Source organism: Bos taurus, chromosome 9, assembly GCF_002263795.3.
Source record: "Bos taurus isolate L1 Dominette 01449 registration number 42190680 breed Hereford chromosome 9, ARS-UCD2.0, whole genome shotgun sequence".
Lineage (NCBI taxonomy): Eukaryota > Metazoa > Chordata > Mammalia > Artiodactyla > Bovidae > Bos > Bos taurus.
The window spans coordinates 19,221,203-19,365,381 of NC_037336.1; the positions used below are offsets into that span (position 1 = coordinate 19,221,203).

General features: G+C 42.0%; 1 protein-coding gene across 1 annotated transcript; it reads left to right on the forward strand.

Annotated features, from left to right (window-relative positions):
* The first annotated feature begins 35,339 nt into the window (after positions 1–35,339).
* On the forward strand, positions 35,340–109,419 carry SH3BGRL2 (SH3 domain binding glutamate rich protein like 2). Its single transcript, NM_001083791.1, is given in 4 exon segments — positions 35,340–35,542; positions 81,989–82,174; positions 102,322–102,402; positions 106,394–109,419. Coding segments are annotated over 4 exon segments (324 nt in total). The 5' UTR covers positions 35,340–35,497; the 3' UTR covers positions 106,406–109,419.
* Positions 109,420–144,179: the final 34,760 nt, after the last annotated feature.

Here is a 144,179-nt window from a genome sequence, read left to right on the forward strand (position 1 = left end):
TATATATATATATATATATATATACACACACACACACACACACACACACACACACACACAACTGAATCACTCTGATGTACACCTAAAATTAACACAACATTGTAAACTAACTATACTTCAATTTTGAAAACATGGTTAAAAATAAGTAAATAAAAAAGAAAAGAAAACAAGAATGTAAATAATCTTGTTTCACAAACACGCCCTTCTGCATAGACGCCTGGGTTACTCCCAGACTCACTGCGGTCTCCAATGATCCAGTTTGGTTCTGTTGGTCTTAAAATTTTCTGCAGTTTGGGGCTGCCCTCCCGCCCCACCCCGCCCACCCCCCAGATGATTCCATGCAGTTTCAAAACCACAGCAGTAGACCTCTAGCCTTGCAACAGACCATGCATAAACAAGAAAACCAGCAACCTGATGGAAAGACCCCAGGACGGAAAGCTGAGGGTTGGATCCTTAGGCTCAGAACTCACAGCTGGGCAAACAGCACGTGCTGGGTTCCCAATGTACCTGGCAGAAGGCGGAATTCCTGGCTCTTCTGATTCCTTTCTCTCTTTATTAGCATCATCTCTCTTTTTTTAAACCCATAGTCCCACTGAGCACTTCTCCCATGGATCTATGGACAGACCGGCTATTCCAGCCTTTCTTCAATTCTTCCCTTAGAGGCTGGGAGATGCTTCCATTCAGCTCAGTCCTAACCCTTTTGGGACAGCTGTACTCAGCATGCAGACACTGCATCCTCGAGCATTCCATCCATTATGAGAAAGAAAAGCAGCAGGCGACTGGAAAAGGGTCCTCCCTGGCCTCTGAGCTTCCCCTATGGCTCAGTGGGTAAAGAATTTGCTTGCAATGCAGGAGATGCAGGAGACATGGGTTCAATCCCTGGATCGGGATGATCCCCTGGTGAAGGAGAAGGAAAGGGCAACTCACTCCAGTATTCTTGCCTGGAAAAATCCCATGGACAGAGGAGCCTGGCGGGCTATAGTCCGTGGGGTCACAAAGTCATACACGACTAAGGAGGCACAGCTCATTGGCCTCCTAGGAAGACAGTGAGCAACATCACCAGGATCAAAGTGAGCCAGGACCAGCTCCTCAGCACCTCTGGCTCTTTTGATCTGTAGCTTATCATCTGATGAGTCATGTATAAGAGTCTCATCTTCCAATCTAGATTCAGTGTCAGCTTCCTGTGAACAGTAAATAGGTCTGACCCACTGAGTTGCCCAAAGGGCTTGGCACGTGGTAACTGTTCAAAATGTTTGACTTAACAGGATCCAAAGCCTCCTCCAAAAAGATCACAGTATAAATTGAGGGCAGGACTATAATTGAACAGGGCATCATAACAATAGATTTTATAAAGAGTCCTAAAGTGTCTCAGCAGTTATTATTCAGGGGGGAAAATCTTATGACTTACAATATTTCTCCTTTTTTTTTCTCTTGGCTGTACTGTGCAGCATGCGGGGATCTTAGTTCCACCACCAGGGATCAAACTTGTACTCCTTGCACCGGGCATGTAGAGTTTTAACCACAGGACTGCCAAGGAAGTCCCCCAAATCTTTTTATTTTACTTTTTTTTGGTCCTTTTTTTAAAAAAAATTGAAGTATAGTCGATTTACAGTGCTGTATAAATTTCAGGTGTATAGCAAAGTGATTCAGTGTTATATATATTCTTTTTCAGATTCTTTTCCATTATAGGTTATCACAAAATATTGACTACAGTTTCTTGTGCTACACAGCAGGCCCTTGTTGGTTATCTATTTTATGTATCTTTCTTTTTATTTTTTCCCCTAGAATTCAACCTCGGAATCTATCTTCCCACCCTGGCTATAGATCAGAACCACCTGGAGTGCCCCCTGACCCTACAGCTGCCCTGTTTCAACCCTACTCCCCTCACCACCAATTTTGAGGCTTTAGACGTGGAATGCATTTGGAAAACATGCATTTATTTTAAGTTGCCCAGGTAACTGTCTCACGCCTGGCAAGGTTTTGGTCCACTCCTCCCAGAGAATGCTTGCAAGTCTTGTATTAAACTTTCCACACCCTGCAACATTGCTGGGCAGGCTGGGGTGTAGCACTCTTAACCATTAGCTTCTTATCAGGGCTGGAAGATGCAGCAGTGGAGATTTAGGTTGATCATTTACACTAAATACACATTTACTGTTGGCCCTCGAGGTGCCTCCTCACTGGTAAGCAACAGAATTGTCTCTTGTGTAACAGGCACCTTTCGAGTTCATGACGTTGGACATTAGGATATATTTGAAGCTGCTGTGCTGAGAGTCAAAGGAATGACGTCGTGTTGGCAGCAAAATAAAAGTTCTATGAGGAGAAAATGTATATAAAGGGCAGGAAGCATGTACTATTTGAAAAGTCTTTGTTTGCCCAAGGTCATTGCTTAGGCACATCCAGATAAATTTGACTAGGAGACAAAGAATGGCCGTACCCCATACTGCCTTTGCTTTCACAATATGCCTGCAGGTCCAGGCCCGCAGTCCTGACCCGCAGCTCTGCTCTCTCCCTGCTGACAGGTATCTCTTCCAGTTAGAGGAGATACCTGTCTTTCTTTCCTTCCTCATGTTTCTGTCCATCCCCAGCCCCATAGCATGGTTAAGTCAACAGAGCCATCAGAGTTGGGGCAATGCATTTTCTATGGTGATTATTAACCATTCATTCATTTGCAGTTGATCCAATATATTGATCTAAGCAGTCATATAGCTGTATTTCTATTAGCAGTTAGGATTCTCAAACACTGAATCAATTTTGCCTCAGCCTGGTAGCCTTTATTATAAAGACAATCTTATTTTGCACTAACGCAGCAAATATGCTTGTGAACACACAGTTAGAAAAGTCTAGGGAGAATCTTATTATCCATTTATCCAACCAAAAAAGGCAGGCCAATCAAGTCTCATTTCTCCTGTGGCCCAGCAAGTGGAATTGCATTTCTGCACAGGAAGGCACATTTCTGATGTCAAACTGGAGAAATTTAGAAATGTCATTATGCAACCTGTTATAATTTGAGATATGCTGCCTGAGCTAATGCCTGCCTTTCTAAACCCTAATTTTACATCTGCTTCCTCAAGGATTGCAAGATGTTCTGCTGACGTTCTTACTCTGGAGCAAAGGAGGGCACAATATCACTACTCTTTTTTATAGTGTTGAAAGAGTCCAAAGAAGCTAACTGGTAGAATGAAAGAGAAATTGGATGGAAGCCTCCGGTCCAAGTGTTACCAAGTCCAAGCTCATACTGCTTACAGTATGACAGGCCAATAAATCAGTGTGTCAGGTCAAGGGATAGCAACTTTATTTGCAAAGTGGATACACTGAGAAGACGATGGACTAGTGTCCCAAAGAACCATTCTGCCTGAGTTAGAATTCAGACTTGTTTTATACTAAAAGGGAGGGAGTAAAGTCAAACATTCCCTGGTTCTGGTAAGTTTCTAGAAGGGATATGTTAATTTCTTCCTTCCTGCAGGTATTCACAGGTGAGCCTGGTCATGATGTTTCCTATGAGCTAAACAAGGGTATATTAGCCTCATACTCATTACCTGGGAGGCAGGGTTACCTGGGAGGCAGGGTTTACACTGATGGGCCATTAAGTATAATCTAAGCTTACAGGCAACATTCCTTTAGTGATTAACTTGTAGTAGAATACAAAGGTTCTTCCCTATTATACAAGTTTGCTGCTAACTAGTTATTTAACTTTGGATAGTTACTTGATTCATTGACTCCTGACTTTCTCAGTCATGCATTGTTTTCATTCAATACAGATTTCTTAAATTATGTGCAAATATTTAGAGCCAAAGGATCTCATAAATAAAGTGGTTCAAAGGTTCACACTTTCAGCTTGAAAAGACACAGAGGATCTCATGCACTTGAGGTCAATGAGGAGACTGCACCCTTGGCCTGCCTTGTGCCTGGTGAAAGTGAAACTGTTAGTCGTTCAGTCATGTCTGACTCTGCAACTCCATGGACTGTAGCCCACCAGGCTCCTCTGTCCATGGAATTCTCCAGGCAAGGATACTGGAGTGGGTTTCCATTCCCTTCTCCAGGGGATCTTTCTGACTCAGAGACTGAACCCAGGTCTCCTGCATTGCTGTCAGATTCTTTACTGTCTGAGCCACCAGGAAAGCCCTTGATGGGGCCACTCCTACCTTCAAAAATGTTCCCAGCAGTTCACAAGTCATGAACTTGATGACTATGGCCTGCTGTTATTTAAAAAAAAAAAAGATGCTTTTCTTTATTAACTGCATTGAAATACATCATCCAATGAACTTCCAGTCAAAATGCTTGGACTTCAGTTTGTGGAGGACAAGTCACTCTAAAAATGTTACTGGGAATGGTATTTTTGACATTCAGTCTTAGGATCAAGTGATACTTGATGCTGTAGCTTCTCTCTGGCTTCACAGCAGGTTGAAAAATTTCCTCACCAATTATGTCTCCGTCCCATGACTTGGAGTTCATGTCTTGGCCACACACAACCTTCTTATACAATTCTGACACATCCTATCTTCTACACAAGGTCTGACAGCGTCCAGGAGTTACGTGCACGTCTGTCATACTTCATAGTTCAAGAAAGGACTGGTCCCCAGTATACAAGTAGGTCCCCAACAGAGGTGGATAGGATGAAGGAGTGGATGAATGAATGAATGGACACAGTTCCTGCTTCAACCCCTGTCATCACTTGTTTCTTTGTTCTGCAGGTCACAGGATCCTCCCCTGCAGAAGGAGGGGTGAGCTTCACGATGTTGGGCCCCATGTCCTGCTTCCACACAAGGTCTGACAGAAAGGTCCTGGATCTGAGAGATGGGACACCTGGCCATGCATAGCACATAGTAGGCATGCACAACAAAATGAATTCACTGAATGGAGCCTGCATTCTTGTCTTGAATTTGTAACTAACTAGATCAAGTGGTGGGAGTAAGGATCTAAACCTAAGTTTTCCCATATGTGAAATAGAGGAGTTAGACAAGGTCACCATGACTATACCTTTTGGTTCTCAGATTCTATCATTTTATTATTTTATATCCTATCTACCCAGAGCTTGATCTTCCTGTATGAGGCCTGATTGTTAGTAAACTGATCCATGAAAGGGTGCTGGGGAACCTCTTTGAGTATCATTGCTGTTATCTACAAAGGCAGACAATAATCCTAGGGCTGTTTTGTGATTCGAATGAAAGAAAGGAATGAAGTTCCTAGAAATATTAATGACACATGCCCCAAAAACGATAGTTGTTGCTATTTTCATCATTAAATAACAACTTTTCCTCTTTTAGTTAATAGAGCTTTGCTAAATTGTGTGTGTGTGTGTGTGCGTGTGTGTATGTGTTCAGTCATTCAAGTCATGTCCAGATCTTTTCGACCCTGTGGCTCCTCTGTCTGTGGGATTCTCCAGGCAAGAATACTGGAGTGGGTTGCCATGCCCTCCTCCGGGGGATCTTCCCAACCCAGGGATCAAACCCCATGTTTCTTATGTCTCCTGCATTGCCAGGTGGATTCTTTACCACTAGAATCACTTGGGAAGCCCTTGCTAAATTAACTGGCCTTAAATTAACTAGGGTATGTAGCTCTGCTGCTGCTAAGTCACTTCAGTCGTGTCCGACTTTATATGACCCCATGGACTGCAGGCTCCTCCATCCATGGGATTTTCCAGGCAAGAGTACTGGAGTGGGGTGCTATTGCCTTCTCCCGTATGTAGCTCTAGTCTGTACCTTAAAATAGTCTGTCATGGGGACTTCCCTAGTGGTTCAGTGGCTAAGACTCCACACTCTCAATGCAGGAGGCCTGGGTTCGATTCTTGGTCATGAAACTAGATTCTACATGTTGCAACTAAGATCTAAAGCAGCCAAATAATGTTTTTTTTTTTTTTTTTTTTTTAATAGTCAGTCATGGACTCCAGTGTTGAGCAAATCCAGATTCTTACTAGAATTAGCCACTTATTAGCTCTGTAACCTTAAACAGGTCACTTAACCACTCAGAACCTCAGTCTCCTCATCTGTAAAATATGGATCATTAGGCTTCTTTTGAAGGTTTTCTGTGAGGATTAACTGTATGTAAAAAATCTGGCATAGGAGTGGCTCAAAAATACCAGCTATAATTACAAGTCTATGGTATTAGGCGAGACAGGGCTGGGTTTTTTTTTTTTTTATTAACTTTATCATCCATGGGAGAAAATAAGTGTAGTCTGTTAAATTCCATTCTTCCTGCTGCAGCCTGCAATGATTTCTGCCGGCATTCCCCATGGTGGTTTTAGTCCTCTCACCCCACCTTATCTGGAAACTTCCAGATTATTGTCAAGGATCTGATAATAAGTAGGTGACAAAATTTAACCAGTTCCAACAATAAGGATAGTTAGTGTCACCTACTCCCTGTTACAGGGCTACTAAAATACCAGCCCAGAAAACATAAGTAACCCAAACAGTGAGTAATACAAAATATAATCTTGATTTGACCTTGACATGAAGCTTGGATGTTATGGCAACAAACTTCCTCTCTCATTAAGTTCTGCTGGGGATAAAATCAACAGCCATTTCCTGAGTTCACTGCAACTGAAACAAGCAGTTCAAAAACTTACTTGGTTTCAGAGAAGCCCAGCTTGTTCCATGTTAAATATTTGCTACAGAAATCCTCCAGCAATCCACAAAAATGCATAGAACCAAAAACTGTCTATTCATCAAAGTGGGAAATGCATGGAGAATTGACTCTATGAGTTCCTCCAGCACTGGCCAGTCCCACTAACGTGCATGTGTTCTTCCTGGCCATCTAGGGGCCTGGGCCAGCCCTCCGGGACATCTGACTGCAGCCCTTGCTGTTAGTGGCGTTACCCAGGATATCTAAGGCACTCTGCTGTCATAGGCCAGACTTACTGGGACTTTCTTTAGTGGCTCAGTTGGTAAAGAATCTGTAGGAGACTGAGGTTCGATTCCCACGTCAGGAAGATCCCCTGGAGAAGGAAATGGTTACCCACTCTAGTATTCTGGCCTGGAAAATCCCATGGACAGTGGAGTCTGGCAGGCCACAGTCCATGGGGTCCCAAAGAGTTGGACATGACTGAGCGACTAACACTTTCACTTTCTTTATCTGAGAGGCAGGTGTGGGGACACCTCTGCAGGGCTGTTAACGCAAAGCCAAGCAGAGCGATGTTTAGCCCACAGCTAATAAAAGATCAACCAGACTGTCTTCTTTTAGAATCAGAAATAGAAAGAATCGAGGACATCTCTCTCCATTCTTATTCCAGCATCAAAACCCATATTAAAACCCAGCGGTTCAAGTGCCAGAGGAAGGCCTTCAGTCCCAAAAGTGCCTGATCTAGGTAGAAAAAGAAAGAGCCTAGAGAAAGAAAGAGCCTAGAGAAAGAAAGAGCCACATTGCCTGCAGTGAGTGAAACTGATTCTTTTAAAAAGAGTACGGGGAGGGAGGAGGGAGGAGGGTTCAGGATGGGGAACACGTGTATACCTGTGGTGGATTCATGTTGATATATGGCAAAACCAATACAGTATTGTAAAGCTAAAAAATAAAATGTATAGAACAGTCTTTTGGACTCTATGGGAGAGGGAGAGGGTGGGAAGATTTGGGAGAATGGCGTTGAAACATGTATAATATCATATATGAAACGAGTCGCCAGTCCAGGTTCGATGCACGATACTGGATGCTTGGGGCTGGTGCAATGGGACGACCCAGAGGGATGGTATGGGGAGGGAGAAGGGAGGAGGGTTCAGGATGGGGAACACATGTATACCTGTGGCGGATTCATTTTGATATACGGCAAAACCAATACAATGTTGTAAAGTTTAAAAAAAAAAAAAAAGAGTATGTTTTTAAAAAATAAAGTTTTAGTTTATAGTATATTAAATTATAATCCATGATTTCTGGGGATATTGGAGGGAAATAACGTAGAGAAGGAGTTATACTATTTTTTTCTTTTTTTTTTACCACCTGACAGTATTTGTATTCTAGAGATAAAGTGAAAGTGAAAGGCGCTCAGTCGTGTCCGACACTTTGCGACCCCATGGACTATACAGGCCAGAATACTGGAGCAGGTAGTTTTTCCCTTCTCCAGGGGATCTTCCCAACCCAGGGATCAAACCCAGGTCTCCCGCATTGCGGGCGGATTCTTTGCCAACTGAGCTATCAGGGAAGCCCTATTTTAGAGATGAAGCTTTCGTGTAAACTTCAGAAACAATATTTGCATGAACCTTGGCGTCACCAGCTGTAGATCATTCTACTTCAGTGACTCCTGGAAAGCAAGTTATTTTGACCTGATTCGTTTCATGATGTTATTGCACCTTCCCTCAGGAAGATGGGTTTGAAGCATTACCTGATGTGAGACAGGGCAGCTGGAACCTGGGCATCTGACCGCAGTCCTAAGCCAGGGCAGTGAGAAAGGAGAAGCCACGTGTGCCACCTCAGGGTCCAGAAGACACTCCATGCATGATTCTCAAGCCACTGTGGTGGGTGACAGTCTGTGCTGTTCACTCAGGTTTTTGTTTTTTTTTTTCTTCACTAACATTCTCCGTTCTCTCCTTCTGCCCACGTTTCTCTGACACTGGGCGAGATGGGAAACACAAAGTCCAGGGTTTGTTTTTCAAAAGCCAAACACACAGGAGACAAGGTTTGAGGGAGAGGCAGAGCCCTGGAGGACATCAGAGGGAGGTAATTAGGCTTCCCAGGTGGCACTCGTGGTAAAGAACCCACCTGCCAATGCAGGAGGCATAAGAGACACGGGTTTGATCCCTGAGTTGGAAAGATCCCCTGGAGGAGGACATGGCCACCCCCTCCAGTATTCTTGCCTGGAGAATCCCATGGACAGAGGAGCCTGGTGGGTTACAGTCTACAGAGTTGCAAAGAGTCAGACATGATTGAAGTGACTTACCAAACATGCGGGTGGTGAGTTGGGACTCTCCTAATCGGACTAATGCCCTTTTAAGAACAGGAAGAGAGACCATAGACAGGACCAGTGCTCCCATAAAAGAGTCGCCCCCATCCCCACCCCAGAGCTCCCTAGCCCCTTCCACCACGTGTGGACACAGTGGGACGTCTGTGACCCAGAAGAGGGTCCTCACCTGACCTTGCTGGCACCTGATCTCAGACTAACAGCCTCTAGCACTGTGATAAAGAAATTTCTGTTGTTTATAAGCTACCCAGACTATGGGAATTTGTTACAGCAGTACAAACAGACTAAGTGACTTTCTATTTTCAAACCATCCTGAATTTTAATTTTGAGAGTCCTATGATTTTCACTTACCAGAAGTAATAATAAATGGGATTCTACCCTATCTTTTGTATTTTACTGAAAAAAAAAGTCACATTCACCTGGAGCCAGTGCTCCAGCACTTTACTGCTTTTTGTTTTTGCCTTTTAAAAGACATACAAGGTCTAGCAGTTTATTTAACCTGGACGGAGGAGCCTGGTAGACTGCAGTCCATGGGGTTGCTAAGAGTCGGACACGACTGAGCGACTTCACTTTCACTTTTCCCTTTCATGCATTGGAGAAGGAAATGGCAACCCACTCCAGTGTTCTTGCCTGGATAATTCCAGGGACAGCGGAGCCTGGTGGGCTGCCGTCTATGGGGTCGCACAGAGTCAGAAAGGACTGAAGCGACTTAGCAGCAGCAGCAGCAACCCTCCAGGGGTCTTCATATATGTCTGTATGAACCCTATATGTGTCTTGATCTGCAATACTGAGAAGACACTGATTGAACTGACAAAGAACCATGTACAAAGTGAGGTGCTGATCTCCCATCTCTGGCCATTTCACACCTGGTCCCCATGGCTTTGCCACCATAAATTAGTTTCTTTACCCATGTTTAGTCAATGCTGAGTGAACGCTGGGTACTTGGCAAATAAAGTGTGATAAAAAACTCCTTCCTGATAATCATGTCCTTGAACACGTGTCAAGTGTTTCATGGTTCACCAGGCAGGTCCAGATATTGAAGGGGTTTGATACTTTTAGCAATTCTATGAAGTAGGTATTGCTATGTGCTTCTGGCATAGGGAAGAACAAACCTGACTCCATAACAGAGTTTTTTACTCTAACCTTTGTGCTCTGTTGCCTGTGCTTAGTCTTGCTGACTCTGTACCTTTCCTAAAAGAATGTTACCTATAGCCTGAAACATACAGGATAGCCTATTCTCAAGGCGCTAACCTTTAAGAAGATAACATTTTTCCAGTCACATAGAGATACAAAGTTACAGAATAGAGAAAAACATTTCTTTTGTTGGAAATATACAGAAACACTCTGAACTGACCTACATGGACAGCTGCAACAACAAAGGAGTTGGACATCAACAAACCATGCCCTTCCCTCACCTTGCCTTCAAAAGTGCTGTGCTGAAACCCTTTGGAAAGTTCGGGATTCAGGAGGCATGAGTCACCCATCTCCTTTCATGGACCTGTAACAAACCTTCCTCTGCTCCAGACTCTGACATTTCAGTTTGTTTGGCCTCACTGTATATACAGACTGGGTTTGGTGACACTTCTTACAGAAAAAGAAATGCAGGACTTTCCTGGTAGTCCAGTGGTTAAGAATCCATCTTCCAATGCATGGGATGTGAGTACAATCCTTGGTCCGGGAACTAAGATCCTACATGCCACGGAGCAGCTAAGCCCATGTCTCTCACCTGGAGGAAGTCCACACGCTGCAACGAAGACCCAGTGCAGACAAAAGAAAAACCAAAGCAGAGAGCTAGAGCAAGAGGGCATGGTGAAGGGCCCAGATCATTGCCTGTCATCTTGCAGAAGTTCCATAAAAGTCTGGGTTGTTTCCACAGTGATGCAGAGCTTGTTTCAGGGCCCATCTTCATACTCTATGAGTTCTGAATTCTTCCTTGATGACAGAGGCACTTCTTTTAACCAGAAATTGGAAATGGAAATGTTGTGTTCCTCATTTTGCTTCACAATAAATATTACATAAATGTGTCTGGTTCTTCGAACTCTCTCAAGAAGGCTCTTGATAGAAAACACTAAGATAAAAGGATATTTGTAGTCAGTAGCCCCGGGCTTCCTTCTCAGACTCATTTCTTGCTCTTTGTCCTATCTTCCTCCTTCCTTGTTCTCTTGTGCTACTGCTACTGCTACTGCTAAGTCACTTCAGTCGTGTCCAACTCTGTGCCACCCCATAGACGGCAGCCCACCAGGCTCCCTCATCCCTGGGATTCTCCAAGCAAGAACACTGGAGTGGGTTGCCATTTCCTTCTCCAATGCATGAAAGTGAAAAGTGAAAGTGAAGTCTCTCAGTCATGTCTGACTCTTCACGACCCCATGGACTGCAGCCCACCAGGCTCCTCCGTCCATGGGATTTTCCAGGCGAGAGTACTGGAGTGGGGTGCCATCGCCTTCTCCGTCTCTTGTGCTACTTGGCTTCTTTTCTTGCCCGAGGAACAGGTTGTTGCTGGTGGGGACAGTGGAATCACACTGCCTGGTTCAAGGCTTTGCTGCTTACCGGCTGCATGACCTCAGAAAGTTCCTCAACCTCAGACTTGTCACTTTTATAACATGGAGACGTGGAGTCATTCACTTTGTAACCTGACTGCAATGAAACAGGCCCACATAAAGAACCTAGCATAGCACCTGGCCGTTAGAAAGTGTGCTTATGTGTCAGGTGCTGTGGTCTCTCAGGAAAGCCCTTTCATCAGCTCATCTGGACTAAAGTGTATCAGACTTTCTGTTGTTGTTGTAGGCTTCTGTCCATTTTTGTTTAATGATATGATCCTGAAGAAAAGCTATGACCAACCTAGACAGCATACTAAAAAGCAGAGACATTATTTTGCCAACAAAGGTCCATCTAGTCAAAGCTATGGTTTTTCCAGTGGTCACGTATGGATGTGAGAGTTGGACTATAAAGAAAGCTGAGCGCTGAAAAATTCATGCTTACGAACTGAGGTGTTGGAGAAGACTCCTGGGATTCCTTTGGACTGCAAGGAGATCCAACCAGTCCATCCTAAAGGAACTCAGTCCTGAATATTCATTGGAAGGACTGATGCTGAAGCTGAAGCTCCAATACTTTGGCCACCTGATGAGAAGAACTGACTCAGTTGTAAAGACCCTGATGCTGGGAAAGATGGAAGACGGGAGGAGAATGGATGACAGAGGATGAGATGGTTGGGTGGCATCACTGACATGATGGATATGAGTTTGAGTAAGCTCCGGAAGCTGGTGATGGACAAGGAGGCCTGGCATGCTGAAGTCCATGGAATTGCAAGACTCGGACATGACTGAGCGACTGAACTGAACTGATGGTCCTCAAACATGGAGACTAAACCAGAACAGCCCCGGAAGCTAACCACCTTGCTGGGTTCTGAGTCAACAAGCCTGGATGGGGCCAGGATGCTGACCTCCAAGCAGGCCTGAGGGGACTGGTGTTCAGACACCACAAGTGTAACGGGAAGAGCAAAGGTTTTGGAGGCAGAGACCAGAGTGGGTTTCAAGTCATGTGACCTGGGACCTATCACTCAACACTTCACACCACATCCAAAAACTCGGCATAAAAACACCTCTGCCGGGCTTTCCTGATAGCTTAGTGGTAAAGAATCCACCTGCCAATTCAGGGGACGTGGGTTTGATCCCTGGTTCAGGCAGATCCCACATGCCGCAGAGCAACTCAACACCAGGGCCACAGCTGCTGAACCTGTGCTCTAGCGCCCTCAAACCACAACTACTGAGCCCACATGGCCTAGAGCCCGTCCTTCCCAACAAGAGGGGCTACCACGACGAGGAGCCCATGCGCCCGCCGAGATCTGAGAGTAGCCTCTACTTGCCACAACTAGAGGAAAGCCTGGGCAACAACAAGATACGGCACAGCCAAAAAAATAAAAAATAAATACGTAAAAGTTTTCAAAAATTAAGAAAATATGTCTGTCATGGGGTTACCATGTGGAAAAAACCAGTAGAAAGTGTATAAAGCCCCTAGCACAGTGGGATCTCAGTGCCGGAAGGTGGTGTATACAGAAGGAACCTCAGAGAAGTTCTAATTAAGCCTCTTTATATTAGGAAAGAAAAAACAGATTTATGCAGTTAATAGATGCTCAGAAGATACAGAAGGGAGACCAGACCTTGAACGTCAGTGCTGGGATCTGAATTTGTCTTTCCTGTGAGAGTCAAACTCAAGACCTTAACAAGACTCCAGGCTCTGCGGAGCTCACACTCACGTGTCATGTTATGAGTTCCGTAACCCTCTCGGGAGGGATCTCTAGGAGGAGGAGTGGTGACCACACAGCACTAGATTGGTAATGGTGGAATTTTATACACCACGGAGCGAACCAGTGAACCAGTGAAGTTGCTCAGTCGTGTCCGACTCTTTGCAACCCCATGGACTAGAGCCTACCAGGCTCCTCCATCCATGGAATTTTCCAGGCAAGAATACCGGAGTGGGTTGCCATTTCCTTTGAAGTCTTACTTAAATGTAGCATGATATGGGAGAAGGAAGTATGAACCCCTCCTCCCGTTTCTCCTCCTCTTCCTGCCTCTCCTGCCTTTCATCCTTTGGCAGATACTCTGTGTTCAACGCAGAACTGTGGCCTAAGGGGAAGCAGAGGGCTTCCTCCTTACCCCTCAGGGTGACATTCTGAGCTAGATACGATGTTACCCTAGCAATCTGGTGCCTGCCGTCCCATTGTCACCAGCAGTTTCTTGAACTGAAGAATCAGAGGATAACTGCCTTGTCATCCAGCACAACCGGAAGCTGCTGACCTTTGTCATGAGCACCTCTTCCTTAAAAAATGAAATTCTTCTTCTCATTTCCACCCTCAAAGTTGCATAGGAAGGTTGGAAATACATGTTTCGAATTTCAAAGTGGAAAGGGATGTAAAGAATCACGCTTGCAATCTTTTTTGACCGTAACACATAGTAAGAAACACATTTACACGTGACTCAGGACACACACACACACATACGCATTCTATTTCATATTTTAACATCTCGTTGACCTATTAAATTGGTGTCTTGACCCGTTAATGGGTGACGATGTGAAGTTTTAAAAATACTGCGGTAGAGATCACAGTTCAACTTCTCCATGTTGTGTGGAGAAAAAAAAATCAAAGGCCCAGAAAAATGAAGTGACTCGTCCTAGGTCAAAGAGCCAATAGATACAGAGAATAACAAGTTCTGAGGCAAAGATGGCTGAAATAGGATGTAGGGGAGATTGGCGAGATAAAGGAGTAGGTAGAGGTCAGTAAGCCAGTGAGTCAGCATGAAGCTTTGTGTGTGCTCACAAATACGTCCTCACACGTACAAACTCCACAAGCTATGGGGGCTTGGGCAGGATTCTGAACAGGCAGCCTGCCAACCAGGGCCATGCTTTTAAACTTCTGGTGGCCCGGGCACTCAGGATGTATTGGGGGTGAGGCAATCCTTCTCCTTATGCCATACCTTCTCTTGTCCTTTGCAAAAGCATCTTTCCAACCCTTGGGCACATTCCCATCTGCTGCAAGGATCTCAACCCTGGGATTCCTGTCTTCACTTCCTGATACCAGCCCTGGTGATTTCAAAACACACCCAGATGCCTCTAACATCAGGATTCATAGTTCTATGCTTCCTTGACTCTGATGACGCCATTCTACCTTCATCATTTGAAACAAGACTTCACCTTAAACCATACTGTCCCTGGACACTGTTCTCAGATCTTATCCTATGGAACTGCCCAGATTCATCTCCATCCACCCACCTTCAATTCCAGCAAGTATGTATTTAATGCTACTAATGTTCCACGAAATTCATGAAGGGTGGAAAATACCAAGGCACATAATACACAATCCTGTGCTCAGGAAGACCCTAATCTGGGGACAGAAAGACAGACTTAAAATCCAGGGTGGGTATACTCCATGCTGCTGGTGGTGGCAATAATGGTAGTAGTTAACAATCACAACTAACACTTGTTTGGTGCTTCTTATGACCAGGCATTATTCTAAGTGCTATGGGGATACAAACTCAGTTGTCTTAAATAAGTAAAGGTAATTTGGCTGGCAGGTGTCAGAGCCAGGATTCACAGTCAGATAGTCTAGTTCTAGAAGCCTTGCTAAAAACCATCAATGATGAAGAGAGACACATGCTGCTGTGGGAGTCTACTGGGAGGACCTCATGGAGCATATCCCAGAGAAGGCGACCCCTGACATGAGTCTTGAAAGGTGATTAGATTTAGCCAGTTGGAGGTTGTGGATTGGAAGGAGGCGATCCATGTAGAAAAAGTAATGAATTGGAGGTGAAAAATGATGGACAACATTATGGGTAAAGCAATCAGTTTAGCTTGGCTGGAATGTAGGATGCATGTGTGGGGACGGCAAGAGATAAGGTAGGTGAGATACAAGTTTCATTTCTTTCTGTTCCCTGACACACAATGTTTGGGGCTCCAAAATGTTGGAAGATGGTATGGCCTCTTTGAAATCTTTCTTTCTGCCTGAGGCCCAGAGGTTTTCTTTCTCAAACTGTTTGTCTATGCTTGTTCCTACAGCATCTGCATTGGGCCTCACACCGTCTCGGCATCTGCCTTGTCTTGCCCTCTGCGGGCTCTTAAGCAACAGAGCTCTGCATGTAGTAGATACTTACTTCCTCATCCAGCTAGTTCCAGGAAGGATTCAGGGGAGCTTTCAAGCACCTATTTGACACACACAAAAACGCCTCTGATTCAAACTGAGACAAAGCCTGACTCAGGTCTGGTGATGGAGACAAAGTATGGGTTTCTTGGAGGTCAGTGGTCACAGGAGAGGGAAAGGGGGTTTTAGGAAGGGCTAGGCTATAATCCGTGACAGATAGCAGGCCAGTCCATGGAGCAGAGCAGGCTAAAGTCACTTCCTGATGTGGTGGAACTCTAGGAGCAGAAACAGAAAGAGCCACAGAAGTGACCCAAGATGACCTGGAAGTTTATTCCTCCCTTGGTTTCAGTCCAAGAAAGCCACTCCTGGTCCGCTCTCAGGGCTCAGCCTAAAGGCTGCCTGGACAGGGACTGGCAGGGGCAGTAACATCACCAGGGGACGGTGGGCTCAGCACCAGTGCTCAGACATTCTTAGGTTGGCTGGGCGCAGCCTCTGCTTGGGAGGCCATGAGGCCCACGGATGCCATAGGTTTAGGAGCCTCACAGTGGGGATCACATGCTCCTGGCGTGAGAGAGAGGGGATCAAGCATAGCTGCAGTTTCAGACAACAAGCCAACAGGAGTGGACCAATTAAGTGATGAGTTGACTCCCGGATTATACTGCCTGACTGATGTAGTTAGAAAAAAACAGCAGTTAAGAGTCCAGTCAAATGGACCTTATCACCACAGTGACCTCCATGAGGCTACTTCGGGGCAGGATAACTGTGCAGCTGGTGTAGTTTATTGGTGAATAAAAGTACCGGCTTTGGAGTGGGGCCCGGATGCAAATGAGGCTCTGCAGCTTATGAGACAAAGTACTTAACCTGTCTGAGACTCCATGTCCTTGTCTGTAAAAGGAGAAGAACATCTCTCTTAAAGAGTTGCCACGAGGATTAAGTGTGAGCATACTTATAAAATGTCAAGTGCAGTAACTGATACTTATTAAAAATTCCATGCTGCTAAGTCACTTTAGTCGTGTCTGACTCTGTGAGACCCCATAGACAGCAGCCCAACAGGCTCCTCTGTCCCTGGGATTCTCCAAGCAAGAATACTGGAGTGGGTTGCCATTTCCTTCTCCAGTGCATAAGTTGTGGTTATTATTATTTTTTTTTGGAGTATAATTGCCTTAAACGTTGTGTTAATTTCTGCTGTACAACAAAGTGAATCAGTCATATGCACACATCTGTCCCCTCCCTCTTGAGCCTCATCCACCCTTCTAGGTCATCACAGAGCACCGAGCTGAGCTCCCTGTGCTATACAGCAGCTTCCCATTAGCTATCTGTTTTATACATGATAGTGTATATATGTCAATCCTAATCTCCTGATTTGTCCCACCTTCCCCCTCACCCACTGTGTCCACATGCCCATTCTCTACATCTGTGTCTCTATTCCTGCCCTGCAAAGAGCTTCATCTGCACCATTTTTCCAGATTCCACATATATGCATTAACCTACGATATTTGTTTTTCTCTTTCTGATTTACTTCCCTCTGTACAACAGCCTCTAGGTCCATCCACATCTCAACAAATGACCGTATTTCACTCACTGCAGCACTATTTACAATAGCCAGAGCATTGAAACAAGCTAAATTTTCAATGACAACTGGCTGGATAAAGAAAATGTGGTACGTATTAATATAAACAATGGAATATTACTTGGCCACTAAAAGGAACGGAATGGTTATTTTTACTTCAAGACTCATTGTCTTTAAAAAAAAAACGTCTGGGTTGGGTGATTGTAATCAGGTGGCAGGTAACTTAACTTTGTCAGCAAAAAGTTTGTTGTTTTGTTCTTGTCTTGGGTGGCAGGACAATTTTGCTTCAATGATAATAGCCTTTCTGTTATGTGGATTTAACTGGGGATGCTTCCAAACATGGTCCTGCCGGGGACCAGCCCCGGCTGATCCAGGGTATTCGAAGGAGAGACGGCATAGGCGAGGATCAGGATACAATAGCTTCAATTAGATATTAATTAAAGATATAAAGAGTAATAGAATAAGGATAGCTCAGTAGGAAAATTCAGTGGAGAAAAGAGGCTGAGTAGCTTGGTTTACTCGGGAGACCAATAAAACTTCAAGACAAGAAGTTTGCACCACTTACGTAGGCCGCAGGCGTCCTTCCGTTCTCCCGAAGGAGAGGAGACACTGAGGCCTCCCCGGTCGGATCTTAGAAGCCCAGGCATAATTAGTAAGCATGGTGGGTTCCGTGCTCCAGATGGAGACTCAACCAGAGTGAGAGAGAGAGCGACATGAGGAGACCAGTATTTTGAGAAACTGATCCCAATTCTTTATTTTCCAGAGTCTGTTTTTATACACTAAGATGTTATACATAAGTCACGTGGGGACAGCAGTCCTGACTTTTATTAAAGTCAGGTGCTTCACACAAATGTATACAGAGGTCTTAGGGGTGTTACATCATCTTCTGGCCAGGGGGGCCTGCTGACAATTTACGACCCTCTCCTTGTGACAGCGGTCAGTCAATCAGGACACTTATTTCTCCAGGGTTGATTATTCTCAAAACAGACGCCACCCAAGTAAAGTTACATTCCTACAGGGTGAGGGTGTAGTGGGTTTTAGTTAAGGAAAGAATTTACTTAGCCTAAGGTCTAACGTGATTAATATCAAAGGTTAATACTTATTTCTTCTATATATTCATTAATGTGTGTAAGGGCAGGGGATGTGGAGACTTAGCAACAAACATTGGCTCAACAAATGAAAAACCCTTCACCAACACAATTTCCAATCAGCCCATTATACTTATACTAATAGTTTTCTAACTTCTCTAAAGAACCTGTTTTTAGAGGGTTTAAAGCATCTTGTGCCTCTCACGGTTGGGAGGCTGTGAGCAATCACATGTGGCTGGACGAGTCAGGCAGGCTAGAGAACCTTCAGAGGAGTTTGTAGGTTAAAACACTCTTATCACGCCCAGGAATTATTATTAACTGGAGCTCTAGGTTAACTCCTTCTCCGAAAGAGGTGGTGGGGGACAGCCCCCCGTAAAGTCAGAGGTGTAGGTAAGAGCACAAAGTAGTAAAGTAGGCAGGCTCTGGTAATGGGGGTAGATGCTTGAGGATTTCCAGGGGGACTCCTGAGGCTCGATCCCGCCTTTGCGTATGTCGAGCCTCCTTCCTCATGACCTTTGTCACGGGCGGAGTACCTCACTCTGGCCCCCAACAGGTAGTTATCTTGCTAAATAAGAGACAGGAGGGTTCCATTCACATTTCTTCAAAGTGCATACTTACCGGGATGTGCATTTGCAAAGCATTTCTTGAGAATGACATGAAAATAAATATCATAAGATATCATAAGTCAATACCATGAGCATTTTGAAAAGTCTGGCATGCTTTGGCATTATAAATTTTTTATAAATTTAAAAATAGATATGTCAATGCTATTTCTGACTGTACACATATGTACATTTTTTTACAATAAATAGAAAACTGAATGCTCTCTGCTCTGTGTTCTACTCTTTAGAAGAATTATGAATGACTGAAGGGAAAGAGTAGCGTTTTAAAAAACATACCCAAAAATCAATCATGAAGAGTCAAGATAATTTTTTTCAAAAGCCATTGTCTCCTCCTGTCTATGAGTTGAGGCACACAACAAATTGTCCTCATCAAAGGGTTTCTGATTTATACTTTTATTCATATTTTATATTTCTTTGTATAAAATCTGTTTAAAGCCACCCTTGATTTCATCACAGTTTTATTTTATAAGAAAGTGGGCTGGAGCCACCTTGTTTGGCCAGGTTTGTGGGCAGGAGGCCCTAAGGGCTGTTCAAGACAGTTCCTCAACACAGATGGGGGCACGCACAGCCAAAGCAAAACACAGAAGCCCACCCGTACCGTGACCCTGCACCTGGCTTTGTTTGTAAGAGCCCAAAGAGATGGGTGCTGAAGGGGCTGACTGTAGGAAAGGCCAAGGGAAGGAGAAACAGAGAGGGTGCTGAGGAGTTGGGGGCAGGAGTAATAAGAACCAGCGCTTCCTGGGATTCTTGGCTCCGTGGCAGTTCTGCCTGAGGCTCTGTGCATATTTTTCTCACTTCATCCTCTAATGACTATGTGAGATGAGATGATTATCCTGTTAGGAGGATGTGGGAGGCAGATAAATCTCAAGGACATCAAGTGATCCCTGCCTGAGATCACACAGGGGCTTTGCATCATGTCTTCCTGATTCCAGGGCTCATTCTCTCACTGGAAGAACAACAAAGCCTCAGGGAGGCTGGTCCTAAAGGAGCACCGATCTCTGAGCTCAGGGACTCCTGGTAGTCACATTAAGGGGTTGGACAGGTGATCTCCATAGTCCTTTCCACGTCTCACATGCTGCCCCTGTCACTTTGGGAAGCTCTGCTCAGTGATCCAGGGAAGCAAAGAGAAAATGCACGGAGTATCTATTTATTAAGTGCCAGATATTGTCTCTCTGTTTAATTTGTATATAAATTATGAAAACTATCAAAATCTTGGGACTTCCTTGGTGGTCCTATAGTTAAAAATCTGCCCTGCAATGCAGGGGACAGGCGTTCGAGCCTTGGTCAGGGAACTAAGATCACACATGCTGCAGGGCAATAAAGCTCACAAGCCACAACCACTGAGCCTGAGCACTCCGGAGCCCATGCTCCATAGTGAGTCCGTGGACTGCAGAGAAGATCTCATATACTGCGACTAAGGCCCAATGCAGTCAAACAGAAAAATAAATATTTAAAAAATATCAAAACCTTGATTCAGCAGTTATTAAAATTTTGCCACTTTTGGTTCTTCCATACCTATCTATCTACCGTCTATTGAAGGAAAGTTACTTGGCTCAAAATAGCCTGGAGTTAAAACTCCCCTCCAGGTCCTCCCTACCATTCTATGCAAAACAAAGAACTCTCTCACCCAAAGGTGGGGAAAAAAAAGGACATTAGGGTGATTACTTTCAGCTCCCAGCCGGTCCAGCCTCTGGCCGATCTCCAGAATTCCTTGCCCCAGCCTTTTGCTGCTGGGCTGCTGTCTATGGGATCACACAGATGGGACAGGACTGAAGTGACTTAGCAGCAGCGCCCCAGCCTTTTAAGAGATAACTAATCCGAAACAATCTTGGAGAAGAACAGGCCCCCTTAAGACATTAGCTTTCCACATATATGCCTATATATACTTACTCTTTTCTTGGGTTAGTGCAGCAGCTCACTAATCTGACTGCTGCCCCTTCTCGCCTCATGAGAGGTGATCTGTTCCCGTAAATTGCCAATCTTGTTCTTTTTCCGAACCTCGCCTCCTCTAACTCCCTTACACTACATCTATAATCTATCATCTATAAGAATTTTTGAAACAAAGTAACAGGTGAACATCTCAAGATTTTGCCCCTAAATATTTCATTCTGTATCTCCTTAAGAATAGGGATATTTTCTTACGTAAGCATAAAGCACCGTTATCACACCTCAGAAAATTAACAATAGTTTCCTATTTATACCCAAGTTTAACAGACAGTCCAGATTAAAATTTCCTTGTGCCCAACTGCATTTGTAGATTTTACTTGCGTTTTTGAACCAATATTCAATCAAGCTCGACTCACAGTATTTGGCTAAACAAGGTAAACAAGAACAGCTCCTCAAACTCTGCGGTTTGTTTTGTTTTATGATGTTGACTTTTAGAAGAGCACAGGTCAAAGTTTGGTAGAATAACCCCTATTCTGGATTTCTCTGATTGTTTCCTTGTGGTGTTACTTAACTTTTCCTTCTGATTTTTCCTATAAACTGGAGGTTAGGTCTAAAGACTGGATTGGGATTATGTTAAACACGTTAGATGGGGATACTTCAAAGGTGATTGTACTTCACATCACCTCAGTCAGGAGATAAAATGCTGGGATGTTAAATGAAGTTAAATATGACCACTTGGTCTTTCCATTGTAAAGGTGGGATTCTCTTGAAAATCTCTATGGCAGAGTGTGGATTATCCATTCTGTACTTGATGTAAACGCACCCTTTGTTATTGTATATATTGTTTAACTGATGGTTACAAAATGGTGATTTTCTAAATTTTCATTTCTTCTCCTTTATTTGCAGGCATATCTTTGTAAAAGGGAAAAAAGAGCTTTTCCTTACCTACTGGGAATGAATTACAGTTTCTTTTTAAAAGGCAGGGTAAATGCCCCCTTTTCTTTGCTAACTTTCAGAATAAGAAGTAGCCATAGTTACTTTCAATGCTGGTAAATTGGGTTTTTTTCTGTCTCTCTTTAACAGTGATATGGACTTGTGGCTTTTTATTGATTCAGTTTTTATAGTCAATTGCAATCATTTTTGGTTCAAACTGCCCCAAATTTGGCCAGAGGGAGCTCCTTCAATTAAGCTGGATCCTGTGTCCTTTGAGATGTCCCCATGATTCTTTGAGCACTTCCTTGCTTTTTAGCACAAGAAAATGTGCTTGCATTTTCCACATCCCAGGTCTAGAATAAGGAGCCTTGAGATCTTTTATTAGAGAATAGTATCTAAAATCCCAAATCTCTGAACTCAGAGAGTTCATTGTCATTGGAGTGTTATTGCCTGTAAGCTCTCTTCGTGGTTAAAGCTAAGACATGTATTTAAATCATGAGTTCAACTTTCAAAATTTTATATCATACCTCCTCCCTCATATCAGTTTCTGTGTGTGTGTATGCAGTTTCTAATGACATTAAAATATTTACCAATTTCCTTTAGTTTATAAAAGATATATAGAATGGCAGAAGTTTAGATTTTTTTAAGAGCGTATTTCTTTTTGTCCTTAGAATATACTCAATTAAAGATGAATAGTAAGGGTTTCCCTAGCGGTCCAGTGGTTAAGAATCCACCTGGCAAAGCAGGGGACACGGGTTCAATCCCTGGTCCAGTAAGATTCCACATTCCAAGAGCCACAACTACTGAGCTCACGTGCAGCAACTACTGAAGCCCACTCACCCTATAGCCTGGGCTCCAAACCAAGAGAAGCCACCACAATGAGAAGGCTGTGTCCTCAAGAAGAGCAGTCCCTGCTCGCTGAAACTAGAGAAAGCTTGCCCGCAACAATGAAGACCAGCATAGCAAAAAAAGAAAAAAGATGAACAGTAGGAGTATTGTATTCCAAAATCACTTGAAAGAACTATTTTCTATATTTACTATGTTATCCATATGTAACTGGGAAGGGTTAATTATGACTCCATGACAGATCTGTTCCTCTTGCTTTACTTTTGCTGCTTTTGTTATTATAAGCAAATATAATGGCTTGCCTTAGGGAACCTTGCCCTCCTCTGCCTGTTAAACTAAAGTGCCTTTGTTCATAACCTTGTCCACCTGCAGATGGCAGGAAGAAAAAATTAACACATCCCCTTGCCTGACTGAGCGACTTCACTTTCACTTTTCACTTTCATGCACTGGAGAAGGAAATGGCACCCCACTCCAGTACTCTTGCCTGGAGAATCCCAGGGACGGGGGAGCCTGGTGGGCTGCCATCTATGGGGTCACAGAGAGTCGGACACGACTGAAGCGCCTTAGCAGCAACAGCAGCAGCTGCCTGAACTTGCCATTCTAGGAGTTGTTTGCAACAATTAAATGGTCTTTTTACCTTATTTCCTTATCTTCCTCCATCTCTGATTCATAAAAGAACCTGGCATCCATGCCCCAACATGATGGTTATTTTGAGACATTAGTCCCCCATCTTCTCAGTCAGCCAGCTTTGTAAACAAAGTTGTATTCCTTGCCTCAACACCTGTCTCCTAGATTTATTGGCCTATTGTGCAGCGAGCAGAAGGAGCTTGGACTTGGTAAATAGTTAGAGTAACTTGTTTTGGTTTGATTTCAAATTTGGTTTGCTTTTGTTTTCTTTGTAAGTTTTAGTTTTGAACAGGTAAAACGCATTTGAGCCTTTCTGTGGCTCAAATTCAAAATTACATAAAAATATAGTTAAAGAAATCAACTTTTTTCATCCATATCCCCCTCCACCTGCCCCTCCTCTTCCTCCCTACCTCCAGGTAACTAACACTTTCATTTCTGTTGGTTTGATACTTTGTATGTGTATGTGTGATTTCCTCTCCCCTTTACACAAAGGAAAGCAATCTACATTTACTGCTCTGTGCCTTGTTTTCTTCCTAACAATATTAACAATGCATGCTGAGAATCCATCTAGTTCCTACATACCTTCCTCATTGCTTTTTTGTTACTGCGTCCTTTATTGTGGTCCTACACTTTTGTTGCTATTTGGTCTCAAGCAGTTTTGCTTTATTGTTACTTAGTGGCTCTTTTTGCCTTTGTTCATCTTCTTCTGGTCCTCAGAGGCATCTGAGGTCTTGACTCTGCTAAAGCTTTCCAGCCGGACAGAAGCAGGGAACACAAGTCCAGTCAATTCCCAGATTTATCCCATTAATTGCCTTTGGTGGAGATAAGGGTAATGCGGAACCTAACCTGGCTGTTTTCCCTCAGAAACTGGCCCAAGCACCCTGGGCTTTTTTCTGTTTCCATGGAGAGCTGGGGGTTAATGACCAAGGGGAGGGTGCTGATTTAATACAGCTTGGAATTAACTTCCATGGTTTCTTTTTTTTTTTTTTCCCCCTTCCCTTTCCCTTCTCTGCTATGTACAAATTGGAATCATTTTCCTCTTGTGCTAACTTACAGGCAATTAAAAAAAGAAAGAAAACAGAACACAAGATTTTACTAACATTCAAAAGACACATCATTAGATTGAAGAAAGATTTTACTGCACACTGGAGTTTTCGTCTTCAAAATTCATGTCTTGGATTTCTCAGAATAACTTTAAATATTCAGTATGTGAGTTCTCTTAATGCAGACTTTTTTCTGTGCTCATCTTCAAAGCTTGTAACACACACATTCTCTTATTTTCTTTTTGCTGGGTAATTCTTTTGCAGGTATATTCTTTCAACATTCATTTCTTAAGTCATTTGTTTCATTTCTGCCCCACTCATTTAAAAAAAAAAAAGATGGAAAGACCATTTTGGTGAAATTAAAAGCTTTTTGCCTTTCCCTGCAATGATTTTCTTCTGACCTTTGAGTAATATGGCAAAAAGAAACTAATGCAATACAGCGTGCTTATCATCTAATCCACCCATGCTAGATGCATGACTGTCGCCTGGTTTGTGAATTACTCTAGCACACACAGAATAAATTAATCAAGCTCTGAAGAGATCACCTATTAGTCCTTGAAGGATAACTGTCTCATAGGAATCTGAAGCCCTGGCTGAGGGTCAACATCATTTTCAGCCTTGCAGTCAGGAGCAGGGGCAAAGCAATGATTACTTCCTGGCCTGAAAGGAAGAGAAGGGAGAAAAGGGTGTGAATGGGAAAAGATGGAAGAGTAGATGTGAGAGCAAGGAAGGAAGAAAGGAGGGAAGGGAGAAAAGAAGAGAAATGGGGGTTACTGCAGGCAAGAGCACAAAGCTCTAAATTATTGGGCTGGCTAAAAAGTTTGAGATTTTCTGAAACAATGTACCGAAAAACATAAACGAATTTCTGGGCCAACCTAACACAGCCAACTTTTTGGCCAACAGACATATTTCTGGTGGAAAGAATTCTCTGAGGGTTGGAAACCATGTTTTCCAGTTCGGTATCTTCTGCACATGGTGCTATCCAAAGAATCTGAGGAACTGGCTTGTACACAGAGCATTTGGGGAAATACAGCACCTCTTTTTTTTAGTAGCTAATATTTACGAGTGAGTTGGTGATGGACAGGGAGGCCTGGCGTGCTGCAATTGACAGGGTCGCAAAGAGTCGGACACGACTGAGCAACTGAACTGAACTGAACCACGTACTTAATCAAGCACTTAGCATGGGTTAGGACATTTAATCCTTACCTCAAGCCTAGGAATTAGGCTTTATAATTACTTCAATTTTACTACTGAGGAAACGGAGGCAAGGATGCTAATGAACTTACCCAAGGTCACACTGAGCAAATGATGGTCACTGCTGTCACGACCCCTCCCACCTCCACTGTCTTCTTTGCTAGCAGAACCCCAGTAGTTTAGGTTGACTATAGGCCCACACTCCACCCCAGTCCCTGGAGAAAAAGACCTACACCCACCTTGCCTCTGGCATGCTCCTTCCTGATACACACTTTCCCAGTCTCCCTTGTACTTCGCCATATGACCCAGTTCTGATCCAACAGGTTTAGACAGAAGTCCACTGGAGGGCTTCTGAGAAAGCTTTTCCTCTGTGATGTGCGTGCATGCTAAGTCACTTCAGTTGTGTCCGACTCCTTGTGACCCTATGGACTGTAGGCCACTAGGCTCCTCTGGACATGGGATTCTCCAGGCAAAAATACTGGAGTGGGTTGCATATCCTCCTCCAGGGGATCTTCCCAACCCAGGGGTTGAGCCCGCGACACTTAGGTCTCCTACTTTGGCAGGCAGGTTCTATACCCCTAGAGCCATCTGGGAAGCCCTCCTCTGTGATAAAAGAAAGCACTTTTTCTGCCTGCCTTCTTCCTCCTTAGGATGATAATCAACGACAATGTCATCCTTTTGGCTCAGGCAGCCACCCTGCAACGATGAGGCAACAAGCCCAAGGACAGGCATGGCTACACTGAGGATGGTAGATTGAAAAGTGGAATGTGTCGTACATTTTAAGGATACTGCTAGATGTTATGATAAACCTGGATTCACCTCCCTATCCTCTTCTTCTTATGTGATATTTCACATCAAATGTAAACTACTGCTGCTGGAAATTTGTTACATTTAGCCAAACCTACAGCTGCATGTATGTCAACTATAGTTATGGGAACAGAAGTGGATTTTGGACATAGGAAGCCTGTTTCTATTTTAGGCTGATAGTTTGCTATTCAGTATCCCAGAATTCGGTCTCCAACAGAACTTCCTACCCTCAACCTTGACCTCACATACACAGTTGTTATTCCTAAGTGAGGAACAAAGGCAAAATGTAGCAAATTGTAGGAAACTACATACTGATGAGATTTTTACTACTGAAAATTTATTCTAATAAAGCCAGAACAATAATGATACATATTGCAAGTAAACATCAGTTCATACTACAGACATTCTTCCCAAGGACCCATAGTCTTTGTCCCTGCATTGTTCACACAGAGCCACATGCTTACCCATGCTCACAGTTGTGCTTCTATCTAGGACTTTGTTGTTTAGTCGCTAACTTGTATCCAACTCTTTCACAACCCTGTGAACTGTAGCCCTCTCCGCTCCTCTGTCCATGAGATTTGCCAGGCAAGAATACTGGAGTGGGTTGCCATTTCCTTCTTCAGTGGATTTTCATGACCCAGGGATCAAACCTGAGTACCTGCACTAGCAAGTGGATTCTTTACCACTGAGCCACCTAGGACTTTAGTTTGTGCTAAAACTGTTTCTTTCTGTCCCCAACACACATGCTTTGTTTTAGGACTCTTCATATTCCCAGCATCTAGTAGAGTGCCTGATGTCGACCAGGACTTTGATAAATACCAGTGGTATGGAAGTAAAATTGCATTATATCCTCTCTATTAAACAGTTATCAAAGTCACATGCATCTCAGGAATTACAAATATATTAATATTTTCCAGATCCTGAGAGATGATTTCTTTAATTATGAAACATTTAAAGAAATGCAAATTGCTGAGGAGAGGAAGTTTGATAAGTTGCTAACAGACAGCCAATGCTTAAGTGCTCAACAAACTAAACAGATTGGCTTTTAAAAAGCTACATGTTAACCATATGATCCAGCAATCTTATTCCTGGGCATATATCTGGAGAAAACTATAATTCAAAAAGATACAGGCACCCCAATGTTCATTGCAACACTATTTACAATAACCAAGACATGAAATGTCCACCAGCAGAGAAATGAATAAAGAAGAATAGTACATACATACGACGGATTGCTTGGCCATATAAAAGAACAAAATAATGCCATTTGCAGCAACACAGATAGACCTAGAGATTATCAAACTGTAAGTAAAGCAAGTCAGACAGAGAAAGATAAATATATCACTCACATGTGGAATCCAATTTTTTAAAAATGATGCAAATGAAATTATTTACAAAACAGAAACAGACTCACAGATATCAAAAACAAACTTACCAAAGGGGAATAAAGTGGGGGGGGGATAAATCAGGAGCTTGAGATTGACATATACACACTATTATATATAAAATAGATAATAAGGACCTACTGTATATGACAAGGGCCTCTACTCAATATTCTTTAATAACCTATATGGAAAAGAAATCTTGAAAAAAATGAATATATGTATATGTATAACTGAATCACTTTGCTGTATACCTGAAACTAACACAACATTGTAAATCAATTATACCCCAATAAAATTTTTTTTAATAAAAAAATAAAAAGCTACATGCTCTGGGAAGTGTAAATTTGGTTCAAGTAAAATCAGGCATTTCTACCACATTGTTCTCAGGGCAAGAAGAATTTAATGGATTTTTCAAATAAGTTTGGCTTATAACCAGAAAGCAATTAACACTACAAAGACTACAGCTTCATTACATTATTAAGTGCTTCATTTTGTCATAAAGTTAGTGATACCTGGACCAGATCACAGCTCCCCAGTACAGAGAGTGCATTCACAGGGAAGTCTAGTTCCCTGACCTCGTTGTTAAATGGAATTCCACTTAATGCAAAAAAATGCCTTCCCTCTCAAAGATGCTATTTAAATCCAACGGCTCTCATTGCAGTGGAGACCAAGGTAGAGTGATGCCTGCAACTTAAATTGCTTCTAAATAAACTAACTTGAGAAGGATGCAAAGAACTGAGGAAAAGAAATGGTAACCTAATAAAGTACTCTATATTTTTTGTTGCTCTTTAATTTTACTTTCAGGAAAGAGTTGCAAAATTTAAAGGTAAAGACCTCATCATTCTTTTTAAAATCATTATGGCTCAAGGTATTTAAAAGTACTATAAACAAATGTTAATCATTTCCATTCAGTAGACCCTTCAGAATCCTAGGGAAAGTAATAATAAAAAATAACAATTGCTACAATACCACTTTATATTTGTTTAAACTGACTTTTTCATTTTCTCTAATTATAGCTATATATAAACATTTTCTTATACTTGCTCCGTTGCAATTACTCTAAATGGCCTTTATGCCTAGCATAATGAGAAATTATAATGAACTGAAAACTCATTAGCAATGTATTCATAAGGAATCAAAATAATTTCAGAATTCAACAACAACCTACATGTAAATTTTTGTTTATTACCATATGGTATTCATTTATAAAGTATCGAGCTAGTAACCAAAACATTAGTGTATTGGGAGTTCCTCTAATAGTGCTACCTAGAATTACTCAAGCAATATCAACTTGAACCTTTATTTTGTTATGGTGATATTGTCTCCTGATCTGGAATGTAATCTTGAGGGGTGGGGTGGGGTTGGGGTGTGTGTATATCTATCTATCTATCTATATGAAAGTGAAAGTGTTAATCACACAGTGGTATCCGACTCTTTGTGACTCCACGGACTACAGCCCGCCAGACTCCTCTATCCATGGAATTCTCCAGGCAAGAATACTGGAGTGAGTAGCCATTTCCTTCTCCAGGGGATCTTCCCAGCCCAGGAATCTAACCCAAGTCTCCTGCATCGCTGGCAGATTTTTTCCCATCTGAGCCACCAAGGAAGCCATATCATTTTAAAAAGTTGATTAGGAGAGTCTTATAAGATTATAAAACAAAACAACACAATGAAAAGATTCTTTTCATCAAGTACCTAGCACACTCTTGTTCACTTTTCATCTTCCTGTGGTTACCAGCAGACCTAAAACTTCCTTGGTATAGTTTCAACAGTGCTCCAAGATGCTCGCTTGTGCCATTCACCTCTCTTCTAACTTTTTTCAGATTCTAGTGGGAATAAGGTATTGGGGAAATGAAAGTGTTTTCTCCTGTTAGAGAGGCTGGGGAACCCTATTGATTTGTTTGAATATTAACTGATTCAAGAATAAGTCCTGGTGTGGAGGAAAGGGAATACTCTAATACTGTTGGTGGGAAAGTGAATTAGAATAGCCACCATGAAGAACAGTATGGAGGTTCCTTAAAAAACTAAAACTAGAATTACTATATGACCTAGCACTACAGCTCCTGGGCATATACCTGGAGAAAACTATGATTCAAAAAGATACATGCACCCTAATTTTTATAGCAGCACTATTTATAACAGCCAGGACATGGAAGCAAACTAAATGTCCATTGATAGATGAGTGGATAAAGAAGATACGTTGCACACACGCACACACACACACATATATAAATATATATATGGGATGGAATATTACTCAGTCATAAAAAAGAATGAAATAATGCCATTTGCAGCAACATGGATGGACCCAGAGATTATCACACTAAGTGAAGTAAGCCAGAAGAGACAGACAAATATCATATGATATCATTTATATGTGGAATCTAAAAAAAAAAAACCAAAACATACAAACTTATTCACAAAACAGAAAGAAACTCATAGACATAGTAAACAAACTTATGGTTACCAAAGGGGAAAGAGGTGGGGGAGGGATAAATTAGGAGGTTGGGATCAACATATACCCACTATTACATATATATATAAAACAGATAAACCTACAAGGACCTACTGTATAGCACAGGGAACTATACTCAATATCTTGTAATAGCCTCTATCAGAAGAGAATCTGAAAAAGAATATATGTGCATATGTATATATATACAGGTATAAAAGTTATATATATATATATAAAAATAACAGAATCACTGTGCTGTACACCTGAAACTAGCACATTGTAAATCAACTGTACTTTAATTAAAAAAAAAAAAAGAATATGTCCTAAATGTTGGTTTCAAGCCTAATTCCTTGCTTTGTGATTTACCTCCAGTTCCTAAACATGAGGGCTGAAACTTTCATCCAATTCAGGGATTGCTCAGTATGACTCTGTTAATTAAGATTTTATTTTATTAAGAATAGGCAGAATGGGCCTGATGAAGCCACATAAAAGCACCGGATGAATTCTCTCATGAAATCCAAGCTGCCTGATTTGACTTTATGCCTGCTTCATTTCTCTAATATTCCTTTTATCTTAAGCATGGCCTCTAAACTTCATTAACATCAAAAAGATTTTGTTAAGCACTTTAATGGAACATGGCACTGTACAAAGAGTCTTATAAGAACCAGATTCTTGTTATTTAGCAAGTTCAAATCACAGACTTAAGACAGAAATATTTATAGGACTCACACGCTTTATGCAAATACAGGCCATTCCTTGATTTACTTTGCATGATTCATAACAGCTAATACTTCCTGAGTCCTAACTATGTCCCAGGCATTGTGTGAAAAGCACTTTCCTTAATCTTCTCCATGAAGTCCCCTAAAAACAATGAAGAAGGGGAGACACTGGCAAGTTACATAAACCTTCCTCAGTTAGTTATTAGTCACTCGGTCATGTCTGACTCTTTGCAACCCTATGGACTGTAGCCCCCAGGCTTCCCTGTCCATGGAATTCTCCAGGCAAGGATCCAACCCAGGTCTCCTGCATTAGGAAGGTCCTTAGGAAGGTCATTTAGCTGTGACACCAATCCAGGTAGGACTCAGAGGCCAGGCCGGTTCTTTAACCACTCTGACCTGCTCCTGCCCTTTGGCTTATAACCTCCTCTTCACAAATCTATTGCCTACTAACAGCCAAATACGCTCACTCAGCATTCACGGCAGCTGCTGCCTGCAGCCGGGGCACAGATTGTGGTAGGCATGGTGTGGTGACCGACATTCCTTGAAAAGTGAAATTCTTGGGTAGCCAGATAGTATTGGATTAAGTGCTGTTAAAAATAGGGCAATCCTCGACTTCCCTGGCGATCCAGTGGTTAAAATTCTGTGCTTCTAATGCAGAGGACGTGGATTTGATCCTTGGTCAGGGAACTAAGATCCCACATGCCTGCCACATGGTGTGCCAAAAAAAAAAAGAAAAGAACAGGGCAGCCCTGACAACACAGAATTATCAATCAGACGCAATTCTACTCTAAAAATAAAATCTGGACAGTTGGGACTCCAGACTGTTTCAAAGAGCTCTTCATTTAATCTGTAAGGAAACCTTAATGAAGAGTGTTTCTGCTCCCTGGCTCCCCTGCAAGCTTCTGTCCTCACTCATCCCCTATTACTCTTCATCCTCCAATTAGGATAGACTAGATCGCTGCCTCTACTGCCTCATTAACCATCAGGGCTCCAGGCTCTGCCATTTGATTTCTGCTTCCACCCTTCTGCTGGAAGTGCTCTCCCAAAGGTCAGCAATGATAACAGACCACCATTATAATAATACCCAGTGGTTCCCGTGGATTTACTGGGCTCCAAACCCCACGGTTGGAGCTTTCTTTACACTGGAAAAACCAGGAGAACCTTAGGGTTGTACTGGATTTGCAGATGGTTTTGGCTTGGTTGGCTCGATTTTTAAAAATCAAGTCAGTATTAAAAGATCAGAATATCTTAGACAAAAGTCTGTATTTTGAGCGGTGCTGCCCAGTTTGCTATGGTCCTCACGGTGAATATATGTACATGTGGATCTATCCGACCTCTCTCATTTATGTCACCTGCCTGACTCCCTACACAAGCAGTATTTACTCTCAGTGCTTTGCATGGATATTCTGGTTGGGACTGTGTAGCTGCCAGGAAAAGAGATATTACACACCTTAAACTTAGAAAATGTTATATGTCAATCATGTCAATAAAACTAAGGAAAAACCCACATTCGCCAGATGGTCTATCATGACTTGTAAAAACCATCAAGTCCTAGACAATGCATGAGCACCTTCTGTGATGTCCAGTGGCCTACTCCATTTTCTGAGCTGCCTTTAAGTTTCAGCCACCTGCTCTATTTGCAGACCTGCCTTGTCAGATCAGCAGTGTATCCTCTCTGTGCTATGATATCCTGGGGCTGATCTTGGACACTTAAATTATATCCCAGATTGCTTTTTACTCTCTCTGTCACTCTCTGGGCCTCAGCTCCATCCTGGCTACTGTGGGTTGCTGGACTGCTGACACTTTGTCCTGCATACAAGCTCTGGAGACAATCTTCTTCACCGAGGGTATTTAAAAACAGAGCGAGCCGGGACCAGAATAATCTTCTCAAAGTATAGTTCTGATCGTATCCTTCTCTGCCTCAGAATGATTGCAAATTAAGTATAAACTTCTCAGTTAAGGCAGCTAGGATTGTAAAAAAAACAGAACCCTACTTGGGGTGACTGAGGTCAGATTTATGACATGGATACAGGAATATTACACAGGCCTCCAGAGCAAAGATCAGGAACAGGCTGAACCACAGAGAGACTGGCAAACTTTCTCTGTAAAGGACTACAGAGTAAACGTACTAGGCTTTGCAAGTTATCTGGTTCCTGGCACTCTGCCAGAGACAATAGGAAAGTAATGTGCTCTAATAAAACTTAATTTACAAAATAGACACCCAGCTGGATTTGACACACAGGCCAGAGTTTTAGGGTCCCTGGGCTTAAGCATTATCAGAGCTCACTGAAACATCTCTGTCATCCTCCACACACCTGCTTTGTTGTTCTCTTCCTGCCAACTACCATCCTTAGCATCTCTGGTGCTCATGTTGGAAAATGGCTTCTGAAAGCACTGACCTTTCAGGTCACAAGCTAAAGTTCAAGTGTTCTCATTCTCTTTCTTAGTCCTCATTTTAAATTCTTCGGGCAGAGATGTGGCCAGGCCTTTCTTGAGTCAGATACTTACCCTGAGACTAATCAGCTGTGGCCAGGAGTTTGGGTCTTGCTTTATGAACCAGGAGGGTGTTGGCACCCCCACCCCCAAAATCTCTTAGATCAAAGCAGAAGAACAGATTCCAGAAAAGGGAAAGGAGTTGGGCAGACAAGTCACTGAGAGTCCCTGTCTGCATTCATTCAAAGCTGTATTTTCAGCATTGTCCCTTATTAGAACCTTGATATTTTTTCTTGAAATAAAACGAACCCCTTGCTGTTCCTATGGACCCTGCATATTCCATCCTGGATATGTGAACTCAGTCGCCTCCTACTCTTTGTGACCCCATAGACTGCAGTTGGCCAGGCTCCCCAGTCCATTGGATTTTCCAAACAAGAATACTAGAGGGAGTTGCCATTTCCTTCTCCAATATTCCATCCTGTATCCCTTCCATTTGCTAGCAGAAATTCTACTCATCTTTAAAGTCTCTTCTAGAAGGCCATCTTTGCCCTCGCTTTCCTCTTTATATCCACACAACTCTATTGGTACAGTGTGTCTTGTCTCATTGCTATTTCTGTATCAGACTTTTTTGTTTTGCAGTCAATAGATGCTCTGCTGACTGAGGAAAGGACTTACTCAGCATTTCATGCACTCTGGTACCTGTCAGAGCACAGGCTTGGAGTTCTCATTTGTTGAGTTTAACTATATCCTCAAAGCTGAATAATTCCAAATGGAAGAAATTTAGATTTTATAAAATTGCATCACTACAGGAAATATGGTATCGACGTTTAAGAAAATATTTTTCAAGATATAAACATTAATTTCTGCATTTAGGGTAGCCAAATTAAAGTACATGTGGAGAGAGAGATTATTTACAGCCAGCAAAATATATATTTAAAAATGGCTAATAATAAGAAATAAAGTCCCATTAGGATTGTCTTTTCTGTTACCGTAATAAACTAAAAAATGGAATACTACAGACATGATGTCTGATAAATAATAGGGAGGGTTATACACGTGAAGTAATCAAAATCTCTCTAAAAAACAAATGCTCCAAAACCAAAATGCTCCAATGATTATGCAAGATTTTTACCAAAGAGCCAGAGACCTCATCATCTAATCTCTTTCTTCCTAGAACTATTAATTAACATTGTTCCCAGAACTCTGCTAAAACTCCCCTGCTGAAAGGAAGAAAGTAAATACAGTACTGCAGAGAAAACTGGTTCATTCTACAGGAACTGTGAGAGGCTTGCGCTTTTGCGAAACAGAAAACACTTGCTGAAGAACTATTCCTAAACTGTTAGAAACTACCTAAAAGCTTTTTTATTGTAACAGCATCCTCCTGGGAGACTGTGCCGGAATGTGCAGCAGATCTGAAAACAGCACAGATTTGGCTCAAATCTGCAAATATTAGATGCACAGAGCCGAAGCCATTGTGTAGGGAATCGGGGTGGAGCGGGCGGGGTCCTGATTCTCGATGTTGATTAGTAGAATTCTAATTTCGTTTAGGAATTTTTTTTTTTCCTACAACAATTATTACAGTTTCTCTATAAAAATAAAATATCGGTTGTGCTCTCACCTGGGTTTCTAATTTTCAGCGTCTACCGAAAAAAAAAAAAAAAAAAACCTCGTATTTATTCCCCAAGAATCACCCTTCTGCAATCTGCTGAGCCGCTGGGAAAACAGGAGCGCACAGCCCCACCGCGCCCCCCGACCCCGTTCCCACCGCGGCCACCTCCCAGCCGCCCAGCCCACCCCTCGAGTCAACCGGAGACGGTGGGTCTCCGAGGCATCACTGTTGTCTGTTGACGTTTCTGGGTGTGGGGAATGCTTCAAAACAGTAAACCACTACACACAGAATCCCAGCTCGGACACCGAACCAAGCTATCCTCGCCTAGCTTTCTTTTCTCCCCGGCCTCGTCTCGCCAGGATCCTCGCCACCCCGGCATAGCGTCTCCCCGCGGCCTCGGGTGGCCCTCGCGGCACCTGCGCGCGCCCAGGACGCAGTCTCAGGGACGAGGCGGCGGGAAGGAGCCCGGCGGCGGCCACTCCGGGAGCGGCCCGGACTACAACTCCCATCACGCCCCGCAGCCGGCTCCCTCCCCGGCCCGGCCCCGCCTCCCTACCTCGGCCGGCGGTCGGGCAGCGCCGAGCTTTTATCTGCAGACCGGGCGGCCGGGCGGACTCCGGGTCCTTGCCGACTGCCCCCCAGACGCGAGCGCTGTCCCGGGCAGCAGCGGCGGCGGCGGCGACTCCCAGCCGAGTTGTGCCTCCGCGTCCCCGCCAGCCCGGAGCCCGCGGGGGGCGCAGAAGGTCCGTCCCGACCCGGCGAGAGGATGGTCATCCGCGTGTTCCTCGCCTCCTCCTCGGGCTTCGTGGCGGTAAGCAAGCAGGGGACCGGCCGCGGGCCGGGGTCGGGTCCCGCGGGGAAAGGGGGCGCGAGTCCCGCGGGGCGCGGGCGGCGCTCGCCCCTGTGCGTCTCGGCGCGGCGGGCGGCGGGAGCCAGCGCCCGGCAGGTGATCCATCTCCCTCGGACGACAATGAACGGGGCGGGGAGCCAGGGTGTGTGTGTGTTGAGGGGGGGACCCCGCACTCACCCTACATGTCCACCCTGCACGGTCCGAGAGGGAGACCGGAAAATTGATTCGGCGGGAAGCCCCCGGCTCTAGTTGCGAGGCTCGGGGATTTGGAGAGGGGTAGTCAGAGAGCTTCGGTCGGGGGGCGGGGGGTCCCACTTTCCTTGATGAGCTTGACCGATTTGGGACATTCAGCCCGGTTCCATTTGGTACAGGAACTTGTTAAGCTGCTTGGTTTGCTCACCTAGCTCCTGAATGGAACAAGTTTAAGTGGAACTTGTTCTCCACCCTCTGTGCCCCGCCGCCAAGCACGTTACTTCAGTTTTATACCTGCGCAGAGAGATTCGTAAACCAGGTTTGTCCTGTTGTGCTAGGGTTTTTTGTTTTTTTCTTTTTTGCCTAAGGTGCTATAAATATGTTTACATCTATATGTAAATATGGTGTGTTTGGTTCATCTTCCTCTATGTGCTCAATTTCATCTTGGGGGTATGTAAATTGTGGCCTCTTTAATTATTTTAAGCTATTTTGTTTGGTCCGATGTTCTCGAATTTATTTTTTTTTTAGGGAGAAGTTACATAGCTAGATGTCAGACTTTAAGGAAAAATTCAGTAATAATAGCTCACTGAGTAAGACATGTAGCAGTATGTTTTACATGATTATTAAGATTTGGTTACCTTTAGCTGATTTAAACTGTAGATTTCAGGGGCTCTCTAGTGAGATATAGAGTTAAATACATCAAAACCTATGGTATTGATTGTTTCAAATTTAGTCCGGCCAGTTGGTTGCCTGCCCGGAGACTCAACTAGGTTTTCCCCAAATTGGTTTCAGAAGGCAGGTTCGATGGAGAATCGAAGAAATGTCGTTTGCAACATAACTCTGAAGTTTTTTATTTTAAAAAGAATTAACTTGTGGTAGAAAAAAGGCCCCCTTTTGTATTAGTAACAGGAGGTGGGAAACTCCAGTTTATCTTTATATGCAGGGATGTTCCTGGTCCCCAGACTCCTGATAGCTTTAGTGTTGCTTGCTCTCTGGGGCTGCTTAGTCATACCTGCCTTTTATAGATCCCTCCACCGCTCCACCGAAGCTACACTTCATGTGTTTGGGAACCCATAGAGTTTGTGGATAGATTTTTTTCACAGTCACTCCTGCATAAGTTCTACAAAGCTTTTGGTTTCACTGTCAACTTCCATAATTATTGCAATAGTATTTCATTGACTGGGAAGGGATGCTTTATAGTATTGATATTAAGGAACCTATGTTATCTATGTTGGACAAGTCAGAGTCAAAATTCTGAGGTCATCAGGTGGCTTATCCTTCAGTAGGTAGTATATCAAGAGAGTTCTGGAACCCTGCATCTCTGTTTACTTATTTCCATTAACAAATATTATTGCCTGTCTGCTATGTGCCTTTTTAATTTTTAAATTTAATGATGGGTGTTTTGCACATGAAGCTAGACCTGAGAGAACCCAGGCAGGCTCTGATGAGCGGAATGAGCTTGGTTGAAGTACCTCATCTCTGCCTAAGTTTCATTGATAGAATGAAGAGTTGTGATGAAAAAAGTCAGCATTCCACTCTAGCTTTAAAGTACTTTGGCTTAATTAGTTGGATAAATGCAGATAAATCCTCGTAACAGCTTCTTTCACATTGACAATATACATGCTAGTATCAAAGTGAATTTTTTTTCCCTTTGGTGTTTTACTGGGATTCCCTCCCTGCCCCACCCAGTTTGTGTTCTAACAAGATAAGGTTTGAGCTGGAAGACATACTCTGTTATCATGTACCATATGTACAGCCCATGAACACTAATTATCTATTTTAATGTACCTGATCTTTTTGGGTCTCAGACAATCCTCAGTCACTGAATCTCTCCACTTGTAATATCTCCTGTATCCCTGCACAGTTTTTCTGTAATTAATATATCATTGATACTTTTGGTAATGATAAGTTTCTGCTTGTATGCAAGAATAGTGATTTCTAAGAGATAATGAAGTTGTTTAGGTCAGCTACTGAGCAGTAGAGGCTCCCTCTAGCTTATGGCATTATGTTGTATTGAACTGTGAGGGCATAGCAGGGTTTTCCCTCCAGCAGTGTTGTACTGACCATTGGCTCTGTTTTATCCAGTGGCCAACAATGACCAGCAAGTGCAAGGGAGAAAGAATATTCCTAAGTCAGTTTGGTTTTAGCTGAAGTTGGTTAAACCACATGGAAGTAATGTGACTGGAAGTAGACTTGGCTAAGTAAGTCCCAGAAATTTCAAAAAAGATGCTCTGCCCCAATCCACAATAGATTTAAATAAACTGTTTAGGGAAAACCCTCATATCTTGTTCTGATTTCCCTGAACTCTCCAGCTTCAACACCTAACAGTGGTAATTGTAATAATTAACACCAAAAGGTGATTGCCCTTTTCTCTTCCTCAGCTCTATGTAAAATCTGCTTTTATAAGAAATAAAAGCAATGCCACATTATTATGCTGTGGCTACCTGAAAATAAGATTTCTTATCCAGCTGTCATTCATCTCATAGCGAAGGGCATTTTATTTCAGTCCTAAGAAAATACTGTAGTCATAGAAGTGCTGTTTTAAGACGTCTTGATTTATTTTGGTTGTATACCCAGCAGGGGTGATCTTGGTAACTTTATCCAGGAAATGTATTATTAACATGACTTTTTAAAAAACTATTTTGTTTTGGAGTATAGACAGTTAACAGTGCTGTGATAGTTTCAGGTGGATGGCAAAGGGACTCAGCCATACATATACATGTGTCTTCATTTGAAAAACATTGAAATCAGCCCGTTATTTCATAGTCATTATTTTATTCATTCAGCAAGCATTTTATTCATTCATCTAAGTGTCTGCTGCTTGCCCAGCTCTGTAAGGACAAGAACTGCCTGGGCAAGGCAATTCTTGTGGGAATTGGAGGAGAGCAGAGGGTGTGGTTTCTGTGTCCTCAAAGAATTCAGGTGGGGATCACGCCGGGAGATAAGATAGGAAAGGTGAAACCACCAGTAATAAAGTACAACCCAAGGACACTTGCCTCTTTCGGGAACATTCTTAACAGAGATAGAAATAATATAGGCGGCAGAGGGATGCGTTGCAGGATGTCAGATAAAGAGGAGATGTGCCAGAAGTCATAAAATATGCATGTGGGAGCCTCAGGCAGGTGGCGGAGAGAGGGACTGACTTGGATTTGGAAACGAGGGGAGAGTGCCCAAGCCCACCTTGTTCAGGCTGGAAGGGGGGCGCCTTAGATGGGAGGGGGCAGGCTGCAGGGTTCCCTGTGGACCTCTCTTGAGGACACGGCAGACTCTGAGTCCGTGAAGTGTTAGCTGCTCAATCGTGTCTGACTCTGTGACCGCAAGGACTGTGGCCCACCAGCCTCCTCTGTCCATGGGATTCTCCAGGCAAGAATACTGGAGTGGGTAGCCATTCCTTTCTCCAGGGGGTCTTCCTACCCTGGGATTGAACCTGGGTGCATTGCAGGCAGATTCTTTATGCCTAAGCCACCAGGGAAGCCCATGATGACAACGTCCAGAGTGCTTAGCGTCTCAGAAATGTCTTCAAAATCTGCAGCTGATGTGCTGTCTGGACCTTTGTCCCCAGAGAGGAAGGTGTGGTCTGATGGGGAGGGACCACTGGGATGTGATTTCAGAAGATTCTTTACCTTCCTGCCTGTCTTGACTGAAATTTCTCCAAAGGGAAGGAAAGCTTTTCACTCTTTGTTAAAGTCCTTGGGCTCCAGTGTTGGGGCTGGCAGAATACCGAGAGAGATTTTCTCGTGAAGTCCAACCGCCTCATGTCACAGAGAAGGAAATATGGCTGAGAGAATAAGTGACCTGTTCTGAGGTCATTTATGTCAGTCAGTGCTGAGCTGAGGATTAAATGGAGTCCCGGTCACCTGACTCCTGAATGTGTTCATTCCTGTGTTCATTTGGCCCCTCATGTTTTCGTGCCTTGATGGACTCATTCATACATTAATTAATCACCGCAAACCAACTGAGTACCAGGCTCTGTCTGACAAAGGTCTGTATAGTTTTTCCAGTAGTCATGTATGGATGTGAGAGTTGTACCATGAAGAAGGCTGAGTGCTAAAGAATTGATGCTTTCCAACTGTGGTGTTGGAAAAGACTCTTGAGAGTCCCTTGGACTGCAAGGAGATCAAATCAGTCAGTTTTAAAGGAAATCAACCCTGAATAGTCATTGGAAGGACTGATGCTGAAGCTCCAATACTTTGGCCACCTGATGCAAAGAGCCAACTCATTGGAAAAGACCCTGATGCTGGGAAAGATAGAAGGCAGGAGGAGAAGGGGACGACAGAGGATGAGATGGTTGGATGGCATGACCAACTCGATGGACATGAGTTTGAGCAAACTCGGGGAGATGGTGAAGGACAGGAAAGCCTGGCGTGCTGCAGTCCATGGGGTCGCAGAGTCAGACATGACTGAGCGACTGAACAACAACCAGACTCTGTGAGGTGCTATTATGTACTGGGTATATACCATGGTCAGGAGAACAGACACAGACTGCCTTCATGGCATAAATCAGTGCTGAAGCCCCACAGCTCAGACTTGGACTGTAAACCATTTCACCCAAGAGAATACAGAGCTGATGCTGGCCTGGGTGACGTTTCCATGGGACAAGGTGAAATGAGCCAGACAGCAGTAGTATATCGCTGGATGTTGGAGGGGACAGTCACTGGGAGGAAAAGATACAGAGAAATGGGAAGCAGAGTTGGAAGACGTGGTCCTTTGCCTACAGCTGCAACGCTGTTTTCAAGTGAGGTTGGGAGTGGAGAGGAAACGGAACTGTGCTCAGAGTTGTCTTGCTCTTTTGAGCTTAGAAAAGCGTTTTATTTTGCCTGATTTATAACTATTTGAAACATGCAGAGATCTGTTCTGTCTCCACAGAATTTATCGTGAAGCTTTATTTGTGTAAGGCAACCTTCTAAAGGAATTCCAATGTAAATCAGGGTGTGACCATGTAAAACAGACTGAGCATTAATTCTTAAGTGACTCTAATCCCAGAAAAAGCTGGTGAGGGTAAGCCTGGACTTGCTAGGATCTTTAATTCAATCCTGAGCCACATGGCAGGGTTGATTGCCATCTTACAAGTGGAGAGGCTGAAGGTAACTGACCTGATTGAGATCATTTGCAGTTGATGGTGAGACCTTGAGTCAGAGTCTGGCTGGCAGGTGGCTCTGAAGCTTCTGGAGCTGAGTTTCTGCACTGTGGGCACTGTCATGTCCTTGATGGAATGGAAGTGCCAGGGATGCTCGACATCCTGCAGTGTCCTGGACAGTCGCCCAAAAGAGCTGCTCCATGCAAAATGCCAGTGGTACCCGACAAGAAATACTGCTGAAGGCTTTTGGTGGCAGGAAGTGTGGAATGACTTTAGGGAATTGGTGGGAGCATATAAGAATATCAGAAGATAAAAGAATAAGGCTTCCCTCATAGCTCAGATGGTAAAGAATCTACCTGCAGTGCAGGAAACCTGGGTTTGATCCCTGAGTGAGGAAGATCCCCTGGAGAAGGAAATGGTAACCCACTCCAGTATCCTTGCCTGGAAAATCCCATGGACAGAGGAGCCTGGTGGGCTGCAGTCCGTGGGGTTGCAAAGAGTTGGGCGTGACTGAGCGACTAACAGACTAACACGGGGACAAAGTTGAAAGAGAATGTCAGGCTGGGAAGACTTGTGTGTTGTTTTTCTATGGCTGCCATTACCAAAGTACCAAAACTGTGGGGCTTAGGCAACAGACATTTGTCTCAAAGTGCTGGAACCTGAAAGTCAAGATCAGGGTGTTGGTCTGATTGCTTCCTTCCAAGGGCTGTGAAGGAGACTGCGCCATGGTTCTCGCCTACCTTCTGACGGTTTGCTGGAAGTCTTTGGTGTTCTTTGGTGTGTAGATTATCCCTTATATCTGTCTTCATGTCCGCATGGCATTCCCCTTGTGTGTATGTCTTTGTCTACCTTTCCTCTTTTTATATTGAACTTCAGCCTACCCTTTTACCTAATTTTGACTTGATCATTTGCAGAGGTCCTATTTCCAAATAAGGTCACATCACAGGTACTATGGGCTAGGACTTCAGCATCTTTTGGTGGGGGGACACAATCCAGTTCCCATAACAGCATGCAAGTTGAGGGTTGAACTAGAAGTACTAATTGATGGCACTTCCAGCCTTTAATTGGAAAGACTACGGACAAATCTCCTGAATCCTAAAGTCAGCATCAGGGTATAAAATTTTAGTCATTGTATACACTAAGGCCCATCACTAGCGAGGGAGATTCTTCATCATCCCAAGTGAAGACCTGACCTCAGTTTTTCTAGTTCATTCTAATTTTTCCCAAATTTGACATCTTTTTTCCGTTCTGTGATATTTTAAATTTATAAATATAATGCAGGGCATGGACCCCTTTACGAAATTAGGGACTTTTAAAAATCTGTTTGCATTAGGACACTTTAAATAAATATTCCATTTCTATTTGAGGAAACTAAATTTTGACAGCTGTTTATAAAAGTATGAGGTGGTTTCCACATCGAAGGAATGTAAGTCTAGTTGTCTTGCTTTTTTCTGTGTTTTTCAATTTTTTGATCAAAACCAGAGAATAATGAAGAAGGCAGTGACAACCCACTGCAGTACTCTTGCCTGGAAAATCCCATGGATGGAGGAGCCTGGTAGGCTGCAGTCCATGGGGTCACGAAGAGTTGGACACGACTGAGCGACTTCACTTTCACTTTTCACTTTCATTCTTTGGAGAAGGAAATGGCAACCCACTCCAATGTTCTTGCCTGGAGAATCCCAGGGACGGGGGAGCCTGGTGGGCTGCCGTCTATGGGGTCGCAGAGTCAGACATGTCTGAAGAGACTTAGCAGCAGCAGCAGAGAATAACTGTTGTGAAACTAACCCCAACAGTTCTGCAGGAAGCAGTGAGATACTACCACTAAAGAACATTTCTTCCTCAGATTTTTTTTCACGTTTAAAAAGTTGTGAAATGAATTGCATGCTTTTTTTTTTGTCAGTAAAGTTATAAATGGGTAACAGAGTAGAAAAAAATCTAGATTAGCTATGACAAACCTAGAGAGCATATTAAAAAGCAGAGATGTCACTTTGCCAACAAAGGTCCGTATAGTCAAAGCTATGGTTTTTCCAGCAGTCATATACAGATGTGAGTTGGACCATAAAGAAGGCTGAGTACCGAAGAATTAATGCATTTGAACTGTGGTGTTGGAGAAGGGTCTTGAGAGTCCTTTGAACAGCAAGGAGCTGAAACCACTCAATCCTAAAGGAAATCAACCCTGAATATGTTCATTGGAAGGAGTGATGCTGAAGTAGAAGTTCCAGTGTTTTGGCCACTTGATGTAAAAAGCCGTCTCATTGGAAAAGACCCTGATGCTGGGAAAGACTGAGGGCAGAAAGAGAAGGGTTTGACAGAGGATGAGATGGTTGGATGGCATCATCAAGTCAATGGACATGAGTGTGAACAAGCTTTGGGAGATAGTGAAGGACAGGGAAGCCTGGCATGCTGCAATCCATGGGGTCGCAAAGAGCCAGACATAACTGAGTGACTGAACAACAAGATTCTTAGTGAATGTGTCATTTTAAGAAAAAAAATTATTTTTTGCTGCACTGCGTCTTTGTTGCTTTTGCACAGCTCTCTTTAGTTGCAGTAAGCGCGAGCTACTCTTCATTGAGGTGGGTGGGCTTCTAATTCCTATCCACTGTGCCCCTTTTAACATAAAACTTTATTATGATTTAATGATTATATGTGAAAGTTTGAAACACTTTTTTGAAATGTGGATTTGGAAAAAAATGGGATCAAGAAATTATTAGTTTAGCTGCCAAATGTTAATTTTTTTAAAAATTTGTCCCCCAAACTCTAAACTCAGAAGGAGACCCTTTTAGGTTTCATCTGTTTTTCAGTACAGACTGCTTTAATAGGTGTTAGTTTAGCTGCAGGGTTAGCCAGAAACTTAAGTTATCATTTAAATCACATTCCTGTGTTCGTTATTTTTCTGTGGTCAACTTTATATTATTTTGTTTATCCATTTTGCAGGGAAGGAGCTTAGCTTTCCAAATTAGAAATTTATTGAAAATTTATTCTTTCTGTAAAATGGTGAATGCTTGTTAACCTGTGAGGGAAATCCTCCGCTTCTGATGATGTACATTTGGCTTTTGGGGTCCTCTTGTAACAAAGTCATCGAACTCTTCTGTTTGGTGTTTTTAAACCAATAGGGATCAGTTCTTACCATTGCCAAGTTTCTGACTGGTGGTTGGGATGGCTGGGGTGGGGGCAAGGGTGGGGGGAGTCGGAGATTGGAAATTGACACCTGCGGCAGCTAAGCGGCTAGGTTAACGTACTGGTTTCCCTTCTGTCCTCTTCAGAGGCTTATCTGGGTTTTCCTGCCAGTACAGGCTAGTCCCTCAGGACCGGGATTGTGGCAAATATTTTCTTTTTTTTGGCCATGCAGCACGTGGGATATTAGTTCCCCAACTGGGGGAGGGGTGTCAAACCCACTACCCCTACAGTGGAAACACAAAGTCTTAACCACTGGACCCTCAGAGAAGTCCCAAGACTATAGCAATTTAAAGTTAGTGCTGTTATTTCTTTTACGTTTGATTTTTTTTTTTTTTCCGCAAATGCTAAAAGAGAAATCAACCCAGGAAAAGTACTTCATTGAATGTTTCCATTCCAGACTCATGACAGCTTTGCTGTAAACTGACAGCTGAACTAGATGCTGGCAGAGGGTCCCCCCACCTATAACCCCAGGGCCCTTTAGGCTGGTATGGCCCCTGGGAGGTGCTGGAGCAGTTTGATTGGTCTCCTATATCTGATCCCTTGTGTTAGCTTTGACAACTTATTTATTCCTGGGAGGACCTGACTCCTTTGTAACTGGCAAAACCCCAAAGGGAGTTTCCTGGAACTGACCCCTGACAGTGGAAGGATAAGAGTGGTGTACGTCGGGGTGTGTCTGCCTTGTTGTGGGACCTTTGTGGGCTCCATGCCAGCATTACAGCCTAGCTCTTAAAACCGGAAATGGAGCTTGGCTCTGACTATGGGCAGAGAGTTCTACTGCTTCAGGATGCATTTTCCACTTCCTAGTAGTAGTCCAGGGGGTCGCTAGGAGTCGGACACAACTGAACGACTTCACTTTCACTTTTCACTTTCATGCATTGGAGAAGGAAATGGCAACCCATTCCAGTGTTCTTGCCTGGGGAATCCCAGGGACGGGGAGCCTGGAGGGCTGCCGTCTCTGGGGTTGCACAGAGTCGGACACGACTGAAGCCACTTAGCAGCAGCAGCAGCAGCAGTGGTGATGAGTAGCCCATATCTGGAGATGGCTTGTTATCACTTTGGCTCTGGTGCCTTTGGGAGTGGAAGGCTAAGCGTGAGAGGTGACTTGCCTGACAGGTCAGTTCAGTGGTGTTTATTAAATGGAAATACATGGAGTTAAAGTCAGTAGCTGTTGCTACACACCGATCTAGTATTAAAAACACAGCAACCAACAAGGTTGCTTGTATAGCACCGTGTATAGCTTGTGTAGTTCCCTTATGGCACAGGGAGCTGTATCAGTGTCTTGTGATAACCTATAAGGGAAGAGAGTCTGAAAAAGAATAGAGATATATGTATGTATGGATAACTGAATCACTTTGCTTTACATCTGAAACTAACGCAACATTGTAAATCAACTATACTTCAATTAAAAGAGAAAAAAGTAAAGTAAAAAAATACACCACCTGTTGTGCATGTTAAGTTGGGGAACAATTTGTAGCTATATCTGATTTAAATCAGTTTATGAATACCGTCTGATTTCAAACAGAACACGTTCAAATGGAAAACAAGACAACAAAGCAAAACAAAAACCCTCAAAGCAACGCAACCAACATAACTTTTGAGTCAGTTTGTTTTCCTTCTGTGGGTTGCACGAGGAATGGGAGTATGTCTCCATTCATGACATTCCCAAGTGGATTGACGCTTCCAGCTTCTCTGCTTTAGTAATCATGTTCCTTAGGACAGATCCTTTGCCTAAGAATTGGCCATTTCCATAAGCCTGGATTCCCCCCTTGACAGGAGGTTTGGGTTGCACTATCCCTTTATGACAAAAGAATATGTTTGCCAAAGTAGATCTTTGCATTGAATATCTGCTGATTTATTTAATTTTGGAGTCAGTTTACATTCAACTCAAGAGCCTACTTCTGCCTCGTCTTTGGATTATTTACCCTTGGGTAGATATCACCAGTGCAAGCACATTGGCTACCTTGGTATAGCCTCATGGTTAAGGCGGGGCTTGGTCCAAATCCTAGTCTGCCATTGGTGAGGGATGTGGCATTGGGCAAGGAGTCTCAGCCTCTTCATTTGTAAAAATGGGACTGGAGTGTTACCTTCTGTATAGGATTGCTGTGAGCATCAAAGATTTCTTCAATGAAGTATTCCATATAGAGTGCCAGGTACACAGAAAGTATTCAATGCCTGTTATCTATTATTTTCATTGTATCATCATCGTGGAGATAGGAGAGCAGCAGTAGTAATAACAGCAGTAATAAAAACATGAAAAATTATAACCCTGAATCGTACAAGATCTTTAATCATAAAAATATTGTGTTCAGTACATAATACTTCTAAACCAAGGGTACACGCTGGTATAATTTTTAGAGAGCTTTTAGTAAATTTAAGTTCAGTTTTTGACTGAAATTTAAATTAAGAGCATTATTATTTGAGGTCATTCCCCAAGCAAATCACTTAATTAGAGTTATTCTGTAATGTGTGAGCACCATATAGGGACACAGCAGGCTGTGTGCGAGTCATTAAGCCATGTTTATTCACAGCCTACGAAGTGCTTACTGTGATGCAAATGGGCACTGTCCTTTGCTGTACATGGTATGTGATTTTAGAGTCCTCATCTGATTTAAGGCTTCCTAAACTTGGCAAGTAGGTTTCATCCCAAATGGAAGCCCTGTCCGATGGATGGTGGCTGCCTGGAGAGCTGGGAGAGGGGTTTGGGAGCCTTGTCTGGGATGAGCTGGGAACCACACAGTGTGATTGATTGTTGATGTCTGCTCTGGCACCAGTGATTGATTGTTGATGTCTGCTCTGGCACCAGAGAAGGTGGCCCGGGCCGGGGCTCGTCCCCGTACTTGGCAGCCCCGTCTCTGACTCTGTGCACATTTCAGATTCATGTAATTGAATGTAGAATGTTTCCAGTCTGTGAGTAAGAGGGAATAGAAATATTCGACAGTGGATTGAATTGATGGATTGTATCCTTTGCAAACATCTACCCTTAAATAAGGGGGTGGCAGCAGAGAAAGGTCAGGATCTCCGTGTTTAATGAAGATGAGTGATACTTTCCAGAAAAGACCATCATGATTCTTCTGACTGTGAAACTGAACACCGAACCTTGATGTGGTGAAAGGTAGGCAGGGTTCTTTCACATCTGGCAGATGGGCACAGGGACGGTGGTCAAAGGGGCTTTGTGGAGCAAGATGGTGGAGACAGGAGAGGGAGAAAAGCACTGGAATAGATGAGGATCAGCCTGTGCACCCTGCTGAGTCTTGAGCATTGAAAGATAGGGTGAATGGTGAGTGTTTACCCATGCCCGGCAGTCTTGGACAATTTTTTTCTGCAGGTAATTCAGTCCTTACAGTCACCCTACAGACTGCAGGCTATTATACCCATTTTGCAGATAAGAATATTGGGGACACAAGAGTGGTTAAGTCACATGCCCAGCATCATTTAGCTCAGTGAAACCCATGTCTTCTGGTTTTGTGTCTAGTCCATTTTTTGTTACCCCACGTTGCCCACCAGAAAAGCCCCTGATTGGAGGCCAGTAAGAACCTGGCCATGCTACCCCAGAAAACTTGCTAGGATAACAGTGTGTGAGCCCAAGCTAACAAAGCCGGGGGGTGGGGAGAGGGGCAAGACTCCACAGAGCCATTCCAGGGGCCTCCACTCAGCTGTGGAGCAGGTCATTTTAGGCACAGTGTCCTCAGGGCTTGTTTAAACAATGGCTTTGCTTCTTTAGAGACTGATGAAAGCTATCAGGAATGCTATAGATTGAGGGACCTCGCTGATGGTCCAGTGGTAAAGAATCTGCCTTCTAATTTAGGAGATGCGGGTTCGATCCCTGGTCAGGGGACTAAGATCCCACATGCCACAGGGCAACGCAGCCCTTGCACCACAATGAAGGCCCAGCACAGCCAAAATAAAAATAAGTAAATTTTTAAAATAAAAAAAATGTTTAAAGTATTGTTGACATGGGAAGCTAATCTTTCATAATAATAAGTGTCATTCACAGCATGTGCAGGAAGTACTCAGGGCTTTGTGTTTGTTATTTGTATTGCTTAAAGGAACTTGGCCTGGTAGCCATTGGAAGTGGAGAGGATGGATTTTCAGCGCAGAAAGACCTGGGTTCAGATTATGCTTCTGGTTCCCCAACTGGCAGTAGAGTTTAGCAGGATAGTTTAGCAAGTCTTTTTATTCCTCTGGACCTCAGCGTTCCCATTTGTAAAGTTGTTGGGAGTTTCAAGAAATGGCAGCTGTCAATAATATTATGAGTTCATTTAAATTTAAATTAACAGTAATTCTCTGGTCTTTGGTAAATTTTTGACTTCAAGTGAAACTAGTAAGATTTAACTAAAGAAAAGGAATTGTTCTTATAACCAAACAGTAAGTCCTGTATTCCATGGAACACATTCCTAGGAGGACCTGAATTTGACATTGCTTATTGGGGTTAACATGTGCTACCTCATGGCCTGTTTGCAGAGGCTGGAACCCCCTTTTTAAAAATTTTTTTTAACTGGAGGATAATTGCTTTACAATATTGTGTTGGTTTCTGTCACACATCAACATGAATCAGCCATAAGTATACACATGTCCCCTCCCTCTTAAACCTTCCTCCCACCTACCACACCTCTAGGTTGTCACAGAGTACAGGTTGTCACAGAGTACAGGTTGTCACAGAGTACCCGATTTGAGCTCCCTGCATCAAAAAGCAAATTGCCACTGGCTATGTATTTTGAATACGGTAATTTGTAGATTGCTGTGCTACCATCTTGATTTATCCCACTCTCTGCTTCCGCAGCGTGTCCCCAAGTCTGTCCTCTGTCCACATGTCTGTGTCTTCATCGCTGCCCTGCAAACAGGTCCATCAGTACCATCTTTATAGATTCCACGTATATACGCGTTAATATACAATACATGCTTTTCATTTTCTGACTTACTTCACTCTATATAACAGGCTCGAAAAACTAGGAATAGAACCACCACGTTGTTGCTGTTGCTCAGTCGCTCAGTCATGAGCGACTCAGTCAGCTCTTTGTTGACTTCATTGAATGCAGCACTCCAGGCTTCCTGTCCTTCACCATCTCCCGGAGCTTGCTCAAACTCATGTCCACTAAGTCATGTGCCATCCAACCATCTCATCCTCTGTTGTCCCCTTCTCCTCCTGCCTTCAATCTTTTCCAGCATCAGGATCTTTTCCAGTGAGTCAGCTCTTCGCATCAGGTGGCCAAAGGACTGGAGCCTCAGCTTCACCATCAGTCCTTCTAATGAATATTCAGGGTTGATTTCCTTTAGGATTGACTGGTTTAATCTCCTTGCAGTCCACGGGGCTCTCAAGAGTCTTCTCCAACATCACAGTTCAAAAGCATCAGTTCTTCAGCCTTTAGCCTTCTTTATGGTCCAACTCTCACATCTGTACGTGACTACTGAAAAAATCATAGCTTTGACTGCACAGACCTTTATTGGGAAAGTAATGTCTCTGCTTTTTAATATGCTGTTTAGGTTTGTCCTAACTTTTCTTCCAAGGGGCAAGCGTCTTTTAATTTCATGACTGCAGTCACCATCTGCAGTGGATTTTGGAGCCCAAGAAAATAAAGTCTGTCACTGTTTCCATTGTTTCCCCATCTGGGAAGTGATGGGACTGGATGCCATGATCTTAGTTTTCTGAATGTTGAGTTTTAAGCCAACTTTTTCACTCTCCTCTTTCACCTTCAGTTCTTCAATCTTTCACCTTCATCAAGAGGCTCTTTAGTTCCTCTTTGCTTTCTGCCATAAGGGTAGTATCATCTGCATATCTGAGGCTCTTGATATTTCTCCCAGCAATCTTGATTCCAGCTTGTGCTCATCCAACTGGGCATTTCGCTTATGTACTTAACGTATAAGTTAAATAAGCAGGGTGACATTATACAGCTTTGACGTACTCCTTTCCAAATTTTGAAGCAGTCCTTTGTTCCATGTCCAGTTCTAATTATTGCTTCTCGACCTGCATACCGGTTTCTCAGGAGGCAGGTCAGGTGGTCTGGTATTCCCATCTCTTTCAGAATTTTCCACAGTTTATTGTGATCCACACAGTCAAAGGCTTTGGCATAGTCAATAAAGCAGAAGTAGATGTTTTTCTGGAACTCTCTTGCTTTTTCCATGATCCAGTGGATGTTGGCAATTTGATCTCTGGTTCCTCTGCCTTTTCCACATCCAGCTTGAACATCTGGAAGTTCTTTGTTTACATACTGTTGAAGCCTGGCTTTGAGAATTTTGAGCATTACTTTGCTAGTGTTTGAAATGAGTGCGATTGTGTGGTAGTCTGAACATTCTTTGGCATTGCCTTTCTTTGGGATTGGAATGAAAACTGACCTTTTCCAGTCCTGTGGCCACTGCTGAGTTTTCCAAATATGCTGACATACTGAGTGCAGCACTTTCACAGCATCATCTTTTAGGATTTGAGATAGCTCAGATGGCATTCCATTACCTCTACTAGAAGTGAAATACCACATGACTCAACAATCCCACTACTGGACATGTACCCTGAGAAAACCATAATTGAAAGAGATACATGTACCCCAGTATTCATTGCAACACTATTTACAATAGCTGGGACATGGAAGCAACCTAGATATCCATCAATAGATGAATGGATAAAAAGTTGTGGTGTGTATATACAGTAGTATTACTCAGCCATAAAAAGAACTCCTTTGTTTTTATCTTAACAGTTTAAATTTTTTTGAGCAAAGATTTTAAATCCTGGGGGATGTCTTTCTCACCCCGACACATGATCTGGATTTCCCATTCTTGAGACATCAGAAGATTTTTTGGCCTCCACCAAGGCAAAGATCCACTGAAGATGGCTAGTGGTGGCCCCTTCTTCATCAGGGCATATACCCCTGGGGTCTCCAAAGCTCCCCATCATTCCTGCCATCTTTCCAACTCTGAGCCATTTGTTCTTGAGCTCATGCTGTTCTTTTTTGTATTTATTGTTGTTCAGTCCCCAAGTCATGTCCAACTGTCTGCAAACCCCAAGGACTGCAGCACGCCAGGACTCCCTGTCCCTCAGCATCTCCTGGATTTTGCCCAAGTTCATGTTCATTGAATTGGTGATGCCGTCCAACCATCTCTTTTTCTTACACTAGAACCTATTTCTTGGCATCCATGACTATCAAAGTAGGTAAAGCTGAGAGTCTGTGAGAAGGTTAGATATGTTTCATGAAGAATGGAGCTAGTGAAAGTCTTTTTTGTGGAAGGAAGGACATAATAGTCCTAAATGGTTATTAGGTGTTTGCGGGCAGTGGGTATGTGATGGAGTCTCACTATGGTTTTGATTTGCATGTCCCTTGCGACCAATACTGTTGCTATTATTTCTTAAGAACTGGTTCAGATCTTTTTTTTTCCCAGAGCTAACTCTAACTTTTTAATTCAGATGTTAAAGAATCTGCCTGCAATGCTGGAGACCTGGGATCAATCCCTGGATTGAAAAGATCCCCTGGGGATGGGAATGGCTACATACTCCAGTATTGTTGCCTAGAGATTTCTGTGGACAGAGGAGCCTGGCTAGTCTGCCCTCTGTCCATGGGGTTGCAGAGAATCGAACGTGACTAAGCAAGTAACATTTTCACTTTTTTTTTTCTTTTATTCCACGCTTAGACCAATATGACAGAATTGAGTCATTAAGGGATCTCTCTCTCTCTCTACTTATATATATATTAGGCTTCCTGGTGACGCTAGTGATAAAGAACCCACCTGCCAATGTAGGAGACACCAGAGATGTGCTTCTGATCCATGGGTAAGGAAGGTATAGATTTAAAATTAATTGAGTTAATCCTTTCCCATATGTTCATGAGTACTTTTTGCTGCCAAGTGTTCACCCATGTTCAGGACACATGAATACATGGCATGATCCTTTCCTCCAGATAGCTAGTCATCTGATTGAGCAGAAAAGATGAGCACAGAAAACAGAGTCCTAGGGAATATAATGCTAGAATGATCTGTCCTGTTGGTAAGCCTCCAGGGCAGGTAGATATATCTGGATGAGGGCAAAGAAAGCCATATTCTGAACTAGCCAGAAAGATAGCGTCTCTTCAACTGGGAAGATGACTATTTTTAAGATTCTAGAAAGTGTTACTTAAATAAAAAGCTTTAGAGAAAAATTGAGAGACTTTTTTTTTTTCCCAAAATATTTTGTACGAGCTTGTGAACTGGAACAGATATCACCTTTCCTATTCTCTTTTTGTCAAAGAGATGGATTGGATTGTGTGCCGTGCTGCCTGGTGTCTTAGCCTAGATGATTCCTTTTCCACTGGCATGCATTTCTCACTTGTAGAGTGAGAGCATGACAGACACATATGCTGTTGTGAGTTCCACAGTAATATTTAAGTGGTGAGCTTGGTTCTAAACGATGATTATGAGAGATGAGATTAGTACTTCACCTTTTTAAATTCCTTTTCCATTAAAAACGGGAAACTAAACATCTTCCTTCTAACAAGATGAAGTCAGTGTTCAGTTCAGAGAATGTAGGAAAATCTCATTGTCTGCTGACACCTGCTCCCTTCAGGGCCTCACTTCTTGGGCTGGCACCTTGGGCCCTCTGATCCAATCCTGACCTACCTCTGCGGCGTTTTCTCTACTGTATGTATCAGTTCAGTTCAGTTCAGTCGCTAGTCATGTCCGACTCTTTGCAACCCCATGGACTGCAGCACGCCAGGCTTCCCTGTCCATCACCTACTCCCGGAGTTTGCTCAAGCTCATGTCCAGCCAGTCAGCGATGCCATCCAGCCATCTCATCCTTTGTCATCTCCTTCTCCTCCTGCCTTCAATCTTTCCCAGCATCAGGGTCTTTTCAAATGAGTCAGTTCTTCGCATCAGGTGGCCAAAATTTTGGAGTTTCAGCTTCAGAATCAGTCCTTCCAATGAATATTCAGGACTAATTTCCTTTAGGATGGACTAGTTGGATCTTGCTGTCCAAGGGACTCTTAAGAGTCTTCTCCAACACCACAGTTCAAAAGCATCAATTCTTCGGCACTCAGCTTTCTTTCAGAGAAGGCAATTGCAACCCACTCCAGTACTCTTGCCTGGAGGATTCCATGGATGGAGGAGCCTGGTGGGCTGCAGTCCATGGGGTTGCTAAGAGTCGGACTCTACTGAGCAACTTCACTTTCACTTTTCACTTTCATACATTGGAGAAGGAAATGGCAACCCACTCCAGCGTTCTTGCCTGGAGAATCCCAGGGACAGGGGAGCCTGGTGGGCTGCCGTCTATGGGGTCGCACAGAGTTGGACACGACTGAAGTGACTTAGCAGCAGCAGCAGCTTTCTTTATAGTCCAACTCTCACATTCAAACATGACTACTGGAAAAACCATAACTTTTGACTAGATGGACTTTTGTTGGCATACGTATGTGCTAAGTAGCTTCAGTCATGTCTGACTCTTTGCAACCCTGTAAACTGTAGCCCTAAAGGCTCCTCTGTCCAAGGGATCCTCCAGGCAAGAATACTGGAGTGGATTGCCATATCCTTCTCCAACTATATACACATACCAGGCTTTTCTCTTTATTAGAGGCTACATGGGCTCTTAGTTGTGGCATGTGAGATCTAGTTCCCTGGCCAGGGATCAAACCTAGGCCCCCTGCGTTAGGAATAGGAATCTTAGCCACTGGACCACCAGGAAAGTCCCCACACCAGGCTTTTTAAATCCTTTCCGTCTGGGCCTTTTCTCATGCCGCTTTCTTTCCCTTGATTGTGCTGACCTTGCACTGGGACTAGGCCTCTTCCTTCTTTGAAGCCTGTGCCAGTAACATTTCCCAGTACATCCGCCTCACAACCCAACCTGTCTCCCTCTTTCACCTTCGAAATCAGGAGGACTCTGTTTCCCCAGCCCCGCAAAGTCCAACCTGGGGAACTGCTCTCCTGGGGCCTCAACACGTGTAAGCCTTGTGCGTGTGTGCTCAGTCTTGGCCGACTCTTTGTGACTTCAAGGACTGTGGCCCGCCAGGCTCCTCTGTCCACGGGATTTTCTGGGCACGAATACTAGAGCCAATGCTAGTAGCCATTTCCTACTCCAGGGGATCTTCCCAACCCAGGGATCGAACCCCAGACTCTTGCATCTCCTGTATTGGCAGGCATATCCTTTACTGCTGCGCCACCCGGGAAGCCCATTTCACACTTGGTTACAGTGATCTTGTACCCAGGTGATTTGAACTCTCAAGTTCTAAATTTGCTGAGGTCAGGTTCTGTTCTTTTTTTTTTTTTAAGGAAAATATTTATGTTTTACAAGTGCTTTTATAGCGTTATTTTCTTAAGAGCAATTTTAGATTTGCAGCACAAGTGAATAGGAAGTAGAGATTTCCCATATGTCTCCTTCCTTCTCATATGCAGTTTTCTAGTCATCCTTTTATTCCCCCCACGCTTCCTATCATAGCTTCCCAGGTAGCGCTAGTGGTAAAGAACTCACCTGCCAATGCAGGAGACTTAAGAGACTCAGGTTCAATCCCGGGATCAGGAAGATTCCCTGGAGGAGGGCATGGCTACCCGCGCCAGCATTCTTGTCTTACAGACCATGGGGTCGCAGTGTTGGACGTGACTGAGTGTGCACGCACACGTTTCCTGTCAGAGAACTTGGCATGTTGTATTTATTGAACAACATGGAAAAGAAATATTGTTTCTGTAGCTTCCACATCAGAAAGGAAAGCTAATAAGAGTTTGTGACCTTGCCAGGGGGGGCCTGGCGTGGAGTAGGTAGATTGAAGTTTGGTTGGAAAACAGAAAGGCTGCGAGGGGCGTGATTCATTTCACTGCTTCTTAAACAGATGGCGTGAAGAATCCACGTCATAGGGATAATTTTATTACAGTATTACTTCTCTTATCCTGATACCAGAATTCTAGAATCTTCATTTGGAAGGAAGCAGGGAGACCTCTGAGAGGCAGTTGGCTGGTCTCCATTCAGCCAGTCGGGGGGCTGCCCTCTTCCAGACAACTGGGAATGCAGTGGGGTCCTGCAGTCCTGGCCCCATGGGGTGGGGATCGGGGTCACCAGGGGAAGCTCTGAGAAGGGGAGTCGCCTTCTGAAGGCAGACATGGAGCATTCCAGAAGCACAGCTTTGGTCTGTTTGGTATAAAATAAGCCAGCAGGCTCTGACATGTAAGTGGGCTCTGAGAATATCAGCATACCACATCAAAGGACAAAAATGGGTCAGCAGGATAACGCTCAGTCCAGGAGAGATCAAATCGGAGTTGAGGTATTTTGGCTTGATGTACCCTGCTGAACAAGGCAGGAACACGTGTGGTGCATTTCAGAAAGGTGTCTAAAATAAAAGTGGCTTAAAATAAGATGGTAATAAATTTGTGCTTAAAGAGCCGAGTTTCAGTTATGCAGAAACCCTCAGGCTCCAATCCCAGGAGAAAGTAACTTTGGTTGTTGTTAGTTGCTAAGTCCTGTCTGACTCTTTGCGACCCAATGGACTGTATAGCCTGGCAGGCTCCTCTGTCCATGGTTATTACCAGGTAAGAATCCTGGAGTGGATTGCTATTTCCTTTTCCAGGGGATCTTCCTGCCCAGGAATTGAATTTGCATTTCCTGCATCGTAGATGGATTCTTTACTAGCTTCCCTTGTAGCTCAGATGGTAAAGAATCCGCCTGCAATGCAGGAGACCCAGGATTGATCCCTGGGTCAGGAAGATCCCGTGAAGAAGGAAATGGCTACCCACTCCAGTATTCTTGCCTGGAGAATCCCATGGACAGTGGAGCCTGGAGGGCTATAGTCCATGGGGTCTCAAAGAGTCAGACACTACTGAAGCAACTTAACACTTGCACACTTGGAAAAAGATAGTAATAAATTTGTGCTTAAGGGGCTGAGTTTCACTTATACAGAAAACCTCACTCTCCAATCCCAAAAGAAAGTAACTTGCTTACTCTTAACTCTGTACCCACATGGCACCTGCTCTTCACTTCCCACTTTTCTTTCTGTCTTTCAATATTATAGATGTTGACTCTTTTTCCTTATCATCCTCGGAGCCATGTGTTTTATATTCCTTCTTTCTGTAGCTCTCATGCTGTGCTTCTGTTCCCATGCACACATTAGCTGTAGTGTGATAGTTCATCCCCAGTACCTTCCCCCCAGAGAACCTGCCTTTGGGCTGTCCTGAGCCTGTGGGCACTCCCGTGTTACTGCCAGTTTCGTAAGGAAGTTGCTTGTTGACAAGCCCTGACTGTCCTCTCGCCCTAGTGACTGTGCACCACCTCAAATTGGAGGCCTTGTTTTGTCGCCTGTGCTCTCCTAGTTCCCATGGCAACATTTCCAACCTTTCACGGTCCGCACGAGGTCTTGTAAAGCCTGTCCAGTGAACCATGGCTCCTTGACCTTTTAAAGAATTTGGTTTTCCTTTGTGCTGCCACCCCCCTCTCACTAAATTTTTTTTTTTTCCAGTTATAATATTTTTTTTTTTACTTGAGCTTCCCTGATGGCTCAGATGGAAAGAATCTGCCCGTAATGCAGGAGATCTGGATTCGATCCCTGAGTCAGGAAGATCCCCTGGAGAAAGGAATGGCAACCCACCCCAGTGTTCTTGCCTGGGAAATTCCATGGACAGAGGAGACTGGAGGGGTAAAGTCCTTGGGGTTGCAAAGAGTCAGACATCACTAAGCAACTAACACTTTGACTTTTCACTTTCCTAGTTGATTTACAGGGTTGTATTAACTTCTAGTTCTTTGTTAATTTCTTCCACTGACTCTTTGGAGTCAAACGGAATTCAGAAATGATGTGGTTGAAGATAGAAATTTGAGGACATTCTTCAAGAATTTTGAGACATTCTTCCAAACAGACTTTATCTCATCTGGGCTGCAGGAATCAGGGTCATCAGTGGGAAGGGCGAGTGCTTCTGGAGATACGACTACACTTTGAAAGCTCCTCATGGTGGTTTTTTTGGGATCTAAACAGAGCAGAGTGTCCAACTGAATGAAGTTGGCGGTGGTTTAATTGCTAAGTCATGTCCAACTCTTTTGACCCCATGGACTGTAGCCTGCCAGGCTCCACTGTCCTTGGGATTCTCCAGGCAAGAATAGTGGAGTGGGTTGTCATTTCCTTCTCCAGAGGATCTTCCCGATCCAGGGATCGAACCCGGGTCTCCTGCATTGCAAGCCAGTTGTTTACTGATTGATCCACCCACCCAGGAAGCCGTGAATGAAGTTTGATAGTTGGAATTTTCAGCAGAGAGGGCGCCTTGGCTTGGCTTTGTAGCCCACCAAGGGAGGAGAGAGCTGATGGGACCTGGCCCATGGGATGTGGGTAAGAATGCCCAGAATGTCTCTGGGGCATCAGTGTGTGCCCGCTATGGAAATGTGAACTCATTGTGTGATCTCCCATGAAATGTAATTGTGAGAACAGTCTACTGTCCCCATACTCTTTTGTCAAATGTGAATAGTTATCATTTCTAGATTACCTCTTAGGGTCTCTTTGTGCACATCTGAGAATGGACTGGCATAGAAATGGGAAGACTGTGTTGCAAAAACACTGTTGCAGTGTAGCACCCTGGCCATTGATAAAGGCTTGGCTTTTGGCTGCAGTCCTGTCATATTTGGTGGAAAATACCCATCGTCAGCAGGATTTCCTCCTTACTGCAGAGGATTTGGACTATTGTAGCAAGTTCTGCTGGAGCAGCTTTTTCTACAAAGTATCCTCTAATTAACAGGAAACGTGTGTGAGAACAGTAGTATATAATTTTTGTAGATAGTCTTGCAAAATAGTGGCATTCTAAGTTGGTATTTTATACTTGGCTGACTTTTTCCTTTGAGGAAATAAACATGTAATCTTGACAGAGAATGTAAAAACAATAGCATCAAACCACCCACATCTTTCATTCCAGGTTTTTGCTAATGTTTTTTATGGCTTCACATTGCTAAGTAACACAAGTTTGGTTTTTTTTTTTTTTTTGCTAAAGTGCAGAGTAAAAGTAGTTTAATGCATGAGTTGATAGAGAAATTAGTTAGAGCCATATATATTACGTAAAGCAGGTGGGAAAGGAGACAGATCAGCTAACAGGTATGTGACAAACAGTCCTCAGAGTAACCCTCCCACGTCCTGTGGGGACTCAGAGTAATCCACACATGGTCTTCATCCTCCAGAGGAATTTACGGTTAAATTGGGGAAAGAGACACACACACACGACTGGTAATAAACAGTGCCAGGCTATATATCATTAAATTCTAGGTTGCTGGTGACCGTGGGTATAATGGGAGTTTGGTTAGGAGACAATCTGGGAGGGCAGTGGTTGGCATAAGTCAGGATTCCTCAGAGTCATCACTGTTGATATTCTGGGGGTCTGTCCTGTACATCAGAGGATGTTTAGTAGCACCCCTGGCCTCTGCCTCCCAAATGCCAATTGTATCCCTTAATTGTGACAGTCAAAAACGTCTGCAGACATTGACCACTGCTTCCTAGGGGGAACAAAGTTGCCCCGGCTTTGAACCACTGGGTAGGCATAGTTGAGCGCAGTGTGGGTTTAGGGCTGAATCTTGAAGAATAAGTAGAACTTGGATAGGAAGTGTAGACTATTTGGAGATGATTTAGTTACCAGGCGCCATTATGTAAAGACCCAGTCAAGTTTTTGTTTTGATTTTTTATTTATTTATTTGAGTATAGTGAATTTACAATATTGTGTTAGTTTCAAGTGTACAGCAAAATGATTTGGATATATATATATATATATATATTCTTTTTTTTAGATTCTTTTCCATTATAGATTATTACAAGATATTGAGGATAGTTTCTCATGCTGTACAGTAGGTCCTTGTTTAATCTATTTTGTTTGTAACACTGTGTATATGTTAATCCCAAACTCCTCCTAATTTATTCTTCCCCCCAACCCCATCTCCCCACCCCCAGACCCAGTCAGTCTTGGAGCAACCTGCCCACAGTAGCATCTGTGGGCTGGACCTTGTTGCTGATATAAGTACTGCAGTCGAGGGTAAACATTTAGCGACTTCTGTGGTAGGTTCCCAACCGGTCCATTCTGAAGGAGATCAGCCCTGGGATTTCTTTGAAGGGAATGATGCTAAAGCTGAAACTCCAGTACTTTGGCCAACTCATGCGAAGAGTTGACTCATTGGAAAAGACTCTGATGCTGGGAGGGATTGGGGGCAGGAGGAGAAGGGGACGACAGAGGATGAGATGGCTGGATGGCATCACCGACTCGATGGATGTGAGTCTGGGTGAAGTCCAGGAGTTGGTGATGGACAGGGAGGCCTGGCAGGCTGCGATTCATGGGGTTGCAAAGAGTCGGACACGACCGAGTGACTGATCTGATCTGATCTGTGGCAGGTTTACAGAATTAACTTTATGGTTTTCTGACTACAATCACGAAAACTTTAGGCTTTGTTTTGTATGTTTTTAATCATTTCATTTTTCTAGAAATTCATTTTCTGACAGTCTCTCAGAACATTAAAGACCACTGGAAGGTTGAAGTATGAGAACAGTAAAACAGTAAGAACAATAGCAGAGTGGTCCTTTACCACTGACGCTCTAGAAGCATCGCGACTCTGGCCAGACTGGACTTAGGACGCACAGTGTGAATTAAGATGGGCTAGGTTTGGCCCGTGTGGACCATGGAGTTGGACTGGATTCTGAGCCCTCACTGGGTGCTTGCCACGTCTTAGACCTGATGACTCAGTATTTTCAGGATGACTGAACGAATGCATGCCTGGAAAGCCTCCACTCCAAGCGCAGTGGATCTTGGTGGGGGGGACCCAGTGGATATTTTTGAGACAGGAGTGATGTTTAGGAGGGTGTTTGTCATTTGGTCCGTCTCTGGGTTTAGTCTTCAGTCATCTGATTATTCCCACTTAGAAACCTTTTCTAGTTGCTTGCCCTGGGACCATGATTTTGAAACTTTCATTGATGTGTTTTAAACTTGGTGTTCACCTTTTGTGTGTCTTTCCCTCTTGGGATTTGTAAACAATTTAGTATCTTTGGCAGAAAGTAATTTTTGTGATTATTTGCCAGTGCTTAACGCCATTTCGTAGGGAAAGAAAGGAGGATGTGTTTTGTGAATTTGCATTTTCTGTGAGTGGAGAAAGGTCTGTGCCCTTGGCACTGTTTTTGTAGTGGCCTTGGTGAGTATGTGCCTCTCTACTTGTAATTTGGATTCCTGTTTGGACGTGTGGATGGTGTGGGTGTGGGGTTGTGAAGGCCGATTGTTTAGCCTAAGGCTGTGGTCCTTTGCTTGTGTCTTCCCAAGAAGCTTTGAAGAACTTTGAAAGTGTGCTTTGAAATTCCACCTGCTGCTTGAACTTTTTTTCTTCTTAAGTTTTATTGAAGTATAATTGATTTACAATGTGTTAATTACTGCTGTACAGCAAAGTGATTGTTATATATATATATGTAAATTCTTTTTCATATTCTTTTCCATTATGGTTAATCATAGGATATTCAATATGGTTTGCTGTGCTATACAGTAGTACCTTGTTGTTTATCCAGAGTCTATATATAATATAGTTTGCATTTGCTAATCCAACTCCCAATTCTTCCTTCCCCCAACCCACCCCCTTCTGCCACTTACTTTTAAATTATCCCTCATTTCTTTCTTTGAACATATTGCACTTACTTATATTCCATATCTGATAATTTTAAGATCTAAAGTGTTCATGGGTTTTTTTTCTTCTCTTTATTTTGCGTCCCTGACTCATGGCGCATTGTGTTTCTAGAACGGTTCAATTTTGAATATTAACTGCTTCCTTGCTTGAAACTAGTTGCTTGAAATAATGCATAGAGCTCAAGGCTTTGTATTTTCATTTGGGATAATAGTCTGGGACAAGAATTCTCAGTTTCCCAATTCCTGAACGTAAATTACTTGGCAGGACTTCCCTGGTGGCTCAGCGGTGAAGAATCCACCTGCAGTGTGGGAGACGGGGGTTTGATCTATGGGTTGGGTAGATCCCCTGGAGAAAAAAATGGCAACCCACTCCAGTATTCTTGCCTGGAGAATTCCAGGGACAGAGGAGTCCAGCAGGCTACAGTCCATGGGGCCGCAAAAGAGTCAGACACGACTTGGCAACTACACAGCAAAAATCACTTGGCAGAGTGGAGAAGCGGATGTGGGGCTGCTTATTAGGAGAAGTGGATTCCAGCTCTGTCTACTGGGTAAATTACTTAACCAACTTGTGTTTCTGTTTTATTATTTTGTCAAAAGTGTAGGTTGACGGGTCATTGAATAGATGTAGAATAAATGACTCATTTCAGGATCATAGTCATTTAGGTGTTGGCAATTTCACGTCCATTGTTGCTGCAACTTCATCATTTGCCGAGGCAGCGTGCAAGGTACTTTAAAGTCAAAGAGACATAGCATAAGTTCCCTGCCCTCCAGGATCGCAAGTTCCTTGACTCGACAGGACCCAGTAACTCTTAGACATTCAATGAATGTGGGTCATGTTCTCTGGAAGTTCAGGGGAAGTAAGTGGAGAATATTCTGGACTGGGGTGGTCCTGTGTGACAGAGGTAGGCTTAAAGTAGAGCTTTGTGGAGGGTAGGAATTCACTGTTGAGAAGGCAAAAGGGCATTCCAGGTATGGAAAACAAAGGTTATCAGTGTGGTGAGGACTTAAGTGTAGGAAAAAAGAGGTGGTCGACTGCATGGAGAAGTTGGGACCGCAAATGCCAATCCCACACCCCTTACCCACACCTGCCATCCTCCCCACTTCAGCCCTGCACAACCACTCATCTGCTTTCTGTCCATAGATTCATCTATTCTCTGGACATTTTATTTAAATGGAATTATACAATAGATGATCCTTTAGGACTAGCTTTTTTTCACTTTAGCGTAATGTTTTCAAGGTTCTTCCATATTGTGGTGAGTATCCATACTTCGTTCATTGATGGATATGAAGTGCAAATTCTTTTCTAAAAAATATTTATTTCTTTGGCTCTACTGGGTCTTAATTGCAGTATGCGGGATCTTAGTTGCAGCATGTGGAATCGAATTCCCTAACCAGGATTTGGAACTCCTGGCTTCCTGCATTGGGAGTACAGAATCTTAGCCACTGGATCATCAGGGAGGTCTCTGAAATGCAAATTATTGAGCCCCACCCAAGTCTTACCAAATCAGAAGCTTTGGAGTCCTTCAGGACAAGCCCTCCAGGGGACTCAAGTGTACTTAGGGGTGGAGAGCCAGGGCTCCCGAGGGGTGGGGGAGCTGGAGAGGTGGGCTTTGTGGGCCTGGGCAGGGATTTCTACCTTCATCAAGGATAATGGGAGGTTTCTGGAAGGTTCTTAAACAAAGGTATAAAACCGTTAGGTTTATGCTTTTAAAAAAATTTCATTTTAGAAAGGATGTTTGGCAACATTCTTGTGGAGAATTGCATGGACAGAGAAGCCTGGCAGGTTGTAGTCCATGGAGTTGCAGAGTCGGACACAACTGAGCAACTAACTCTATACACTGTTTGTACAAAATGGGCAATGTAGACAATATTTTGTAATAACTGTTAGTGGAAAGTAACCTGTTAAATTATATAAAAATAAAAATTTTTTTAAATAGATAAAAAAATTTAAAGTCTCATTTTAGCTCCTGTGTAAAAAGTAGCTTTGGGGGAAATCTGGCTAAAAGAAGATATAGGACGACCAGAGATGATAGCTTGGCGTGGACAAGTTGGGGTGAAAATGGAGAAACATGGATGGATTCAAGAAAAAATTTGAAAGCAGAAACTTGATGATTAATTGTATCATTGGGATAGAGTCAATGATAGAATCCACGTTTCTGGGTTGGGCAGATGTGTGGGTGTTGGTACCCTCACTAGATGTTCTGAATTTTCTAGTTTTCTAATATGTGGGTAAATCGTAGTCTCCTTTCCTCTCCCTGGAATCTACTCTTTCAAGCAACCCCTGGGGACAGTGTATCAGATGACATCTGAGTACATACTATGCAGAAAATACTCTCGGAGACACACCTACACATCTAGAACCATAATATTAATACTGTTGTGTACATATAAAAATAAAATCTGAGAAGTTAGAAAATACAGGTGTAACCACGGTGTTTGGGCTCAGGTGTGTGTCTTTGCAAGCACATGAGGTGGATTTCCATAGTTTAGAGAGAAGAGATGGGAGTGTTTGATGAGTGGAGAGAAGAGATCTGAGGTTCTGGTCAATTCTGGAAGGGCCTCCGGGGTGAGGTGAGGTGCTTGGCTGTTAGGGATGTGATCCAGGATTCTGAAGGTGAGATGGAGTCAGGGCCTGGCTGCTGAGAGGCCTGGGAATCTAGGGGCAGGAGACAGTAGAACTGTCTGAAAATTTTTTTCAAAGTCAAGAGCCAGTGAGGAATTGTGAAGGTCTGGAAGGGTAGTAATATGTGCTTGAGAAGAACATTCTCATGGGCTTTTGGAGGGGCGTGGGTAAGATAGTAAAACCCCTGGGGGTAAGGCTGAGAGCAGCATAATCACTGTGGAAATGGGGGGAGATCAACAAGATGAAGGGAGTGGTAGAATTTTCAGCAGCTGTAGGAAAAAGCAAAGGAACAAAGAGAAGAAGGATGTGACTTCATGGTTTCTAGGAAGCTGAATGATCTTATGCTCATCATAACTTGTGATGGAGGACTTAGGAAGGCTGAGACGGACAGTGATTGTCTTTTAACATGAGTGAATGCTCACATGGAATTAAATAAATTTAAGTGTGGTTTTGAAAAATAAAATCTTTAGAAGTTGAGGTAGCAAATTTTATTGACTCCTTTATCTTTTCCATTATAATTTGGTTTTCATATGGTCCTACTAGCCTATCTTTTAAAATTATACCAAGAATTGGAAGCAAATGTTGTTTGAGTAACCTATGATGTAGAATGTGAAAGGACTTGCCCAAGCTATTATGAAATGCCAACCCACTCCAGTATTCTTGCCTGGGAAATCCCATGGACAGAGGAGCCTGGTGGGCTACAGTCCACGGGGTCACAAAGAGTTGGACACAGCTTAGCAACTAAACAACAACAAAGCTATTCTGAGAATACCAGTTCCCAATCAGAAAATACATAAGTTTCCATTAGTGACAGATTAGATTCAAGTTCATGGGAACAGTCATTTTGCCAGCCTCAAGGCAGCAGGAACCTCTCTTTGAAATATTTCTTTAAACTCAAGAACTGTAGACCATAAACTCCAACACCTGCCAAAGTTTCAGTCAGGGAACTAAATGAAGTGATTGGATTTAATTACATCTTAACTTTTTGATCTTAATCTTCGTTTCTAAAACTGAGTCTGACTCCAGATAAGCATGTGTTTAAATTGATCTTGGTTATCTGTTTAAAAATATGCCAGGATGGACTTTTAGTCTTAGAGGACAGCTCTGGAGACATTTGTTAATTACTCTTTGGTGCCTTAGTTGCTAAGTGGTGTCTGACTCTTGCAACCCCATGGACTGTAGTTTTCCAGGCTCCTCTGTCCATGGGATTCTCCAAGCAAGAATACTGGAGTGGGTTGCCATTTCCTTCTACAAGGGATCTTCTCGACCCAGGGATTGAACCCTGGTCTCCTGCTGCAGGCAGATTCTTTACTAACTGAGCTACAAGGGAAGTCCTTAATTACTCTTTACTTGTCTGATATTTGTGGTTCTCTCAGTTCCACTTTCCAGTTTTTTTGTTTTTGTTTTTTTTTGAAGTCTAGTTAATTTACAGTGTTGTGATAATTTCTGCTATACAGCCAATTGATTCAGTTATACTACTTAAACATTCTTCTTTATATGCTTTTCCATTCATTCCACAGGATATTGAATATGGTTCCCAGTGCTACGTAGTAGGACCTTGTTGTTAATCGACTCTTTATATAATAGTTTGCATCTCCTGACCCCAAATTCCCAATCCTCCCTCTCCTCTCGCCCCCACTTTCTAGTTTTAACTCTAGCATTCTTTTTTCTCAGTCCCTGTATGCAGCAGAGGTAGGGAAGTCTAAAAGGTTATTCCTGTGAACAGACAACGAGGGACAGCACCTGCCTGTTCCTGGGTTTGGTGAGTCTGGCCAGGGCAGTTGAGCTGCATTCTGCTGTGACGAGCTCTGTGCAGGGACACCCAAAGGAGACCCCTTCCTGCCCTCATCACCTTCACGCTGCCCTAGCCTGCTTCCCGGGATAGGAACATGGCAGTGTTAGCATGAGAATGCAGCCTCACAGAATCTATGCTAGTGTGACAGCAGTCACGCTTGCATCTAAAGAGAAACCTATTTTTACCAATGCGTATATTCAGTGCAGGAGACCCAGGTTCGATCCCTGGGTTGGGAAGATCCCCTGGAGAAGGAAATGGCAACCCACGCCAGTACTCTTGCCTGGAAAATCCCACGGACGGAGGAGCCTTGTAGGCTACAGTCCTTGGGGTCGCAAAGAGTCAAACACAACTGAGCGACTTCACTTCACTTCATATTCCCAGGGAGTGGATCCTGTTGACAGAAATAATGAATATAACTGTCAGCTATAAGAATAGAAAGCAGCTTTATTTGAGCCAAACTGAGGACTAGCATAGAAGCCTGCTTCCCAGGCAATTCTGATAAACTGCTCCAGAGAAGCAGGGTTTTGAGCTCAGTTTTATTTCCTGTTAGAACAAAGAACATTAAACAAGTCAGGGATACATTTCTTCAAGGCTTCAAAAAAAGAACAGTGCAACAAGTTCACAGCAAGTCAGCATGGCCTTGGTCCCTGGGAAGGGAGTCTTTTCCTCAAAGGAGGACCAGCATTGGCGTCCCAGGAAGAGAGGCATTTAATCTTTATTTTTAACTTGGGCAGTCTTTACTTTTGGTCAGTGTGTCCTTTTCTCTAATAATTAGAGCAGATGTACAATGTATATTTGATAGACCATAAACAGGCTGTTTCAGTTAGCATGAAATTCAAGTTAACTCGTGAATATGCCACAGTGACTTTCCTGTCTCTCAGACACAAACATTCCTGTCATCAGTCCTTTCTGCATTGTCTAGTTTTATAGTTCAGGCACTGTCGGTGCTCTGACTGGTGACTCCCTGTAACTCCCAGCTTTCTTGGGGGGCGAGCTGAAGGAAGGCAGGTGCGTCCCCCCTAAGCCTAGTACAGTGCCCTGCACCTGCTCAACCCTCAGAATGCCCTTCTGGAAAGAACAGATGAGGAGCTCACTGAATGAATGGTATTGTGTCCTCAGTGACTAGTGAGAGTGGACACTTACCAAAGAACAGGACAGCTAATGAGGTTTGTGGCCTTGGCCCTAGCAGTTCAGTGATTGAGCCTGCGCTGCCCATGCAGGGAGCACGGGTTCAATCCCTGTCAGGGAGCTAAGACCGCGCCTGCCACAGGGCATGGCCAAAATAAATAGATACAGCAAAATAGCCTTAAAAAAAGAGTATCAGTAATAGTAACGAAGTGTGCTGAGCTTTTTCAGTGGGTCCCTGCTATGGCTTAACTGTGAGTATGGATTGTGTCAGTTAAAATTTCATTGCCACTGTCTGCCCTACATTTTGATCTGCATTTTACCAATAAGGAAACTGAGGCTTTGATAGAAGAAGTGATTTGCTCGAGGTGACACAGATCCATCCCTTGCTGGTTATCCAGAACTAGAACATAAATCAAAGTTAAGTGGCCCAAGTGAGGATCAGGCCACTGCCCTTGACATCATCATCAAATGTTTTAACCATCAAGGAAAAAGTCACAGATGAACCAGGACCCCTCAGAGGCACTCTTCCAGTACCTTTTCTACACCATTCCTATTCTATTACTGCCACATTGAGCTTGGAGACACTCTTTCCAGAAAGAGAAAAACAAATATTGTGTAATGTCGTTTGTATGTGGAATCTAGAAAAATAGTACATATGAACCTATTTGCAAAACAGAAATGGAGGCATAGATGTTGAGAACAAACTTATGGATACCAAGGGGAGAAGGGGGATGATGGGGTGAATTGGGAGATTGGGTTTGACATACATACACTGCTATGTATTAATGTAAAATAGAAAACTGTTGAGAACCAACTGTGCAGCACAGAGCACTCTGCTCAGTGCGCTATGGTGACCTAAATGGGAAGGAAATCTAAAAACGGGGCTATATGTATATATATAACGGATTCACTTTGCTGCACAGCAGAAAATAACACAATGTTGTAAAGCAACTATATTTCAATAAAAATTAAAAAAGGGGAGAGAGTGTGAGAAAGCGAAGGCTGTCATTTAGGTAGATTGTTAACGTTAAGTGTTGGACTGATAGGCAGGTCTGTGGTCGTGCTGAGTCGTATCCTAAACAGAAAGAGACAAGTTAGGAGGAGGTAGATTGGTAGGTAAATCTTGTGACAACAAGGTTTTATCATTTCTGTTGTTTCGTTTTAGCAGTCAAGTTTGAGATGATGGTGGTACATGTGAGCATACACTTTGAGAAAGGCTTTGGAACTGTGGGTTGGCCATTTGTGAAAGAGGCCGATTTTGAAATGCGGATTTTAGATGTGGTTTCCATAGAGGGGCTAGTTGAAGTTGTGGAAGTGTTTGATGTCTTCAAAATAGTAGTGTGAAGAGCAAGCAGATTATAAAGGACATTGTAAGATGTTGTGATGATTTCAAGCATGTATTGCCTGATTCAGCTATATTAGTATGTGCTTATATTCCTGTCTTTCCTGCCTCTAGATTTATTACCATGTCTCAGTTATGTTAACAGAAAATATATTAGCAGGGTAGTATATTTATATATTTACAGTGAAACTCTGGTTAGTTTTCTGAACTTTCAGAGAATATGTTGGGATTCACCTCCCTCCATTTTTGCTGGTTTTGCAAGATAGGAATTTATAAGCTGACCTTCAAATATAGTCTAAGAAATAAGACACTAAAAAATAAGAATAATAGAATTTAATCTTTATCAAATGTCTGAAAAAGAGATTTGCCTTCTGACTTGGAAGCTGTTTAGACATGTTATTTTATATTATAAAAGAAAATAATGTAAAATCCTCTGATTTGCACGCTTACGTTTCTCGTGGTCCCCATGGTTCTCTAGTACAGTGGTCTGCGAAGTTTTCTGATCACATATCCTAATGATAAAAAATTCTTTGAGTGTATTTCCCCAATATGTATATATTTTAAATGAATTTTATGTATACATTACTATACTAATAAAGTGCATGCATTTTTAAATGTCAGTTAAAGCAATGATAGAATAATGGGATACAGTTTAAACTGCATTCTTAATTTTATTTTTAATGATAAAAATCTTTCATCAAAATTTTTTTTCTTAATGAGAACAATGAGAGCTAAAGATCAGTACTACAATTTGAAAGTCTGCTTTTAACATTTGTCATTTTTTTTTTAATTAACTAATTTATTTTTGGCTGAGTCTTCATTCCCGTGCAAGGGCTTTGCTGGTTGTGGTGCACGGGCCTCTCCTTGCAGCGGTTTCTCTTACTGCGGAACGCAAGCTCTAGAGCGCCAGCTCGGTAGTTGTGGTTCGTGGGCTTAGTCGCCCCGAGACATGTGGAATCTCCCCTAACCAGGGATCAAACTCATGTCCCCTGCATTGGCAAGTGAATTCTTAACCACTGGACCACCAGGGAAGTCCAGCCATTGTAACTCCTAAAAATATGTCAATGCAAATGGAGGATAAGCATCATTAGAACTAAAGGGCAGTGATAATCCTTTTTCTGATCCCATTCATCAATAGTGCAGAAGTGGTAAACATGTTGTCATTAAAATCATACTGTCTTCCCTGATATCTTTTAGTTGTTCCTGAAAACTAATTGAAAGATGTTGTTAGATTTCTACACTTAAAAAAAGGCACTGAAACTTTTCATTTGAAAGACTTAGTAGATTAGAAAATTATGTTTCTAGGTTTTCATAGTGACAGTTTTTATAGATGACGAGCTCTGTTTACAGTAACCGAATAAAAATATCAAACATTTCCTAAAATCCATTTTGTGAGACACTTGACAAAAGTATCATCTTTAGTTTGAAGGAACAAATAAAGAAAGAATAGGGTCTATGTGTACATGTGAGTGACTCTTGTGTTTTAATATCTGTTAGGTGGCTTACTGTTGATATCATTTGTCACCATGAAAAATGTCAGCCCATTTAGAATATTTTTTTTATATAAAAGAAAAATATCTCTAGTATATACTTAAATTTCCAGTGGTAGGATAATGTTCTAAATATTAGAGTAAATAAGAGAATGCATCATATGGTAAGATAACTGTGAAGATTATAAAAGCACAAAATTTTTGTAATACATCTGAAACATTCTATCCCAAGTATATATGTTATTGTGGCAGCATATAAAATCTATTTATGAATGTTGAATCCTTGGAAAGTAACATGAAAAATAATTACTTCAGGATGATACTATGGGTTTTTTGTTTTTTTTTTTTATTAAAAAGATGACTTAACATTATAAACATGGGGGAAAGAAGCCAATGCAAGGAAACAGGATCCAAAATATTTACTGGTTAAAAAGAAAGTATGTTAATAGTATTTATTCAAGCTCAGTAATGTTTATTTGTTTAATGCAAACATATGGAGTGCCTCCTAAGTACCAGGGAGTTTGCTAATGATACACAGATGAAAAAGCATGATCTTTTCCATCATTGAAAATGTGTTGCTTTAATTTACAACATATAATAGTGATTCTTTCAAACATTGCCCTGTGGTTCACAGTTCCCCTTTCTGACACTCTGATTCCCTGAAACTCAAGTTTCAATCTCTTGCAGGACAGCCTCTCTTGTTATCTCTGGCGTGGTGACCTGGTGTTTGCTTTCTAGTAAGACAGACTGAAATAGACACCGGAGACACAGCCATTTGTGTGTAATCGCATGTGGAGTTAAACAGCGTTTGAATGTTGCCAATGAGTTGATGGCTTGTTGGGGTGTAGTCTGCACCCCTGCCCTGCTCTCCATAAAGGAGACATACCAATGGCTGTTTCAGGAAGGAGTATGTCTCTCTGAAGGTAAAACCTGAGTAACCCAAGCTTAAATGAGCAGGTGTTTTGGTCTCTGTTGGTAAATCTGGAAACTGATTTGTTCAGACCTGTGTTTCTGGGATTCTCTTGACATTTTCCTGATGCCTGTTGCCCAGCAGTGGAAGGGTGGCCCCTGCACTTCCAGCCCTCATGCCGTGGTTTTGAGCAAAAAGAGGAAGGAAGGGCAGCTACAGCAGGGAAGCAGAGCCTTGTTCAGAAGCCCTACCCCGTGGACTTCAGCCCCTGCTCAGCTGTGGCCTCTGGGTCCTATGGCTGCCCAGCTGTAAGGATGGCTGGGAACTTGGGGCTTTGACTTTCCAGGCTTCACGGGAGAAGTAGAGAATAGCTTTGGGCTAACTAGCATCTGCCATTTGCATCCTCTTTACGAGAATATAAAGCCTAGTGAGTCCCACAGTGTGGTATTAGTTAAAGAATTTGCCACGGAATGATTGGTCTTTGAGGCACCCTACTTAATCCCGGGAAAGTTCCTGGGTCTCTGACCAGGGAAGGGTCATGAGCCCATTCCTACCTTTTTGACTGGAAGGAGGAGTTGGCCTCACGCCCCCTCCGCTTCCTAGTTTAGTCCAGCTCCTTCTCTGTAGGTCTCATCAAGTTATAAGAAAATATGTCTTCTCTGCCCTTGCTCTGCCTTTGACTGTTTCCTTGTGAGAGACATAAAAGGCCCTAACCAGCCTTACATCTGCCTCAAGTCAAAAGAAAGAAATCTGTGTATTTGAAGTGCAGAAGGAGGTGAAATGAAGAACTATGGCATCCAATTCCCAAAGCCTTTGAAAGTTCTCAGAAGTTACTTTGTATTTTTTGCCAAAGGCTGTATCTAGGGTAAAGGAGGAAAAGTTAATATGCTTGAATGAATGAAATAATTGAACAATGCCCCTTACTGTTTGCACGCATGATAAGTTGCTACAGGCCTGTCCCACTCTTTGCGACCCTGTGGACCATCACCCACCAGGCTCCCCTGTCCATGGGATGTCTCAGGCAAAAATACTGTTTAGCTCTTTTCTTACTTAATCCTCCCAATAAACCTATGAAAAAAGATACTGAGTCTATTTCACAGATATGAAAACTAGGGCTGAAAGAGAAGCTTAATAATATCAGGAAGGCTCCTCAACTGACAGGGGCAGGGTTAAAACCAGGACAGTCTAACTCTAAAATACTTATTTTTCCTCTAGTTTTTCCTTGTCTTCCATCTGTGCTTTGTCTTTTTTCTTTTTTAATTTCTTCATTGAAGTAGATTTGATTTACAGTGTTGTGCTAGTTTCAAGCATACTGCAAAGTGTTTCAGATGTGTACAAATACATATGTTCTTTTTCGGATTCCTTTCCCGTATGTGTATATGTATGTTAGTTGCTCAGTTGTGTCCAACTCTTTGTGAGCCCATGAATTGTAGCCCATAGGCTCCTCCGTCCATGGAATTCTCCAGGCAAGGGTACTGGAATGGGTTGACATTCCCTTTTCCGGGGGATCTTCCCGACCCAGGGATCGAACCCAGGTCCTCCTGCATTGCAGGCAGATTCTTTACTGTCTGAGCCACCAGAGAAGCCCCTTTTCCCATATAGATTATTACAAAATATTGAGTATTCCCTGGGCTATAAACTAGGTATTTGTTGTTTATGTATTTTATGTATAGTAGTGTGTCTGTGTTCCTTCCAAATTCCTAGTTTATCTCCCTCCCTCTTCCCCTTTGGTAATCATGTTTGTTTTCTATGCCTGTGACTCTTTCTGTTTTATAAGCGAGCTCATTTGTATTTTTTTTTTTTTTTTAGATTCTGCATGTAAGTGTTATCATAAGATATTTGTTTCTGTCTGACTTACCTCACTTAGTAGGACACTCTAGATCCATCCATGTTGCTGCAGATGGCATTATTTCATTCTTCTTGTGTTTCTGTGCTTTTTCTGTAAACTTGCTTTCCCACAATTGCTCACATTAAATCTTAGTTAAAAAGCAAAAGCAAAAAAAAAAGCCCTCTCTTGTTCTAAATGATAATATTTTTATTTACTAGTAGACTCCCAAGATCCCAGGATATAGCCTTGGCTGTGTTCAGCCTGGAATTCAAACATGACTAGACACGTCTGGAAGGAATCTGGCAGGGACTGCTTAATTATGTAAGTTAACTGGCAGCCTTCTGGGAGAGAACTAATCCTACACAAAGAGAGAGTGGAGGAGTGCAAGTTTACTTATGAGCCAGTGCCTCAGAATAGGGGTAAGTGTAAGTCAAGTGCAGTGTCATTTATTTAGCCTGGGTTCCTGGAGTCAGGAGGTTGCCAGTGGAAGCTACCAGCATCTTCACTAGGGTGTCCGCGAGTCATTGAGGGTTCACGCCACATCAGCAGATCGAGCAGCCCCAGCCCAAACACCTTATCACCAAGGGTGGGTCATGAGGACTTGAGAGCTTGAGATCTGGGTCCTGTGGGGCTCCCCGGAGTTGAAAGGGGAAAAGGTTTCTTGTCTTAGTCCATCCAGGCTGCTGAAAGAAAATGCCACAGACTGTGTGGCTCCTCAGCGACAGAAGTTTCTCACTGTTCTGGAGGCTGGAAGTCTAAGAACAGGGTGTCAGCATGGCTGGGTGCTGGGGAAATCCCAATTCCAGGGAGCAGACTGTCGTCTTGGCTGGGTTCTCACATTTGGCCGGGGGCAGGAGAGCTCCGGGCCTCCTTGATAAGAGCACTCCATCCTCATCACTTGATTACCTCCCATTAACCTCATCTTCCAATGCTGTCATCTTAGGGGTGAGGTTTCAACATAGGAGTTCGGGGGTGACACCTTCAGGGCACGGCACTTTCCAATGCAGTGGCCAAGAAGGCTGCTTTGATACACGTGTGAGGAGCTCGCTTCAGAGTTCTGGGAGACATGTGGGGGAAAGGCGTTGCGGGGGTTAGAGGTGGTGTTGATAGAATTCTATGGTAGCAGTTGGAAGCAGGGTCAGGGAAATAACCAGCATATTTGCTTAGTTTTCAGTTGCCATCAGTTAGCAGATATATCAACAAACCTTTTAAAAAATGTTCTCCTGAGCTCCAGATATGTTTCTTATGCGCATCATGTTTAAAAACAATTGGACTATATGATGATGTTTTACTTTCATCTAGTTTGTTTCACTTGTTCTATTTCATGTTCAGGGCTCCCATTTCATTTAGTTTATGTTTTCCAATTTCTCCATCTCTTCAGTTTTTTTTTTTTAATGTTCTTTCTCAAGCCTTTATCAACCGTAGTAGAAAAGCTTTTGTATACATATATATAAATAATATGTATAGTATATATATTTTTAAAAACTTAGAATTTTTGCCTAAGAAATTTATGACATTTTGATTCACTTGTTTGACTTAATATGAATACTGAATTTTTAATTAAAAAAATAGATATGCGACAAGCAGCAAAAGTTTATTGTATAGCACAGGGAACTATAGGCAATGTCTTGTAATAACCGATGATGGAAAATAATTTCAAAAATAATATGTGTGTATTTGTATAACTGAATCACCTAGCTGTGCACCTGAAACATTGTAAGTCAACTATACTTCAATAAAATACATATATGTATATGTATATATTAAGAAGAAATGTGTTTATTTTTGGCTGCACTGGGTCTTCGTTGCTGTGCATGGACTTTCTCTAGTTGTGTCAAGCGGGAGCTGCTGTCTCGGTTCAGCGTGCAGGCTTCTCACTGTAGTGTAGGCTGTAGGCGTGCAGGCTTCAGCAGTTGCGGCACGTGGGCTCAGTAGTTGTGGTGCCTGGACTTAGCTGCTCAGCAGCATATGCAGTCTTCCCGGCCCAGGGATCCGACCTGTATCCCCTGCATTGGCAGGTGTATTCTTAACCACTGGACCGGCAGGGAAGAATCTATCAGCAATCTTATTGGAAAAAAAAAACAAAAAAACCATTTGGGCGAAACAAAATACTATGATACATAATGCACCTGCAGTTTTTAAAATTAACTGGCTGTAGCATTTATTTAAACATAGAATCACATCCAACTTCCTTCTTCAAGGTCAGTGGCAACGTTAGAAGGGATGCCTTTTTCACATTCAGGGTCCAGAGATTCTTCTGAATTATTTAGGCTGTTTCCAGTTCCAAGTAGCATGGTAGACCTTTTTAAAGTCATTCAGCTTTAGCATTCATTGAAAAATATTGGTTTTGATCTACATTCCTGTTTGGCTAAACTTCAATTCCATTTGTTCCTAAATTAAATTATCAATTCAGTGTGATCTCTTGAATGTCACCTGGAAAGCTTTGATGTTCAGCACTGGGGCGGTAACTCTTTAATCATCAGTTAATATTTTCTGAGCGCCTCCTGTGCTTAAAGAGAGCTGACACTGTGGAGGGAGACGTGAGCATAAAAACAAGTAAACAGATAAATAAAACTGTAATAAATGTAACTAATAAAACTTCAGCTGAGGAAGCTAGAGAGGGCTCTCCAAGAAGGGTGGTACCTGAGGTATCTCATCCTCATGATGAATGAATCCGTGAAAGTCCTGGCTGTCCATTAACCACTTACTGAGTGTCTCCTCTGTGCCAGATAACATTCTAGACCCAGGGATACAGCAGTGAACACAACAGCAGACAAAACACCCTGCCCTAGTGGAATTTGCATTTGATGGGAAGAGGTGGACAAACGTGTAAAACGGACCTATACCTCAGATGCTCAGCGCTATGGTGAAAAATAAAGCATTGAAGGAAGAGTGGGGGGTTGTGGGGTTGGTGGGGGCAAGGTGGTGGCTGGGGAAAATACAAAATCACGTGGTCAGGGAAGGCCTCCCTGAGAAAGTGAGCTTTGAACCGGAAATGAGGATCTGTGACCTAGTGCAGAGCTGGCAAACTTTTTCTGAAAAGGGCAGCTGGGAAATACCTTAGGCTTTGGGAACCACGCAGCGCGCCTGCGTGCTCAGCCGTGTCTGACTCTTTGTGACCCTAGTGGACCGTAGCTCACTAGGCGCTTCTGTCCATGGAATTTTCCAGGCAAGAATACTGGAGAGCATTGTTATTTCCTTCTCCACGGGGGATCTTTCTGACCCAGGGATCGAACTCCCATTTCCTGCATTGGCAGTGGTTTCTTTACCACCTAGCCACCTGGGAACCACACAACCTCTGTTTTAATGGTTCAACGATGCTAATTTTTCTCGGGTGGAAGCAGCTGTGGAGAGTATGTAAATAAATGAATATAGTTGTCTTCTGATACAACTTTTTTTTTTGGTCACGCTGCAGGGCATATAGGATCTTAGCTCCCAACCAGGGATCAAACCTGTGGCCCCTGATGTGGAAATGTGGAGTTTTAGCCACCGAACCCCCAGGAAGTTGCCTACAACTGTATTTATAGACACTGAAATTGCTATCTCGTAGAATTTTCACATGTCATGAAATACTATTATTCTTTTGGCTTTTTTTCAACCGTTTAAAAGATAAGGACTGTTTTTGTGGGCTAGAATTGGTCTGAGGGCCTCCCTGTGTTAGAGCCTGAGAGATTTAACAGTGTACTTTGCCCACCTGATGTGAAGAGCCAACTCATTAGAAAAGACCCTGATTCTGGGAAAGATTGAGGCAGGAGGAGAAGGGGACAACAGAGGATAAGATGGTTGGATGGCATTACCAACTAAATGAACATGCGTTTGAGCAGGCTCCAGGAGTTGGTGATGGACAGGGAAGCCTGGTGTACTGCAGTCCCTGGGGTCGCAAAGCGTCGGACACGACTGAGTGGCTGAACAAGAACAACAACTTCCCTTTAATTGCTTTGGATGACATGTAATGGTGTTTGGTTAATGATAAGGTGAAATGCAACTTTCACGCTTCTGTAGATACCTTGCTATTTGAGGTCCAACATCTTTGTTGTTGCTTCACGAAGAAAAGGAAGATTCATCCGTTCATCTAGTGACAAATACTCATTTCACTTACGTGAAATTTATGCCTTACAGCTGTTATTTCTAGACTCTGCTGTGCAATAGTAACTTTTATTTTCAACCTATCATACCACAGTATTGCTGAAGACGTTTTATGTAGCAATTAAGAGTTTTACTAAATAGCATTGCATTGGGATGCAAGCTGTAGAAAAGTTGTTACAGGGTGGCTTAACTAATTATGGATTTATTTGTCTAATAGGGAAAGGTTAGCTTGGGCTGCGTAAGCCAAGTGTGGCAGCTGTAAAATACCAGGGACTCAGGTTTCTGTTCTTCTGCTTGACCACCACCATTTTTGCATAAGGCATTGGTTTTCACATTTTCCAAATAGTTTGTGTACCTCCAGGCACCACAGGTGCGTTTCTGCAAGAGAGAAAGAATTTGTTGTTGTTCAGTCACTAAATCGTCCAACTCTTTGCCACCCTATGACGGTAGCTCTACAGGCTCCTCTGTCCTCCAGTATCTCCCGGGGCTTGCTCATATTCATGTCCACTGGGTCAGTGATGCTGTGTAACCATCTCATCCTCTGCCATCCCCTCTCCTTTTGCCTTCAGTCTTTCCCAGCATCAGGGTCTTTTCCAGTGAGTTGGTTTGCATCAGGTGGCCGAAGTATTGGAGCTTCTGCTTCAGCAACAGTCCTTCCAATGAATAGGTGGAAAATGGGCTTTGTCTTTGCATTCATTAAGTGGAGGCGGCCGCCTCACATCTCACTGGGCAGCACTGTGTTCTGTGATCGCCCCTAGCTACGGAGGAGTTTGAGTCAACAAGTTTTTGTCGCTGAGCACATTGCTTTCTTAAATAAAATCAGCCTTTGGTTATTAAGAAAGAATGGGAGATTAGCTACTGGGTAAATAACCAGCATCATCTGCCGTGGCTTGTAAGTGTTTTTGTTAAGAAAAACAAAAACAGCTACAAGGCTAAATTGACATGAGGGTGAAGGAAGCGACAGACGCCCCACCTTGTTCTCTTTCACAAGTTTCTCTCCCCGATTTCCTTTGATATTCATTGTAAGGTGTGTTTTGTTCCAGGACAGTTGAAATAAAGAATAAAGCTCTTTGTCAAGGAAGTGATGGTGTGTGTTGTTATCTGAACCCTGGGTTTATGCCAGTATGTGCAGTGCCCTTGATGGCTTCCTCTTGCCTTGTATTACCTGGTACCCCAGCCTCTCTTGGGTCCTGCCTGTCCCTGGCACTCATCCCTGGCCTCCCACTGTTCCAACCACATTCACCTGATAAATCTCAAAATCAGCCCTAGTGCCATGACTCATCTTCCTTCCTGAGGCTAATGTTGTAAGCAAACATCCCCTTGAAACTTCCTTCTCTGGGGTAAATCTCACCCTTTTGTTTATTTGGTTGATTTGCTATCATATCAATTTTCTGTGACCTTAGATCTTTTTTTTTTTTTTTTTAATTTTGCTCTCTCTAAATTTCAACAAGAGTAAAGCAAAATAGATTTCGATTCACCTTGTCTCAAAAAAGTGAACTTTTTTAAAACTGATACTGCATTCTAAAAGATTTTTTTTAATGTGCTGTCAAATTGCAAACTCAACAATAATAATTGGAAACATTAGACATTATGTGCCAGGCAGTATTGTAAGCTAGACATAATTTAAATGTAACCCTTACAGTGATCCAATGAGGTAGGTAATACTATTGTTCCCATTTTAAAGATGGAAAAACCGAGGCATAGAGAGGTAACTTGGCTCAAACTCACCCAGTAAATAAATGAAGAAACCAGGATTTAGAGCTCTTTTTTTTCCCCCCCTTTCTCTTATACGTATAGAGAGTTAAGGAGGCCAGCGAGCAGCAAAATGCCCAGAGTCCAGCTTCACACTCTGTTAGGAAGCATGATTTATATAAAATGCCCCAGTTCTCTCTGGACGTGGACTACCATCCCCCTCCAGGTTGTCTTCTAATGGGACGTTCTTTCTCTCTCAAATTAATTTCTTGTATTTAATCTTGTGGATATAGATGCATTCACATTTTTCAAAAAAGTGTACAGCCATAGAGTGCTGACTCTTGCTCCCACTGTGTCCCCCTCCTCCATGCCCCGCCCCTGGGCCACCACTTTTGTTAGTTTCTTATATAACCTTCAGCCATTTTTCTAAGAAATTAAAATACAAGTAAATATAGATATGTTCCTATTTTTTCTGTTTTTTAAAAAAAGTGCTTAGTGTACACACAAATTTTTTTTCAGTTGTAAACCTTGGGAACCTTTTCATAGCAGTGTCAACAGTACATACAGAATTTCTCCTTTTTTATTTTTTTATTGATTAAAAAAATTGTTTAGAAAGTATCCAGGTGTTTTATTTTATTTTTTGGTGGCACCATATGGCATGCAGGATCTTAGTTCCCTAACCAGGGATAGAACGCATGCCCCCTGCATTGAGAGTCTTAACCGCTAGACTGCCAGGGAAGTCCCTCCTTATTTCTTTCTAAGGTGCATAGTATTAAAGTGGTCTCTTTGCACATAAACCTGGTCATGCCTCTTCTGATTTTCTCTTAAAATACAGATAGAACTGCATTTAGCTCCTGGTGCTCCCATCAGCCATTGCCAGTGTGAGTGATGACCTGTCCTTTGCTTCCTGAATTGATAGGGTATAATGATGCATCTGAATTTTCTTCTTAATGACCATTTTCCATCAGTTTTATTAAGGTATAATTGACATACAATGCTGTATAAGCTTAAGGTGTATAGCATAATGGTTTGATGTATGTATACACTGTGATTTGTTCACCACAATAAGTTTAGTTAACATCCATCACCCCGTGCCATCTGAATTTTAATATTCTACAATACAGCTTGCAGATCCTGGTTTTAAGGAAGAGGGATGTTGAGACATGGACACTCCTAGACATTGCTAATGTAAATTGAGGAATGTAATTTGAGGAATGTAAATTGAGGTGGCCGTGTTGAAAGACATTTTTAGCTTGAGTCCTTCAGGAGTCTGAAAAATGTCTTTGCCCTTTTATCTGGCTTTCATTCATAGGGCTTTGTCCTAAAATAGTATTGAGGTGGCGGTGGCTAAGTTGCTAAGTCGTGTCTGACTCTTGTGATCCCACGGACTATAGCCCACCAGGCTCCTCTCTTTGTCCATGGGATTCTCCAGGTGAGAATACTGGAGTGGGTTGCCATTTCCTTCTCCAGAGGATTTTCCCAACCCAGGAATTGAACCTGGGTCTCCTGCATTGCTGCAGATTCTTTACCGACTGAACTATGAGGGAAGCAAAATAGTATTGAGAGATACCATCAAAGATTTACATGGGCTTCCCTGGTGGTCCAGTGGTTAAGAATCCTTCCAATCCAAGGGATGCAGGTTCAAGCCCTGGTCGGGGAACTAAAATCCCACATGCTGCAGAGCAACCAGGCTTATGAGCCACAACTAGAGAGCTGCAACTAAGTCCTAACACAGCCAAAAATAAATAAATAAAATACTTTTAAAAGATTTATAAAGATGTTCACGTGATATCGTTTCTAGTGGTGAAACTTAGAAGGGTGCTGAGTATTAAACAATAGAGAAATAGTTTTAACTATACATCTACATGATGCAATTGCCAGGAAGATATTAAAATTTGTGCTTTTGAAAAAAGTTTGAGATGACAGGGGGCAGTGCTCATGATATATTTTTGAATGAAATGGGTGGGTGCAGCTATTTTTACTGAGTGTGATCCTGTGAAAGAAATTACCAGGTGGGCTGTAGGGGATATAGTCCAGCAGTAAATACTGTGTGTGTGTGTGTGTGTGTGTGTGTGTGTGTGTGTGTGTGTGTGTCTATGTTTAGGGTCAGGAGGCTGGGGAGTAAAGAAGTTGTGTGTATGTCTCGATATATCCTCATTCTGAAAATGTTTGACCCTTTACCCACATTTTGGGGTAGTGGTGGATGTTATTATATGTCTGTACCTTACACGTGACAAGTGAAAGTGTTAGTCACTCAGTTGTGTCCGACTCTTTCTGTCCATGGAATTCTCCAGGCAAGAATACTGGAGTGAGTAGCCATTCCCTTCTCCAGGGGGACCTTCCCAACCCAGGGATCAAACCCAGGTCTCCTGCATTGCAGGCAGTTTCTTTACCATCTGAGCCACCAGGGAAGCCTGTACCTTATATACGGAAAACCAACATAAGTTTCATTTTTGATCACACTCATGAGTGATTGAAATGTGCTGGGTACGTAGAGCTCCAAACAGGGACATTAAATCTAGACCCTTCTCTCTGTTTAGATTTTGGCAGTGGCTGTTGGATAGTAGAATTGTAGGTAACTTTTTGTTTGTTCTGCAAGGATCAGTGGGGGCCCACTGAACAAGGATTTTAGGACAATGACATGATTGTCTTGAGAAGAACACCCACTAGGACTTTGATCAAAATAGGTGAACGCTTTCAACCTCAGGGATGATGAACTCTACCTGGTAGGGTTGTAAGGGAAAATTAAGTAGGATGGCTGATAACGTTTTGCACATTGGAGTTACAAAATAACATATATTCTGAAATAGTATGAGTGAGGAGAAAAAGTTAACTTTTTCAGACATGAGAAATGGCTTAATTCAAGAAATTAAGATAATGGCATTTCGACTTGGATTTACAACCACACGGCAATTCTCTCTTTCTATAATATTGAGCTTAAAGATGTCATATTTGCCAGAGTTTTATTTCTGTCAGTATTATTATGCCCTCTCCTTATTCATTCATAGACTTGAACCCAGTGATCTGGGTTTCTGTATATAAGGTATGGGCTTCCCAATGCCTCTGTCCTCCTGGTATTTAACAGACTTCCACCTCAGAGAAACATGTCACCGAAGCTTTGGGGGAGGAGTTGGATTGGGGGGTGGGGCTGGGACGGATTGTTTGGGGCTACGGGTCGGACACGACTGAAGCGACTTAGCAGCAGTAGCAGCAATGGTATGTGAAGGTTGGTTCTTCAGAATTTTATTTTCTGTGTCGGGAGGTCTTTCTAGCTGCTTCATTTCTCAAAATGATTCTTTCCTTTGGCCACTATAACATTAACGTCACATCTTAAGTTTTTTTGTTTGATTTTTTTTAATGGCTGCATGTCGTCTTTGCAGGATCTTCCCTGGTGGCTCAGACGGTAAAACGTCTGCCTACAATGCAGGAGACCTGGGTTTGATCCCTGGTTCGGGAAGATCTCCTGGAGAAGGAAATAGCAACCCACTCCAGTACTCTTGCTTGGGAAATTTCATGGACGGAGGAGCCTGGTAGGCTACAGTCCACAGGGTCACAAAGAGTCAGACACAACTGAGCGACTTCAATGTCATGTTCAATGTCTGTGTCATTAGTTACCCAACCAGAGATCAAACCTGCATTGTCAGCAGTGAGAACATGGAATCCTAACCACTGGACCACTTGAGAATTCCCTTGTTTGGCTTTTATGCATATTTCCCAGAATCATTTAGAAAAAGTACACCTGTTTACTCATATGTTTTATATGCTGTGTTGAAGATACTGAATATTGTGACCCCATCTTGGTTTGTTAATACATACCTTAAAAGACAAAGATTTGTAACAGTTGGAAAACCTGCACAGGTGTTTGCAGCTCTTCAAGAGCACACCTGACCCCTAGTGACTGGAAGGAAACATAAAGATCAGAGAAACAAGAAGGGTTAAGAAAGGGAGTTCAAAGTAAGGTGGTGCTTGTTGTTCACTCTCACCTTAGAAGTGGAGAACATTTTCCTCTTGTGAGTTGATGAAAGGACGCTTTCATGACAGTGGCTGCAGCTGTGGAATATCTGAAAGAGGCTGCTGAGGGGAATAAAAATATGGCCACTCCCAAGAATCAATGAAGTGTCAACATTTCAGATGGGCTATATGTGATTTTCAAATGATTGGGGGCACAGGAGGTCTTTGTGACTGTACCTGTCAACTTCGAAGGGTGGGAGGGGGAGTGGTTATGGCTCCCAGAAAGCTAAGTGAATCTCCCACCTCAGACCTAGTCTGTCCCTCCCAGACCGTCTGAGATGTGCCCCAGAATTCTGTGCAGAAATGACTGTGTCAGGGCTTGCTTAGCCATCTGCTTGATAACCAGGGAGTGGGTGGTGTGTGGGGTCTGCAAAAATCACCTGTTTTGGGGGGGAGGGGTGGCTCAGTGGCCCTTGACAATGAGCAATCAGATCTAGTTCACATGGGAAACTTGTACATACGGTTTCAGAGGAGCATTTCTCCTTTTGTATTTGTCTTCTCTCTGCAGATAAAGAAGAAACAGCAGGATGTGGTTAGATTTCTGGAAGCCAACAAGATAGAGTTTGAGGAGGTGGACATCACAATGTCAGAAGAGCAGAGGCAATGGATGTATAAGAACATCCCCCCGGAGAAGAAGCCTGCTCAGGGAAACCCTCTGCCACCTCAGATATTTAATGATGACCAATACTGTGGAGTAAGTAGCTAGATTATTACTACATCATTTCTTTGCCTGGGGTGCGGTTGGGGTTTTTCAGTGCCGACTGTAACCTCCTCACCTAGTACCTATTCAGGTCCACAGATCTAATAGAGAGTGAAGTTATGTGGGCATGTGTGTCCAAGGTCACAGACTATGTCTTCCTGTTTGCTTTGAGACAAGAAGATGGGAAGAGAAGCTGTGCACATGCATGTTTATTGTGTTCTACATTTTAAAGCATACTTTTTGATTCATACGTTTTGGGGGACAGAATGGAAAGGCTATGTTCTTAAATATTTATTTCTCTAAAACTGCTAATACCTGATTATAAGTCAGCGTTTTGCTTTTTGATGGTCACGAACCAGGTGGATCATTGGTGGTGGTGGTTTAATCACTAAGTCATGTCCGACTCTTGCACCCCAAGAGCCTGCCAGGCTCTTCTGGGTCATTATGAACAGCTAAAATATATCAGATGCCTTCTCGCTATTTGTGGCATTGAGAAAACGAAGGCATTTTTGACTAATTATCTATTTTCCTTCTTATTGCTTAGGTTAAAAAAAAAATTGGGAAATTTCTCTAATGAGTAGTTAGGATTTGCTTTCTGCCAGTGCTCTAAGTATATGAGTGTTTATTTTGAGACCTGCATTGCAGTTCTCTAAGGATGGCCTGGAAAGAGGGAGGGGCTGCAGTGTGGAGGTACTTAAGCTGAAATAAAGAACTGGGTTGCCGCTAGAATGGAGAAACGAGGTAACAGTGCTCTAGGTGGCTCAAAAGGAAACAGGTCTCCGTGAACATGAGAGAGAATGAGATGTTGAGACATAAAGCCGTAAGGATTGTGCCCAGCACCTTTGCACGTCATGAAGAGAAAATTGAACCCGGTCTAGACCCTGATTTGAGTTCCAGTACTGCTTTGCGTTGGCTTGACCCCTTTGGAAAGTCACTTATCTCTTTGTACCTCAATTTTCTCATCTTTACACAAAGGATGATAGTATCTATCTTACTTCCCAGGATATTTGTGACTGTCTCTAAAGTGCTCCTGAAATTCTATACCCAGCCAAATTACCACTCAAGTACAAGAGCAGAATAAAGGCATTTTCACAGCTGCAGAATCTGAGGAAGAGAATCCAACAAAACCACTGGATTTTTACGTTTTCTTGCACTGTTTAACTAATAGCTTTCTTTTATTTATTTATTTATTTATTTTTTTTTTTTTTCTAATTTTATTTTATTTTTAAACTTTACATAATTGTATTACTTTTGCCAAATATCAAAATGAATCCGCCACAGGTATACATGTGTTTCCCATCCCGAACCCTCCTCCCTCCTCCCTCCCCATACCATCCCTCTGGGTCGTCCCAGTGCACCAGCCCCAAGCATCCAGCATCGTGCATCGAACCTGGACTGGCAACTCGTTTCCTACATGATATTTTACATGTTTCATTGCCATTCTCCCAAATCTTCCCACCCTCTCCCTCTCCCACAGAGTCCATAAGACTGTTCTATACATCAGTGTCTCTTTTGCTGTCTCGTACACCGGGTTATTGTTATCATCTTTCTAAATTCCATATATATGCGTTAGTATACTGTATTTATGTTTTTCCTTCTGGCTTACTTCACTCTGTATAATAGGCTCCAGTTTCATCCACCTCATTAGAACTGATTCCAATGTATTCTTTTTAATGGCTGAGTAATACTCCATTGTGTATATGTACCACAGCTTTCTTATCCATTCATCTGCTGATGGACATCTAGGTTGCTTCCATGTCTTGGCTATTATAAACAGTGCTGCGATGAACATTGGGGTACACGTGTCTCTTTCCCTTCTGGTTTCCTCAGTGTGTATGCCCAGCAGTGGGGTTGCTGGATCATAAGGCAGTTCTATTTCCAGTTTTTTAAGGAATCTCCACACTGTTCTCCATAGTGGCTGTACTAGTTTGCATTCCCACCAACAGTGTAAGAGGGTTCCCTTTTCTCCACACCCTCTCCAGCATTTATTATTTGTAGACTTTTGGATCACAGCCATTCTGACTGGTGTGAAATGGTACCTCATAGTGGTTTTGATTTGCATTTCTCTGATAATGAGTGATGTTGAGCATCTTTTCATGTGTTTGTTAGCCATCTGTATGTCTTCTTTGGAGAAATGTCTATTTAGTTCTTTGGCCCATTTTTTGATTGGGTCGTTTATTTTTCTGGAGTTGAGCTGTAGGAGTTGCTTGTATATTTTTGAGATTAGTTGTTTGTCGGTTGCTTCATTTGCTATTATTTTCTCCCATTCTGAAGGCTGTCTTTTCACCTTGCTAATAGTTTCCTTTGATGTGCAGAAGCTTTTAAGGTTAATTACGTCCCATTTGTTTATTTTTGCTTTTATTTCCAATATTCTGGGAGGTGGGTCATAGAGGATCCTGCTGTGATGTATGTCGGAGAGTGTTTTGCCTATGTTCTCCTCTAGGAGTTTTATAGTTTCTGGTCTTACGTTTAGATCTTTAATCCATTTTGAGTTTATTTTTGTGTATGGTGTTAGAAAGTGGTCCAGTTTCATTCTTTTACAAGTGGTTGACCAGATTTCCCAGCACCACTTGTTAAAAGAGATTGTCTTTAATCCATTGTATATTCTTGCCTCCTTTGTCAAAGATAAGGTGTCCATATGTGCATGGATTTATCTCTGGGATTTCTATTTTATTCCATTGATCAATATTTCTGTCTTTGTGCCAGTACCATACTGTCTTGATAACTGTGGCTTTGTAGTAGAGCCTGAAGTCAGGTAGGTTGATTCCTCCAGTTCCATTCTTCTTTCTCAAGATCGCTTTGGCTATTCGAGGTTTTTTGTATTTCCATACAAATTGTGAAATTATTTGTTCTAGCTCTGTGAAGAATACTGTTGGTAGCTTGATAGGGATTGCGTTGAATCTATAAATTGCTTTGGGTAGTATACTCATTTTCACTATATTGATTCTTCCAATCCATGAACATGGTATATTTCTCCATCTATTAGTGTCCTCTTTGATTTCTTTCACCAGTGTTTTATGGTTTTCTATATATAGGTCTTTAGTTTCTTTAGGTAGATATATTCCTAAGTATTTTATTCTTTCCGTTGCAATGGTGAATGGAATTGTTTCCTTAATTTCTCTTTCTGTTTTCTCATTATTAGTGTATAGGAATGCAAGGGATTTCTGTGTGTTGATTTTATATCCTGCAACTTTACTAGAGTCATTGATTATTTCTAGTAATTTTCTGGTGGAATCTTTAGGGTTTTCTATGTAGAGGATCATGTCATCTGCAAATAGTGAGAGTTTTACTTCTTCTTTTCCAATTTGGATTCCTTTTATTTCTTTTTCTGCTCTGATTGCTGTGGCCAAAACTTCCAAAATTTCTTTTATTTTTTAATATTTACTTACTTATTTGGCTGCACCGGGTCTTAGTTGCCGCATGCGGGGTCTTCCATCTCCGTTGGTATGTGTGGCATGTGGAAACTCTCTTAGTTGTGGCATGTATGTGGGTTCTAGCTCCCTGACCGGGGATCAAACCTGGGCCCCCTGCATCGGAGTCTGAGTCTTAGCCACTGCACTACCAGGGAAGTCCCTAGCAGCTTTATTTTGAGTTGTACAGTTTGCACAAATTTTCAACTATTATCTCATTTTGGCCTGCAGGCATGAAAGTATTGATACATTTTCTAGACTCTGTAATCATGAGTGGGATACACCCTTGGTTACCATATATTTTCCTTGATAAAATATGTGATCATGACTCAAAAAAATCCACAAAAATAGTAACCTTTATTCTTATATAATAATGCAGCTTATTTCTTGTTGATGCTGCCTCTTCAGACACAGAAGTGTGACCATCCTCTGCTCTTGTCTATTTTTCTACCCATTTGCTGCTTATGTGGTTCAGGACCATCGGCGTCTCCTAGTTTTATTTTAAAAGTGGAGTTGTTTTTAATCCTTATTGTTTTATAGCCCTGTTAAGAGGCAGGTAGAGACATCTTTGCTTTGTCACCATAACAGCCAAAGTCTTCAGGGCCCTTTTGAGTAGAGGAATGTATTTAAAGAATAAAAAGGAATGTGATGTGGAATAAAGTTAATTCCTTTTTTTAAATTTTCACTTCTTTATGACTTTCTAAATCTCTGTGTATCTTTGCCCTATGGAGTCTATGGAATTTTTTTCAGGTAGACTGGCAGCTGGCTAGAGGCTTCCATATTTATCAACTGTGCCAGATAAATGGCATCTTCTCTGCTAGAGCAGAGTCAATCCCACAGTGGTGGTGACGGCAGTGTTGTATATGCATTCTGTTGTTATAGTCTGTTCTGGCAGCAGTTTTGAAGACAGTGTCTGCTTTTATCAAGGTCCAATAAATTTGACTTTGAGAAAAACAGAAGAATTAGAGGGCATTGAACCATGGCTTCATTCAAACCACCTGCTCCTGTGCACCTTTCTTTGCCCAGTGACAGTTTATGAGTGGGCTTATCTGGTTGGATAACCTGTGGAAACCTGCCGTATTGCAAATGACAGGATCCAGTAAGCACAAAGATTCTCCTGTTTCCTAAATTGGCTGGAAATTTTACTACTTTGTTTTAAACTGGATGAGCTAGGCATGTGAGACACAGTCCATTCTGAAGGAGATCAGCCCTGGGATTTCTTTGGAAGGAATGATGCTAAAGCTGAAACTCCAGTACTTTGGCCACCTCATGCAAAGACTTGGCTTCCCAGACATGGAAATTCCTCTTGTTTTCTAAACTGGATCTCCAGCCCTAATATGGATTCTGTGAGTTCCCCCCATACCTTTATATATTTCTTTCAAGTTTCCAGTGTCTATTTCAGTTTGTGGGCAAGAACACTTATTAACGCGGACTGGTGGTTCTTTCTGTCTGCCTTAAATGTCCTACCATGAGCAAGATTCTTCTCTGGAAATGAAGACCTAAAGGTCAGCATCCCAACATGTGGGCTTTCCTCATTTTAGAAAGCTCGGATCCTCACGTTCAAGGAAGGTTTAAACTCTGTTCTCTGTCTGTGGAACTGGCATGTGTGGAATGCACCAGAAATGAAAATGCACACATCTGCACAAAATGAAAACATTTCCTCCCATTTCTTTTCTCCCTCCCTATTTAGAAGGAAGAAAAAAAAAAGATTTGGATTTCTTTATATATTTTTTTTCTTAAAAATATTTATCATTAAATTTACTTTTTTTGTTGTTGCTGTTGCACCACTCAGCATGTGGGATTTTAGTTCCCCTGCCAGGGACTGAACCTTTTCCTCCTGCAGTGGATGCACAGTCTTCCCCTCTGGACCATCAGGAAGGCCCCCAAATTTACTGTCTTAACCGCTTTTAAGTGCACAGTTGAGTAATGTTACGTATATTCACAATGCTGTAAAACAGGTTCCCCGGGATTTTTCATCTGGCAGAACTGAGATTCTTATACTCGTTAAATACACCTATTTGTCCTCTCCCCCAGCCCCTGATAACCATCATTCTACTTTCTATATCTATTGAATTCAACTAGTTTAGAGACCTCCTAGGAGTGAAATCATACAGTCTTTGTCCTTTGTGCTATGTCAGAGGACATAGCACAATGTCCTTAAGGTTAAAGAACATACATAATGTCATCCATCATGTATGTCTTCATCCATTAAGACTGCTGTAACAAAATACAACAGACTGGGTAGCTTACAAACAATAGAAATTTATTTCTCAGAGTTTTGGAGGTTGGAAGATCAGGGTTACACTAGGGCTGGGTTCAACCCACTCCAGTGTTCTTGCCTGGAGAATGCCAGGGACGGGGGAGCCTGGTGGGCTGCCGTCTCTGGGGTCGCACAGTCAGACACGACTGAAGTGACTTAGTAGCAGCAGGGCTGGGTTCTGGTGAAGGCCCTCTTCTGGGTTGCAGATTGCCAACTTACTGTAGTATCCTCTTGTAGTGAAGGGGTTAATGGAGCTGTTATTTCATCCAAGAGGGCTCTGCAGACCTAGTTGCCTCCTTTGGGCATTGGCATTGAAATGTATGAATTTTGAGGGGCTTCTATTGTCTGTGTGTGTCACATTTTGTTTTTCTACTCATCCATGATGAACATTGGGTTGCTTCTACCTCTACCTCTTGGCTATTGTGAATAGTGCTGCTATGAACATGGGTTTGCAATATCTCTTCAAGGTACTGTTTTCAGTTCTTTGGGATACATACATAAAAGTGGAATTACTGCATATCATATACCAATTCTGTTTTTAATTTTTTGAGGAACTGCCAAACTGTTTTTCACAGTGGTTGAACTGTTTTATAATCCCATCAATAGTGCACAAAAGTTCTAACTTCTCCGTATCCCCACCAACACTTGCTATTTTCTGTTCTTTGGGGGGTTTTTTGTTGTTGTTGTTTTTGAGAGTACCTATCCTAATGAGATCCAACCAGTCCATTCTGAAGATCAGCCCTGGGATTTCTTTGGAAGGAATGACGCTAAAGCTGAAACTCCAGTACTTTGGCCACCTCATGTGAAGAGTTGACTCATTGGAAAAGACTCTGATGCTGGGAGGGATTGGGGGCAGGAGGAGAAGGGGATGACAGAGGATGAGATGGCTGGATGGCATTGCCGACTCGATGGACGTGAGTCTCAGTGAACTCCGGGAGATGCTGATGGACAGGGAGGCCTGGCGTGCTGCGATTCATGGGGTCGCAAAGAGTTGGACACGACTGAGCGACTGATCTGATCTGATCCTAATGGGTATAAGGGTATTGTGGTTTTGATTTGCATTTCTTTGGTGATTAGTGATATTGAACATCTCCTATACTTTGTTTTCTGTTAGTATATTGTCTTTGGAGAAATGTCTGTCCAAGTCCTTTGCCCAGTTTTTAATTGGGTTATTTGATTTTTTGTCACTGTGTAAAAATTCTTTGTATATTCTGAATATTAACCTCCTATCAGATATGTAATTTGCAAATATTTTCTCCCATTCTTAGGTTGCCTTTTACTTTTCTTGATTGTGTCTTTTGATGAACAAACTTTGTAAGTTTGATATTGACTCCTTTGGCTGTTTTTGTTTTTGTTGCCTGGGCTTTTGGAGTCACACTCAGGAAATCATGACTTGCCAAATGCAGTGTTATGAAGCTTTTTCCCTATGTTGTCTTCTAGAAATTTTGTAGTTTGGGGGTCTTAGGTTTAGGTCTGTAATTCATTTTTTTTATGCTGATTTTTTTATATGGTATAAGTGTCCAGCTTCATTCTTTTGCATGTCATTATCTAGTTTTCCTATTACCATTTGTTGATGACACTGTGCTTTTCCCATGGAGTGATCTTGACGCTTTTGTTCAAGATCATTCGACTGTATGTGTGAGGGCTTCTTTATTTATTTATATTTTGGATTCTATTCTGTTTCACTGGTCTATATGCCTGTCTTTATGCAAATACCACACTATTTTGATTACTGTAACTTTGTAATATGTCTTGAAATTGGGAAGTGTGGTTTCTTTAACTTTGTCTTTCTTCAAACTTGTTTTGGCTTGAGATTCTATATGAATTTTAGAATTTTTCCTTATTTCTGCAAAAAAAAATGCCATTAGAATTTTAAATGTTGGATCTTTAGATTGCTTTGGGCGGCATTGACATCTTGACAATATTAAGTCTTTCAATCTATGCACATGGGATTCTTTACATTTTACATGTCTCTGTTCATTTCTTTAAGCATTGTTTTGTGGTTTTTAGTGTTCAAGTCTCTTACCTCTTGGTTAGGTTATTTCCTAAGTAGATTTTTTTTCTAGTGCTATTATAAATAGAATTATTTTCTTAACATCCTTTTCCAATTGTTGATTATTAGTGTGTAGAGACACAAGTGAATTTTATATGTTGTTTTCTTTTTGTCCTGCAACTTTGCTAAATAAGTTTATTAATTCTTTCATTTTATTAAAAAGTTTGGAATTTGAAATGGGAATGCAGCCAAATTTTATTTAACCAGTTTGTGGATTTGCCATCTAGAGGAGAAAGACACAATTACCATTCATGTAACTGAGATGAGCAGGTATGTGTTTGGCTAAGGATGCCAATACTTAGAATTGGGTTATGGGTGAAGTGGGGAAGAGAGATGAAGTGACGGAATCTGTGGCTAGAACTACTCGTGTAACATCCTGTCTAATGAAGAGAGGGCAGTTCAGCTAAGAGACAAATGGCAGACTTTTATAGAAAAACAACCTTTTAATTAGTTTCCATGAGGCAACCTATAAAATTATCTATTATTTTAAAACTATTGAATTACTTTTTTTGCACTTTTAGATCTTACTTGCAAAATATTAAATTTGTACCTAAGCATTGGGTGTATTGCTCACCAAATAAGATTACATTAATGCTATTGACTAGTTTTGTTTAAGTAATGATTTGAGGGACAGCTATGACTGCCTTTCCCCATATTACCTTGCTTACTTGGAGTCTGAACGTAGATGACAGATAGGGTAGACTTCAGGAGGCACAGAAATGCTAAATGACCAGCAGTGGTTCTTTGTGGAGTCTCCTCCCCTTTTCTTTGTTAGGTATGAAAGGAAACGAGATATGTCAGCATTTTCTAACTATGGGTAGAGGCTCAGAGGCACACTAGAACACCTAAATGTATGCAGTTGTAGTATTCCCAAGTGCAGTGTTTTATGTAACTTTTGAAAAGATTGTCTCTGGGTGATATATTTTAAGTGTGTTTTAGAATCTTTTCTGAAACTGAAGAACCAACTCCTTTAATTATTAGTTTTACAAATCCCTACCTCATACATGTAATTTTATTTTAAAAAAGATTACACACACATATGTACATATATATAGTCATCCCTGACCAACCTAGACAGCATATTAAAAAGCAGAGGCATTACTTTGCCAACAAAGCTAGACAGCATATTAAATAACAGAGAATTGACTTTATCAACAAAGGTCCATCTAGTCAAACCTGTGGTTTTTCGAGTAGTCATATATGGATGTGAGAGTTGGACTATAAAGAAAACTGAGTGCAGAAGAATTGATGCTTTTGAACTGTGGTGTTGGAGAAGACTCTTGAGAGTCCCTTGGACTGCAAGGAGATCCAACCAGTCCATCCTAAAGGAAATCAGTCCTGAGTGTTCATTGGAAGGACTGATGTTGAAGCTGAAACTGCAATACTTTGGCCACCTGATGCAAAGAACTGACTCATTTGAAAAGACCCTGATGCTGGGAAAGATTGAGGGCAGGAGGAGAAGGGGATGACAGAGGATGAGATGGTTGGGTGGCATCACTGACTCAATGGACATGAGTTTGGGTAAACTCTAGGAATTGGTGATGGACAGGGAGGCCTGGTGTGCTGCAGTCCAAGGGGTTGCAGAGTTAGACACGACTGAGCGACTGAACTGAACTGAACTGGCATCTGCAGGGGAGTGGTTCCAGGACCGTGAATGAGCATTCTGTATCTACCATTTTGTGCCCTGCTTTGTTTCTCCAACAAAAATAGCTTCCATGTCATTGCAAACTTAATTTTTTAGATGTTGCATATTATTTCCTTGGATGGATTATTAGAGGGCTTTGCTGGTGGCTCAGACGATAAAGAATCTGCCTATAATGCAAGAGACCCAGGTTCGATCCCTGGGTTGGGAAGATTATTAAAAGGGTTATTAGAACTTAGTTAATCATCACCTGTCCTCCCACCTGCCATGGGCCATTGGGTTTGTTTTTGGCCATTTGAAACAATAGTTTGTAACTGGCAAACCATTCTAATCTCCTAGCTCCTGGGCCCCTTCATGACCCACTCACATTTCCCTGTGCTTCCTAGAGTTCAGTCGCGGTCTCATTGGAGAAACATAGAATTAGCTCTTCAAGTCTCCTTCAGGAAAACTAAGCATATTGTCTGGCAGAATGGTGTACAACATAGTGATGGAGAGCAGCTTGGCCCCTGTTGAAGTCCAGTTGTCTGCAGTAATTATGAGTTAATAGGATTTTTGTTAGAGTCGGTAAGAAAAATAAAAAGGAAAGTTAAAGTCCAGTTTTCATCATCCACAAGAGATGTGGTCTGTCTCTATAATAAAGTATGAATGCTGTTTATATAGGTTCAGGGCTACAACATCCATGGATGTTGTTTATCTAGGTCTTAGGCAAAGCCCTGAAAGTCACCCCACACCCACTTTCCTCATCTGCCTACTCCCTTGATGAACAAGTCCTGTGATTTTTACCTCCTACAAAATTCTGTCCTGTTTCTCTTTCAAAGCTCAGTTCAGATGGGCCTTGTTGTTGACCCTCTCTAATTCACTAGGACGCTGGTTATTCCCCATCCCCCACATCGTGCCCAAAACCTGTCTCATTACTCTCAACGTGACCTTTAGCTCTTAGGATTGTTTTTCATGACTTTGCCTTCAACCAGTCTCTGAGTTGCTTGTGCTCACCCTCAGCAGACTCCGTGGCATATTTATCTTAGTACCTGGTACCTACGAGAACACTAGGAACATAGAACATATTAACAAAATTGCTTCTAGGAATGGGTGAATAGCTCCACAGATGTTTTCACTCAAGCAGCTAGCTAACCCATTCTGCTGGATCTTGCCCTGTCCAGGTCTTGAGCATTTTGCATTCCTGTTTATTAATAAAGCTCAAAGCCAAATATCTCAAAAGCAAGCATATTGAACTATCTTCTAAATTTTACAATGAAATCTATTGGGGAAATCACCTCTGTTAGAAGCTCACCTGCACTGCAGGTAGAATTTTCTTAGGAACCTTTTGATCTGAATTTGAAAATCTGTATTCCAAGGTTTTCTGTCTAAAAGACCAGAGATCTAATCAAGGGGAATCTTCTTCTTCAAATGTTCTACTGTAAATGATCTAATGCAACATCCTCACAGATACTAGAGGGTGGTGGGAAAGGGTGATATCTGTCCCTCTTTATTACTGGATGCCCAGAAGCATAGCATTTTAATTAGATATTCTTTGCAGTTTTCTCTCTTCTGTATAACCCTGTTTTTTATTCTCCTCTCTATAAATGTTTAATCTCCCATTTTCACCTCGCTGAGATGTTTGTCTCAATATTCTGCAGTGACACATCCCTGGGACGTGTCTTTCATGAAAACGATGGCTTGTGCTCTGAATGTTGAACATCTCCATCCACTCAGGGCACCCCAGTTGTATGCTTAGCAGTATATCTCAATAGATATCCAAACTGGCGATTTTCCTTTTGTTAAATTTTTTTCCTCTTTTCTGAGCCTACACAGTTAAGGAAAAGAAAACAAAACTGAAAAGCGCTAAGACCGTGTTAATATCAGTGTTAAGATAATAAGTCCGTCGACAGGAGGGTCCATAGTGAAAGGTCAGTCTCCCCCAGATTCCCAAGATACAGCCTCTTTTATGAGATATGCTGCTTTGTGATTTGAAGTTATCACCTCTCTGAAAACATAGAGGTATAGAGAAACACGAAGATATGTTTCTCTCATCTGTTTCTCTCTATGTTCTAGGTACCAGAGATACTAGTATCTCTATTCCTTGATTTTAAATTGGACAGTATTTGCTTTTTTCTTTAGAGGATGAGAAATTGGAATTCATGTAGCTTCTCTCATTTCTCCCCCATTTTGATTTACAAACGCATGCACACACATCCTGTGGGTTCACACATATGGCATTGCTAAAGTTTAGAACAGTGACTTGTCTTCTGTACCTGTAATAACTATTCTATACTATGTAAATATGTCACATTTATATTGTTTTAGACATATTATTTTCTACAGAACTGTTTAGTTGTGTGAGCAGTTGTAACGGAGGATATAATCCTATTTTATTAAATTCCTGTGGCTTAAAGGAGAATGACTTTATTAATGAGAGATTCTCGTAACTGACTTTAGCCTTTGCACTTACTCCTCTGGGTATTTATTAAACTTTTATTGCTGGTTGCCTTTGCTATGTTTAGCACAAAGTTTTTTCCCACCCAGTTTCAATGGGCGCTTGGGTAGATGTGTTTGCTTGCTCTGCCGTCTTGTATCAGAGCAGTCAGAAATGTTAAACATAAGTTAGGAATCTTAAATCTTCAGCTTTGGGCTTAATTCGTATATTTGGTATTTGGCCTAAAAGTTGTTGAATAAAGCTATCTTAGACAATCGCATCTTGCCTGTCCTACCGGGATTGGAGCCATCAACTATTTTTTCCTTCTATATCAAGATTTCACGAAATGGACTATAGCATTAATGGTTCTTAACCACTGAATGAAGACATTCTGCTCAGAGGCTACTCTCAGACTTGAAAGAAATTTCAGGAAGGAGTCTGTGTGCATTTGCAGCAGCAGTAACTCTTGTAGTCTTAGCAAGCATGTTTTAGAAGAGTTTCTCCTTTGGGGTAAACCACATTCTCTTTGGCTCATTTGGAGGTGGTTGCTGCCCTGTTTCCTTACGGGCCACGTGTTGTTTGTGCTCCCTGTGGTCTTCTGTTTGGAAAGGCCCTCGGCGTGTGGAAATAATATGGGTTTGTCACATAATTGTCATCAACTTAGCGTGGGAAGCGATACTGCTTTTCAGAGTGGCTGCTGTGGGTTTTCCTGGCCATTCTCTTAGGGAACGCTTAAAGGGCAAAGAACTTTAAAGCCTTTGTCTCAAATGCTTGTCCAGTCCATAATAGTCTAACCATGGTGAACGGGTAATGTTCTTAAGTAAGCTCTGTGGATGAATGAAACTATTGTGAGCTCTACCTGTTGTAGATTTTATCATGAGCTTATAAATGTCTCTAACATTGGTTTTCACTTGAAAAGCAAACCCAAGTATAGGTAATGGAAGCTTTTTTCCCCCCCTTTTTCGTAACAGCTGTTTAAGCTCTATTCTTCTTAAAATTGCAGCATTTAGATAAATATCCCATTTGTAACAGTGCTCAGTTATGCTGATATCCTTATAGCCCAGAATTTTTTTCTTTTCCTGAGTAAGTTGGCACTAGAAGCAGAGTGAGTTTTTCAGCCTTTGTTTTAAATGTACCAGCTTCTGAAACTGAATGTTTTTTTTTTTTTTTCTTGTATATGCTTTATGTACGTGTACTTTTCTCCAAAGGTGATATTAACTGATTATTATATTCTGTAGTCACAGGAATTGTCTTACAATGTGCAGTTTGCAGATGTGTATTTACAAACACTTTATAGAGAGTGTTTTTGAGTATAAGAAATTCAGCAAGCCCATTTAGAAACTTTATAGTGAGTTTTAAAAATGCAGTGCTTTTAACTTCTGCAGTATATGCCCTAGTGTGTTTTCTTTTAAATAGAAATGAATTTTGTTAAGAAAGCCAATCTTTCTCTTTTACTGGGGAATGCCTAAGGCCATAATATAAGAACTTCTATCTTAATAGGAGGTGATTTTAAAATTTCTAATACTGTTTGACTCAAATTAGATCATACTGTTTAGTTTATTATCTCTAAAAGAAGGTATTAAGAAGGTCTAGATTTTAAACTATCAATCACTTACTCTTTGTCTCAACATGACAAAGAAAATAACTTCTTACAATTTGAGATTCATCAGAGCACTCAAAAGCTTTTATATGTCAGAAGGTACATTTTTTACATGATGATTTAAAATCTATAAGTAACTTAGAGTAGAAATAGAACTTACTCAAATTACATTACTAGCATGAGATTACCTAAAACATGATCTGTTGGTCATTTATTAACAGACATAGCTCATCACCTTCTTTGCCTGGTGTGTGTCAGGTACTGTTCTCACACTGACTTTTAAAAATAGTTTCCTTTGAATTATTTTGCTTTTAAAGTTAATTGCCAAATTTTGTATTCATCACTCCAGAAGGAATTAATTACCTTAGGTGACAATTTCTAAACTGTTGGCAGCATTCGATTTAATATTCAGGTCAGAAGCCCTCTGGCCAGAGTGTAATATGTTAAAGGTTCATAAACTAAAAGTAATGGTTATAACTTTTATAACAGAAATACAGTTTAAGAGAATTTTTTATATAAATAAGTAATGTTGCCGTTCTGAGATTTCTAAATGTCTGACATTTCTAAATAACTTTGGTTGATGACTATTCTTTGTTGATGACTGATCTAATTTTTAAGAGTAAAATAGTATTAGAAATTTTATTTTTTATTTTTATTTTTTAAAATTTTATTTTATTTTTAAACTTACATAATTGTATTAGTTTTGCCAAATATCAAAATGAAATCACCTCCTATTAAGAATAGTTTTGGTTCAGTGTGGTTAAATGGATCGTTTATAATGTTACATATTTTTCTCTATGTGTACATAGTCTGTCTTGTTTTATATGTATGAAACTCGCTTGTGAGAGTTGACTTTATTTCTAGTTTTGTGATGTGGAGAACTGTTATCATTTTAAGATTAAGGTTTTGAATATAGACACTGAAACCTGCATTAAACATATTAAGTCTTGTTGTAACTTGCCTTTTAATCTTTTGCATGCACTATATTTTCATGTTAGCACTTTGGTCTTTAAAGAAAATTCACACTACATCTGTAGAGATAGAGTGAGGTACTGTTTCTCATTTTTCATTTTTTATATTATTAGTTTTTTTTCCATTCCTCTGTTTTCACACTGACATCAGAGATTATTCATTAGGTAGAAACAGGTAAAAAGGTCTTTCTGAATTCAAGAGCAGGGATAACATTTTGATAACAAAGTCACTAGTCCTCAATTTTTTTTTTTTCTCTCACTTTTGGCCCTTCCCTTACCTGTTCTATTAAATCTGTTTCCTGTTCAGAGAGGGGTAAACTCTTCAAACAAGTATCTCTAGGAACTGGAATACATGGACTAGACTTTACATCTGGACAACAGCCAACAGCCCTTTTAAGAGCAGCTTCACTGAATGCACCATCATTTTATCGAGTTCTGGAGCTTCAAGGGGCTTTGGTCGTGTCTGATACAGAAGTAAGAAGCCGTCTGAGGAGGCTAAATGAGTTGGTCGTGGTCGTGACTTAGATAGTAGGTTGTTTGATTGTATGTACCACTCAATTTCCCAGAAACGAAGGTGTGACAGACATTGGTTTGGTTCAGTTAGAACCAGAGCCGTTGTAATGAAGACAGGAATGGACAGACTGGAGATATATTTTGGAGGAAGAGTTGATCATGCTCAATTGTGGAACTGATGTAGAAGGTTAGGGAGAGTTAAGAATTAAAACAGCTGTCACACAACTCTCATACAACCCCCTCTTCTCCCCAAGGAGCAATAAGTCTTGAAGGAGAGGACTTGAGTGGAGGGTGATATGATCAAATTTGCATTTGCTTGTTTGTTTGGGGTTTTGCCCTTTTAATCAGGGGTATAGTTGCTTTACAATAGTGTGTTGGTTTCTGTTGTACGATGAAGTGAATCAGCTCTATGTCTACATATATGCCCTCCCTCATGAACCTCCCTCCCACCCCCCACCCCATCACAACCTGCTAGGTTACCACAGAGCCCTGAGCTGAGCTCCGATTTACAGCTTTAAAGGATAAGTACATCCTCACTTGAGAATGACTGGGGGGATGGGTTAGACTGGAAGGTGGTTGGTGTGTTGAGGTGCTATTGCAGATGTCTAGCTTGACTTAGGGCAATGAGACTGATGTAGAAAAATAGAGAGGTTGAAAGGATATGTAAGATAGTTATTGGTTGAGGGAAGAGTGGAGCTCTCTGACGCCTTGGTTTCTGACTAGTAGTAGAGCCTGTTAGATGGCGATGCCACTCTTCTGAGAGGTCTGGCTTGTGGGATAGAAGGAAGAGCATGAATTGTCATTTAGAACTATTACGTTTAAGAGTCTATGAACAGGGCTTCCCTGCTGATCCAGTGGTTAAGAATCTGCCTTGCAATGCAGGGGACACCAGTTTGATCCATGGTTTGGGAAGACAACACTTGCCACAGTGCAGCTAAGCCCATGAGCCACGACTATTCAAACCTGCGCTTTGGAGGCCAGGCTCTGTAACAAGATAAGCCACTGCAGTGAGAAGCTTACACACTACAACTAGAGCCCACACAACAACAAAGACCCCCAAATAAATACATAATGCTTATTTATTAAAAATAAATGAATAAATTTTATTTAGTTATTAAAAATAAAATGATTTTTATTTATAAAAATAAATGATACTATTTATGTATTAAAATAAATAGTATTTATTAAAACATTTATTAAAACAAACAATATTATTTATTAAAAATAAACACCTAAATTATTTTATAAAGTAAATTATTTATAATAAATAAATTTTGAACTAAAAAAATATATATTTTAAACGAGTCTATGAACAGTTGCTTACTTGGAATCAGAGTTGATAGGAGAATCAGCGCTAGGGATCTGAATTTAATTAGAACCACGGCTTTGAGTGAGATTCCATAAGGGAAAGAATTTAGATCAAGTAGTGGCAGAATATGGTGTGGAGAGAAACAAGTCCACCAGTTTTCACATGGTAGATATCTAAAAGGATGAGATAAGCTGATGTAGCTTAGCACTCGTCCTCCTGTTACCACACTGAATATAAGCGGCAAATGATCAGGTAGAGAAAATATGTGTCAAGGATTATTTCCTGAACCAAGGCCAGTAAAATGCTACTCAGCTATTTAGATCTACCTTTGTTACAAAGAATATCAGTAACAACATTTTCAGTTCATGGAATTTTGCCTAAATTCTACATCAAATTGAGATACAATTTTTATTAAAAGTTTTCCGTGAAGAAAAATTCTATGAAACCTATAATACCTAGAGTCATTTGAAACTTCCAAGTGCTCCACTGACATCTTCTCCACTAAGTGTCTCATACAGTTGCTCAAATTTAACATTTTGAAAGTCAACTTCAACCTTATCCTCAAACCTGCTTTTTTCCTCTGGTCTTTCCCCTTAAGTCACAAAGCTCAGACCTTCTTTAATTTTTTTTTTTTCCAAAAAAAATTTTTTTATTGAGCTATAGTTTTTACAATATTGTATGTTTCAGGCATACAGCAGTGATTCACAATTTTTAAAGGTTCTACTCTGTTTATCAGTTCAGTCAGTTCAGTCGCTCAATCGTATCCAACTCTTCGACCCCATGGACTGTAGCATGCTAGGCCTCCATGTCTATCACCAACTCCTGGAGTTCACCCAAAGTCATGTCCATTGAGTCGGTGATGCCATCCAACCGTCTCATCCTCTGTCGTCCCCTTCTCCTCCCGCCCTCAATCTTTCCCAGCATCAGGGTCTTTTCAAGTGAGTCAGCTCTTTGCATCAGGTGGCCAAAATATTGGAGTTTCAGCTTCAGCATCAGTCCTTCCAGTGAACATTCAGGACTGATTTCCTTTAGGATGGACTGGTTGCAGTCCAAGGGACTCCTTGCAGTCCAAGGGACTCTCAAGAGTCTTCTCCAACACCACAGTTCAAAAGCATCAATTCTTCGGCACTCAGCTTTCTTTATAGTCCAACTCGCACATCTGTACATGACTATGGGAAAAACCATAGCCTTGACCAGATGGACCTTTGTTGGCAAAGTATGCTGCTGCTACTGCTGCTAAGTCACTTCAATCGTGTCCTCTGCTGGTGCTGCTGCTAAGTCACTTCAGTCATGTCCAACTCTGTGCGACCCCATAGACGGCAGCCTACCAGGCTCCCCCGTCCCTGGGATTCTCCAGGCAAGAACACTGGAGCGGGTTGCCATTTCCTTCTCCAATGCATGAAAGTGAAAAGTGAAAGTGAAGTCGCTCAGTAGAGTCTGACTCCTAGCGACCCCATGGACTGCAGCCTACCAGGCTCCTCTGTCCATGGGATTTTCCAGGCAGGAGTACTGGAGTGGGGTGCCATCGTCTTCTCTGGTCGTGTCCCCTACATACAAAGAAGTTCTGTTCTGAGAGCACGATCATAAGTTCAATGTGTTCATGAGTCCAGCGATGTTAGCCTAGGTACCCTGCTAACACAGTCAGCTTTGTACCGCTGCTTTTATGCTTGCTTCCAGACATCCTGTGCTTGGAATAAAGACACTGTACTTACTGTACTCTATACACAAAAGCACATATAAGTACACAAAAGCACAGCCAATTGTAGAGGATGCATACTCAGGACAGTGTATACCAGACATGTGAACTTTCGTGATTGGACATGGAAGCATACATTCGCATCTTTGAAAGTTCACAACTTGAAGGTTCGTATGTAGGGAGCTCACTATATAGATCATTCTGCTTGCTCCCTTACTCAGAACCCGCACATGATTTCCTTTTGTGCTTAAGGTAAAATTCAAAATCTTTCTCTTGCTTTCTCAAGTCTGGCACATGCTGATCCCAGTCATATCTGCCAGCTTTGCTCTTCCTTGTTGTTATTTCCTGTCCCAAAGGCTCCTATCCCAACCCCTCACTTATCTAATTCTGTTCATTCTAAAAAAATTCAGCTTAAAACTCCCATTTTCCAAGGAAGTATTTGCTGAAGTCTCCTTCTTTAGAGGTGTTTCTCCTTCTTGGCATGGTCAGGGAAGGCCGCTCTTTGGGGTGACTAGCCTCAGGGCTGATCTGAAATGACAGCAGGAGTGATTGCTCCAAGATCTACAGAAGGAGCTGTGCATGCATCCCTGGGGCTGGGATGACTGGGCACAAAAAATCAAGCTGCCTTCAAGCCAGACGAGACTCAACTTACTAAAACACTTGGACGACAGACAGAGTCTCTACGCAAAGGCAAATCATTAAAAGATTTTTCATCCACCGAGGCCTGCTTTGCAAGAAGCAGATCTCCACTCTGAGTCATCGACTCTCATTTAGATTCCTAGACAGGTTTCAAAAGTATTTGTAATGCCACTGACCCAGCTCAGCAGCGGCTTCATTAGGGCTCAGTGACTCATGTACAGGGTGCCCATACCTGGTTTCCTCTTGGGCAAGAAGCATTGTAGAATACAAAAAGCATTGATTTCAACACCAATGAAACTTGGGCCCAAATCTCAGTCCTCTTACGCATCAGCTGTCAACCTTGGATACCATAATTATTTGCTCTGAGCCAGTTTCTAACCTGGTGGTGGGTATTAAATAATATGCTGGACTTCCCTGATGGTCCAGTGGTTAAGAACCCTCCTCGCCAATGTGGGAATGGGGTGGGGGGTGGGGTGGGCTGGGGATGGGACAGGGGAGGTGGGGGGACGAGTTCCCTCTCCATTCCCGGAAGATTCCACATGGCGTGGAGCAGCTAAGCGCATGCGCCACAGCTACTGAAATCCAAGCGACCTAGAGCCTGTGCACTGCAACGAGAGAAGCTGCTGCAATGAGAAAGCTGTGCGCCGCGACGAAGAGGAGCCCTCGCACACTGCTACTAGAGGAAGAAGCCCGTGTACAGCAGTGAAGACCCAGCATAACCAAAAATTAAATTAATAATTTTGCCAAAACTTCTCCCATTAAAAATTATGAAATAACCTTTGAATGATGTTCGGTGTCTGATGATAAGACACCGAACCCAAAGCAAATGCCTACCACTCATGCTGATCATTGTCTGCTTGCAATGTTTATCCTCTGCATAAAGTGACCTAGGGGACTTATGTCAGATTTTAAGACCCACCCCCCCCACCCCCAACCTTCACATCAGCTCAGCAACTGTGTAGTATTATACAGGCAGCTTTGGAAAAGAAAACAAGTGATGAAAACATTGGCCAGAACCCCTTCATGGCTTCTCTCTCGAAAGTAGGAAGAGAAAAGTGATTCTGTGTCTGAGGCAAAGATAAATGTTAGAATATTTCCTCCTTGAGGTTTTACTTCTTTTTTTTTTCTTCTCTCCCTGAAGACATAGTCTCAAAGAATGTGGAGAAACTTCAAAAGCAGAATAGAAGCACGCACATTGACACATGGAAACCTTTACAACTTTCTGTTTACACAGTGATTTTTTTTTAAGCCCTACATAGCAAAATATCAAGAGTGGAATTGGGAGGCTGCCTTCCAGATTGAAATGCTTAAGTAAAAATCTTGGGTCAGAGTGACTCCACACAAACAAATAAATGTTAGTTTGACACGCGAGTGAGCATGTTCTGACTTCCTTTCTGTTGTTGATGGTTTACATTTTAATTCCTGTCACAGGCTTTGGATTAAAAATGTGTTGCCTTCATCATCACGCTCACATGTTGAGACTCAAACAGAGCAAATCCAGTAGATTTATGTAGCTTTTCCCTAGCCTGGATGGAACAGCGGTACATTTTTTATTGACATAAAGACTTTGTCAAAAGCACCAAGTACAAAGATGGTTGTTTGCTTTTGTTTATTTTCTCCTTCTCCTTTTTCTAGGATTATGACAGTTTCTTTGAATCCAAGGAGAGCAACACAGTCTTTTCATTCTTAGGCCTGAAATCACAGTTGGCGTCAAAGGTAGGTTAGTCTTTTCTTGTTTTAAAACGTGTCTTGAGTTGTTCTCAGGGATTGAGGTAAAAGGAGTGTAGAGCTAGTCTTCCAGGTTTTCAGCTTTCGCTTTCTCAGGTGCACAGTTAGGACTGCCCAGGGTAAAGCCACAGAAAGATGCCATTTTTTTTTCTTTCTTTCTCACTTTTAACTGTTGCTGTATATTAGAATTTATCTTTATTTAAAATTCAATTTATTCATAATTTGGACTTCCTTCTTTCAAGAAAAATTTAAGGTAGCAAAAAATCATAGGTGCTTCTTACTTTAAAGTGCAAGCTCACATTACTTTACCTTTTTTGAAAAAGAATCAAAGCCATGCTTTTAAGGTCGTCTCCTATTTAAGTCATTTACATTGGAAGGGGCATGATTTGCAATAACAAATGGTCAGCCTTGAACAAAGAATAATTCCTAAACTAGTCCAAGTGTTTTTGAAGCCACTTTATTGTGTCAGATGTCTTTTAGAAAATGTAAAAGCCTCAACCTTTTCTAATATTTAGAACTATAGATGATATATATTATTGTAACTTTGTAAAGCACATAAATTCATTTTCAAAATAAAAAATACCATTTCTTTGTTAAATAAGGTAATATTTTTAGTGTTATTTCCCCTTCAGAAAATACTTTTTTTTTCCTGATTATGAAAATAGCCTAGACTCATTTTTAAAAACTGGGAAAATGCAAAATGTATAAAATAGAAAGTAAAAAGTCACCAGAGAAGACCACATAAACATTTTTGATGTATTTCCTTGCAGTCTTTATGTACATGGCAATGGAGGTTTTGACTGTATTTCAAATTGAGACTGAATTCTAAAGCATCTATTTTTAACACTGAGTTGAAATGAAACAGCATTACTGGGAAACTTTGATGTCTATAAGTAATAGGTCTTTTGAGGCCACCTGGGATCTGTACCATTTCTGGAGCACCTGTGGGAGGAAGGCAGAGACTATCAATAATACAAATTACACCCCAGGACCTGTAGCTCCTCGCCAGTGTGAAATTGTGCTTTGTTATACATCAGTGAGTCCACAGATGGTGGTGGGTGGTTTCTGTGCACATGTTTTAAACAGAGGCAAAACCCACACATAAAATATTTAAAGGCTCTTAAAGCTATTTTTATAAAGATGGAACATTGGAATACTTGGGAAAATGAAAGTATTTTTATAACGTGTTTCATATAAAGATATTAAACAATCCAGATTTATCTTCAAAGAACTGGAAAAAACTGGGATAAGAGCAGTCTAATGGATGCATAAATCCAGTGGACAGTGTCTGTGCAAACATCTTTGAAAAATACTGTGTGCTTGCCATCTTTGTTCTCATTTTCCCCTAAGATGTAGATTCCTTTGAGATTCTGTGGGCTGACTTTTTTTTCACTCTTTGAAAATCTTTATATTCTCTTAGAAAGTTTTTAGGAAACCTATGATCTGTAAAATATGCATTCTCCCATAACTTGTGGTCCTGGGATTAAAGTTGGTCTTATGTTTTAAATGTTTTAATGGATTTATAATTTACATACCGTACATTTCCCTTGTTTTTACAATTCAGCGATTTTTGGTATATTTACAGGGCTGTGTAACTATCACCACAGGCATAGAGTTTATTTATTTATTTTTGGCTGCTCCGCATGTGGGATCTTTGTTCCTAACCAGGGATCAAACCCGTGCCCCCTGCACTGGGAGCATGGTGTCTTACCCACTGGACCACTAGGGAAGTCCCAAGGTTGGTTTTGATGCCACTGAGGTTTGCTGGATTTCAGGAGACCATCCCATCAGCAGTGAGGGCTCCGGGCCTCCCCACCCATTCCGACCCCCGTTTTCAGACTCCCGAGTGAATCGTAACGTGAGCAGGGCCCATGGAGCCCAGGCGGAGGGCTGTGGTGCAGTGTACCTGCTGCTCTCACGAACCATTCAAGGCCTCAAGCGTTAATAGCAGCTCATACGTCAGTCCCATAGAGGAGAAGTGCAAGTATCTTTTAGAGCAAATCAGCATCTCCCCCCTTTCTAGTTATTTATTTTGTGCTCAGTCATGTCCCTCTCTGCCATCCCAAGGACTATAGCCCTCCAGGCTGCTGCCCTTGGGATTTTTCTGGCAAGAATACTGGAGTGGGTTGCCATTTTCTCCTCCAGGGGATCTTCCCGACCCAGGATCAAACCCATGTCTCCTGCATTGGCAGGCGGATTGTTTACTACTGACCACCTGGGAATCTCTATTTGTTTTGTACCTTGGGAGTAATTCATTATACAGTCTACACTCTTAAGGCCTAGATGGAGCCTTCATGGATGTAATATACTATACGATGGAGCCTCCTTTCCCGTCTTCTTTCCTACGCGCTCTGCAGCACAAGCACATAAAAGACAGAGCTAGCCCACCAGGGGACATAAAGACTGCATTAGCATCTGATTGCTCTGTGCAACAGTGAGGGGAGAGAAGCTCAATAGGAAAAGAACATTCAGCACCCAGGTGTAGACACTGGCCAGAGTTCAGAGTGGATGGGACACAGGATGGTAGAAGGTCACAGAACGGTGGCCTGCAGGGCCACCATCCCATATAATATGTGTGTGTGTGTGTGTGTGTGTGTATAATGGGATGATATATAGTCATGCTTCAGAATAAAATTTAATTATATTAAAGAAAAAACGTCCATGCAGGACAGACACATCCAGAGCCAATGTGCCCTGCATAATAATGAATACATTGAACACCAAGTTTGCTTCCAACTTTTTGCGTTCTTAGTAGTACCCAGAAACATCCTTGTAGCTACTAACACTCTGCTGCATGTACATTTTTAAAAAATTCAAGTGAGTTGCTGATACTTAAAATACTGATTTCCCACATTTCTCTATTCCTTGAATTGTACAAACCCTGGTTGGGAGTCGGGGAGCAGAGGCACACCCTCCTTTCTGGATGTCTGGAGCTCACTGTGGTACCTACCTACGAGAAAAAGACCTTTTCATGAATAACTGTCAAAGGAAATCATCAGCCTCATTCTCATAATAGACTCAAAACAGAGCCTGAAATGGAAGTTTCTGCTTTCGGATCACCCCATTCAGGGCTGATATTGAAAACGTGTAGCCACCAGTAAACCCTGAGCACTGAACCAATAGGGGGCTCCTCTCAGAGCTCCCAGCCCCCGCCCACACCAGGGGTCAGCCATCCAGCTGTTGGATCATGGTGGCTCTTGAGGGCCCGGAGCCCTCACAGCTTTTTACCAATAGGTGTGGTAGTGTTCCCCTCGGGTTACCCTCTGAGGGGCCCCTGAGTGAGGTAACTGCCCCCACCCCACTCACCCAGGTGCAAGAGGCATTTCATCAGTGTTGGAAACAGGTGGCTTCCTTTCTCCTTTTCTATTTGGCAGGTCAGGTGGGTGTGACTTACATCTGGGCTCTGATCCTAAAACCTAGGATTCGCTCTTACCTATTACATGAGGGGAGAAGGCAATGGCAACCCACTCCAGTGTTCTTGCCTGGAAAATCCCATGGATGGAGGGGCCTGGTGGGCTGCAGTCCATGGGGTCGCTAGGAGTCGGACACGACTGAGCGACTTCACTTTCACCTTTCACTTTCATGCATTGGAGAAGGAAATGGCAACCCACTCCAGTGTTCTCGCCTGGAGAATCCCAGGGACGGGGGAGCCTGGTGGGCTGCCGTCTATGGGGTCACACAGAGTCGGACACGACTGAAGCGACTTAGCAGCAGCAGCAGCATCACATGAGGGTGATTATTCTGATTCCCAACCTCTCTGTTCCCTGATGTTTCAAATATCACTGCCAGGGTCCAGTGGTTAAGACTCCATGCTCCCAGTGCAGGGGGTGGGGGTTCAACCCCTGGTCGGGGAACTAAGATCCCACATGCTGCATGGTGCGGCCAATAAATAAATGAATAAGTAATATAGATCACTTGCCAGGGTGAATTTTCTTGTCCATGTAATGCAATAACTAGCTTTTTTTTTTTTTTTTAATAGGCAGAATCTTAGCGAAGACAAGTGGAAGAGATGGAGATGCATTTCAGAGTCCCCTCTGGTACTCGGCGCACACCTGCTTACCTAATGCATCACTGTGACAGAAGCCACATGCGTTTTCAGTAACTTTGCTTGCCATGGAAAAGGTGTTTGGGGAAGACTTGGGTCTAATGGGATTGCATGATCGCTTTAAACCAAATCAGGACTGTGGTGGGTTTTTTTCTTATTTTCAAAATTACCTGCAGTTGCCTCACTTTACCCGGAGGAGCTGTCACCTGCTCCAGGTGTGCTTCCTGAATGACTGAGTGATAAGCGGGTGGCACCATCAGAGAGAAAATACTGGGTCTGCCCTGGTTTGTCGTTGATGCCAGGATTGCTCAAACCTGCTTCTCTTCTAACTACCTAGGTGATATCCTTGAAATTAGTCTGCCAGGCTTTTAGAATATTTTGATCAGAAAGAAAAATAGCAGTGTTGGTTGACAAAGGGCTGAAGGTCTTTGCTGCAGAATCACAAATATTCCAGTGCTTTGTCATAACTGTAGAAAAAGTTAGGTGCTTTAGCCTCCTTTTGGTGATGGAAATTCTTACCCCTATAAATCCTCCAAGATCCTCCTGATGTGTCCAGAAATCATAGTTGATTATAGTATATGATCAGAACCGAGTTATTGGGATGAGAAGAATTGCTATTTTGAAAAATACATGCTTCTTTATCTCTTGCAAGGGGCAAGTCTCACTTAATACATAAGATTGCATAAAAGGTATATTTCAAGAGGTGCACTGATTAGATAGTAAATTTATAGGGGATATTATCTGACTCATATCTGAAAGCATTTCAGCTCTAGCAACTTAGTATGCATAAGTGCACATATATTTTTGAATGCAGCTCCCCTAACTAGTAGCTGCTTATATATTTTGTGAAAGGATTATATTTTTTGAGAAAGGAAGATCTTGGTTAGATGTATTTTGGGAACCCTTGATGAGGCATATTAAAAAAATAACTAATATTGCTATACATTTTAATTTTTTTTTTCCTGTGTTACTTTTCATTGGTCCTCTCACTCTGCCAACTCATATTTCTGGCCAGTGCACAGTCCCAGATTTTCAGAGTAATGTAGATACATGTTCTTATTCCATGTATGAGCACTAGTGATTTTTCAGAACAAAGTACGTACAAGAAAGAGGCTGTCAGAGATTCACTCTGGATAGTACATGGCATGTGAAGTCTCTGTTCCCTTTGAAGTGGATGCAGATAAATACTGAACCTGTCTACTTCATTAAGGCAGAGGCTCCTTTTACTGCATCCTTGTCCCTGCTCATATTTGTTAAGAGTTTTTAGTTGCCAAACCTGGGAATAGTCTTGCATAGGATAAACTCTTAGAGGACTATGTAAGATATTCTGCTATTCTCAGCATCCTGATGGTGGACCTGCCCTTTGGATTCTGAGCAGGAAGTTTGTATGAAAGGAAAAGAACAAAAGAATTGAGTTCCTGTCACCTGTGTTTTCTCTCCCTCCAACTTGCTAAATGTGGACTCTTCTAAAGAACTTGTTGAATGCTAAAGCTGACATCCCCAGCCTGAGGTTTGCAGTCCAGGGCTATAACCAGAAGGAAAGCATTCCACTGATTCCTACTTGACTGGAACAGACACTTAATCCACAGTTTTCTCTCCAAGGAAAGTTGCTGTGAAATCATGAGTATGACTGCTTAGTTGGCATTAGGTACAATCCAGGTCACATTCCACTTGATAAATCCCAGGGACTATCCAGGAAATTGTTTTTGAACTGGGTATTGTGTTAAAGTCTGATAAGACTTAGTATTTCTTTTTAAGATACGATAGTTTAAAACATTAATGTTACTGTGATCTAACTTACGTTTTGTCTGCTCTTGCCAGTGAATACCAAGAAGCAACTTGGTAAGATTGAATCTTTGGGAGTTAAATTCTGGGGTCATAGGATCAATACAATACTTGCCAATACCAAGAAAGCTAACTCAGACTTGTTTGTCTCAAAACTTTTGAATTACTCTGATTGTAGTAGATTCTCCTAAGCAGACTAGATGAATAGGAGAGCTAAATTATTATTATTACAGTTACACACCATCTACCTTCACTTGTACTTTTTTTTTTGATCAGCAAAGAAATAGGAGAGACCAGCTTGAGCTGGTATTGTGCTTGTAATGAGTGAGCTTAGAAGTGCATTGGGTGGTATTTCCCATGGTATCCAGGCCCCACGAAGTCCAGAGGGTATTGCTGTCTGGGCTTACCTGAGCCACACTGTGTTCAGATAATATCATGCCCTTACTTGTGTTGTTTTACCAGCTAAATTCCAAACACGTAATGATTTTCTTCATCCCTTCTTTAACTAGCTGCCTTTAGATCTGGATAATCACCTAGGAAAGAAGTGGATGGGAATTGTAGACATAGATATTATATAAGGAGCATTTCAAGACAAACTTTTTCTTTCCTATAGCAGGCTTGTTGGAACAAAGGATATGTGCTGCTAAAAAATCAGATTATGCCTTTTTAAAATTAGACACAATACAGAGTGCCATCCTGCTAGGTATATGCAGACCAGAAGAAAATTTATTTGGGGAAGTACTTGTTTTTCCAGATTCTGGCATTCTGTTAAAATCAAAGAGGAGAAAAGGAAGATTTTTTTTTTTTCCTCTCAGGCTCTAATATATTTTAGATTTGTTTCTGTTTTATAGATTTATCCAGTACTCCCACGTAGATGTTTTTATATTACATGAATTTAATAATGAACTAAACTTATTTGTCCTCTGTTGTTGAAGGGTACCAAAGCCTCTTGCTGTTTTTGTTTTTTTTTTTTAATTTGATTCTGCTATATAGGGTTTTGCTTTTTCTACAGATGCTTTTCATTTAATATCTTTTCTAAAGTGTCAAGACCCACTTTGATCTGCAGAATTATTGTTTTTAGATTTCAATTTGTATGCATTTGTTTCTAAAGGCATTGGTGAAATGTCAGATTTTATATTCAGCATTAAAGAGGAATAAATTCCCGAAAACCCACAGTCTGGAAGTGGAGTGTTTGTTCCCTACCATGTCTTGGACCTTTCCTAATTTTACTTTTGTGTTTGTTTGAATCTTCCTACTTAATTGGGCTGCTCAACTCCATACCTGAAAGCTATAGATTAGTTGTAAAAATGCATATGGCTCATTGAGCACTCAAAGAGACAGTTACATATGTGTGTGTGTGTGTATTGGAGGTGACTGCAGAATCATCTGTGTGTGTATTGGAGGTGACTACAGAATCATCTCAGTGTGTGTGTGTGTGTGTATTGGAGGTAACTGCAGAATCATCTCAGTTGTGTGCGTGTGTAATTGGAGGTGACTACAGAGTCATCTGTGTGTGTGTGTGTATTGGAGGTGACTGCAGAATCATCTCAGTGTGTGTGTGTGTGTGTGTGTGTAATTGGAGGTGACTGCAGAATCATCTGTGTGTGTGTGTGTGTGTGTTGGAGGTGACTGCAGAATCATCTCAGTGACCAGGACCAAGAATGGCGTTAAATCACTCATCCCTTGCTTGGTTCAAATGCCTGACAGTGGTTTCCTGAGTACACTGAAGCTCTGGGCTGTGGATTCTCTTCCCTTGGTTGGTTTAGTCACTAAGTCATGTCTGACTCTTGCAACCCTATGGACTGTAGCCCGCCAGGCTCCTCTGTCCAGGGATTTTCTAGGCAAGAACACTGGAGTGGGTTGCCATTCCTTCTCCATCGCTTCCCTAATTCTGTGCAAAAAAAAAAAAAGAAAAAGTAGTGTAGCCGCAACCTGTAGTAGCAGGGCTCCGTTTGCTGCAGCCACTTCTGAAGGCAGAAGATATTTCTGAAGGCAGTGTCTGAAGTTACGCACATCCCTGAACTGTTTCTAACCTTAGACACCAAGACGAGGGAGGCGAAGGAAGAGATAAAGAGTACAGGCTGTCAGTTTCCAGAAAAGTGCTAAATTGTGAAACCAGGAAAGCCAAGTAAATCCCCGCCTACTTGTAACCCAGATTTTCCAACTTGGTAGTTTTCTGGCAGTGCAGGCCAGGTTAGTTTGGTCACCCAGTTAATCAGTATGTGTTGCGCCCCTAGAACATGACGGGGACTGTCTGAGCAGGACGATAGTCTCAGGCCTCCAGGAAGAGAGAAACAGAGAAGCAGTCACAGCAAGGACAGCGGGTGGTGATTTGAGAGACAGGTAAGTTCAGTGTTCTGGGTGATGGTTCATCTGAAACGTGGTATATAATCTTTTTCTTTGTATGTTTGAACCATTCTGGTTTTTTAAATTGTCTCATACCTGCAGTGGAATCAGCATGCACGTGCACACACACACACGTATGTGATACATACGCTGCCACATAAAGAAAAATACACACACCCAGTAGTGTCTGCCAGCAGCTTTCTGCCGTTCCTTTGTGGCACCACGTGGCCTTCCCTGATCCTACCCTGTCCCCATTTAATAGTGGGAGACCATCCTGAACGCTGTGTTGATCGTAACCTTTCTGTCCTTTATTGTTTTACCATTGTGTAGATACCTAAACGGAGAAGGCAGTGGCACCCCACTCCAGTACTCTTGCCTGGAGAATCCCATGGACGGAGGAGCCTGGTGGGCTGCAGTCCATGAGGTCGCTAGGAGTCGGACATGACTGAGGGACTTCACTTTCACTTTTCACTTTCATGCATTGGAGGAGGAGGTGACAGCCCACTCCAGTGTTCTTGCCTGGAGAATCCCGGGGACAGGGGAGCCTGGTGGGCTGCCATCTATGGGGTCGCACAGAGTCAGACACGACTGAAGTGACTTAGCAGATACCTAAATGTACATATCTTGAATGAATGGAATTAAACTGTATTCTTCTGTCGCCTTCGTTTTTATGTTCACTGCTTTTGGGCATAATCATCTTGAAGCAAGTACCCTAGCTTGTTTATTTTCACTGCTAAGTATTAGTTCACTGTATAAATATATCACAGTTTTTCCCTTCTCCATATGGAAACACACCTTTCTTTGAAATAGAAAAAGGAAATGTTGCTATGAACATTCTTCTGGTGATTTCTGGGGCACATACACAAGTAGATGTAAACCTTGAATGGAATTGCTATATCACACGTGCTATAAGGCACATCGTTAACCTAAATAGACAAGGCTAAGTTGTTTTCCAAAGTAATGGTACCTACTGACAATCCTACTGGGATTCTAGAATTTCTGGTGCTCTTGATCTCACCAGGGTTTACGATCATCAGACTCAACATTTTGCCAAGCTGAGGAGTGTAAAATGGTATCTTGTGGTTTCATTTATTTGATTACTAACACGACAAATATGTTTTACTATGAGAATTCCTATTTCTTCTTCCTGGAAATCCCTCTTAGGTCTTCTACCATTTTTTCTATTGTGTGTTTTTTTTTTAATTAAATTTTGAAAGTTCTTTCTAGTTTTATTGGTAAATGTTTAATAAGGTAGAAACCATATTTAGAGTTAAAATTCTTCTGAAATTATTTCCAAAATTATGAAAAAAGCATGTGAAACTTTATTCTATTTGAGGGAAATAAATGTGTAAATTATGTGTTATGTGCTAATTTTCACCTCCTCAGCATCTCAGCCTAGAGAAGATGTACTTTGGAAACCTCTGTACGTCCTGGAGGAGGAAATGGTTACCCACTCCTGCATTCTTGCCTAGAAAATCCCATGGACAGAGGACCCCGACGGGCTACAGTCTAATGGGTCGCAAAGAGTTGGACACTACTTAACAAGTGAGCACACAGACACACACACAAACTATGCTCTCAAAGTGTTCTTTCTTTGAGGTAATTTTAAGGCTCATCAATTCCAGTTATTTGGTAGGAAATTAATGTGATTTATTTTCCTGCTGCAGAATAAAACCAAAAGGAAATCTTTATGTAGACTGCATGTTTGTTTATGCACAATTCCTTTGTATGTCACTATAGAATAGGCTTACAGCAATAGGCCAAAATGATGTTATACTTAAAAGGATATTTAAAAAATAATTTTTTTGTAGGGCACACAGTTTTGAGGGCATTAGCCTGTTAAGACCCCCTTTGCCCGGCAAAGGAATAAAGCTATTCTTTTCTCCTTCACCCGTTCTCCACCAGAATAATTTTTTTGAGTTGAAGGAGATTGTATTGAACCTATTCTCATAAATAATTCTTAAACTGAATGGAATATCACCATCATGTGAAGAAACCCAGTATGTTGTGACTGTTGTTGTTCAGTCACTAAGTCATGTCCAAGTCTGTGACTCCATGGACTGCAGCAAGCCTGGTTTCCCTGTCCTTCACTGTCTCCCGGAGTTCACTCATTTGTCCATTGTGTCAATGATGCCATCCAACCATCTCATTCTCTGTCGTCCCCTGCTCCGCTGCTCAATCTTAACCCAGCATAGGGGTCTTCTCCAGTGAATCAGCTCTTCACATCAGGTGGCCAAAGTTATGGAACTTCAGCATCAATCCTTCCAATGAATATTCAGGGTCAATTTCCTTTAGGATTGACTGGTTGGATTTCTTTGCAGTCCAAAGGACTCTCAAGAGTCTTCCCCAGTACAATTCAAAAGTATCAATTCTTTTGTACTCAGCCTTCTTTATGGTCCAACTCTCACATCTATACATGACTACTGGAAAAACCATGGCTTTGACTGTATAGACCTTTGTCAGCAAAGTGATGTGAATGTTTTCATATCTGGTTGGCAGGTATAAGAACAAGAAACTACAGTGTAGTCTTCTGCTGTTGCTGCTAAGTCGCTTCTGTCGTGTCCAACTCTGTATGACTCCACAGACAGCAGCCCACCAGGCTCCCCGCAAGGCAAGAACACCGGAGTGGGTTGCCATTTCCTTCTCCAGTGCATGAAAGGGAAGTCGCTCAGTCGCGTCCGACTCTTAGCGACCCCATGGACTGCAGCCTACCAGGCTTCTCCGTCCATGGGATTTTCCAGGCAAAAGTACTAGAGTGGGGTACCATTGCCTTCTGAGGTTCCTGCTAATCAGGGGGCAGTTTTTCATGGGCCAAGGACTCTGGCATTTGAAAGCATAGTAACTGAAAACTTGGTACTGTTTACAATGAATGGCACAAAGATTTAGACCTTTTTTTTTTTTTTTTATTAAAACAGCAGTCCACACTCTTGTAATATACATCCTTTGGGTTCTATAATCATAAACTTCACTGTCAGCAGACTTTTCACTGAAAAAGCTCTAGTGCAAATATCTATCATCATTAATGTAATGGAAACGAAAGCTCAATAGTAAGAACAGCTGCTCAGTGTGGTTCCAGCAAGCCACATAGAATTATTGGGCACTTGAAATGTACTTGGCTGACTTTGTTTTGTGCTGTGAATTTAAAATATGGTTCATACTTTGAAGACTTATGAAAAAATAAAATATCTTAATTTTTATATTGATTACATTTTAAATGATAATATTTTGGACATATTGGTTTAAATGTTAAAAACTTATTTCACCTTTTTTTAATGTGGCCACTAGAAAATTTTCAATTACATATATGGCTTATTTTATAGTTCTCTTGGACACTACTGTTCTTTACCTGAATTTATAAGAAAGACCTTAAATGGGTTTTTGAGTTTTGGCAGAATATCTCCTTTCTTTATTTATAATATGAAAGGAAGTGTGAACATCTTCTGGAATATAATTTTCTAATATGCTGCCAAGATAAATGCTTTTCTCATTTGGTTTTTCTGTCCCTCTAGCTTGAACCACTCAAGGCAGAGGTTCTTTTTTTTTCTGGAACTAAAGAGTAATGTGTGTGTCTTGTAACATGGGACATCTCTCTGTGTCCAGCCTGTCCCTTTACTATCATATCATGTTGGTGTCCCCTGTTGAATCAGTTCACGCCTGTGAACTAAGTCATGGTGGCATTTGTGTGTTTTTTTTTAAAAAGGAGGGAATTTAATGAATCACAGATCCCATCTATAATCTGCAGAACAGGGATGAATATTAATAGGATTTTCGTCCTAGATTTCCTAAAATGTTCTCTGTATCTGTAAAACTTGAGCTCAGAAGAATGTATGGATCATCTGCTTTTTAGAAGTTTCATTCTGATCTCACTGCCAAAGATTAAAACAAATGTGAGTATTAAGGGAGAATAGCTTCCTTTTCATGCCCAGAATTTTTAGCCTTTTTCATCGTTGTTATTACTGTCTTAGCAAAATAGTTTGGGAGAAAACATGTATTATTTTTGTCGTGAAAATAATCGATGGTAACAGTACTTACTAAGTGCAAGAATGTTTCTCCAGATTATTTCGTTTAGGACCCTTCTCTGAAATAAGAGAGAGACTGTAATATAGCCCTTGCCAGCCCAGAGATGCCAGCCATCTGTGTTGCTGCTCTGGGGCTCTTGGTTTCTCAGTCTAATGAGCTACCACACTTCGACAGGATTTAGTCTCTGGGCTCCCCTGGTGGTGAAGTGTTAAAGAACCCACCCGGCAATGCAGGAGTTGCAAGAGACGCAGGATCGATCCCTGGGTCGGGAAGATCCCCTGGAGGAGGAAATGGCAACCCACTCCAATGTTCTTACCTGGGAAGAGCAGTGGAGCCTGGTGGGCTGCAGTCCGTGGGGTCACAAAGAGTCGCACACGACTGAGGCACTGAGCACTAATGGGTGGAACAACTTGTCTGAGATAAATGATAGACACATTTTTCATGCTGATTTTATTTAGCTTATTGGTACTATTGTCCCATCTGTTCAGTTGAGATCATATTTTTCTCTTAATTTTCTCCCTGTCAATCCATTTCATGTTGTATGTTAATAGTACCACGAGGTTGAAATAAAGATCCTGGGCTCCAGGACAGCCCACAGTTAGGCTCAGAGAGCACTCTGAGCTCAACAGCTGGGGCAGGAAGACCAGCATTTCGGCACTGACCCTCTTCCCCTTGCCCAGACTTGTCTTTTTCTCTCTCCCTGCCTGTCTTCATGGTAAACCACTCAAACCATCCGCTCCTAGCCACATCCTAAACAACAAGTACAGGAACAGAAGTGATGACAACAGCAATATTTTTACTCCCCAGATTGGCAACCAGAAGGAGGGACTCAGACAGCTGCTTCCTTTCCTGTACTGTTTTACATGCCTAAGAAATATTTATTCTACTATGTCCCAGTTGTAAATGAGAAATCAGATATGACAGGATCTCCATCCTAGTCGAAAAATAACTGGGCACAGACAATGTTATCGGTTACGTATTCACCAGGTAAAATGACTGTAGCATTCAGACTGGTGGGTAGTTTCTGAATAATGACTGCAAGCAACCTCTTTCCTGTGCATGCATGCTCAGTCATGTCCGACTCTTTGCAACCCCATAGGCTGTACCCCGCCAGGCTCCTCTGTCCGTGGGATTTCTCTAGCCAAGAATACTGGAGTGGGTTGCCATGCCCTCCAGTGGGTGTTCCTGACCCAGAGATCAAACCCACATCTCCTGCGTCTCCTGCATTGCAGAAAGATTCTTTACCACTGAGCTACCAGGGAAGCCCAACCTTTTCCCTATCATGGACTCACTCAGTGAGCAGGTTGCCTCTTAGTAAGACCATTTCAGAGTGACCCAGTTCTCTAGAGACAGCTTTACTCAAGTCACAAAGTGTAAACAGTTACATCTGCAGTGAGGATAAGCAGCTATTGCTGCAGTCAGGGTAGTGCAGGCAGAATAATAAATGAATGAGGGGAATTTCAGTGGTACCAGTGTCTGTCTTCCTAAATACAGGTCATTTCAACAGAGAACGGATTTTGTTTTCTCCAGTGTTCCTGAAAATCGTGTATTAGTCATTCTCATTGCAAATAGCCCTTTGCATGCGTGCTAAGTTGCTTCAGTCGTGTCTGACTCTTTGTGACCCTATGGACTGTAGCCTGCCGGGCTCCTCTGTTTCTTTTTCCTGGTAAACATCTGAGAAAGGACAGAATATGCCCTATCCTATTTCAGAAGTGGCATAATCACCAGTCAAACTCAAACATGATGTTATTAAACCAGATCCATATCATTTATATTATCATGTGGAGTTTGTTGATACCTACATTGGTACCTGTACAGATATTTACATTTATATGATATAGTGCTCTTTGTACCCGCTTCCCTGGTGGCTCAGCAGTAAAGAATGTGCCTGCAGTGCAGGAGATGTGGGTTTGATCCATGGGTTGGGAAGATACCCTGGAAGAGAAAGTGGCAACCCACTCCTATATTCTTGCCTGGAAAACCCTTGGACTGAGGAGCCTGGTGGGCTATGGTCCATAGGGTCACAGAGAATCGGACACGATTGAGCACAGCACAGCACAGTGCTCTTTGTACCTTATCTGGGAGCATAAATGTATACTTTTTAGTATCTCAAAAGCTTTTTTTCATTTTTTTTTATCTTATATTATTTGGCATGGGTCAGCTTTGTATTAAGAGAGTGGAATTACATATATATCCTCTTTTTTACTTGTATACAGTAAATTTGTTATGTAATAGTTTACAGTGAAATACATGGCTTATTAGCATGTGTTAATGGTGTATTGGATAATTAAATGTATGACCAGGTACTGAAAAGTTGAATTGTTTTCTTACTGTGTCACTAGTAGCTTTGATGCCTTGTGTCTTTTCTGCTGACAATTACTGGTTGTGAAGTGGGAAATGTGTTGTATCAGACTGTGACCAATCAGAAGATACACACCACTCGGTGATTAAACAAGGGAAGTTAAATGTCGAGAATTATTACACTTTGATGAAAGGGTGACTCTCAGATATGAGAAAACTGCATTTTACCCTGTGGCTGAGGGAGAGCGTCTAAGGAAGGACAAACTTGGGAGGAAGGGAGGTTGGGCTTCAGAGTTTGTTGGAAAAGTATTTACAGTTGGCAGGTTGGCGGAGAAGTTAACAGGTTTCCCTGGGCAGGACTGGCCTACGGTTGCTTGGCAACAGGAAGCAAACACCTCCTCCTGCATGGGGCTGGGGCGGGTGGTGGGAGCACAAAGTGAGCATGGCCAGGCCAGAGCTGCAAGTTCCCGGAGACACCTCATGTTCTAGGACCCGGAGCTAAAGCAGCGCCATCAGAACCCACCCACTGACCCACCGTGTTGCAGCCTCACAGGAGCACCTCCTTCCTCCTACATCGTCCCTCCGGCACCTTCTGTCTGAACAAGTGGAACAGCGTGCTCACTGTGATGGGAAGATGCTCACAGGAGTTCTGTCCATCCTTACAGAACATGTGTTGGCAGGTGAATTTGGAGCTAAGACACAATACGGTGATAGCTGGCACATATCATAAAAGGATTCTCTTTGTCATAACTTCTCATCTGGAATTACACATGTTCATTAAGAACAAAGGATGATCCGTGTTTTGTGAAGTAACCTGGTAATTTAAGTGAAAATCTGCATCCCAAGCAGTACTTGAGGCCTGGCTGTCAAATTTGGAAAGCTGGCCACTCAGTTGCTAACTAAGCTGGTGAGCGTCTTGTCAAAAGCACAAATGTTACAGGAGGATGTGAAGCTCAGGATGTAAACCTGATTTCCAGTCATCCTTACTTTGTGGTTCTCAGTTTTATAAAGCTGTTTAAATTTAATTTAAAGGAAAAAAAAAAAACATGATGCTGAGAAATATATTTAAAGTTTCTAGAAGTGACTCCTCAAGTAATCAGTTCTTTAGAGGATATACGTCAACCTATTTTTAGAGCATTGATCTTGGCCTAGCACTAGAATTTCTCTTGAATTCCCTAACAATAAATACCAAGAACCTAATACTTGCATAAAGGACATAGCTTAGGGCTGTTTCTCTTTTTGTTTTTAATTTACTCCTGTGGTAAGCAGAAAATTGAAAAGACTCTTTGTAAAGTCTGACCTATTTACTCACCCTAAAAGATCTACCTCTAATGGAAGACAAGGCAGAAAAAGTTATTAGGAAACGGTAGGTGCCAGGTCCAATTAAATCCAATGATTAGGTGCTTTCCCAGACTTGCAGTCCATGGTGGCTAGTGATTAAGCGGATGGGTAAAGGAGAGATAGATTATCCTGCCAGATAGCCTTCCTTTATTAACTTTTAAGTGGGCCTGAAGTGAAAGAAAAATTAATTTTACTGAGAAAGTAATTGGCTTCACGAGATGACCTGTCCAGGATTCTATGCTCCTTCCCAATGCCTTTCTCAGCTGGCTGCTGGAATGCTTGTCTTTGGATTCAGTTGCTCAACAGTACTGGAGGGGTTTGTGTGCCATCAAGCCATATTTACTAAATCAAGAGTAACAGATATTCATAGTACCAGCACCGTTCTGGACTTTGTTGGGAGTAGAAAAGTAACTTCCGATGTGGCTCTGTCGTTCAGGAGCTTACCGCTTTGAAGTCACTGTTGGTGGTAGAAAGCCCACCTGTAGAAAAGATTTCTGGGGTGCTGAGGAGCTGCCCTGGGCATCCTCTGCACTCTTTTAATTCTTAGATTGTATGGTGTAGATTTCATAGGTGTCAGTAAATCAGTGGTAACATTGGTGTTAGTTCCGGGAATTAATTTCCTTTACCCACATGCCCAGACTTGTCAGCTGTTATTAGGTATGCCAGGGAGGTTTGAGACCTTATTACTTTACAAAAGTATTAGTTAAGTAAACATTCTGATTTCCCCAGTAGTCAAGTAGAAGAGTCACTGTTGACTTACAATGGAAGCAGACCCAAATTTGGTACTTTCATTGTGTAATTATTCACTTTCTCAATTTTAAAAAATGTTTATTTTATTGAAGTTTAGCTGATTTACAGTGTTGTGTTAATTTCTGCTGTATAGCAAAGTGATTTGGTTATAGACATGTATACATTCTTTTTTCATTTTCTTTTCTGCTATGGTTTATCACGGGATACTGAACTCCCTGTGTTATACAATGGGACTTTGTTGTTCATCCATTCTATATGTAGTAGTTTGCCCCACCTTTTCAATTTGGTTGCTATTCTTTTATATACACACTTTAAAACAACAAGACTTCATGAGCACAGCCAATTCATTCACTAACATAGCCTTTGGGTTGTTTCTCTGTTCAAGGAAAAACCCTGGCCTTCCTGGGCTCCTTATTAATTTTAGCTCCAAAGTCAGAAATCAATGTGAATTGCTTTTAGAAGCCTGACAGAAATCTGCCAGTTGAGCAGTAACTAGACATAGGCCTTAATATGAGCTCACTGCTGTTCAGTATTTTTCTTAGGTAGAACAAGGGGGTGGATGATAAAAACAGCATGTTCTCTTGTCTTACAATAACCTTGATTACAGTCAAAGTTCTTTGCCTAACAATAGCTTTGGTTATATTCAAAGTTCTCAGAAAATGGCTGTCTGAATCTGAAATGTAAGATGTGGATTTATTTATGTCTGTGTGCATGCACACGCGTGTATGTGTGTGTGTGTGCGTGTGCACATGTATACACATACACACATACAGGTCTTGATGGAGATTTGTCTCAGTTTCTAGTTCTACCAAACCTTCATTTTTAAAAAAAGGAGAGGCAAGAAATATCTTTAAACACAATGTTCTTTCTAATTATTTGTCTTGGCCTAGCCTATGAAATGTGACCTACATCAGCTATTAGAAATAAAATGCAATAATTACAGAGTCAGGAGCAAGAGAAATCCTAGGGTGAGAGTGACCAGCAAAACCACAGAAGCCGTAGCCCTGCCATGGTGTAAATAAAGACTGGGGAACAAAGGAGGCAAGTTTCAGCGTAAAGAGGAAAAGTAGAACAACTGAACTGCTCATTTTTGTAGAAGTTTGTCATATGTTTTCAAATTGAAGTGGCTACTTAGAGAAAACCTTCTTAAGATCACAGAGGAGCGGAATTGGAAGGCAGACTTGCAACTCTTCTGAACCCTTCTGAATTCACCCACCCAGCATTCTTATTTCAGATTCCACATACCATATACGTACAAATACGTAAGCTTAAACCTTCAGAATGGGAAAGAACTGAACATTAATGGCGAAGGCAATGGCACCCCACTGCAGTACTCTTGCCTGGAAAATCCCATGGATGGAGGAGCCTGGTAGGCTGCAGTCCATGCTAAGGGTCAGTCACGACTGAGCGACTTCACTTTCATTTTTCACTTTCATGCATTGGAGAAGGAAATGGCAACCCACTCCAGTGTTCTTGCCTGGAGAATCCCAGGGACAGGGGAGCCTGGTGGGCTGCCGTCTATGGGATCACACAGAGTCGGACACGACTGAAGCGACGTAGCAGCAGCAGCAGCAAAAGTGACATTTTGGAGTATTTTTAGAACTCTAAGTGCCTCCATTCTTTCCTGTTTGCTGCTTTGCACTTGCTTTGAAAACCAACTCACAGTAGTCTCCAAAAACAGATGAGACTCCAGAGGAAGGGAAAACACTGACCGTGCTATATGAAATGAACAATTTTTTGTATGTATCTATAGAACTGGGTGCATCTTTAATGAATATTTTGATAGTCAAAATCCAGGATGTTCCAGTGCTAATGTGGAAAACAGAACAAAAGAATAAAATTTCAAAGTAGCCAGGTACATCATTTACTTTCTTGTATGTGTATGTGCTCAGACATGTCCAACTCTTTGTGACCCCATGGACTGCGGCCCGCCAGGCTCCTCTGTCCATGATATTCTCCAAGCAAGAATACTGGAGCGGGTCGCCATTTTCTCCTCCAGGGGATCTTCCTGACCCAGTGATCGAACCTGTGTCTCTTGAGTCTCCTGCATTGGCAGGTGGATTCTTTACCACTGTACCACTTTTACTCTCTTATTTGAATTTTGCTCAGAAAACTAGAGCTGGAATGGGGTGGAGGAAAATGCCAATGTTTTTTATATGTATATAAGATCTAGGCCAAAAAATTTGTTATATGTGTAATATAGACGCAAATATATACACTGTATATTGGAAGTGTTAGTTGCTCAGTTATGTCAGACTCTTTGTGGCTCCATGGACTGTAGCCTGTCAGGCTTCTCTGGAATCCAGGCAAGAATACTGGAGTGGGTGCCATTTCCATTTCCAGGGGATCTTCCCAACCCAGGGGTCTTACCTAGGTCTCCCATGTTGCAGGCAGATTCTTTACCATCTGAGCCACTAGGGAAACCCATACACTGTATGTATAATATATATAATGTATACTTTACGCATTTTTTTTTCCTGAATAATCTTGAAACAATACTGAACACTGAGTTCCTCTGTGCAGGGCCAGCGCCCTCTGATAACAGGACTTGGGTGGTGGCGACACCTAGAGGCCTGATGACTGCATGCAAGTTACAGAGTGGACTTCGTCTCTTGCATTTTAACCATCACCATTGCAATTAAAAGATTTATGCAGACAGCTGTGAAAAGGAAAGCTACCTTTCAAAAAAAGGTCTTTTTCATGCCTTACATTGGAAATAAAGGCCTAAGGAGGGGTAATTTTTGCAGTATTTCAGAAGATTAACCTAAGAGAGTCAAGAAACCTAGGTTCTCCAGGGAGGTAAGCCGTCCTGCGTTCCTGGGGGAGAAGAGGAGCATGGAGAGACCCGGTGGAGGGTGGGGGATCAACAGCAGTAGTATGCTTGAATTTACCTTGTTGCAGTTTCAAAGAGTGCTAGAGAATCTTAAACTAGAAACCAAATAGATTTCCTACAGCACCAACCACGGGGCCTGCACCACTAGGTGACAGGAAATATTTGATGAAGCAGGACTTTGCATTTTAGTGGAGTGACAGTGTATTACATAAGCCCTTCATTATTCCCCTCCCAGCCCTGCCCCAGCTGGATCAACAGAACACAGTGGGGGCGGGGTGGGGCTGGGAATAGTTGTAGGGGTGTGCAGTAAACCTCTGCGTGTGAAAGGTATCTTGCTGAGGTCCTGGAGCCATCATGTGCACCTTCGCCTGCAGCTCAGGGAGAAAGAGGAGACAGACAGAGCACAAAATCGAGGAGCTGAGCCCAGAGGCACTTTTCTATTCCTGCGTTCTGTGAAAGAACATCGATTGAGCACTGTATTAGTTTCCTTTTGCTGCTGTAGCAAATCACCCAAATGTAGTGGCTTAAAATAACACAAATACTTTTTTTTTGGCAGCACGGTGCTGGCATACGGGAGCAGCATGTAGGATCTTAGTTCCCTAATTAGGAATTGAACCTGTGCCCCTTGCATTGCATTGGAAGCTCAGAGTCTTAACCATTGGGCTGCCCGGACAGTCTGATGACTGAATCAGACCCTTAGCTGAGCTAGCTTCTTAGTGAGTTACCTATGAGGACTTTCCACCATCTGTAATGTTGAAAATCTGATTTTCAGAGGTTGTGCATGTGTGCTAAGAACCTTCAGTCACGTCTGACTCTTTGCGATCTGGACTGTAGCCCACCAGGCTCCTCTGTTCATGGATTCTCTAGGCAAGAATACTGGAGTGGGTTGCCATTCCCTCCTCTAGAGGACCTTCCCAACCCAGGGATCGAACCCATGTCTCATGAGTCTTCTGCATTGGCAGGCAGGTCTTTAGCACAAACTGGGAAACCCATCTTAGAGTTCAGGAGGTCAGAAATCCAAAATGGGTCTCACCCACCAAAATCTAGGTGTTGGCATTCCTTTCTGTTGACTTTTGGATAATTTTTTTTTTTTTTTGCCTTTTTCAGCTTGCACAGGCCTTAGCTCCAGGCTGTATCACTCAACCTCATGTCTCTTTCTCTGACTCTGACACATCTTTCCTCTTAGAAGGATCCTTGTGGCTACATTGGATCCACCCAGACAATAATTTCGGAAAAACTCCATTTTAAGATCATGAGTTCTATTTGCAAAGTCCCTTTAACCAATGGAAAGCTGGTGCAAGAGACAAAGATATGAATATCTTTGAGAGGAGAGGGCATTCTTCTGTCTACCACAAGCACCATGTGATTCAACACTGTGCCAGCAGGCGCGGGACATACGAGGTCTCTGCCTCTTAACGGAGTGGGGACTGGGATCATGCAGACAAATCAGATTTTCCACATTTCAAATGGTGGTCCTCATAGGTAACTCGGTAAGAAGCTAGCTCAGCTAAGGCCAGCCCCTCAGGCTTCCTGATCCAGGTGATGTTTGACCTAGTTCTGAAAGATCAGGATGAGTTAGCTACAGAAGTGGGAAAGGGAATTTTAACCAATCAAGTAGCATATGCAAAAGTACAGATGAGTGTAAAGACAGCTCAGCAGTTTTCACGACTAATATAAAGTGTTGGGTTGTGCTGCTAGACTTGGGAAGAGATGAGGCTGAACCTAACGGCTCAACTAGGTGATGCGAGATTTTTTTCTATAGTAGGTTCTGTTCTGGGCTCAAGGAACAAGGAAGTTAATTTTTTGTCACATAAATTAAGAGGTTGGGATTAACACATATACACTACTTTATATATAATAGGTAACTAATAAGGACATACTGTAATACACAGGGAACTACGCTCAGTATCTTATAACTTATAATGAAAAAGAATCTGAAAAAGAAGGTATGTGTGTATAAGCTTCCCAGGTGGCGCTAGTGGTAAAGAACCTATCTGCCAATTCAGGAGCCGCAAGGTTCAATCCCTGGGTCGGGAAGAGCCCCTGGAGGAGGGCATGGCAACCCACTCCAGTATTCTTGTCTGGAGAATCCCATGGACAGAGGAGCCTGGCAGGCTACAGTTCGTAGGGTTGCGCAGAGTGCAGCACAACTGAAGTGACTTAACACTCACATGCACAAGTGCATATATATATGTGTATATATATATATGTATATATAACTGAAAAAGGTTTGCTGTACACTTGAAACTAACACAACATTGTAAGTCAACTATACTCCAACAAAAAATTTAAAAAACTCATTGCTTCCCAACATTCATGGTGTTAGGAAAGAATGTTCAACTCTGGTCAAGCAGCCGAATGTATTTTAATCTACCTTTTTTTAGATACTTTTAATAATAAAAGCAAAAGAAACTATAAAGCTAGAATGAAGATAAGCAATTGATCATCTCATGAAAATATTAAAACAATATCTAGAAGAAGATGTATAATGTATTTTTTATAAGATTCAATATAGTTCTGTTCTCTTACCACTAGCCTCATGAAAATTTTAGTGAGATTTTCATTAAGAAAAAAAAAGATTACTGTGGTAAAGACCCAAAGGTGAATTGCTAAGAAGTTTGAAACAAATGTGATATTATTGAACCATTTCACACTAAAGAGCTTGTAAAACATGTATTGCCCTGCTATTATGGAAATTTTATCTGATTTTTATCTTTTGAATATGGACTAATCCCCAGCTGGTGCTTATTTCACTGGCAGACAAAAGAAATGGGAAATGTATCTAGAAACTCTGAGGGTCCCTGGATCAAGGTAGAATGAAGGTTTGAAGTGACTAAGGTTTGACACGTAATTCCTGGGCAAGGTCAGGGGTCACAGATGTCATGTCAAGCAGGAACCAGACTGTAGGGGCTGTGGGATTTGGACATGAACTTGGAACTCTTTCTACTCAAAGTGTAATCCAAGGAGCTATAGCAGCGCAGGGAGCCGGCTATGTCCCCACCCCATCAAAGTCACATTTTAACAAACTCCTGGGTGATTGAGTCATACTGATGTTTGAGAAGCTCTGCTGTAGAGATCTGAAGACATTGAAGGGTTGAAAGCAAGAATGTCAGAGAATCATATTTACATTTTCAGAAAATCATAGAGTTGGCAGTGAGGGGAGAAGATGGAGTGAAGGGAAAGGTGATGTTGGAAAGACTAGAGACTGGGAGAAAGGTAACTTGGGATGATGAGGGCTTGGGCAAGGGTCATGGCCATGCAGAAGTCTTATTAGCTGTTGGGGAGAGAGATGGTGATACCCACATTTTCTGACTTGATGGGTGGAGGCAGTTAAAACAGGGAGATAATGATGCTGGCTTTGGCCACTGTGAATTTGAGAAGGAGGTGAAACACCCAGGTGCTTAAATTCAACATCAGACAACACAGTGGCTGTGATGTTCAGCAAGTCCTGGAGAACGGAAAACGAAGACTCACCCAGGGAAGTAGGAAAGCCAGGAGAAAGGATTCAATATTATGTGGAAAGCTGTCTCAAAGAAAAGTCAGATCAGACAAACACTCAAGTATATCCTTTGGATTTGACATTTTGGAAATTTCGGTGAGCTTCTTAATTATTTATATGCCCCCAAAAATGTGGGAATGAATTGCTGAAATTAGGAGAAAGTGAAGAGAAATGAAATAGGATGCATACAGGGAAGTCACTAAAAATATCTAATTTAGGGCAAGTGGACTTGTAGCAGGTGTGATTTTAAGGACTCTTGTGGAAACAGACAAGCCACTTGAAAAGGAGGGTGCCTCAGCAAAATTCTTGTAAGAGCCAACTGAAGCATGGGGAGCCCAGAAATGAGAAGAATAATGGAGAAAATGGAGATCAGAGGTATTAGATGCTCTATGACGATTTTTACAGAAAGAAAGCAGAGAAGAATGCTGGAAATAAGCGATCAAGATGGGTGACTCTTAAACTGTGATCATTATGACTTTCTTCAATTTTGTGCTATTTTATTAACAGCACAATGTTGCGGAAATAGACCTGCCACTGTCTTAATGAATAGCTTCCCCGTGGGCTGCTTATGCTACACAATGTGTTCCTTTCTTTCTATCTTTGTGTGTCTATTGTAAGTTTTTGATATGTGTTTCCCATGGAATTCATATATGTTGATTTATAACTATACCCACTTGTTTTAAACTGGTAGTCATTTAAGTTCAGACACATTCTAAAAGAGCTACATTTTTACTCCCTCCCCCACATTTTGTGTTTTTGATGTTGTATGTTACATCTTCATATCTATCCCTTGTTTATTGTAGTTGCTTTTACAGTTTTTTGTCTTTTAAGCTTCATATTGGCTTATTAAGTGGCTGATTCTCAGTCCTTATTATATTTTTGTCTTTTCTATTGGGATTTTCCCTTTATATAAATTCTTACTTCTTTTCCACTTAGAGAAGATCTTTAACATTTCTTTTAGGGTTGGTTTAGTATAGATGAACTCTTTTAGCTTTTGCTTATCTGCAAAATTCTTTATTTCTTCTGTTCTAAATGATAATCATGCTGGATACAGTATCCTAGATTGTAGGTTTTTCTGTAGAGAAATCAGCTGATAGACTTATGGGGGTTCCATTGTATAAGCCTCTTTGTTTCTGTCTTGCTTCCTTTAGAATTTTCTCTTTTTCTTTAACTTGTGCTATTTTAATTATGATATGTCTTGGTGTGGCTCTATTTGGGTTCATCTTGTTTGGGACTCTGTGCTTCCTGTACCCGAGTGTCCATTTCCTTCTTCGGGTTTGGGAAACCACAGTTTGCTCAAATACATTTTCAATCCTCTCCTCTCTCTCCTCCTTCTGGGACCCTATACTGTGGGTGTTGATGTGTCTGTGTGTGCTCAGTCGTGACTGTCTCTTTGTGACCCCATGGGTGAATGTTGATACACTTAGTATTATTTCAGAGATCTCTTAATAAACTACTTTCATTTTTTAACATTTGCTTTTCTTTTTGGTGTTCTGATTTGATGAATTCCATTACTGTGTCTTCTAGGTCAGTTAAGCATTTTTCTGTATCACTCATTCTGCTAGCCATTCCTTCTAGTGATTTTTGATAGCATCTATTGAATTCTTCACTTACGATTTGGTCTCTTTTATATGTTCTAGTTCCTTATTACAATTTTCATCATGTACATCTATTCTTTTCCCCAGTTCAGTTAGTATTTTTACTACCAATGCTTTGAATTCTTGATCTGGTGGATTGTTTATTTCTAGATTATTATTTTTTTTTCAGGGATTTTTCTCTTGCTCTTTTAATTCAGAGTAGTTCCCCTGCCTTTTGATTTTGCTTAACTTTCTCTGCCTCTAGGCATTTAGGTGAAACAGTTACTTATTACAGTCAGGAGGGAGTGTTCTTATGTGGGAACATCCTTATACAGACCGCACATGCCCAGTGCTATGGGGGGAGGGGAGCTGAATCTGACACGAATGCCAAAGCGTGTCTTTTTGTCTGGGGGCTTCTGGCAGCCATCACCTTGGTGGGGGGATGAGCTTGGAGATGGAGGTGCTTGAGCTGGAGCTGGATATGAGGTGGGACATTCCATCTGTTCAGTTGCTGTCACTGCCTCATGAAAGGCAGGAGCTGATCCCACGCTACTGGAGCAGAAGCCCTGAAGGTCAGGCCCAAGCTGGCTTTATTCCCTTTTAAGTTTGTGCTTTCTCCTCTGCCCACACTGGGACCCCCACCCCAGAGCGCTGAAGCAGGGCTGAGCTAGCTCTTGGCTCATGTCAGCCACAGACAAAGGTCCAGGCTGTCTCTGGTGAGCTGCCTGTGCAGACACCTGCAGTTGTGTCCCTCGCTTTGCTCAGACACAGCTTGGGTTCAAGTCCCCTTTATCCCTCACAGCACCCACGTTCCCCTGCCTCTCCAGCCCTATTGTGAAGCCTCAAGCTACGACAGGTGGGGCCCGCATAGACTTCCGGCCTGTTTGAGGAGATGAGCTGTGGTAGAGCAGCCACTGTCAGAGATCTGGGTTCCTGAGGAGCTGCTTGACTAAGGGTCAACAGCAGCCACCACCGCCCCACGCAGCTCTGCCCTGGGACCAAGTTGCTTCTGCATCTGAGTTTGAGTTTTCTCCTGGTCATGGCCGTCCCAGCATGGGGGCAACACTGTGCCATGGGGTGAGCGGGGCTGGAGCATTTGCTTGGCTTGGGCTGGGGGTACTTGCCGAGGTGGTCACAGGAGACACAGCACCCCTAGAGCAGACCTCTCTTCGCCCTGCCTGGAGGCAGGCCAGCACACCGGTGCTCCTCGCTAGCAGTCTCCAGGCTCCCCACATTCCTCCTATTAGTCCCTGTGGTCCTCCAACCACCCAGGAGGGCTCTTCTGCCTTGCACAGAACCCAGGACTGGGGTGTCCAATCTATCCTCTCACCACTCACTCCTCAGAGCCATATTACACAGTATTTACTCTTTAAGTCAGCTTCTCAGGTGACTCAGTGGTAAAGAATCTACCTGCAGTTCAGGAGAAACAGGTTCAATCCCTGATCAGGAAGATTCCCCTGGAGGAGAAAATGGAAACCCACTCCAGTATTCTTGCTTGGGAAATCCTGTGGATAGAGGAGCCTGGTGGGCTACAGTCCATGGGGTCAGCAAGAGTTGGACACGACTTAGTGACTAAACAACAACAACACATTCAATATACAGAGGTTCCCTGAGATTTTCCATGCGATCTATTGCATATTCCTAAAGTTCTCTGTATTTGTTTTCTGGGGCTGCCATAACACAGTATCATACACTTCGTGACTTGAACAGTGGAAATGTGTTTTCTCACAGTGCTAAACTCTAAAGTCCGAGATCAGGGTGTCAGCAGGGTTGGCTTCTTCTGAGGCCTCTCCCCTTGGCTAATAGGCAGCTGTCTTTTCCTGTATCCTCACATGTTCTTTTCTCTGTATGTGTCTATATTCAAATGCCCTCTTCTTATAAAGACATCAGTCATATTGGACTGGGACCCACCAGAATGGCCTCATGTTAGCTTAATTCCCTCTTTAAAGACCTATCTCCAAATACAGTCACATTCTGCAGTCCTAGGGGTTAGGACCCCAGCATATAAATTTGGAGGACACAATTCATCCCATCTATAACAGTTCAGCCTTGATTTTTTTTTTTTTTTTTTAACTTGAGATCATTTTGTTCCATCCTGACAAGTAACCAGTTCAGGGATGGTCTCTCTGAGTGACTGGGTCATAAAACTCTTAAGTGTGACATTTTACATTTTCATCCTTTAGCATAAGCACAAGCTGGAATCAAGATTGCAGGGAGAAATAGCAATAACCTCAGATATGCAGATGACACCACCCTTGTGGCAGAAAGTGAAGAGGAACTAAAAAGCCTCCTGATGAAAGTGAAAGAGGAGAGTGAAAAAGTTGGCTTAAAGCTCAACATTCAGAAAATGAAGATCATGGCATCTGGTCCCATCACTTCATGGGAAATACATGGGGAAACAGTGGAAACAGTGTCAGACTTTGTATTTTTGGGCTCCAAAATCACTGCAGATGGTGATTGCAGCCATGAAATTAAAAGACGCTTACTCCTTGGAAAGAAAGTTATGACCAACCTAGATAGCATATTCAAAAGCAGAGACATGACTTTGTCAACAAAGGTCCTTCTAGTCAAGGCTATGGTTTTTCCAGTAGTCATGTACGGATGTGAGAGTTGGACTGTGAAGAAAGCTGAGCGCTGAAGAATTGATGCTTTTGAACTGTGGTGTTGGAGAAGACTCTTGAGAGTCCCTTGGACTGCAAGGAGATCCATCCAGTCCATTCTAAAGGAGATCAATCCTGGGTGTTCTTTGGAAGGAATGATGCTAAAGCTGAAATTCCAGTACTTTGGCCACCTCATGCGAAGAGTTGACTCATTGGAAAAGACTCTGATGCTGGGAGGGATTGGGGGCAGGAGGAGAAGGGGACGACAGAGGATAAGATGGCTGGATGGCATCACTGACTCGATGGACGTGAGTCTCAGTGAACTCTGGGAGTTGGTGATGGACAGGGAGGCCTGGTGTGCTGCAATTCATGGGGTCGCAGAGTCGGACACAACTGAGTGACTTGACTGACTGATCATCACCATCATTGCTTCATCTAGATATGTTAGCATCAACAGAAGTTGGGAAATTAAAATGGAGCATGAATGGGATGCTACTTTGTAACAAAGAATTGTATTCATCTCAGTCTCAACACATTGCAATTAAAAAAAAAACTACTTAGCTATTAGATTTAAACTAAAATATTCAAAGCATAGCACTAGTCTATTGCATTCAGCCCTGATATCTACTCAGTAACTTAATTTCAGCCCATTATTGGCTTGTGACATCCAGTTCCTAAACTGTTCAAGGAGAAACAGAGGGCTCCTTCTGTCAAATAATTGTCCAGCTCAGGGCTTGGTGTGCTTTTTCTGTAAAGGACCACAGAAAATGTATCTTAAGCTTTGCTGGTCACATGTGGTCTCTTTTGTATTTTTTTCTCTGTTTTTGTTTATAACACTTTCATTCTTAGCTCAAAGTTCATACACAAATGGGCCACATGTTGGATTTAACCTGTGGAGATCTAGGCAATTGCCCACTTGGCACGTACTTCCTTCAAGCCTTATAGAAGCAAATACCATAGTAAGATAATCTAATTCCTCCATTCTGATTTCAGTACTCTTTTTACAACCTCTGAAAAGAATTTATATTTTCAAGTAGATTGTCCAACTTCTAAAGAAAATTGTCCTGATCACAAAACACAATATTCTAAATTACTTAGCAGCTATTTTCTAATGTCAAATTAATAAATTGGCAATCTGAGTTTTGTGACCTGTGTGTGTGTGTTTGTGTGTGATGTGTTTGAAAAACTTTAGTTTGGAACTAGACCTTGGAACATGGTTCCAATGGTTACTCCATGCTGGGTGGTCCATCCAGGAAAGCAAGCAGCATACCTTTTCTATGCACTATCCATTTTCGGTAGGGACAAGTGATTGATAGCTCAAATGACCGAATGGCTGAAATCTGACAGTGGCATTGCATTCTTGGTACCAAAAATATAGGTTCCATTCCATCCTACTTTTTGGTCCTTTTAGAAATCATTTTACTTCTCTACCCATCTCTTTGCACATAGGCTGTCTACAAAGATGGCTGCTAACACATTTTCTGCTCTTGTACCTGCAGACTACTTGCCCCACCAAGAGGCAGAGCCCGTTCTCCCAGCCTTGGAATCTAGCCAGGCTCAGTGACTTGCTTAGACCAGCGCAACGTGGTGGGAGTGATGCTGCACTAATCCCAGGCTTTACAAAGTCTGCTTTTGCTCTCATGGGCTCTAGCTCCTGTGTAAAGAAGCTTACTCTGTTGTTGTTTGGTCACTAAGTGATGTCTGACTTTGCAACCCCATGGACTCTAGCCCACCGGGCTCCTCTGTCCATGGGATTTCCCAGCCAAGAATACTAGAGTGGGTGGCCATTTCCCTCTCCGGGGGATCTTCCCAACCTAGGGTCAAACTAGCGTCTCCTGCATCGGCAGGCAGGTTCTTTACCACTGAGACACCTGGGAAGCTGCAAGCTTAGTCTACGCTACTGAATAATGGCAGACCATGTGGTGAGAACCAGCCTGCTCCACCTGAGGTCTAGACATGAGTGAAGACATCCTGGGTGTTCCAGTCTGAGCTAAGGGCCTGGTTAAATGCATCTTACTCATATAATCACTATGTGGGCAGCCAAGCCAATCCATCTCACACCATCACAGGAAATAAGAGGTTACTATTTTAATCCGCTAAGCTTTAGTGTGGCCTGTTTCAGTGCAGTAGACAGCTGAAATGCACCAAGTCTTCTATCTTTCTCTCCAGCAGAAGGCCTCACACTCTGCCCCTCCCAGCATCAGAGGACAGCAGAACGGAGGAGGAGGTCGCTTGGAAACCTCCCCAGGGGATCCTAATACTCCCCTCTCTCAGTTAAGGATAGTTTGGGCTGCAACCAATAGACAAAGCCCTGGTTACAGTGGCTTAAATGACCTGGAAGTTTCTCTCTCATTTGAAAGCTAGATGGACTTGCGAAATAACTGCTCAGAAACAGTGCAGAATGTCACAACATTTTCCTTCTTTTTTTTTTTTAATTAAGTATACTAATATCTTTTTAAATTTGAATTAATTTATTTTATCTATGGTTGCACTAGGTCTTCGTTGCTATGCACGTGCTTTCTTTCTCTAGTTGCGGTGAGTGGGGGCTCCTATCTAGTTGTGAGGCATGGGCTTCTCATTGTGGTGGCTTCTTTTGTTGCCAAGCACAGGCTCTAGAGCTCAGGCTCAGTAGTTGTGGCTCCCAGGCTTAGCTGCTTCAAGGCATTGGGATCTTCCCGGACCAGGGATCGAGCCTGTGTCCCCTGCATTGGCAGGCGAATTCCTAACCACTGGACCACCAGGGAAGTCCTACAATGTTGTCTGCTTTGGTCAAGAATATGCCTTTTCCAACTTAGTAATTCTATAGCTTTGTCTGTTCCCTAATTGACACTTTTTATTTCAAATAGTATTTAAGATCATTCACTGTATTAAAAAAAAATGGAAATGCCCTGAAATCTTACAATACATACATGAAAGAAATTTCCTAAAAATATACAATCCATTAACAATAATGAGATGTGAAGTTCCAATAAACTTTCCTACACTATCAACAATTTCTTAAAAGTTCAATGAAGTCTTTCAGAGGAAAGAATGAATGGTTTTTAGCTCCAGAAAACTGGATATAAAAATAATTGAAGTGATCGAGGAATATACAGTAAAATAATGCTTGATGTATTAGGGACTTAATTATAAGAGACATACGTCTTTTTGCATTTGGGAATGTTGGTACTTGTCAGTCTTTTTTATTTCATAATTTTAGGTGTTATCTTTCCTCACTCTGCATGCCTGCACGCCAAGTCATTTCAGTCTGATTCTGAGTGATGCTATGGACTGTAGCCCACCAGGCTCCTCTTGTCCATGGGATTCTCCAGGCAAAACTAATACAATATTGTAAAGTTTAAAAATAAAATAAAATTAAAAAAAAAAAAAAGAATACTGGAGTCGGTGGCCATGCCCTCCTCCAGGGGATCTTCCCAACCCAGGAATTGAACCTGTGTCTTTTACATCTCCTGCATTGGCAGACAAGTTCTTTACTTCTAGTGTTACCTGGGAAGCCCCTTTCCTCACCCTAACCAATATTTATTTTCATACCTAATTTTATAAAAACTCCATAAAATTTAAATGCACCTCTGAACACTAAAAGAAACTCCCTATCAGTTCAGCCAGATAAGACTAGCCTGTTGTTCCAGGAGAACAACAGCTTCCTGTTATGCTATATCGCTGTGAGGCTGAGGGGCCAAGATGACACTCCGGACCTGCAGACACTTGTTTACAAGAGCGGTAGCTGTAGAAAGCAGGGCTCCCAGGCTGTGTGGACCATCTATTATATTATCTGGGGATGGCCTATCTACTGGAAAGCATTATTTTGTTACTATTCTGGGATTGTTCAAGTCTCTGATAGGGACAGTTCTAGTCTGCTGAATTCTGCATTCTGTCATAGCAACTGGGACCTCCCTGACATAGGTTCACAGTCAGCTGTCTCAGTAGCTACCCCTGCTCTGCGCTGAGGTAGGTTGTGTCAACCACTTGTGCCAAATGCCCTGGTTTCTATCTCCTTAATTTGGGTTCCAAACACTAGTTACTTGAACACAAAGATGGGACATCCTGATTCTTTTTTTTTTCCTAGCAAAAAAGTGAGTCTTAGATAAATTGTTTGTTTTACATTTAAATTTCATCTATAAGTACATCTTTGCCCCACAAACAGTGAACTTGGTTGTATTTATCTTCATTTTCCTTATTTACTCTTTAAAATAAACATTTCTTTACAATGAAAATGTATAACTGCATCGTTCGCTATACATCTGAAACTAACACAATATTGTACACCAACTACACTGTGACTGCAGCCATGAAACTAAAAGACACTTGCTCCTTGGAAGGAAAGATATGACAAACCTAGATGGTGTATTAAAAAGCAGAGACATCACTTTGCAGACAGAAGTCTGTGTAGTCAAGGCTACGGTTTTTCCAGTAGTCGTGTATGGATGTGAGATTTAGACCATAGGGAAGTCTGAGCTTCCAAGAATTAATGCTTTTGAATTAATGGTGCTGGAGAAGACTCTTGAGAGTCCCTTGGACTGTGAGGAGATCAAATCAGTCCATCTTAAAGGAAATCAACCCTGAATACTTACTGGAAGGACTGATGCTGAAGCTGAAGCTGAAGCTCCAAACCTTTGACCACCTGATGTGAAGAGCCGACTCATTGGAAAAGATGCTGGGAAAGATTGAGGGCAAGGGGTGAAGGTGATGACAGAGGATGAGATGGTTGGATGGCTTCACTGACTCGATGGACATGAGTTTGAGCACACTCCATGAGATAGTGAAGGACTGAGAGCCTGGTCTGCTGCAGCCCATGGGGTCACAAAGAGTTGAACAAGACTTAGTGACTGAACAACAACAAAGTACTCCAATATAAAATAAAAACTGAAAAAACATATAAATTTCTCTCAAAGCAATTCAATTTTAAGCAGAGAAGAAAAAGACATGTAATAATCAAGAGTAATCATTACACAAAATAAGGTCTCCCATTATTTGAGCGTATGTTCCCTGGACAGTATCTCGACTCCAACTATGTTAGCAAAATGTTTTATGCATCACCCTCTAATTAGGGTTCAGGAGGTGGTTCTCCCAGCAGATGAAAAAAATATTCTTTTATTTTGACATTGCACCATTGTTAAATTTATGGCGTGGGAGAAAGCACCTGAAATAAGTTTTCACTATTCATTAGTATTCATGACAGGAACTGACCTGAACTTCAAGAATTTTTAAAATAACCTTTAAAGAAACCAGACATTGAAATGTGCTTTATTTTCATTTGAAAGGTACACAAATGATTTTTTTCTGAGCTGCCAATTTGTCTTTTGAAGTTTTGTTTTTCCTTTCCTTTTGGAAGCATTTCCTCGAGCTTTAAAATCTAATTCTAATTGCCTAAAGATTCACATTACAATGTAAAAGGAGGAATTTAATCCAGAAGTTATTTTTTAAATGGAAAAATGTAAAAGCTTTCACAGTAAACCAGTTACATTTTATTTTCAGGTTTAACTCTTTATTTTCCTTCTCTGTTGGTAGACATAAATCATGCAAAATTAGATCATGATACCCTTTTATTCTTAATAGAATTTAGTTCATTTCACAATATAATCACCCTATTTTACAGAAATTAGTCTAGCTAGAAACATGTTTCAATATCAACACTGTCCATTCCAACAATTCCTGTCCATTCTAGTTACTCATATAGTTGTAAATTAATTAGCAGATGATTTAGATGTTTTGGACACCTTTTTAAATATAAAACTGGATAGTCTATGTTTTCTCACTATCACATTAAATCTACTTTTATGTAGAAATAGTTAATTCTGTTCATCAAAAAATAGTGGTCTAAAGTTTTAATTTTTTTTCTAAGCCAGTTTCCTCAAGTATACAAGATCAATCTCATAACTGATTATCTTCCATTTCATATCTACAAGGAGCCATCTTAATCATGGAATAAATAATTTTTATTTATGATATTTTTTTCCTAGTCTCATGCAAACTCTTTGCCTTCGTTCTCATGCAAGCAATAAGTGCATTTATGGCCAGTGTTGGCAAAAACCTCCATGTCAGATGAACATGACTTTTGGGTCATTCATCCCAAGCCTGTCTGATCTGCTCAAATCAGGGCTCATTGATGGAGTCACCAAAGTCATCTTTTTTAAAAAAAAATATTGATTTATTTATTTGGCTGCGTCAGTTCTTAGTGCCATAGATGGGCTCTTTGTTGGGGTGCAAGCACTCTGTAGTTGTGGTGCTTGGGCTCCAGAGTGCAGGGGCTCAGTAGTTGTGGCGTGTGGGCTTGGTTGCTCTGTGGTGTGTGGGATCTTAGTTTCCCAACCAGGGATCAAACTAGCATGCCCCGCATTGCAAGGCAGATTCTTAATCCCTGGACAACCAGGGAAGTCCCTATTCATGGACTCCTGTTATATTTTGTCTTCAGAAGCTCTAAATGTTGTGTCCATTAGGACTCTTTCCCAGCTTGTAAAGCCTGAGACACACAGTCTTGCTTACTGCTCATCTCTCTTCTACTAGATATTCTAGAATATCTACTAGAATATCTAGTCTACTAGACTTGTCTGTTTTCTTTATGTAACTCTTCTCTGTGCTATAGCTTTGAAGAATACTAGTTTCTTTTTCTTCCTTTTTACTTAGACAAACTAGGTTTCTCCATGATCAATCTGGGAAACCCTTCATCCTGGCTTTCGAAAACTTTCCCAAACTCCAGTCCCTGCCCTACTCCTCTGTCTCTGGCTTCTCCCCATCAGACTGATCTGTTTCAGCCTGGTTGATCTCCCCATTTTGGGAAGGGTGCCTTTCTCCCCACAGTACTGAGCCATCGCTTGTCAATTTCCCCATCCAGACTTTGTTCCCCTCCCCTCTGCCCAACCAGCCTTCAAGCTCCAACCTAGTTCCTTCCTTCCTTCTTTAGAAGGGCTTTTTCTTTTTTCATCTATTTATTTATTTGGCTGCCTTGGGTCTTAGTTTCTTAGTTGCATCATGAGGGATCTTTCTATGTGACGCACAGGCTCTCTAGATGTGGTGCTCGGGGCTGGTTGCTCCATGGCTTGTGAGATCTTAGTACCCTATCCAGGGGTCAAACCCTCGTCTCCTGCTTTGCAAAATAGATTCCTTATCACCAGACCCTCGGGGAATTCCCTAGGAGGACTTTCTTGACTACTTCTGCTGATTTGTAGCTCATTCCTTTCCAGCATTTGTTTCCAAAATTTCTCATTTTTCACTTGATTATCAGCAATAATCCAATATATTTTCTTATCTCCCCAAGGAGATTACATATTTTTTGGAGAACAGGGGCCAACATTCAGGCTTCCCATCCTTCCTTCCTGTTCTTTAGCACAGGGCCTTCCCATGGGAGGCACTAAAGAGGCACCTCTTGGCCAAATGAGTGGCAGCCTCTGGTGCTGGACTCTACTGTCTCATAGATGGTTATTTGCCTGGTGTTGAACTCAGAAAGGCTAGCTGACTCATTGGTCAGCTGTGTATGGGTCTAGTTTCCTGCTATCCTTATCAATAAAAATCTAGCAGTTTATGTTTAATGGAGAGGTTTTTTCTAGTTCACTAACTCTCTACACCTCTCACCATCTCTAATCTTTTAAAAACTTCTCTTTCATTCCGGTTCCCCATGACACAGCCGTGTTTTAGTGGCACCCATTCCTGGCCTTCATGTTTTGCGATGTCTGGTAGATCCCTTTTCTCACTATTGATCATACAGGATGAGGTTGACTAACTTTTTCTATAAAGAGCCAGGGCATAAGTATTTTAAGCTTTGCATGCCCTGTGGTCTCTGTTGAGACCGCTCAACTCTGCCATTGGAGCATGAAATAAGCAATAGACAATATATATGTAAACAAATGACATGGCTGTGCTTCAACAAAACTTTTTATCAACTTGGGAATTTGAATTACATACTATTCTCATATGTGATAAAATATCCTTTTTTTTGTTTATAATCATTAAAAGTGTTAAAAAAAGATTCTTAGCTGGTGGGCTTTACAGATACAGATGGTGGGTCAGACTGGGCTTGCCAGCCCTGATATAGTATATCAAAGTGCAGCTTAGACATCAGCCAGGGTAATTTAATTAGAGGCAAGATTGGCTTGAATCCAGTCTCGGCTTGTGGAACTTCAAAGCTGTCCCTAAGATTCCCGTCTATTCTTGGTGAATACAAGACTTCCACAAACCTCTAGGCTCCTCCTTCCTCATTTCAGGCTTCTACTCTACACCCTGCTGACCCTCCTGTAAAATAGAGGCCCTTTACTGAGCAACTCAAAAAAGTCCCCACCCACAGAGGCCTTCTTGAACAAAACAGACTTTACTGAAGATTTCAGAGGAGAAATTTGCCACAAGCCTAAGCTATATTTAATGGGATCATGACACTATACTTTTCAAAAAAATTTTTTTTGGCTATGTGGCATCTTAGTTACCCAACCAGGGATCCAACCTGCATCCCCTGCATTGGAAGCACAGAGCCATACCCATTGGACCCCCAGGGAAGCCCCAGTTATGCTCTTTAGAGGTTGTTCTATCACTTCACCACTGAGTTCTATTCCCACCCCCACCCCCAATAAATAAGTCTTCTTTAAGAAGACTGGGAGCTTCTCAGGTGGCACTAGTGGTAAAGAATCCACCTTTCAATGCAAGAGAGGCAATACACACAGTTCCGATCCCTGGGTTGCGAAGATCCCTTAGAGGAGGGCATGGCAACAACTCCTGTATTCTTGCTGGGAGAATTCCACGGGCAGAGGAGCCTGGCGGGCGACATCCATGGGGCTGCAAAGAGTCAGATATGACTGAACACACGGCTCTTAAGAGGACTGGCTCAACTTTTTACCAAAGTGGTACCTTTTTTCCCCTCTTGAACTTTGGGCATTCATTTGTTCATTCAATTTGTGTATCAAACTTAATTTATTTCTTGAATATCTAATACAGTTCGGTCTAAAGAAACTTTCCACCATGAGGAAAATGTTCACCGCTCAACATAGTAGCCACCTGTGACTACTGAGCACTTGAAAGTGTCTAGAAAGACCAAGGAACTGAATGTTAAACTCTATTTCATTTAAATTAATTTAAATGTAAACAGCCACCCGTGGCTACTGCTATCAACCTGAACAGCACACATCTACTATGAGCAGGCCACTAAGGTTCCCTTCGAGGCTCTATTAATACTCAGTTGCTAAAACTTAGCACAAATCTGGGACTGAGCTTTCACTGCTGGTGAGCAAGATTTAATTAAAACTCCATGGTTCATCATGGCTGCCTTGGAATCAATAATGTTTAAAGCTTTCACTCTTTGCTTCTGTCATGTAACTGAAGAAAGTCCCTGGCTTTCAAGGTTCTCTTCTATTTTCCACTTCAGTTGCACACAAAGGCAAAGGCTTTTTTCCCCCCAAGGGCATATTCCTCACACAGAACACACTTCAGCCATGTGGCCAAATGCTATATTGATTCCAGCTGTTTCTTTACCAAGTTCATAGACACAACAGCTGGTCTTTGTTTTTAACACCTCTCCGTTTAAGCAAAATATTTTATTTTAAATACTGCTTTAATATGTTAATGTGGGGATGATCCATATGGAAACTGTCCTATGGAAATATCGATAGTTTGTACACAGGAGGATTGATCTACCTGGATTAGGAAGGTTTTGAAATAGTGCTAGGACATTTCTCAAAAATGTCGAGGAATACTTTTTAATCACTGTAGATAAACACAGTCCCTTTGGAAGTGAAGCCAAACTTTTGGCACCATCCCAAGGATATAATGAACCTGTGTTCTGTAGCAAAGCTGGAATCTATGTTACCACATCACCTGGAACATTCTGCAGGAGAGGGGAGTATTCAGATCCATATGGATCTAGGAGAAGCTTGGGTCTATAACCCTGGAGACTAAATTAGTGTAGGAATGCATTCCAAAATTATGAATCAAAACAAGATGGTACCTAAGAGGGCCAGCGTTTTCCGGAGACCAATTATCTCTAGTCTTTCCTGGATGTTTGAGTCACTTAGCAAGTGGTAGGAGTGTAGGGTTCAAGATGTGAGATATTGATAGCTACTTTCCAGATTAAAAGACAGATTAAACATAGGCAACCAATTTGGGGTGGTCCAGTGGTTAAGACAGGGCTTCCTAGGTGGCTCAGTGGTAAAGAATCCACCTGCAATGCAAGAGCCACAGGAGACATGGGTTCAATCCCTGGGTCAGGAAGATCCCCTGGAGGAGGGCATGGCAACCCACTCCAGTATTCTTGCCTGGAGAATCCCATGGACAGAGGAGCCAGGTGGGCCACAGTCCATGAGGTTGCAAAGACTAAGCACAGCATGCATGCGGGCAGTGTTAAGACTTCGCCTTCCAACACAGAGGGTGTGGGTTTAATCCCTGGTCTGGAAGCTAAGATCTCATAACCAAAGCCCAAATACCAGAACATAAAAGACAACAATAGCAATATTGTAAGAAATGCAATAAAGACTTTTAAAATGGCCCACAGAAACAACAAAAAAAGCTTTAAATAAAAAACTACCCAATTTGAACCTTGTCATACAATAACTGAACTGAACTGATACAATAATCACCTAACAAATGTTAATTCCCTTTTCCTCGGTTTTACTCCCTGGCCTTTGAGATTTCAGTCACTGCGGAGGTGCCCCATTGAAAGTTCTCTTTCCCAGGACTGCTGTGACCAGACAACCTTCATGGAGCAGAGGTGCCCTGGAGGGACTGTGAGCCAGTCCAGAGGTGAGCATTAGCTCTGACCAGCGGCTCCAAACAAGGTTACAATAGTGGGAGATGGTATTGTTCTCTACTGTAAGAGCTGCAAACCCAACACACAAAAATCTTTACAGAAGACGTTCCAGGAAACACGAGTTCATTAAAAACCTCTTAAATGCAAGAGGAAATAAGCGACCATAACCAATATTTAGCCAAAACAGCAAACTACAGAAGTAGAGGTTTGGTATTGGAGATATTTGATACCAGAATATAAAATAAAGGTTTACTATGCTTAAAGTAAAATGAAAAGTATTGAGAATATGAGTGGGGCAAAGAGACTTACAAAATGACTGCATAGGGTAAAAAAAAGGATAAAACTTTTGGAAAATAAATATATAATTATTGAAATGAGAAACTCCACAGATAAAGGAGACTTGTGAACTGGAAGCTAAATAGATCTGAAGAAATTACTCAATTAAATTAGAGATAAACAAGATTAAAAGATATAAAAGGAAGGTCTCTAGTAAGAAGTTTTAACTATATTCAATCCAGAGTTTTAGAAAAGGAGAATAGCATAAAGGAAAGGAAATATCCAAAAAGATACTCAAAATTTCCAAAATTGTAGAAAGACTCAAATTCTCAGATGTAGGAAACCCCAAAAAAATTCCAAACCAGATAGTCTGAATGGAACTTTGGGGAGAAACCCAGACAGGGTGGACTTCAAATGGATTAAGCCTAAACATGAGACAGAAAGCTTGAAAGGACAATGAATGAACAGATGCACTCAATTATGAAGAAAATGTTACTTTATTTCACGGTCAAATAATAGATGAAAAGTCTCTTAGCAAAAAAACCAACGAAATTCCAACTGCATATCCGCATGATTCTCACGTAAGTAACCATCAATGGGCCTTTCATGAGAAAGTCCTAAAAAAATTTTAAGTTAATGACAGGTTGACAAATTTGTAGAAATACAACTGGAGAAATCTGCCTTCCTAAAATCTAGATTTTCAATGCTTATAGATCAAGAGAATAAAAGTTGTGAAATTATCTGTGAAGAATACTAAAAAATGAGCATTCCTACAGGACAATGAGAATCATGTAAGAGAAGGTCAGCAGGTGAGGAAATATCAGGACTGAGGTAAATCAGATAGAAGGCTAAACACCTCCTCTAGCCATGCCCCTAAGGGTTCTAGGAATTCGCCATGAGACCAGGCTGGAAGTTATTATAAATACCACTGTGCACAGTGCTTACAGTTTGTAGTGAAGAATCATGCCCAGGCTAATTCAGAGTAATGTGTTTATACTTCTTATACCATATGGTCTTCATTAAGTTGTCCTCAATCTCTCCTTTTGTGATCTCTATGCAGGGTTGCGTTAATGAGGGTCTTTAGTTCCAAAGTCTACATCTGATTGATCTCATTTGGTGTATTAACCAGACCTTTGTTTTCCTGAGGCTTTGACATCTTGAGAGCTTGCTGACCCTGGTGGGACTGCCCAGAGACAGCAAACAACTCACCTGTGAATGCACCTTTCCTAAGGAAACCAGCCAATCCAGAGCCCATGCCCCTCAAGAACCTCCTTTATCAGGGTCTCACACTCTGGGCCACTATCCACCTGCCTTAATCACTCCAGGGTCAGATGCCAGACAACCAGAAACTGCCCCTATACCCCCAGGGCCTGCTGATATTATCTCAGCTAGTGAATCCTAAGCCAGTTCAGCTTGCCTCACCAGTTTCTTCTCACGGGAACTAAAATAAAGCCTCATGCCCACATTTTCCCCTGGCGCCCTCTGTCTCCTGATTTAACCTGGTACATTCCCGTGTGACCCCCTTAACATGGCATGTCCTCTCCTCTTAGAGTCTATGAGTTTAACAAACTCTCTCTTCCATGGCACTTGTCTCAGTCTGTTGACCTTGCCATATCTGAATGATAATAAAACCTGTATTCTGTAAATGAGTGATAATTACCCTTCAGATTCTGGTACCCTAGGTGGGAAGACTAGGTCAGAAGCTCTCTTGACTAAGTGTCACGCTGGCCAGTTATGCCCTTCTCTGGATGTGTGATACACATTTCTAAAGACCTCGACAGTGTTCTTTCCACCCTGCCCATAGAAGAAAAACACGTAATCTGGCAAATGCGGTTATTCTGGCCACTCAGTAAAGAATTCCTGTGGGTGGGTGAAGTGGATGAAATATAATTGTATTCAAGCTTCTTCTGTAGCCAGGGGAGGAAGCAAAGAAGATGGGTGCTCTGGGGCACAACCCCACTCAGGGCTGGCCAGTGAGTGGACGCATAAGAATGCACCAGAGGGGAGGAAGGAACGAATGCAGTCAACAAACCGAAGTCAGAAGTTATACACAAACTGAGGGTAAAAATACTTAAATAAAAGAAATATAAGGGTTTTCTTTTCTCTGCATCTTCTACAGCATTTATTGTTTGTAGATTTTCTGGTGATGGCCATTCTGGCTGGTGTGAGGTGATACCTCATTATAGTTTTGATTTGCATTTCTTTATTTATGTGGGATGTTGAGCATCTTTTCATGTGTTTATTGGTCATCGGGATGTCTTCTCTTCTTTGGAGAAATATCTGTTTAGGTCTTCTGTCCATTTTTTGATTGGGTTGTTTGTTTTTCTAATATTGCTGCTTGTATATCTTGGAGATTAATCCCTTGCTTTGGGAAACCTCTTGCACTGTTGGTGGGAATGTAAATTGGTATAGCAACTATGGAGAACACTATGGAGATTCTTTTAAAAAAAAAACTAGGAATAAAACTACCATATGACCCAGCAATCCCACTACTGGGCATAAACCCTGAAAAAAGCATAATTCAAAGACACATGTGCCCAGTGTTCATTGAAGCACTATTTAAAACAGCCAGGACAAGGGAGCAACTTATATGTCCATCAACAGATGAGTGAATAAACAAGTTGTGGTATATATATATGTGGTGTGTATATATATATATGTAACAGAATATTACTCAGCCATGAGTAACATTAGTAATAATCTGAGTGGAATGAATTCAAGTCAGTTGAACTGAGATTGTTGAATCTACATCCTGTTATACAGAGTGAAGTAAGTCAGAAAGAGAAAAACAGATGTCACGTATTAATGCATATACTTTGGAATTTAGAAAAATGGTACTGATAAACCTATTTCCAGGGTGGAAATAGAGACACAGACATAGAGAACAAACAGACTTGTGGACTCAGTCGGGGAAGGAGAGGGTTGGATGAACTGAGAGACCAACAATAAAACATATACATTACCATATGTAAAATAGCTAATGGGAAGTTGCCGTATAACATAAGGAGCTCAACCCAGTGCTCTGTGACGGCTTGTAAGGGAGGGATAGGGGAGCAGACAGAGGTTCAAGAGGGAGGGGGTGTATGTATACTTAGGGCTGATTCATATTTTTGTATGGCAAAAACCGATACAACATTGTAAAGCAGAAAAAAAGTGTTAGTTGTCGCTCAGTCGTGTCCAACTCTTTGCAACTCTGTGGACTGTAACCCACCAGGCTCCTCTGTCCTTGGAATTTCCCAGGGAAGAATCCTGGAGTGGGTAGCCATTCTCTCTCCAGGGGATCTTCCAGACCCAGGGATCGAAACTGGGTGTCCTGAATTGCAAGTAGATTCTTTACCGTCTGAGCCACCAGGGAAGCCCCTATAAAGCAATTATCCTCCAATTAAAAAAAGAGAGAGAAATATGAACCATTCTCATGGGCAACATGGAGACTTGAAGGGTGGGACAGAAAAAAAAAATTGTATGTCTTGGTGTGATGAATGTTTGATTTTCGATATTTTAGGAGACAAGGAGCCCAAGCTAGATTGGAAGATCCCACTGCCCCCCGCCTCCCTTGGCATCACAAAACTAGTATTCCTGCTTCCCTTCTAGACCCCAGGGGCCCCCAGGAGTCAAGGGATCAGAGGGAACAGAGAGCAGTTTACCCCCTTCTCCTCTGGGAGCCAGGAG